This window comes from Bos mutus, chromosome 22 (genome assembly GCF_027580195.1).
Source record: "Bos mutus isolate GX-2022 chromosome 22, NWIPB_WYAK_1.1, whole genome shotgun sequence".
In the NCBI taxonomy this organism is placed as follows: domain Eukaryota; kingdom Metazoa; phylum Chordata; class Mammalia; order Artiodactyla; family Bovidae; genus Bos; species Bos mutus.
In genome coordinates, this window is record NC_091638.1 from 57,908,316 (window position 1) to 58,049,528 (window position 141,213).

Here is a 141,213-nt window from a genome sequence, read left to right on the forward strand (position 1 = left end):
CCCTGTCCATCACCATCTCCCGGAGTTCACCCAGACTCACATTCATGAAGTCAGTGATGCCATCCAGCCATCTCATCCTCTGTCGTCCCCTTCTCCTCCTGCCCCCAATCCCTCCCAGCGTCAGAGTCTTTTCCAACGAATCAACTCTTCACATGAGGTGGCCAAACTCCAAAGCTGGAGTTTCAGCTTTAGCATCATTCCTTCCAAAGAACGCCCAGGGCTGATCTCCTTTAGAATGGACTGGTTGGATCTCCTTGCAGTCCAAGGGACTCTCAAGAGTCTTCTCCAACGCCAGATTTCAAAAGCATCAATTCTTTGGCGCTCAGCACAAGGCCTGGGGGGCTCTTATAACAGCTGACCTCTTTCCCTAAAGCTCTAGTTGCCTCAGGAACAAAGGTGGGCACCGAAAATTTCCTCCGCCTTGTCGACATTTCCTGTAGCCACCAGCTGACTACGTGTGTCTACTTGCCTGTCTCACTCACAAGGCCTGGGGGGACTGTTAAGGACAGTTGCCCTGAGAATACATCCTGCCTAAGTAATGGAAAAAAAATTTCCAAAGCACCTGACTTTCAAAAAGCCCAATGCCAGTGGTCAGTTATCCTCACAGCCTTTAGGGAATAAAATACCCCAAACATCCACCACAGAACAAGATCTCAGCATCCCTAATTACTGTAGGAATGTCAATCAAAGAGCAAAGAGAAATCACATCCCACCTGTGATAACGGACATCCTCAAAACCTACAAACATTAAATGCAGGAGACAGCCGGGAGGAAAGGGAACTTCCCTAAGCTGTGGGTAACAGTGTACATTGGCCAGGTCCATTGTAATGGACAGCATCGAAATGCCACACACACAGAAATACTATTAAGAGAGGCTAACCTTAGGATCTGACCTTCCCATACATGGGCCTGTATCTTGAGAAACCGTCATTCAAAAAGACACTTGCCCCTGATCCTTCACACTCATACTACGTACAGTATGAAAACACAGAATCAGCAAATTCTCTGACAGATTAAAGCTTAAAGGACGGAGGTGCATAGAGATGACGGGGTGCCCTTAATCACAGCTGCCCTCAGGACATGCCCTGGCGTGAGTACTGCAGAAATAATTTCCAAACACAAGTGACTCAAGACACCAACTGGCACAGGTAAATTTTCTTCACACACTTGAAGGAAAAAAAAAAAAAAAATCAACCGAAAACTCCACCACAGGGCCAGGTGCTCAGTATCCTTAATCCGTGCAGGCGAGCCAATCAAAACAATGAGAAGTCAAATCCCACCAGTCAGAATGGCCATCCTCACAAGTCTGCAGACAGTAAATGGGGAAGAGAGTCTGGAGGAAAGGGAACTCCCCCTCCACTCTTGGCGGGAATGTACACGGGCAACGCCAGTCTAATGGACAGTTTCCCAATGCCTGAAAAAAATATCAAGAGAGGCTAAGCCTAGGATGTGACACACCCACAGCGGGGCCTGTACCCCCCAAAATCCATCATTCAAAAATACACACGCACCCCAACACTCACTGCAGCACTGCTTACAATAGCCACGACAGAGAAACGCAGAATACGCACCGACAGATAAAGCTTTGGGACGCCGTGGCACACGTGTGTGGTGAACGATCACTCAGCCATGAGAAATGCCCCTGAAACTGTGAAATGCTAGCCGCTGGATGGAGTCTGAAGGCTCGAAGTGAAGTCAGCGAGACAGAGGGTGACAAGACCGTATCATGTCCCTTTGGAGAGACATGTAATTTAAAACCAAAAACATGTAATTTACAACCAAAAAGAGTCCCTGAGAATCCAAAGGGCTCCCCCCCCAAAAATTGAAGGGTCCGATATTAATCAGGGTGTCGCAACAACGTAGACACAGCAGTCTGCAATCGTAATAGATAATCAAAAGGATTATCTCCTTCCTTCCATGTATACACAGACATCTGTGTCTCTAACAAACAGAAATCTGAAACTCTAAGAGATAATCCGCGGGATTAGCTCATTCCTTCCTTCCTTCCCCCCCGTTTCTGTAGCGCTCTATAAGGACCTGTGGCCAGCACTCTGCCCCACTTTCTGCAATGATCTCTGTGGTAAAAGAATCCAAACAAGAACAGAATCGATATACTCATGGATACGTAATACCTCAGGCGGCTCTGCACTGACAAGGAGCACAGCTCTGCAAGTCGGCTGTCCTCTGACGGAGCACTAGCATCAGGGAATGAAAGGCAAGCGAAGACAAGCAGTGGCTGCCTCACAGCCTCGGCCTTTTGACTCACGATCCTGTCCTGTCCTTGGCCCTGGCCAGGGTTTGGTGCCACAGCTGGATTGGGGTGGGGTCCAGACAGCCGGGCAGGGTGCCCTCAGTTGAGTCCCCTCTTAAACCTGTACAGCCTGGTTGGCTCTGGCTGGGACCAGAGTCCCCAGGGCACCTAAAGGGTGCTGGTCCAAACCCCTGGTCTCGAGGAGTTTGGGAAGCTCCACGGTTCCGGGCGTCAATTTCAGGAGGTAGTTGGCTCAGTCTTTTTGTATAAGTAGAAAGTCCATGACGATATGCTCAACACTGCAAATGATCAGAGTCATTGAAGTCAGATCTAAAATAAGGTATCAGTTGGCAGCAGTCAGAATGGGTTTCATAATAATGTCTACTACATATACCTGTAAAAACCGTGATTCCAAAAGATAGAGGCGCTGCAACGTTCACATAACTCTATTTAAAATAACCAGGACACGGAAGCAGCCTAGATATTCAGCAACAGAGTGATGGACAAACACGACGTGTGTCATACGTACAGTGGAATATTGTTCCTAAGATGAACCAAATCGTGCCATCTGCAGAGTTGTGAATGGGCTCAGAGACTGTCAAACAGAGTATAGTCACTCAGAAAGAGTAAAACCTACATTGCATAATGTTGTTCCTATGTGGAACCCCCCAAAATGATAAAGATGAGCTTTTATGTTAAGGAGAAATAGAGACACAGACACAGAGAACATGTGCAAGGCTGGGGCTGAGGGAACTGGGGCATTGGCACTTAAAGACATACACTCGCAGGAGTGAAGCTGCTTGGTCGTGTCCGACTCTTTGCAACCCTGTGGACTGTAGCCCGCCAGGCTCTTCTGTCCATGGGATTCTCCAGGCAAGGATACTGGAGTGGGTAGCCATTCCCTTCTCCAAAGGATCTTCCCGTCCCAGGAATCAAACCCGGGTCTCCTGTGTTGCAGGCAGATTCTTCACCGTTTGAGCTACAGAAAAATCCACCTGCAGTGCGGGAGACCAGGGTTCGATCCCTGGGTTGGGAAGATCCCCTGGAGAAGGGAACAGCTACCCGCTCCAGTATTCTGGCCTGGAGAATTCCATGGACTGTATAGTCCCTGGGGTTGCAAAGAGTCGGACATGACTGAGTGACTTTCACTTTACTTTTGGGCTTCCCTGTGGCTCAGCTGGTAAAGAATCCTCCTGCAGTGTGGGAGACCTGGGTTCGATCCCTGGGTTGGGGAGATCCCCTGGAGAAGGGAAAGGCTACCCACTCCAGTGTTCTGGCCTGGAGAATCCCGTGGACTGTATACTAAAGATATACACTGCTATGTATGAAAGTGGAATGAAAGTGAAGTTGCTCAGTCGTGTCCAACTCTTCGCAGCAAGGCCATGGACAGTAGCCTGCCAGGCGCCTCCAGCCATGGGATTTTCCAGGCAAGAATACTGGTTGGGTTGCTATTTCCTTCTCCAGGGGATCTTATAACACAGGTAACTAATGAGAACCTACTGTATAGCACCGTGAAGTCTACTCAATCTGTTCTGGTGGCATAACTGGGAAGGAAATCCAAAAATAGGGCATATATGGCCAATTCACTCTGCTATGCAGCAGAGACTGACATAGCATAAAGCGGCTATACTGCAATAAAAATAATTTTTATAAATGTCTACAAACAATAGTTGTGAGTGAGGACCTGGATAAAAGGGAACCCTCCTATACTGTTGGTGGGAATGTGCACTGGTAACCACCACTTTGGAGCAAAATATTTGGGTTTTTATGGAAAAACTAAAAAGACATCTACCCTATGATCTGGCAATCCCACTCTTGGGCATATAACCAGAGAAAACCGTAATTTGAAAAGACACTTGCTCCCCAACATGCATTGCAACACTACCTATAAACAGCCAAGACCCAAATGCCTCCTACGTGTCCACTGACAGCTGAATGGCAAGGAAGACGCCACGCACTCGCGCACACACACACACACACACACACACACACACACAGTTGAATATTACTAGCCAGAAAAGAATGAAATGATGCCGCTTGCGGCAACATGCACGGACCTGTGGATTACTATGCTAGGTGAAGTAAGTCAGACAAAGACAAATATTATGTGACATCAATTAAATGTAAAATCTAGAAAAATTGATACAAATGAACTTATTTACGAAACAGAAATAGGCAACAAACTTATGATCACCAAAGGAGAAATATGGGGTGAAGGGATAAAATAGGAGCTTGGGATTAACAGAAGAGCTAGAAAAACATCTGCTTCATGGACTACGCTAAAGACTTTGACTGTGGATCACAACAGACTGTGGAAATTTCTTTAAGAGATGGGAATCCAGACCACTTAACCTGCTTCCTGAGAAACCTGTATGCAAATCAAGAAGCAATAATTTGAACTGGACATGGAACAACGGACTGGTTCCAAATAGGAAAGGGAGTACGTCAAGGCTGTATATTGTCACCCTGCTTATTTAACTTATATGCAGAGTTCTGTTCAAGTTCAGTCACTCAGTCGTATCCAACTCTTTGTGACCCCATGGAGTGCAGCACGCCAGGCCTCCCTGTCCATCACCAACTACCAGAGTTTACTCAAACTCATGTCCGCTGAGTCAGTGATACCATCCAACCATCTCATCCTCTGTCGTCCCCTTCTCCTCCTGCCCTCAATCTTTCCCAGCAGAAGGGTCTTTTCAAATGAGTCAGTTCTGTGCATCAGGTGGCCAAAGTACTGCAGTTTCAGCTTCAGCATCAGTCCTTCCAATGAATATTCAGGACTGATTTCCTTTAGGATGGACTGGTTTGATCTTCTTGCTGTCCAAGGGACTCTCAAGAGTCTTCTCCAACACCACAGTTCAAAAGCATCAATTCTTCAGCCCCCAGCCTTCTTTATGGTCCAACTCTCACATCCATACATGACTACGGAAAAACCATAGCTTTGACTAGACGGACCTTTGTTGGCAAAGTCATATCTCTGCTTTTTAATATGCTGTTTAGGTTGGTCATAACTTTTCTTCCAAGGAGCAAGTGTCTTTTAATTTCATGGCCGCAGTCACCATCTTCAGTGATTTTGGAGCCCAAGAAAATAAAGTCTCTCACTGTTTCCATCGTTTCTGCATCTATTTGCCATGAAGTGATGGGACTGGATGCCATGATCTTAGTTTTCTGAATGTTGAACTTTAAGCCAACTTTTTCACTCTCCTCTTTCACTTTCATCAAGAGGCTTTTGAGTTCCTCTTCACTTTCTGCCATAAGGGTGGTGTCATCTGCATATCTGAGGTTATTAATACTTCTCCCGGCAACCTTGATTCCAGCTTGTGCTTCCTCCAGCCCAGCGTTTCACATGATGTGCTCTGCATATAAGTTAAATAAGCAGGGTGACAATATACAGCCTTGACGTATTCCTTTTCTGATTTGGAACCAGTCTGTTGTTCCATGTCCAGTTCTAACTGTTGGCTCCTGACCTGCATACATGGTATACAGAGTACATCATGCAAAATGCTGGGCTGGATGAAGCACAAGTTGGAATCAAGATTGCCAGGAGAAATAGCAATAACCTCGGATATGCAGATGATACCACCCTAATGGCAGAAAGCAAAGAATTAAGGAGTCTCTTGGTGAAGGTGAAAAAGGAGAGTGAAAAAGCTGGCTTAAAACTCAGCATTCAAAAAACTAAGAGCATGGCATCCAGTCCCATCACTTGATTGCAAATAGATGGGGACACAATGGAAATAGTGACAGACTATTTTTGGGGGCTCCAAAATCACTACAGATGGTAACTACAGCCATGAAATTAAGATGTTTGCTCCTTGGAAGAAAAGCTATGATCAAGCTAAACAGCATATTAAAAAGCAGAGATGTTACTTTGCCAAAAAAGGTCCATCTAGTGAAAGCTATGGTTTTTCCAGTGGTCATGTATGGATGTGAGAGTTGGACCATAAAGAAGGCTGAGAGCCAAAGAATTGATGCTGTTTAACTGTGGTGTTGGAGAAGACTCTTGAGAGTCCCTTGGACTGCAAGATCATCAACCCTGAATATTCACCGGAAGGACTGACGCTGAAGTTGAAGCTCCAACCCTTTGGCCACCTGCTGCAAAGAGCCAACTCAACGGAAAAGACTCTGATGCTGGGAAAGATTGAAGGCAGGAGGAGAAGGGGACGACAGAGGATGAGATGGTTGGATGGCATCACTGACTCAATGGACTTGAGTTTGAGTGAACTTTGGGAGATAGTGAAGGACAGGGAAGCCTGGCGTGCTGCTGTCCATGGGGTAACAAAGAGTCGGGCCCGACTGAGCGACTGAACACCAACACTATACATATAACAGATAATCAACAGTGTTCTAGTAAATAATTCTAGGAATTAAATTCAGTATCATGTAATAACCTATAATGAAATGAATCTAAAGAATATCTGTATCTATTGTATATATATCTGAATTAGTCTGTGTACCTCAGAAACTCACATAATGTTGTAAGCGAAGTATACGTCGGCTTAAATAAGAGGGACTCACCTGGCGGTCCAGTGGTTAAGACTCCACCTTCCGGTGTAGGGCCTGCCAGTTCTGTCCGTGGTCGTGGAGGTAAGATCCCACAGGGCTCACAGTCAAAGGAGCAAAACATAAAACGGAAACAAAATTGTAACAAACTCAGTAAAGACTTTAAAAATGGTCCACATCAAAAAAAAAAAATATCTTCAAGAAAAAAATGAAGAAGGAACATCCCAGCCTGGCAAGAGTCATCTTTATTTTGGATCTTGTCACAGCTCACCTGCTCTTGAGTAATTCATGAACTCAAAAAGTAGAAAAGTACTTGAGCTTCCTGGGTGGCTCAGCAGGTGAGGAGTCCGCCTGCAATGCAGGAGACACAGGAGACCTGGGTTCGATCCCTGAGTCTGGAAGATCCCCTGGAGGCGGGCATGGCAACCTATTCTTGCCTGGAGAATCCCATGGACAGAGGAGCCTGGTGGGCTACAGTCCATGGGGTCACAAAGACTCAGACACAGATAGCAACTAAGCTTACACACACAGCCTCATTCTCCCACCTGGGCAGACAGCACAGACGAGACAGACGAAGGCCTGTGTGCATGCGGGGGCTCATATCCTCATGGAAGACAGTTTACCAGTGAGTGGGCCACCAATGATTCCAAGAGGGACAGGGGGCCCTGGAGGCTGGAACAACAGAGGGTCAAGGGTAAAGTGACCAGGGGGGTTTTAGCTCAGGGGGCAGGAAGGTGACACTTATGCTCAGATCTGGAGGAACAGTGTCCAGGCAGAGGACACAGCAAGTGCAAGGACCCCCAGGTGGACGGAGCCCGGTGGGCCAGGAAGAGAAAGCAGGCCAGGGAGGGGTGCGGGGCTGGAGGTGGCAGGGCGCGGTAGTGAGGCTTGGCTGGGGACTGCGGATTTTACCCTGGGTGCAGGGGGAGCCACTGATGTGGGTGAGCAGTGGGTCTGCTGTACGGAGCCCCTTTCGCCTGGGGGTGGGGGCCCAGGGACGCCCCTGAGTCTCTCCCGGGCCTCCAGGGCAGGAGGAGCCCAGGGGGCAGTGTGGACCTGGCTGGGGGAACCACGGCTCTGCGTGGGCAGAGCAAGTGCCGCCATGCCATCGGCTCCACAGGATGGTGTGAGCCCCATCTCTGGGAGGGGTGCAGGCAGGCCCTGGGTCACATCAGGCGCGTTTGCGTGGCTGGACCGGCGTGGCTGGGGGGCCAGACGTGTGCTCAGAGCACTGCTGTTCTCCTTAGTGCTGGGGGGGGACAGGCGAGGGGCACATCTGAGATGGGAAGGAGGTGTGGATTGGACCGGCAAGACGGAGAGGGGGCACTGGTCCTACAGCCTGGCTGTGAGCCCAGCACCGTCTGAGTGCTCTGCAAGGCTCCTTCTAACAGATGGAGAGGTCTACCTCGTTCTCGGACTGGAAGACTCAGTTTTGTTAAGATGACCACACCGCCCAGGGCAATCTGCAGAGGCAGGGCGGTTCAGTTCAGTTGCTCAGTCGTGTCTGACTCTTTGTGACCCCATGGACTGCAGCACGTCAGGCCTGCCTGTCCATCACCAACACCCAGAGTCCACCCAAACCCATGTCCATTGAGTTGGTGATGCCATCCAACCATCTCATCCTCTGTCGTCCCCTTCTCCTCCTGCCCTCAATCTTTCCCAGCATCAGGGTCTTTTCAAATGAGTCAGCTCTTTGCATCAGGTGCCCAAAGTATTGGAGTTTCAGCTTCAACATCAGTCCTTCCAATGAACACCCAGGACTGGTCTCCTTTAAGATGGACTGGTTGGATCTCCTTGCAGTCCAAGGGACTCGCAAGAGTTTTCTCCAATGCCACAGTTCAAAAGAGTTAGGGCAATCCCTTTCAAATTCCCAATGGCGTTTTTCACAGAACAAGAACAACCGCTTTTTTTTCTTTTTTTCCAGTTTGTATAGAAACACAAAAGACCCACAAAAGTTAGCCAGAGCAATCTCGGGAAAGCACGGGTCAGGAGGGAGGAATCAAGCTCTCTGACCTCAGGCAGTTCTACAAAGCTACAGTCTCAAAGCACAAGAGCACTGGCACAGAAAACACGCCTGACGATCAACGGGACAGGCTGGAAAGCCCAGCGATAAACCCGCACACTTGCGGCCAGCCAACGCACACCAGAGGAGGCAAGAACGCATAGAGTTAGAGCATTCTCTAACATCATATATAGAAATAAACTCAAAATGGAGTAAAGACCTAAAAATAAGATCATAAACTATAAAACTCCTAGAGGAAAACATCAGCCTAACACTCTGACATAAACCGCAGCAGTGTAGTTTTGGATCCATCTCCTAGAGTAATAGAGATAAAAACGAACATAAATAATGAGACCTAATCCAACTTAAGAGCTTTCGTATGGCAAAGGAAATTGTAAACAAACAAACAAAGACAACCTATGGACTGGGAGAAAATATTTGCAAACGATGTGACTGACAAGGAATTAATTAATTAATTTCCAAAATATACAAACAGCTCATACAGTTTAATATGGGGGAAAAAACACATCCAATCAATCTTAGCATAAAACATAGTTATTTCTCCAAAGAAGACAGATGGCCAACAGGCATATGAAAAGATGGTCAACATCCTTAATTGTCAGACAGAAATGCAAATCAAAACTACGGTGAGCTATCACCTTACACCAATCAAAGTGGCCGTCGTTCAAAAGTCCAGGGACTTCCTGGTGGTTCAGTGACTGGGAATCTGCCTTGCAATGCAGCGGATGCAGGTTCCATCCCTGATCAGGAAACTAAGACCCCGCAGGCCACAGGGCACCTGAGCCCACGCAACTCCAGAGCCTGTGCGACCAGCCAACTACGGAGCTTGTGCAGTGTGGACCCCACGTGCCTCAGCCTCCGTGCCTGTGTCCCGCCAAGCACCGGGCCTGCAGGCTCTGCAGCCCACGCACCGCAAAGAAAGATCCCACAGGATGCAACTAAGACTCCCAAAAATGGTTTGTTTTTTTAAAGTCTACAGATAATAAATGCGGGGAAGTGTGTGGAGAAAAGGGAACCTTCCATAAGAAGAATGAAATAGTATCATTGGCGACAACGTGAATGGACCTAGAGACCAGAGAAAGACAAACAGCTGATGATATCACTTACTTGTGGAATAATGAGCATACAAATGAAGTTATTTACAGAACGGAAATCCACTCAGACGCAGAAAACAAAGTGAATGCTTACAAAAGGGGATGAGGGGATGAATTAGGAGTTTGAGATTAACAAATAACATACACACCGATATATAAAATAAACAGGGACCTACTGTATAGAACTGGAGAAGGGAATGGCTACCCACCCCAGTATTCTTGCCTGGAGAATCCCAGGGACGGGGGAGCCTGACGAGCTGCAGTCCATGGGGCCATGGAGAGTCGGACACACCTGAATGACTAACACGCATTGCATAGCACAGGGAGCTGTACTCAGTACCTTGTAATAACCTGCAATGGAAAAGAATCAGAAAAGGCAAGCACGTGTGCATAACTGAATCACATTGCTTTATACTTGACACACAACGCTGCAAATTAACGATTTGTTGTTGTTGAGTCGCTAAGTCGTGGCCAACTCTTTTGCGACACCTCTGTCCGTGGGATTTCCCAGGCAAGAATACTGGAGCGGGTTGCCATGTCCTCCTCCAGGGGATCCTCCCCACCCAGGGATGGAACCTCTGTCTCCTGCATTGCAGATGGACTCTTTACCATACCACTGAACCACCTAAAGAAAACAAAAAATTCCCTTCCAGATTCTCCCAACAGCCTTGGAGGCGGCTGCATCGTCACGCCAGCAACAGAAAGGGGTGATTGGAGGCAGAGAGGTTACAGAGTTTACACAGGTAGTCAGGGATGGACCAGGACACAAACACAGGCCACGTGGTTAGGTGCCCAGAAGGGGCGGGGAGGGAGGTTTTACTCCAGCCTCGTGTCTGTGTCAGGAGTTAGGGAGAAGGGCTGTTTTTGGGGTTTCGCTTTTTGTTTTGGTCTCACGAGTGGGAGGAAAGACCCCTCAAGCCCCCTGACCTCGCACACTCACAAAGGTGGCTGGGCCAGTGGGCGTGAATGCTGCCCAGACGTCCCCTGCCCCGTGACCCCAGGGCAGCCAGCCGGTCTCCCTGTCTCAGTTCTCCCATCTGTACCAGCGGGCTGGGCTCACAGTTCCTGAGCCCAAACGCGGCGGCGCCAACCCTGACCTCGGGGTCCTGATGGCTGTCCCTTCTGAGGGCCCAGTGTCCGGGGCCCTTCCTGGCGGGGCTGGTCTCTCACCAGCCGCCCTGTGTTCAGCGCCCCCGGGCCGTGACGATCAGAGCCCGACCAGGGTGTTAGTGTGGGGTGGTGCCTGGTGCCAGCGCGTGGTGGGCAGCACCTCCGATGGGCCCGCGGCGCTTTCGATCAGATGACCCCGCCCGGGCCCAGGTGATTGGCCGAGCCCTATTATTAGAAGCTGCTGAAGCCGACCAGGGATTCAGGGACTTGAGTTCCACTGCCCACACTTTCAGGGACTTCTGCGTCCTGAGGCAAACTGTCCCCTCTTGACTCTTTACTGCGGAATCTTGCCCCACGGCCACAGAAGCAGAGCCCAGAACCAAGGTCACCTCCGAAGTGGGCGGAGCCCCTTCGTCACAATTGCCAAAAGCCCCCCTGGGTATCACCAGCAGGCCCCCTGAGTGCAAACTAGGCAGAAACGTTCACCCTGGCACTCAGCCTGTGTTGCTCTAAAGGGTTTGTCGCTCAGTCGTGTCTGACTCTTCTGTGACCCCATGGACTGTAGCCCCCAGGCTCCTCCATCCATGGGATTCTCCAGGCAAGAACACTGGAGTGGGCAGCCCTGCCCTCCTCCAGGGGATCTTCCCAACCCAGGGATAGAACCCGCATCTTCTGCATCACAGGCAGTCTGTACCGTCTGAGCCACCAGGGAAGCCCCAACTAATCACCTAATGCCAGGAATTTTCTGTCTTGAGACTAAGAATTGGCTGCTAACCTTGCACGGGCTCTCCCTGGTCTGCTGGGGGGTCAGCCCTCTGCGGGTGCTTGCGGCGCCTTCATTATCTCTGCTGTCTGTTCTTAATAAACCCACTCCTTTCTGAAATACTCCGTGTCTGGAAATTCTTTTCCAACCAGAGCTGGGACTCCACGACATTCACCTCAGTGTCTCCAATCTGAGCGAATAACACGGCGCTCTGAGGAATGTCCCCGGGGCAGGGCTGAAAGCCCTCTGCAAACGGTAAAGAGCTTGCTAAACATACAGAGAAACCGCTGCGTCAGAATGGAAACCACACATTTCAGATTTTAAAAGGAAATTTTATTTTCATGTTATAAGGTGATTACAAACTCCTCTAAAAAAAAAAAGCAAAGATGAATTTAAAATATTGATATACATATTTATCTAAAAAGCCAAAGAGGAAAAGAAACACCCTGCAAAATACAGGGGTTCGTATCAGAAAACATTTATACACAAAAGCTTGTATACAGCGAGACTGAATTACACACCAAGGATCTCATTCAAATACAAATGCTCCTCAGAAGAGTCTCTTGTTGCTTGATATATTTTTTTTCTTTTACAAAAGTTTAAAATATCTTAAAAATAGTTTGAAGTTTCAAAAAAAGTCCTGATGAACCAGACATTTCTGGAAGGAGGCAAGGACCCACGTTCTCAGCTTTCTCTTGTGCTAAATACAGTCACAGTTGCTAGGGATTTGAAAATTAATTGGGTAAAAAAAAAAAAATGAAGCGGACATCTCAATTTGAAGCCACATATATAATAAGATGCTTCAGCAGCCCCCCGCCCAGGGAACGCAGCAGAAGGTGTCTGCAGCGACACCCCTGGAGAGGGCGCCCCTCCGGGGACCAGGGCTGCTCCTGGCTGCTGGTGTGCACGCCGCTCTCCGAGTTTTGATGCCTGAGCTTTGTTGTATTGTGCTTGTTGGGTTTTTTGCACAGTGATATTCACGGCGTCCACGTGGATGGCCTGGCCCCCCGACCTTGGGTCTGAGAGCTGGATGGGACCTCTGGCCACCTCGACGGGGTTCCCTTGGATTCTTTCCTGGCCAGTCTCTGAGGCCTGGGGGTGGGGAGGGATGGGGGGTGTGGGGAGGGCTGGGAGATGCTGGCTGTGCCGCTGACCACTGTGTGGCACCTGGGGACATGGGGCAGTCTGGGTCAGGCTGAGAAGAACCCCCTCTCCCCTTACACTGCCCTCCTCCACCGTCTGGGGGACCTGGGGTGAGAATGGGGGACCAGAGGCTTTGCAGAGGGAGCTGCCCAGGGCCCAGAAACTATCCAAGGCTCTGTGATGGCTACGAATGTCCCACGTGGCCTCAGGCTAGATCCTGCCATCTCCAGCAGGATCTCCCAGGCTCCCAACGCCTGGCTCCTAGAGGCCTGCTGGGTGGGGGGCCAAGGAGGCCGGGGCTGCCTGTCCCACTGAACTGCAGCTTGGGGTCCAGCTGGCCCCTGAGGACGCTCACAGGGTCCCCGGACTCTGGGGACGGAGCATGCCCTTTGCCGTAAGGCTGGTCTTTGGTCTTCAAGGCGAACGTGCCCCTTTGCCAATGAGGGCGCTGACTGGGGGACCCAGGAAGCCCCTCCATCACTGGGGACCACAGCAATGAACAGGGCCCAGGCAGGCCCAGTTCCACGGAGCATCTCCCCGGGTGAGACTGTCCTGGGGCCCTTCCCCATTTCTGCACCCCTAGAAACATCCTTTAAGCCTCCCTCTTGCCTGCCTTCCAGATCTGGCTGCAAACATCAGAATTCCGTCCCAGGTAGAGCACGGCTGGGGGTGAAGGGGGGCTGCCCAGAGACGGGCGAACCAGACTCATGAGCCCCACGACAAGTCTCCTTTATGCGGAGACGTCAGAGGCACGCGTCATTACACCAGGTACTCACAGAGCTGAGTTCTACGGGAACACAAGAGCTAAGCGGTCAGGCAGGAGGCTCGAGGCTGGGGCCAGGTGCCCCGGACCTGGTTTGGGAGAGTGGCTGACCTTCCTTCCAGGTGGGGCCTGGGGACTTGGTCTGCGTGTGTCTTTGGTCTAGAATTTGGTCTGGGAATCGTAGAAGAAGGGGCCTTTTTCTGGCCATTTCCAGAATGTTGCGATTTGCCAACCATCCCAAAACGCTGTGGCCTTTCACCGGGGTCCAAGGCCCCCAAGCCCCTGCACATGACCTGTCCCCAGTCTCTGACAGTGGTTAGTTTACTAAGGTTCCATAAGACAAAGAAGAGGTCACATTGCTACTCGATAAAACCAGGAAAAAACAAAAACCACACCATCGACTTAGACACGGTGGCAACCATAAGTACACAGTGAGATGGGAACACAGACTTGCCTACGGTTTGGAATAGGATGGGGTGCTGTTTGGCAGAGTATACGCCGTGGAGACAGGGGACTGCGACCACACGCCAAAGATGGGAGGTTCAGAGTCCCCTCTGCCCCCTGGGAGGGTGGCACCTGAGGCCCCAGCCCTGCCCGGGGTTGGGGAGGGGGGTCCCAGGACTCATAGAGCCCTGCTCTGAACGCTGACCCAGACGGCGCTCCACGGCCCCCGAGGCGATCACTGCCCTCGTGCGTGACGCTGTTCCGGTTTACTTTAGACTCTGGGCTTGGAAGTGTCTGTTTAAATGGCACAGCTTAGGTCCAGATGCGAGCTGGGCGGGATTCTAAAGGTGGGGTGCCTTTCGTTCTGGTTCAGAGTGGGCTGCCCGCCTGAGGGTGCCTGCCCTGACTCAGCTTCTGCCACGGTCCCACCCACTGCACGCCTGACCCCGGCTTCTGCAGGGGAGGGGAGAAAGCGCTGCGTTGGCGCTTCCTCACACAGGTGATCCGCGTGGGCTGCACCTGTGCCTGAGCTCACAGGAGAGTGTGGGGAGCACCTCGCCCCGATGACAGCTTGCTCCCGGTGCTCCCTGCTAGGCGCCAGGGTGGCCCCGGGCCGGGGTCTTTAACAAGAGCCTCTGGGAGACGAGGACGAGCTGAGGGTGGAGAGAGGAGGGGAGGAGCACTCCCTCCCCCGACACCAGGCCCCCTCCCGGGCACCTGGGCGCACATCCTTCGGTCCGCTGGCTCACCCCGCACCCCTCACCAATCACGCTTCTCCTACAGGCAGCTTTGAGAGATGCCAGCTGGGGGGTCAGCCGGAAGCTGATAGGAGCCCCCTTCTAAGGCAACAGACCCATCCGTGTGAGGTCTGGAGCCTTGAGACCCCCCAGTTCCTGCGGGGCCAGCCTCCACTCGCTCCAGGGGACGCCCCGGGGAAGGATGCCTCTCCCTCTCGCCCTGACTGTCCACCCTCAATCCTGAAATAGAAGGGACCCTCCTGACGCAGGGGCTCCCGGCGCTCTCAGCATCAGACTTTGGCCTCTGGGCCCCTTCTGTGGACTCTGAGTCCCTTTACTTGAGGGGTTGGTTTACGGTTTGGGCACCTCTCTTGTTGGCTACGATAAGCGTCACTAGGCACCTTCCTCTGTCCAGCCCCCCGGGGTCTGGCCAGACAGCTGTTTGCTTCACTTGAACCAGGTCTGTGGGTACGACACCTTTAAAATCCCACCCAGTGTTCTGGTGGGGTGTGGGGGGCAGAACTTTCTGCCAGCTGCACAAGCACCGAAGAACTGCTTTTAAAAATGAGATCTATTGCTGGCAAGATCTATTCAAGTGGTAAAAGTGTTTAACAATCTCTATGTGTCTACATAAAAAAAAATACAAAGAAAATTTTACCAAGTCCCCATAAAATACATCTAATTCCGTATGAAAGTTCTGCCTTGCCCCGGACAGCTGCCCGTGGGTTTGCTTTTTTTGTACAAAACATCCCCAAATCAAAAGGAAATACCCATACACCCAACACCGCACACGCACACACACACGTGCACACGCTCACACACACACACACACACACACAGAGTAACATTTTCTGTGACAATTGAAAAAATAAACAAAACCCTAGTGCAAATATAAAGCTCTGTAAACCTGGTCCTACGAGAATCTAATGTTAGTAAACAGCAGGAGAGCAGCCTGTCCACGGAGAGAGCTCACATCATGGTCTCCACGATGATGTGCGTGGGTTTCCTGAGCGTGTTGTTGACGGCCATGCGGGAGCTGTAGGGCATGGCCCCCTCGCGCTCCACGGCCCAGCGGTTGGGTTCCCTCGGGGTCAGCAGGTACTTGAGTCTCTGCAGAAGGAAGGGGCCGGTGTGGGGAGGCGGACCAGGCCCTGCGGTTTCCCTCTTCACCCCGCGTCCCGCCGGTGTGCTTGACCTCCGCCAAACCCCTGCGCTCTCTGCACCTCCCATTTTTCATCCACTGGCAAACAGAGGCCTTGAACCAAGGCGCCCCAGGCCCTGAACGAGGGCAGAGCTCCCGGCGGGTAGCTTCCTTGGCCAAGTCCTGCTTTACACAGCTGAGCGCCAGGGGACTCATGCCTCCACACTCTTTCCCCCACAGAGCTGAAGCACGCCTCCTCGGGATTCTGGCCCTGCTGTCTCCCTGACTTGCAAAGCAGCTGAGTTTCTACAGTTTGTATGCCCGAGGCTGGGTGACTCTCTTGAACCTCCCACGGCTCCTTCCCAAATTCCCCCATCTCCACAAGCTACAGGTCCTGCCCTCTCCACGTCCCCGCTGGGGGCCTGGAGACCACGCTGCCTGTATTTGCGCTGCCCTGCCCATCAGAGAGGCCAGAGGCTGGACCCCCACCTGACGCAGGGCAGCTGGTCCTTCCCCAGGTTGCCCGATCACAGGATGGGTGAGGGGGAAAAAAAGCCCCTCTCAGGGCACCCAGAAAACCAAAGCAGAGCTGAGACTTGACCCAGGGCTCCCACCACCCAGCCCACCTCCTGCCAGGTGGCCATTCAGAGGCTTCAAGAGGAAGCAAGGTTAACAGGAAACCCTCTGTCTCGGCATTCACGTTCACTTCAGGTTTACAACAAGGCTCCAAAGCTGCTTGGTAAAAGCTACACTATTTCATTTGAAAATCCAGATTTCCACCTGCTCTTTAAAAACCACAAGATCTGGCAAGCCAAGGCCCACATCTCTTTGATAACCCGGGGTGGGGGGTGCACCAGAATTGGGAGCCTGACCACCTCCTGGGATGGTGCCTGAGACCCCGCCCCTGGCCCCCCGACACCCCAGCTGGGACGGCTGCCTTCAGAGGAGGGGGCTTCGGGGAACAGTCAGGTCGGGTCTGGGGCATGAGGATCGGATGTGACCTGGGGGGTGGCCTCGAATTCCTTCTCGACACCAACCCCGCTCTGCCCAAACCTCTAAACTTGAGATGGAGCAGGATTTTAAAATTAGGCTTCCAAGGGACAGAAGGCAGTGATCTCTTGGGGCGGCTGTGAGCGCTGAGCACTCAGCACTGCCATCCAATGCCTCCAAATAACCCTCAGCCTCTGGGTGGCAAGAGAAATTCCTGGAAATTCCTGGGGGAGGGGCTGGATCTGTCCCAGGCACATTATGTCGGTGCTTTGATAAATGAGAGGGCTATTCAGCATTCTGGCTGAATCCTGGGGTCCTTCCTTGTGGCCTCTGAGGAAACACAATGGACCCAGTGCGGCAGGAACACCCCAGAGGCTTTCCTGGCCCAGACAGACCCCAGCCTCATGGCTTCCTCCCTGGCACACCCCTGCCTACTTCCTCTGTCTCGGGAAGGCCTGTCCCCTCCTCCACCACCCCCCCCGCCCCCGCCAACCCCCAACCAACGACATCTCCCCCACAACCAGTCCCCTGCCCACAAGGAAACTGCCCAGCCCAGGAGGGAGCCAGGGCCCCCGGACATCCTGGCTCCAGATTTTTAAGAGAATAACAATAAAAACAGCCCAGAACAAAACAGGGCCATCCTGGAGCCAGCCCAAGCCCAAAGGTTTAGGGAAAGTCTAAGAAAAGGATTTCTTGGAAAGAGCCAGGGCCTGCAATCTCCAGGACTATTGGAGGAATTTCAGAGAGGATGGCGGCAGGATCCGGGGGGGTGGGCGGGGGAGTAGGGGGAGGAGACCCGCGGGGGCAGAGACCCCGGAGCCAGAGCTTCTGCGCGGTGCAGAGGGGGCTTCTTTCCGAGGGTCCGGCAGCAATCAGGGCCACCGGTCTGGGAAGGGGGACACCAGCGTGGGCTGGGCTCAGCCCTCCCCCCAGCTCCTGTCTCAGAAACAGCCCGGCCCCCCTGCCCTGGGGGTGAAGCCCTGGCTCTCATCTTGGCATCTGAAGCCGTTGCCCCCTGGCCTGCTGCCTGGCCCGCAAAGGTGCCGCTGCTGCCCCATCTTCCCACCACGCAATCTCCTGCCCGCAGCTTCAGCCACGCCGCAGGGCCAGGGAGGGGCCTGGGGCTCAGAGAGGGCCAGCGCGGCACCCCAGGGCACATAGCAAACCGACAGCTGTCTGGCCTTCAGCATCCTGCCCCTGGCCCAAATCCCCCAGGCTGGGGGGCCCTGGGTGCTTACCACGAGGAACGGCCCTTCGGTCTGGGCGAGACGGATGACCATGACCAATGGGACACACACCATGGAGGAGAGGGCCAGGCACCAGCCCAGCCCGATGGCCCAGGCAGGGTACGTGTAGACTTTGTTGTAGGTCAGGGGTACGTACTTGACAAGAGAGAAGATAAAACATCCCTGTGGGGAGACAAGCGGCGGTCAGGGGCTTCTGGGGCCAGGGTAGGGCCCACCCGAGGGGCCCACACTCTTCCCCGTCTGCTGACGGAGCGGTTGCCCTGCTCAGAACCCCCTGCCGCTCCCCAGGGCCTTCTGGACGCAAGCCCCTCCTCTGGCCAGCAATGCCTGGCCCCCTGCCCACTGCCCCCTCCTGCACGGCTACGCTCCGGCTCCCCTGATTCCTCCCAGCGTCTCAGCCCCCCCCACCCCCCGCCCCCTGGGACCTCTGGGCAGGCTGCTCCCGCCCATGGGACCACCTTCCCGCATCTTCTCTGCATCCCGTCTGCCCACATGGCTCGAGTGGTAGAGAGACCGCCTGCCGTGCCCCTGACCACCCGGGCGGAGCTGGGCAGGACCCTCAGGGTGCCCTTAGGATGAACCACAAACATGCACACGTGTGCGTATGCCCAGGTGCCAAGTCGCTTCACTTGCACCGACCCTGTGCGACCCCACGGGCTGCAGCCCGCCAGGCTCCTCCGTCCACGGGGACTCTGCAGGCAAGGATGCTGGAGTGGTGGCTGTGCCCTCCTCCAGGGGATTTTCCCGACCCAGGGGAAAATCGAACCCACCTCTCTTACGTCTCCTGCGTCGGCAGGCGGGTTCTTTACCACTGGCGCCATCTGGGAATCCCGCTGGCTGCTACAGTGGCTGGCATTTTGTGAGGGGCAGTTTGTAGCTCAGATGAAAAGAGGGCACAGCCGCTCTCGGGGGTAAAGTGACGGCCTACACAGTCACCGCTTCTCAGCCCCACATTGGTCGGCCTCCTTGTTTAACAAATGGGGACACGGGGGCCCCACAAAAAGGGACACAGTGGCCTGGAGACAGAGATCCCTGGGGGGGATCCCCCGGCACCCGGTTCCTAAACACGGGGGACAGTCTGCCCCCTGAGCTCCCCATGGTCTGAGTGGACAGTGGCAGCCCGGCCCTGGCCCTGAGGCCCTGCTGACACGGGTTTGTCGGAGGCCAGCACTGAACTGACGCCGAGTTCCCGATGGGCGGGCGGGTGAAACCGTCGAGCCCTGGGGTAGGGACGGCTGCCCACGGCCGTGTGGAAGGACACTCACAGTACAGAGAAGCGGGGTGACCACGGCCCAGCAGTACTTCATCCAGGGGCCCGGCCGGTAGCCGATCATGTCCTCAATACCATCGTAGAAGTTATCGCTGCCTGCAAGAATCAGAGGCAGACGGACGGTGATCTGGCGTCCCAGACACAGCATCCGCCCTGGGAACCTCACGGCAGGAGCTCAAGGGCCGTGGGGTCAGCGTGGGGCGAGGAGGGGGTGTCTCCAGGGCCTCACCCAGGTGTGTGCACCTCCACACCGCACAGACCCAGCACATGTTTATCTGAAAGGATCTGATATTCATGGGTCACTGGGTAGATACCGGCCACCTCAGGCAGAGTCCCAAATCCTGCTGTGGCCATCCCAAGGACTCAAGAAGGTCAGAATGGACCATTCCTGGACTCCAGGGGTGCTTCATCAAAGACAGACCCCTCAAAGGCCAAGCTCTGTGTCTGTCAAGGCATCCGGTCACACCTTGAACCTTCAGCCTGGGGAGAAGCTTCCACATGGCTATGGTCATATTTGTGGTGAAAGGGGAGCCTGGAGAGGAAGGGTCCAGGCAGGAACAGCTTTTGTGTTTGACTCAAAATGAAATTCCCACGAGAATTCTGTTTCTAGAGCTTCTAAAGAAAGAAGCCCAAAGGGGAGACTCAAGAAAAGTAGGCAAACGTCTCTACTCACCATATATCCAGGCAATAGCAAAACATTCAAAGAACGCCACCCACAAAAGGCAGACACCGCTAGCTGCGTAGTAGTCAAAGAGCTGAAACACGTACATGCCACCCTGCGGAGAGAAAGCCAGAGGAGAACTTGCTACTTGGCCTCTAAGTCCCTCCATATATAAAGAGTTCTAGTCTGTCAACAAGAAATAGAAAGCCCAAGGTGGGGGGTAGAAATTGGGCAGAGGCCGTGAGGACCAGATAACTGTGTTAAAAGATGCCAGAAAGTGAAGTCACTCAGTCGTGTCCGACTCTTGGCGACCCCATAGACTGTAGCCTACCAGGCTCCTCCATCTATGGGATTTTCCAGGCATGACAAATTGATTTCAAAAAGTAAAAACTTAATTTAAAAACACACACAGAAAGAAACGGAAGCAAAACATGTCTTTCCTAGCATAAAAACAAATGGGTTCGCTGAAGCCTGTTTCCAACGGAGGGGCTTAAAACCCCCGGTGGCCGACAGAGAAGACTTCAGTGAGACCGAGCTGCTCGGCGTGTGAACCTGTGATCTGCCTTTCAGGGGGTGTTTCTTACAGACACTTAGAGAAACGCATTTGTTTTGAGTTCTGGGAAGGAAGACTGGGGACGTGAAAACCTGATCTGGGGGTCGAATGCGACCCTGTGCTGGAGAGTAAGGAGAGATGGGTGGTGAGCGCTGGGGGAGATGAGCCCGCGGCCCCAGCTAGGCTCACACGCTCGGCTCCCCTGCAGGCGGGTGGGAGAAGGGCCACTGCCCACAGCAGTGAGGACAGAGCTGCTGTCAAAGGGGATTTCAGCCGGAGCGCCCCTTCCCTTCTCGGGAGGAGGAGGGCCGGGGGGCAGCAGGTGGCCACGGTGTTGCCAGGGTAACAGGGCAGTGGTGCGGGGCGTCTGGCTGGAGGGCGGGGTCGTGAGTCACCGCCTGCTGCCCCTGGGTGGGGTGGGACCCCCAAAGGAGGGACGACCTCAGTCGGCCGGGCCCTCTCACACAGCCGCTGGGTGGGGCGGCAGGGGGGCGGCAGGGAGGCGGTGTGGTCCCCTCGTGCCAGGCGGGAGCCACCTACCTCCGTCACCATGGTCAGCCCCAGCAGGTAGCTGACGCAGCATATGGAGGCGATGAAGATCTCCCGGTGAAAGCCCTTCCTTAGCAAGGACGGGTGCAGGTCAACCAAGGACGTGATCTGTCCTTCCACTTCCACAAACTGGGGAGGGAAGGAGAGCCATGAGCAGCAGGCCAGCATCCCTGGGCTCAGAGAGGGGCGGGGTCACGTCCAGGCGGAGGAGGGGCTCCGCGTGCTTCGTCCTGCCCCTGGGCGGGGCCTGGCGGGCTCCGCAGGGCTCTGTCCACACGCCTGAGGCCCCTCCGCCCGGCACACTTGCTGACCGGTGTGTCAGCGCGGGCAGCCTCCCGCTTGGTCTGGCTTTTCCTGGAAGCCGAAGGTGTGCACCCCCATCTGGGCCTTGGGCACCCAGCCGGGCCAGGTACACAGCAGCACGTGACCTGTGGGTGGTGACCCAGGCAGGTCTGGGCTTCAGTTCCCAGACTGAAGACACTCGGTGGTCTTTAACCCTGCGGGGCCCGTGGGCTCCACTGGGGGATTCTGTACACGTTGTGTGCGCGCCCACAGGCCCATGTGTGTGAGTCCAGGGTTGCCCGCGACCCCCGGAACTCATCCCTGGGCTCCCAGAGGTGATGGAAAGGCCAGTCCATAGGTAACCTTCGAGGGTGACCCTCGGTCTTTCTAAACCTTCCCATCGTTGCACCCAGCGATTTATCCCGGGGTGGGGGACGTTCCACATCGGTCCACAGAGCCGCCTCGGCTCTCAGACAGGGGCGTTAACCCCATCCTGTGGATGTAGATCACAAGGATCTTTGTGGCTTCATGACCTCAAGTGAAGGTGCCCCGCAGACGGATTCCAGCCCCCGTGGCGGCCGACCTGGGCAGGACCATGTCTGTCTGTAGGCACCGCCATCCGCAGCCCAGTAGTCTAGAGGTACAGTTTGGGGTGAAAGGGCATGCTGACGCATTTTAATTGGAGTGGCCACAGCCAAACGGCTCGGCCAGGCAACACGCCCTCTGAGGCCATCAGAGTCCACTCGACATCCAAACGCTGAAACCTCAACCTGTCGGCTCTTCCCTCTGGGGCAGACACTGGGAGGTTTGCTTCCACAGCCTTCCTGCAAGACATGACCAACCGCCGACTTCTCTGGAAGCATCAAGAGAGGATCAGGGAACACACACACACGTGGGAGCAGGTCCCTCCCGTGAGCTCAACGGGGCCGGGAGTTCAGAGAAACAACGACCAAGAAGCTCTTGGAAGGGGTCCCAAGAGAACAGGGGGCAGGGGCTTAGACCTCTGATTGATGCCTCAGCCAAAGGGGTGCTGAGTCTAAACTGCCAGTGAACTAGAGCAGACCGGCAGCTTTGACGTTAACCTTGTAAAGGAGTCAGAGACAAAGGTTCTTTCCCTTTTTGAGATTTGAAAATCAAAGACGGCAGATCCAGGGTCACTGAGAGTCAGGGCCAATACCGGCATAAGCCCCTCGTTGCCGAGTCCGCTGCGGCCCTGGGGGGCACCACGGCCCCTCCACCAACCTCTCCAGACCTGACTCACTTAATAGGGACACAGCCCTGCCTTCTCAGAGCCTCCGCTTCCTTCGCTCTAACGTGAGAGCATCCTGCTGATGCTTAAAAGCCGGGTGGCGGCGGGAGGAAAAGGGGGTTTTGGTGGGGACAGACTTCCGTTTGGGAAGATGAGAAAGCTCTGGAGATGATGCTGGTGATGGCTACGACAACGTGAGTGTCCTTAATGCACTGAGCAAACACTTAGAAATGGGTGCTCAGTCGCTCAGTCGTGTCTGAATCTTTGCGACCCTATGGACTGTAGCCCGCCAGCCTCCTCTGTCCAGTGGGATTTTTCCAGGCAAGAATACTGGAGGGGTTTGCCATTCCCTTCTTCAGACAATCTTCCCGACGCGGGGATCAAACCAGCATCTCCTCCTTTACAGGTAGGTTCTTTACCTCTGAGCCGCTGGGGAAGCCCTAAACTTGGCTAAGAGGGTCAGTCTCACGTTATGGGATTTTCCCACACGTGACACGTGAAGCCTGGTCCGAGTGGACACCTCACAGGGTAGGGCCCTTATCACAGCTGGTGCTGGTGTATCTATAAAACCTTCCCCCACGTCTCCGAGTTCACACAGGCGCAGCGGAGGGATCCCAGGGCTCAAATCCCACCACGCCCCTTCCTGGTGCATCAATTAGGCAGGTCGTCTGGTGCTGCGAGCTCCACGCTCTGAACCAGAAGAGCTCGCTCAGGGCGACGCTGCCCTGGAGAGCTTCAGGCTTCCCGAAGTGAAGGGCCGTGGGGGGCCCGGCTCCGAGGCGCACAGCCTCCACCAGGCCCCACCTGCCTCCCAGGGGAAAGCTAATGAATACCCACCCATGCCCCTTCCACCGCCCAAGAGGCCAGTCTGGAGATGGCCTGCTTTGTCATTTATTAACCTCTTTCTGTTTTCTTTTTTGGGTTTTGCTGAGAGCTCTGGAAGAGGTTATAAAAGCTGGCTGCCGGGGGCCTCCGAAGGCCAAGCTCATTAACCAGGGGTGATGGATGGAGTTCTCTTGCTGTTTACACAGCTCAAGTTCATCAACAACCACTCCAGTTATTTTTGTTCCCGTCTCCCAGTTGTTTTCCTTCGGTCTTATCTGCTAATCCTGGTCTTCTTTCTGGCAAACCCTCCGCTCTGCTCTGGACCTTGCTAGCAGACCGCCCTCTCTCCCCTGCCTGACCTTCTGAGACTTCCCACCTCCCAGGTCCTGAGTCCCCGGGGGCCCATCTGTTCACTGGCTTCGAGGCCACTGCCTGAGAGATGGACGGTGGGCAAGGTTCTCTCCTGAAGGGGTGCAGCCCCCACTGCTCGCAGGGTCCCAGCTGACCAGACTTTTGTGAGGCATCCGGACCCCCAGCTGGCACACGAGGCTGCCTGTCAGTGACTGACCTCGGATAGAGGCCCCTGGGTGGCCCTGGGCACAGGACTAGCCCGCCCTGCACACCCCAACCATCCCCTCTTGGAGCCACACCTGTGTTCTCGATAAGGCCTCAGTGAAAACATGCCTATTTCCAGGGAAAGGTGTCCCAGGGGCTTGCTCTAATGTTCTCCGGGCTGACTGCTCCCTATCAGGAAACGCGCCCGGCGTTTCACATAAGGCAAGGAAGATTCAATCATACCCATTTACTGGATGAGGAAACTGAGGCGAGGGTGGAAGAAACGTGTTCAACAAAGCAACACCATGGGGGCAAGTGGGCCTGGGACTGAGTTACTCCAAAGGCAGACGCAGCCCCGGCTGACACACACAGACACACCCTGGGGAGAGGGGAGGCTTAAGCCCTGGAGGGCTGGGACATGGGGGTTAAGAGGTGCAGGGAATGACGACAGGGTAGCGGGGGGTCCTGCTTGTGTGGGGATGGCGGGGGGGGTGGTTAAGCGAGGTTCTGGGGGCTCGGTTTCCCTGTGGGGGTCAAGCTCGCTGACCCACGTGCCCCAGGAGGTGGCAAGCACAGCCCGGTTCCAGCTTCCGTGGCCACACTCAGGACTGTCAGTGGCCACTCGCACCCCAGACAGCCGTGTCGGGCGCCTGCCCGAACGGCCCGTGTGCTGGGTCCCGCCGGGGTCTGCCCGGGGGCTCCGTGCTCCGCGGCGCGTGCCACCAGCTGTGGTCTCACTTTCTCCTTGTACCCCTGGGCCTGCACCCGAGGCTGTCTCTCCCCCGCTGAGGTCAAAGGCTCGGGCTTTGGCGCAGATGACGTCCTGCTGCCGCCCTGGGCTGTTCCCTCCCCCGGGGTCCAGGAACCCTCGCTGGCTGCAGCTGCTGCAGGCGCGACGTGAGGTGCTGTGTGTGTATGTGTGTGTGTGTGTGTTGGGGGTTACAACCAGCTCATCACAGTGCAGAGGGAGGCTCTGCCAGAACCAGGTGTCCGAGGAGGGAGGCCTTTCCTCCCTCGCCCAGGGGCAGACCCGCCTGGGGACCATCCCCTCACCCTGCACATACCTGGCTATCCAGTCCAAGCAAGAGAAGCATAATGAAAAAAAGGATGGACCAAAATGTGGGCAGCGGCATCATTGTCACGGCTTTCGGGTAGGCGATGAAGGCCAGGCCAGGACCTAAGGGGAGAGAAGATGGGGGGGTGGGCAGAGGGGTCATCAGTGCCCAAGTTGCCCCGAGCCCCGGAGCCACACAAGACACTCGGGGTCTGGGGCGGGTCTCCCCAGTCCCCGATGCAGGGGCCCGCCTGGGGTGAGAGACCAGGCCTGTTCTCACTTGGGGTGGGACGCGCCGGGGCTCAGGCGGGGGCCCGTTTTAGCATCTGTCTCCTACGCAGCAGCACCGCTGGCCTTCCCAGGTGCCACGTTCCTAGTGGACACCGGTTATGGGGGTGGGAGACGGGACCAAGCTGGGACTCGGTCTGCCAGCTGGGGAAAGGAGGGGCTCCCCCCCAAAACCAGATACCCACACCAATGTTTGCTGGAAGGAAGCAAAACCAGGGAGCGCTCCGGTTATCTGACCACCAATCCCGGTTTGCAGAGAAAAGCTTTCCACTGAATCAATGAACGCGTGGCCAGAAAAAAGAAGCCAGAACCATGCCCTGCGGGGCCCACGTGTCTTCAGGATGCATCTGTGCACCCACCCGAGCACCATGACAGCTGAGGCCCAAAGCTGAGGGAGGGGTGAGCAGGGTAAGACGCCAGGCGGGCAGCCCCCTGGCCGCTGTGCAGTCCTCCGCCCAGCACCTCCTCTCTCCACATCACCACATGCCCTCAGGGGGCGGTCTCCCCGCAGGGGTGGGGGGCAGGCTCCCATAAGTGAACCCCAAGGAGGCTTCTCCTGCTCAGATTATCGGGTGCTGGGGCCACTTCCTTGGCAAAGGGCTCTGGTCTCCAGGGGGTGTTCTGACATATATGCAGGGAGAATTCCTACCAGCTCTGGGGGTGCCTCCAATTGCAAACATCCCCTCCCGCCTCCAGCTGGGCCTCAAAGAAGACAACCAGGGGAAGGGCTGAGTTGTAACCGAGACCTGTGGGTCCCCCAGAGGGTCGGGAGCCGCAAAAGAGAGAAGGGCTTGGGCTAAAGAAAAAATATAAAGTAAAATCCAAAACTAAAAAAAAAAAAAAAGTCAAGAAATGTGAAACAAGCAGGGCTGGAGGACAGGATATTTAAAACAGTAAAACGGGGTCGGGAACAAAATGAATGGTCTAAGAAAGAAAAACAAAAAACAACTTTGAAATGAATTGCAGCCAGAAACCACATCGCACTGCGTTGACCACACGCGTGGTGGCGAGGGTGAGTCGCTTTACGCCCAGAGTCCACCCCGATGTAAGCAAAGTCCAACCATAATCATGACCGTGTCCTCAGAGGCGATGGTGGAAAACCCCCAGGAGGGGTGCGAGGGCGCTCGTCCCAGCCCCAAAGCCCTAGCTGCAGTAGGACCCTCGTCTCCACGGGGCTGGGGCCCCCTGGGACCCCCGCGTCAGCTCCGGCCTGACCGTAGGCGGCACTGGGAGGGGTCGACCCAGCCGCGTCGAGACAGATGTAAAATGGGGCCCCCACCCCAGCCCACCCCCGCCCGCCCGCCCGCTGGGCCCCGAAGCTTCTCAACAGCTACTTCTGTATCTCAGTGTGTTGCCTTTCTCGAGCCAGCCTCGGGGAGAGGGTGTGAGCACCCTTCTCGGAAAGCAAGGGGACTGAAGAGAGAGGACAGGGGATGTGGCAGCCGCTGGAGCCCCTGGGGCAGCAGAGACGCCCACGCTACGCTTCATTCGCAATGTCCACACCTCATGGCTAAAAGATTATCTTGTTCCAATGCACTTTGCTCAACGTGGCGCTTGATAAAAAGCTTATTAGCGAAATAATCACCCTTGATGTGTCGGCTGTTCAGACATCACCGTGGGGAATAAACGACAAGGTCTTTGAAGTGGACGGGAATAAGACACAACTCAGCTTGACGGTGAAGACTAGGTTACAGTACCTAGCTGTCCGCAGACAAGGATCTGTTTCATGTACCGACAGATGACCTCCCACCACTCAACTCCCTCCACGCTCCTGGCCATTCCCCACCAATCAGAATTGGTTGGCAAGCCCTCAGCTGAAGAAAAGCCATGTGCAAAGGGGTGTCAACTGTCTCCTCTCGGTCACTCTGCCAAACTCCCACACAGGCATGGCTTCTGCACTTCTGCAACTACTTCCTGTGTCCCTCAGTCTCTGGCCTGCCTCTGGGGGCTCCCAGGGAAGGAAACTCTGTCTAAAGGTCTGATCTGGGGCCCGGGACAGGGCAGAGGAGCATGGGACCAAAGCGTGGGCTTGCCAGGACTGCCCTGCGGCACCAGGTGCAGGAGGAGGGGGCCGGGGTGGGGGGAAGTGGGGCCTGGGGCTCTGAGAGGCTCACACACCATGGGCCAGAGGCCGTCACACACATGCAGGGTAGGACGGGGAGGCCGGAGGGGGCACCTCCTCACATGAGAGGGGCCTGTCCAGCCTCTGGTGGGCACCCTGCCCAGGACACCGCAGATCTGACCTTGAGCAGCCCTTGCTCTCAAGCTGCTGGTGGCAGGGGTGAAGCTGACCTCTGAATACACGATGGCGAGGTCCCGAAGCCCCAGTACTAGGGGCTCCGGCTGGGGAACCAGGACAGCATCCTGTGTTTCCAACAAGGGCAAGGACTCCAGTCTGGGCCCCGACAGTCAGGACCTCGCAGTCTCCTCTTGGCCCTGAGAGAAGCCTCAGCCCAGGGCCCTCACCTGCCCCTCGGTGACCCCTGAGGGGTCCTGGCAAGTCGGGAGGTCAGGCTGGGCACAAGAGCAACAGCCGCCCTCTGGGTGACCTGGGCAGGAGGGGAGGAGGGCAGAGGAGCAGGAAAGGCGGACCCTGGGGGTCCTGGGAGTGAGGTTCTCAGCACCACACGGAAGCCCAGCAGCTCAAAGCCGCGGGCCCAGGACCCGGAGCTCGTGGGGGGCACCTCTTAGAACTGGGCACCTAGGCTTCTGAGGCTCTGGGGTCCTGGCAGCTGAAGCCCTCACAGTTCTCAGGTTCCAGAACTATCTTGCTGGAACCCCAGGATCCCAGCCTCAGCCTCCAGGCTCTGCAGACTCTGACCCTAAGACTATCTGCACTTGCAGCTGTCTTGCGGGGGCGGGGGGTGTCCCACCCATGGAGCCCACACCCCCGAGGGGTGGAGGGGTCCCCACAACGTACCCCCAGACTGAATCTGTCACCGTCCCAGAGGGTGGCCTGTCACACCCGGTCCTTCCCCAGCCCGGGCAAAAACGGTGGGTGCTTGACACAGAGCAGAGACCGACCCAGTCAAACAGGAGACGGTGGTGGGGTGAATGAAGGGGTCGCTTAGGGCAAAGTGCAAAATACAGAAACCCAAGCTGAGAAGGTGGCGACGGGCTGCCGACAGGTGGCTGCCCTGCCCCTGAGCTAGGAAAGTGCTTTCTGTTGCTGAAACCAGGAGTTTGCTATAGGGAAGGAGAGGGAGTGGGTGGTGTAGGGCAAAGACCACTTGAGAAGTGCTGAATGTTCCCCAACTTGACCAGCCCCCGTGTTTCTGCCGTCCCTGGGGCAAAACCGCAGTGACGATGTTCCCAATTTAGCTTTTGAACTCTTTGAAACCTGGGGGACATCGTGGTGCGAGAAGGGGGTGGGGTGGGGGTTCATTTCAGAAACCAGGTTCATCCCCCCCCGCAAAGCCCCCTGGGCGGGGGTCTGGCTTCATGCCTGCAGTACTCGGCTCACACACTAGGTGGCAGCGCCCACCACCACTGCCACCAACACCACCATACCTGACTCAGCCACATCAGCAATGTCCACCCCTTGCTCTTGTGCCATGAAGCCCAGGATGGAAAAAATTGCGAAGCCAGACACAAAACTGGTACCACTGTTCAGGCATCCCAGCAGCATACAGTCCCTATGTTACACATATGTCAGGGAGCAAGTTAATTCACAACACAAGGAAGCCACGCTCCCTAACTTCTCTTTTTTCTTTTCTTTAAACATCATCACTTCTAAGGCCCACCAGGCCTGCCGGCGCAACACTTGCCTGTATGAGTTGTACTTGTACTCGTTGTAGCTCCCCAGCGAGGTCATGGCCCCCAGGCAGATGGCGTAGGAGAAGAATATTTGGGTCCCAGCATCGATCCATACCTGGAAGGGTGCGGGGGCGGGGGAGGGTGGCGAAGAAAAGACAAGAAGCGTCGTCAGAGCCGGCTTCCTGGAGGCGGCGGCGTGGGTCCCAAGGACTCCGCCTAGAGGTGTGCAGATTCTCCATGCGATTGGAGCATCTGTGCTGGAATCCAGGGTGCAAGCAGAACCCCAGAAGTCTAAGAGCCCCCCAACCCCAGTTCACTGAGCATCAGGGTTAAGAGGCCCTGCTTTTGAAGCAGAGGCACCTGGAGTCCAACCACGGAATCATCGTGGGGAAGTAAATATGACTCCCGGAGCCTCGGTTTTCACACCTGTACTGTGGGCTCCGCTCCTCTGCCCCACAGTGCTTTTTTTTTTTTTTGGAGGTTCAAAGAGTTAAGATTTAGCCTAGCGCCAGACACACGGTAAGGCTGCCATCCTTATGGTCACTGCTATTGTCTGGGGATCCCCGCCCAAGTTGGAAGTGGGAGGAATTCCCGGATGGATTATGCAGGCAAAGCCGTTCTCCAGAACCTTCGGCAGGCAGCCCCTGACGGCCGCCCAGCCGTCTCCCAGCTGTCCTCTGATGATGGCTGAGCCCTTGCCCCCAACCTCCCACCCAGGGCGAGAGGACCGTGGGGAAGAGACCCAAAGTGGCACAGGCCCTTGGGGACAACCTAAAGGCTGAGAACCCTGGGGACAAAAGGTCCCGAAATGGGCCAGTGAGATCTCCGACCCCTGCGGCCACGTGGCTGAGTGCCTCGGTGGGGGGACCGTTAGTGTTTATCCCCTGACCTTCTAAGAGGTCACAACTCTGAACTCCACCCTCAGCCCAGGGCACCCCCACGATGCAGCCTCAAGGCTGCCGTGGGCAGAGGAGGAGACCAGCTTCCGGAGACGTCTCTGCCTTACCTGGCGCCGTGCCTAAAGCAGCCTCTATAATTGGCCCGCCTCGGGAGGCCTCATCACGAAAAGATACACACCGCCGGGACAGCCAGCGGGCACCATGAACAACCCACCGGGGCCCAGTGGAAAAGTACCAGGGCTGAGTGCTCCCCGGCTCCATCTGGGCCAGAAGCACAGGCTTCAGTTTCCTCCCCGCATGCCGGCCCCGGGGGTGGGGGTGGGGGGTAGGGAGGCCACGCTGCCCCGCGGTACCTGTGGGTCCTCCAGGCGGCTGATGTCGGGGTACAGATAGAACTTGATGCCTGCGCCCGCGCCGGGCAGCGTCAGCCCACGGACCAGCAGTACCAGCAGCATAGCGAATGGGAACGTGGCCGTGAAGTAGACAACCTGCAAGGGGCGGGAGCCATTCAGCCACTCAGCAGACCCTCCTGCTGCTGGTCGAGCCCCAGCATCCGTTCCGAGGCAGGCGCTCCGGAGCCAGGCTCGGTCCGCCCTTGCTGAGGGACCTGGGGCGTGACGCTCACCCTCTCTGGGCTGCAGGCACCTCACCGGCAACCTAGGTGTAAAGCAAGTACCCACCTCACACACAGACTTACTGACACTCGAATCCTGCAAATATTTACGGGGCCCTGGAAATACAGAGAACCAGTCCCTGCCCTCATGGAACTGACATTCCAGTGGGTGGAAAAAGGGAAATGCACAATAAGAGTAAACGATCGTGGGTGAATGCCCAGGGGTTGGCCCACAGCGTGTAGTACGCATCAGCTAAGGTTCGCAGGGAGGCCTGGAGGGCTGCAGTCCACCGGGTCTCAGAGTCGGCACGAATGAGCGACTAAACATTCGCAGCGTTAGTATGACTTGTGGTTCAGAACCAGGTAAGTGTGGGTTCGAATCCTCGCTCCATCCCCTCGTGTGCTGTGTGACCTCGGCCGTGATGCTTACCCTCTCTGGGCCTGGGGCCTCGTGTGTAAAATGGGGATAAGAGAAACAAAAGGCCCTCACTAATGGGCAAGGCGAGGATGCAACGGAATGGCGCTCACAACGTGGTCAGAACAGCACAAGGCAGGTGGCTGCTTAGACGTGCAGAAAAGGGGGTCTTTTGTTGGCCGGGTGGTTGAGCAGGAAGCATCGGGGAACTTCTGGAGAGGAAACCAGGATGGGTCGTGCCTCACGTCCCCGGCAGGGTGAGGTCAACACCAGGCGGGGACCACAGATGACCCAGGCCACGCCTTTCCATCCCCGAGGGCCCTGCCCTACTTCCTCTCCCAGCCTGTCCCCAAAGCACCGGCCTTCAAACCTCCTGTGGCCTCCGTTTACAGATTGGATTTTCCCAACTTTCACTCCAGCACAAGAAGTCCTCAGGAGGGGGCATGTGCCTGAGCGGGGCTCAAAGGTGTCCGGGGGCACGGACAGTGAAATCCTGCTATTTCAGCCAGGCGCTGGCTGAGCCAGGTCTCCTGAGCAGCAGCCCACTCCATGCTCAGCACGTCCCCAAATCAGTGTGTGCTGGCCGCCTTGCTGACGAAGGACAAACAGGAGCCGGGCGGGGCTCCCAGACATCTTCAAACCACCACTGCGCACAGGGCATCTTGGTGTGTGGTGGAGGACATGCGAAAGTCCATAGTGACCATCAGAAATGCTGAGACTAGCTCACGGAGCTCCCAACTCCTTCTGAGGGGGCCGGGGGACCAGGGAGGAGCCGCTGCATGGCCAATGCACCCATTTTCCAGGTGTGGAAACTGAGGCCCAGAGAACAGGATGAAGGTTCGCGGCACTGGGGGAGAGGACAGTGCCAGGACAGTATGGGGCATCCCGGGACCCAGATAACAGACAGAGGCGGAGGGTGACAGAGCCCCAAACCTTGCCCAGCTGCCGCGGGAAGCCTGGGTGGAGCCAGTTCTCGGATGGAGCTGCCATCCCTTTGAGTAGAAACAACTAGAAGTGGGCTTTGAAAGGGCGCGAAGGAAGCTCTCAGGGCTTGCTGGGCTCAGCCGCCCTGGGCCAGTGCCAGCAGCCAGGGTTTACCGAGCGCTTCCTGTGTGCCAGCTACAGATGCCCGTGCAGTAACTGCGCTCAGTGGGTCTTGCCCTGACCCCATCCTGTAGATGGGGAAACTGCGGCCCACAGAGCCAGCCCTTGCCCACGGGTCACCCAGCACTCAGGCGGCAGAGCTGGATGGTCCAGAACCTGCTTCAGCGGCAAGAGCACAGCAGGAAAGAGCCCCTCGATGTCTGGCAGTTTGTCTGGTCTTCCCCAAGAGCAGGATCCCGAGGCTCCAGGGCTCAGGTCGGAGATCGGGCTCTGGGGCAGGCTGGCTGTCAGACCCTGGGCAAGCTACAGCCCCTCTCTGGGCTCCACGTCCCCATCTGAACCAGCCGGGCTCTGAAGTTCCCTCCAGCTCTGCTGAGGAGTCCGTATCCGGGGCCCTCCCAGAGGGGCGGCTCGGCCTCCGCGTCCTGGGTCGCCCGGCGGTGGGCCCCCCAGAGGACCGGGGTAGAAGGGCCGCCCTCCTTCCGCCCCCACCATGCCCTCCCTGGACGCCCCTCTCCCTGACTGCCCTACAGGCCGCTCCAGAAGACAGGAGAGCCCTCCAAGTCCCGGGAACCAGCGGGCATACGTGCAGGGCGGGGCTGGCCAGGAAGCCACAGAAGGGGCGAAAGAAAGATGGCTGGCCCGCAGGCTGCTCGGGCCCCGGCCCCGGCCCACGCGGAGAACAATGATGCCGACAGCGGTGGGCGAGGGCGGAGGGCAGAGGCTGCCGCTTCAAAGCGCACGGGGGCCCCGGGCTGGGCAGGCGGGCGGGGGCCGGGGGGCTTTGTGTCAGGGACGCAGGACGCCTCCCAGGGTGGAGGTGGGGGTGGGGGTGGGTTCCCTTGTTTCCACACGTTCGTTTCCCTAGCACTTCTGCAGCGCCTGCTGTGTGCCAGGCGCTGTATAACTCACTCATCCTGACGACTGCAAGGAGCAGACTGTCACCTACATTTTCTAGATGAGGAAACAGAGGCATCAGGGGCCCAGGGCCAGCCGGCGGCAGAGGAGGCATTTGGGCCAGGCCGGCTGGCGTGTGCGAGTGTGTCTGTATGTGTGTCTGTGTCTGAGTGTGTGTCTGTGTGTGTCTGTGTGTATGTCTGTGTCTGAGTGTGTGTCTGTGTGTACATCTGTGTCCGACTGTGTGTCTCTGTGTGTGTCTGTGTGTGCACGCTTTCTCCCCACGCCCAGGGCAGCACAGCCCACCTGCTCACGCCGCCGTGGCAGCCTCTCTGGCAGGACACCCTTGTTTTGCAGAATCTGCTGAGGCCCAGCCCCTGAGCGCCATCCTCTCAGCCTCCCGGTGACTCTCGGGATCCCCGTGGGAGCGGCTCTGCCAGCCGCCACCAGTGGGTCTCTGGCAGGGGCCCTGTGCCAGGATGCGGTATTTTTCCACTCTTGCTGGCAAACTTCCGTGGCTGCTCTGAGCCCGCGACCCAAAAGCCCTGCAGCCCAAGTGCGCTGGAAACTTACAAAGCCAGCGCCTCCTCCCCACCCCTGTGACGGTGGGGAGAGGGTGGCCGGCCAGGCACCAGGGGGACGCGCTGGTCTCTGCCGCCCTGGGCTTCCTCTGGGGAGGTCGTCTGGGCAGCGCGGGTTGCTCACCCCAGAGGCCCAGGGCCGTGGGTCTGCATCCAGGGCCTGGCAGGCCCCAAGCACCTCGTGTGTGTTTGGGGGGGGGCACCACTCATTTCACACAGGGGGAAAATGAGGCTCCTGGGGGAAGGGACTGGCCCCTGGTCATGCTGGCTATGGGCGCAGAGCCGAGACCCCACACCAGGTCTGGAGAGGCTGGCCTGTGCTTGCGTCTGGGATTTGAACTGCCGGTGGGGTTCATGGGGCCGCCCTTCCTGTGGGAGGGTCTGGATCCCTGTCACCCCCTGCGACCTAACGTGCTGTGAGAGCAGCAGCCACAGGAGGCGGGAGAACGCAGGGCCCCGAGGCTGGGCGCCGGGCTGCCCGAGCTCAAATGCCACCCGGGCTACCGACAAGCTGTGTAGACGTGAACAAGTCAACCTCTCTGCCCCGCCGTTTCCCCCAAGACATCTCCTCTTACCACTACTCCACTTAAAGCGGAGTAGGAGCCACGCATACATCAGACGTCAGGAGATTAACAGAGCTGATAATCAGAGCTGGGAACGGTGCCTGGCCCACAAGCAAGGCGCAGAGCGTTTGCACCACCATCGCAATTTCTTGGATGAATTGAGCAGCAGTGAACTCTGGGCCAAGTGTCAGACCCTCAGAAGGACGAGTGCTGTTACACACAAGGGGACTGACATCCAGAGATGCCAAGTGACCTGAACTCAGGTCTTGAGCCTCCCAGGCCGGGGAGCTCCCTCCTCCCCACCCCGGCCACGCTGGGGTCAGCCACTGAGCAAGGCCACAGCCAGGATGAGGCCATCCGGCCCCCACGGCGGCCACAAACCTGGTCTATGGCCAGGGCTGGAAGTCACGGCCAGCGGCGGCCGCTGAGGAGCTCGAGGAAGTCCTCGGATCCTCCCTGTGTTTGTCCTGGCTTCCCTGGGGGCTGGCCCCAGCCCTGCTATTGTTCTGGGGGCCACGCCTGCCCCTGGGGGCCCAGAGCCTCTTCTCTGGGGCGGCAGGGGGACCTCCAGCCAGTCACGTCCGTCAGCCGCCGAGGGACAGCTCTGCGTCCTCTCCATTTCGTTTGGACTCTGGGCTCCTGCCTCTGCACGTGTCTCGAGGGAGGCTCACGGTTCCTGGTGGACATCAGCTCCTCCATTGGACTGGGGGCTCCCCGGGGGTCTACCCCTCACTTCCAACAGATCTACGCCTCTAAGAGCCCTTCTTGGTGAGCCTTGCCTAAAACCGAACCCAACGCGCCTGTCTTCCTCCACCATGTTGTGCGCCCCCTTTAGCTCTTGTCTCTAGATCGTGACTTTACCTAAGACGCCCTTCATCCAGGGAGAACTCGCAGGGACTGTCCCTTCTCCCAGTGACGTCACCCGCTGCCCATCACTGTCCTTCAAATGCCACCTTAACTCAACTCTTTTGACCTTTGAGGACTTCTCTTAAAGAGACTGTCCCGGATGCAGATGCAAATGATGGGGGTCGGGGGATGGCAGACAGGGGGGCACGTGAGGGTAGACCAGCCAACACTTACGCTGTGGCTCAGTTAGTGCCCTGGGTTCACCCCGGCGAGCCCAAGGGAACCCTCTGTGGGGTCTTTCGCCACCAGGACGACTATGGTATTATATTGGCCGGTGTTCTGCTTACCAGGTCATCCATCACCCGGCTCTCACAACAGGTAATATTTCAGTTACAGGCTAACAGTTTCATTATTGACAATATACCAGCTACACCTAAAACCTGCATCAATACGGTAACACGAATTTTCAGCTTCCACCTTTGACAACAGCTAGCGTCTTGGTCACTATGTAACATGTTAACCAGCAGCAGATACCTCAGCGACAGCCAGCACTTCGGCTATGAGCAAACGACTTAACGATCGGTGAGAGTTCTCCTTAATAACTAACATCCTAGTTAACAGCTGAAATGTAAGGCCAAAATAATTCAGTTAATCTGGCTTAGCGGCAAAAATGCCAGTTGAGAAGTTTTGCTTCTCAAACCTCGGTGCACGTTTGTATTATCTGGGGGAAAAGTGTTCAAATGCAGCTTCTGATTCTGCAGGTCTGGGGTCAGCCCGTGGGTCTACATTTGTAAAGAGTCGATAGGGGATGTTGAGGTCGCAAGGGTCCCTGTGGCCGGTGAGCAGCTGGTAGCTAACAACACCGTTACCAGTTAACTTTGCAGTAGCATCTCAGGGTTTGTTATCCGCTAACATCCACACAACCCACCACTCCCTACTGGGGTACCAGTGGTGTGTCGGTGCTTGGAGAGCAGACTACTCCATTTCAGGAATCTTGCGGGCTGATTGTCAAACCATCAATAACTGAAATTGGACCCGCTGGGCCGGATTTGCTTCACGAAATGGGCAAACGCCACAACCAAGGGGGCTCCGGGTTTGCTAGGAGAACTGGTTAATTAGGACCAGTTTCGAGCAGGAGGGCCCCAGGGGCGCGGGAGCCGAGCCGACCCTGCAGAGGGCCAGGCTCCACGAGGCGGGAGGGGAGGGGAGCACCACTGGCTCCACGAGGCGGGAGGGGAGGGGAGCACAACTCACTTTGCCCGTGGACTTGACGCCCTTCCAGATGCAGAAGAAACAGACCAGCCAGACGAGGAGGAGGCAGAGAGCAAGGTCCCACTTCAGAGCGCCCGGTTCGTCAATTCCAGAAGACAAGCTCAGCACCTTCCGCCTTCAAGCAAACAGAGCCCCAAGTCAGACGGGCTGGCCTGGGGCTGGGAGAGCCGGCACCGGGATTCCAGCAGGCTGGGGCTCAACCCTGCCTCCAAGCTGCGGAATACCGCTGGTCTTGGGAAATCTTAGGTAACACCAGTCATGGGGAAGCCAACCAGGGGATGGGTTAGTCAGGTGCACAGGGATTCTATCCAGCCAGGCCTTGGGCAAGTTAAGTTAAACCCCTAAGCCTCAGTTTCCTCATCTGTGAACTAGGTACTGATTCCCATGTGATCGATTCTCACAGACCCTTGCAGTGCTCCCCGTGGGCAGACACTGGGTTCCAACTGGGCTCCAGCGTGTAACCACTGACTTAACCACTTAACTTAACCACTGGGGGCTAGTTACCCAACTGCCTGCCTCAGTCTCCTCGTCTCTAAAATGGGAATAACCACCTGCCTGCCCCCACCCCGCCAGCCCACACGCTCTGTCCTGTCCCTTTTTTTGGATTTGCCCCCATTCCTTATCTGGGTCTCTCACTGAAGGATGCGTCTCCAGGGTTTTGGTTCTCTCTGCGGCTGCAGGACACCCACACGCCTCTCTGTAGGGGAGGAGGAAAGCCGCACAAAGTGCAGACGACCGGCCCTGGACGCTGCCAGCAGCCAGCGGACCGCAGCGGCCATCGCTGTCTCGGGGCTGAGACCCCAGGGCAGCTCCGGGCACCCAGGGAGTGCTGCTTCCTCCCACGCCCCCGGCCGGGGTTGTGACGGGCTTGGGAGGTGAGTGAATCGTCTGAAGGACAGTCATCACAGCCAGCAGCCCTACTCGGTCCAGAGCCTTGCTGACCAGGGGAGACGCCCACAGTGCTACTCAGACACGCCCCGAGGGGCAGACACCTCCTGGAATTGGGCTGGGGCCCCCAGGCTGTTGAGAGACCATGAAACTTAACTCCCAGAAACTGACCCCATGGTCCCGGAGCTCTGACTGCTGTGGCAGTGACCCAGGGCAGCCAGGCTGAGCACAGGGACACTGGTCCCCAGGGCTCTGCTGTCACAGGCTCATGTTCCCTAGGAGAAGCTGGCTCCCCCAGAGACCCAGCTCCCTGTTCAAGGGCCACAGTCTTGGGCAGGAGCGGCAAGAGGGGCGTTTGAAGCCACCCTCTGTCTCCTCTTCTGCAGAACACAAGCTCCCGCCCCCAGACCACCCGCAGCTCTCAGCCAGTCCGCAAGCAGGCCGATCCCCAGGCTCAGGGCTCAGAGGGCCCACTGGCCCAGGACACATCCTCACTGCTTCTAAGTTTTTTCCAAAGATGTTTCAAAGCGAGGACCTTGAATAAATCCAAGGTTCCCACCTCAACTAGCACTTGGGTGAGGCCTTTCTGCGGGTCACCCCAACATCCAGGGGCTCCCCCAGGTACCGAGGTCACATCAACGAGGCTTCTCTAATTTATCTCATCTGGTCCAAGGGCTGGAAGTCACTGGCCCCGTTTTACAGATGGGAAAAACTGAGGCTTGGAGATCAAATCACCCATGGACACACGGCCAACAGGTGGCAGAGCTGCCACCCTACACGGGGCTGTCCGAGCCTCAGCGCATGCTCTCGCGGTGCCACTACCTTTTTTGATTAACACAGAAAACAGAGCCTTCACTATAACAAGAATCGCTCCAGGCCTTGCTTCAGCAGGGCTCACTGGACCCTCAGGGCCAGGGGCCTCCTCACGAGGCAGGCTGTGCAGCTGGTCGAGTACAAGCACACAGGCCTGGCCCTGCGGTGGCTTTAGAACCAGGCCCTTCCCGGCGCCACCTCCAGGGCTCGGCTCCTTCCATGAAGCCGGGGCCTGCTGGGCAGCGGCCAAGGTCCATGTGAATGGGCAGCCTCAGGGAGGCCCCTCTCCGCCGCCAGGCTTCCAGGGAGGTCTCCCGCGATGCTCTGGATGCCTAGTGTCCTTCAGGCTCGCCGGCCGCCCCCTCACCCTGGACGTTGCCCTCAGGGGAGTCTGTCTTGCCTACCAGACCCCAGACACCCCGCAGAGGAGGCACACAGCAGGTGCTCAGCCACTGCCATGGGGTGTCCAGTCAAAAGAGGCCTTTCCTTTCTCCTCATGTGCGAGCTGACCAAGGGGACCGAGACCTCAGAGCCCCGATCCTGACCACACCCGCCCCCCGCTCAGGTCACAGGCACCCTCCTGCCGGCTCTCACTGCTGTGCTGGGCAAACCCACGGTGCCCACTACGGATGGGAGGGGGCCGCGTGGCCTTGCTTTGGCAGCCGCCCAGCCACGGAGGCCACAATGGGGAAACCGAGTCACGCACTTGCTTCTCCACTGCTGGTGGCAAAGCCCCTCCGAGGCGCCAGCAGTAAGCATTGAAGGCACCTTTCCTGTGATCCAGCAATTCTATCTCAAGACTCTCCTGGATGATATGACCAATGACAGGGTCCACCCCAAGCTGTTCAGGCTTCCCAGGTAGCCCTAGACCCCGCCTGCCAATGCAAGAGATGTAAGAGACATGGGTTCGATCCCTGGGCTGGGAAGATCCCCTGGAGGAGGGCATGGCAACCCACTCCAGTATTCTTGCCTGGAGAATCCCATGGACATAGGATCCTGGAGGGCTACAGTCCATGGAGTCCCAAAGAGTTAGACACAACTGAAATGACTCAGCACACACCTCAAGCTGTTCACCTCAGCTCTGTCTGCAGGCGCAAACACAGGAAAGCAACCATCCAGAGGGCCGTGGGAGGGGCCCGAGCAGGCGTGCAGCAGGCGCGTGGAGGAGCGTCACGCAGCCTGCGAGGCCTCAGGAATCTCCCTGCGCGCTGATAAGGGGCGATGTCCCAGGGGTGACCCAAGTGACCAGGACACACGAGACAACGGAGCAGTCGCTGGCCCGGGGGTGCAGGGGAGGGGGCTCCCTTACCAGGGAATGTGTTTCTCAAACCATCTGAATGCTGTTAATGGGCGCATATCACCTTCACGAAAATTAAGGTTCTTACAAAGGCTTGCAAGGGGCCGGCTGTGCAGACGTTCTAGGAACGGAATGAACGTCCTCTCGTCAATCAGGGGTTGTCATAACAGAACCCAATGTGGGCTCCCGGCCAAAGTAACCAACATCCTTTCCAAAGTCACCTCGGGGGTAGCTGGGAGGCTGAAGAGCGTGCAGGCCTATCGGAATCCCTCCTGAAGTGACACAGTTTGAAGGACCTTTTCCTGTCAGACGCCCACGAGGCACAGCCCAGGATCTGTTGGGTCTTCCCGCTCTGGTGCACGGGACTGCTCGGTAAACTGCAGAGTGCCGGGCCCCAGGGGCAGGGAGGGCCTGCTGTGGTGCTCTGGCCCTCGCCAGTGCCTCCAACCTCCCCGGAGGCTGCACAAGTTCCCCCAAATCCGGCTGTATCGCCCCAACCCTGCCCCCACCCCTGTCCCGGCCCCCACTGCTCCCGAGCGCTGTTTCAGCAGCCTCTTCGGTGACATTCCGGCCTCCACTCTCGCCCAGTCTGTTCTTATCAAGACAGAATCTGGCAACACCCAAGGCAGGTGACAACTGGCCTCTGCTCCACACCTCCCGTGGCTCCCACCTGCCTGCCCCATTCCTTCCTGCCTCCCTGAACAGGCTGGCCAAACACTCTGACAGACAGCTGCAGACATCTTAAAGAGACAGGGTGGTGCCTGTTAAGAAGAGGCTGGGACCACGGGCATACAGGGAACCCGTCCAGGACACGTTCCAGGCACAACCTCCTCATCCCCAGAGCCCCCGCCCCTCCTCCCTGAGCCGCACTGGCTTCTGGTGTGTGCCCTGAACAGGTCCAGCCCCGCCGGCCTCGGGACCTTTGAACTGGCTGCGCCCCAGCCCTTCACCAAGGCAGCCTTTCCTGGCCACCAGATGGAAAAAGCACTCCTGGCCACTCTCTTTCCCTCCCTCTCTAGGCTTTATCTTCCTTCATTTATCATTGCTTGTCTATTACAATGTTACTTGCACTGTCTGTCTGTCCCATGTCTATCTGTCCTATTAAAGCGTCATCTTCGTGGAGGCAGGGCCTGTGTCTGTCCTGACCGTTGCTGGATCCAGAACAGCGCCTGCACATAGTGAGTGCTCAACAGACATGAGTGGAGTCGATTAATTACACCCATTTGGTTGATGGGGAAACTGAGGCTCAGAGAGGTTCAGGAATTCACCTGAAATTACCCAGATTAAAAAAAAATAAAAACAGTCAACCCTAGGCCTGGTTCTTTTTCTCTGATGCCACCCTGGGGACCACTGGGTATGATGCTATCCTCGGTGAGAGGCCTCAGCACCCCAGGCTTCTCTGCACCCCTCACACAGAGAGGAGGTGAGCTGCATTCTTGTCCGAGAATAGGACTGATTCATTCCAGGGTGGGATCCAAAAAAGAATCGCCTGGACGTCTGTTTGGAGTCGGCTGCCCCGCTGCCGTCCAGCCGGCACTCAGAGATGTAAATACGTCCTCCGAGTGGGCCAAATCGTTTCCTTTTGAATGCCGGCCAGCCATTTATTGGCGATAGCTCTTCCCTGGAGACTGGCGGAGGCAACAATTATAAAACAGCCCGTCCGCCCCGAGAAGGAGGCCGCACCGGGCTCTCTCCATGCCGCCTCCGCCTTCTGACAGCTGCAGGGGGAGATTGGCTGAGCAGGGCTTGTTTGCAAATATGACTCATTTCTTTGATTCTAATAAAGTCTAATGATATGTGCTGAGCTCCCAGGGGACCCTGGAGGAACTGGGGAGGAAGGCATGGCTCCAGGCTGATGGAGGGCATCAGGCCAGATCTGACCCCGCCTGTCCTCCAGGGCCGGGGGGCAACAAACAGGACCCCCGGGACAGAGGTGACCTCAGCGCAGGGGCGAGCAGGATGGGGCGGGCTGCGGGCAGAGGCTCTGCCTGCCTATCTCCGAGCGACTCAAGGGTTCAATTCTAAAGCTGGCGTGAAATGACCATCTCAGGGTCCCAGGCACCCTTCAAGGGAGAAGGGCATCTCAGCGGCTCCCACCAAGGTTGGTGCCACAGTGAGCTGCAGACAGGGTGGGCTTGGGGATCTAGGCCAAGAGGAGACCCCAGGCGTCACACACACACACGCGGCACAACGTTACCTGTGCCCGTGGACTTGCCCTGGACTCACGGCCAGTGGGGACGCAGTCACGAGAGGTGGTGTTCAGGGATGAGCTCTCTGCTACACCGAGCTGCCTGTGTGACCTTGGGCAAGTCGCTTAACCACTCTGATCCTCAGCGTCCCACCTAATAAACCAGGCCCGAGGCCCGTGCTCTTTAACCCTCAGCCAGGCGATGAGGTGATGGGGACCTCGCTACCTCTGAGAACCCTAGGAGACGGGTGACTGCCCTGAGGCCAGGCAGCTGGGCCCCCGGGCTAGAATTAGGGTCCCTGCTCTAGGATCAAGGGGACAGCAGAATGGCCCGCGGCTGTCCACTAGCTCCTCATGGAAAACCGGAGGGGGAGGGGGGCCTGGCAGGGATGAGCGTCCAGGCTCTTCCCTGTCCGGGGCCAGGAGGAAGGCTCGGCTCCACGGCGCCTTGTTATCTAGAAGCCCAGGTGGCTCCCGAGCACTGTCAGGCCTCATGTGCAGAAGGAGCGGCCAGCTCAGGGTCCCACGTGTCTGGTGCAGCCGAGAGGGTGAAGGAAGCTAAGGCCAGGGCTGGGCTTTGGCTCCAAGGACCGGGAGACCGGCCTTGAGAAGATGCTCACAGCTCAGCAGCCCAGTGGGTACCAGCCAGCGACACCTCAGTCCCGTCCCAGCAAGCCTCTCTCTGTAAACACCCCAGAGCTAGTCACTACAAGGCCGGTGGCTATTCTGAGGAGAAATCGTACAAGCAGAGCTTCACCCTAAAGGCAAACCCATCTTCTGATGGCCGAGCCCCCTGAGTCCCTGCATACAGTCAGTGCTTAATATATGTGTCCCAGCCTGTCTCTCCCCAGTATGTTCCTTGAGCAAGTCCAGAGAATGCAGATGCAATCACGTGATTCTCCGCCCCTCCTCTAGCTTCTGTGGCTCCTCCTCCTAGAAAATGAAGTCCAACCTTCTCTGCCTAGCATCTAAGGCTCCATCCTTCTCCCTGGCTGCACACGTCCTGTATTCGGGCCAAACCAAGGACGTGCTGCTACTCACGAGCTTTACGACTGCCGCGCCTCAGCATGGCTGCTCCTTCTGTCTAGGCTGTCTTTTCCTCTTTTTTTGGCCTAGTGAACTCCTACTCATCCCCCAAAGCCCAGCTCACCTGGCCCCTGTTTGCTGACAGGGAAATGAGGCTGGGGCAAGCCTACGAGCACAGAAAAGCCAGGAGAGGCTTCTGAGCTGAGAGATGACGTGTCTGCTTCACAGCTGACTGCAGAGATGCACCCGTAACGGGGGAGGGAAGATGGGGGTCTTCCAGCGGGGCAGGGAGGACGGCCATCTGGTTATACTTTACCCAGAGAGCCTAGAGGACCAGACGAGGGTGGGGTCTGAGGCTGAAGCTGAAAGGAGTTTGGGATGACTCCTAGATGTGTTCCCTCCATAAAAGGCCAAGAGGGGACGAAATGCCGAGAGCAAGTCGCTGGGACGATGCTCACGGGCGTTCTCTCTCCTTCGCCCTCTTCACACCCAAGAGAAGGGGAGGCCCTTGAAGGCAGGCGGCCTCGGCCCCTCCGGTGGCAGGCAGGTCCTCTCGGCCAAGCCTCCTCCTCCAGGGACTACAGTCCTCCCTGGGGTATCCGTGGACGTTCGGCCAGGGCCCGTGGGAGGCTGCAAAGGCCGGCAGGGCGGGGAAGCCTGGTGGGTGGTGGGCAGCCTCTGGACAGAGCTGCTCTCTGTGGACCATGAGGGCCAGGGAAGGGAGCTAGGGTGCTCAGGATGGGGGTTCTGGAAGGCAGGAGCCCTGGAGTCCCCCAGCAGGGCCCAGGCTGGGGGACAGGCAGGGGAGAAGGCACGGGAGAGGACCTCACGGTTCACAAGGGCTCAGGCCTGAGACAGAGGGAACAGCCCCTCTGCGATGGGGGGTCACATGGGCATCGGGAAGGGGCCAGTCTTAGTACCCCCGAAGTTGAGCTTCAGGTGTCCCTGGGCGGGGGGCAGTTTCATCCACAATGGGGACACTAAGTAGACAGGGATAGCTCCCATTCATCAAGCAGGCTCTTAGGGCTGGCCATGCAGGGTCTCATTCTGTTGGTGGGCGGGGGGGTGTCCTACCACCCTGGGAGGGCAAGATTATGACCTCCCCAAGTACAGCTCAGGATACTGAGGCACAGAGAGGAAGAGGCACCAGCCTGAGCCAGTACTGGCAGAGCGAGGGCTCCCTCCCAGGCGGCCAATCTGTGCCTGAGGCAGCGAGGCCCTGGCGGGCACCGGAGGGGCTGGGTGGAGTGCCGGCGTCCTGGGTGGGGCAGGCCCTGGGTGGTCAGGCTATGCCAGGCACATCAGAAAATGGACAGGGTCCTGGCCTCTGGCCCCATTCAAGTGAGAAGAAAGAAATGCCTGCATTTCTTTATCTGCAAACTCAGCTGTCCAGGGTGTGAGGAGCAACGGATGGCGGGGGGATGTGCCTGTAGAGGTCTTTGTCTGCAAGTAGAAAACACCTCCGTGGAAAGAACCCATTTGCAGGAGTCCCGGGACGTGAGCACATCCTGAAAGCCTGAGGTCAGGAGGGGCAGGTGGATTACCTGGGCCAGTGGCTGAGTGACCCTTTCCAGCCTGAGTCCCCCACACTGGCCCTGACGATCGGCTGGGACCAGCCAGCGCTTAGCTCCCTCTTCTGTGGGCCGGCGCCGGGGCCAGATTCTAAGAGAGGGAGAGGCTCCTCAATGCAGCAAATAACACACACGAAGGAGAGGGAGTCTTGGCTGGCGGCGACGAGGCCATCCCTTAACACTGTTTCCTGCCCTGGCTCTCACCCGACACAAGGCCTTGCCTGCTCCTTCCAGGGTCGGAGGGGCTGCTGAGCACCTGTTTAACAGCTCGTGGAGATCAGGGAAAGCAAGGCACTCACCCATTTTTGACGGGTTCCCAGCACTGGGTTAGAAGGACGACCCCGTACGTCAGCAAAGAGCTACCCGACCGCAGGCCTCCGTACTCCACCCTCCCCAAGCCTGGCCCCTGCGTACGTGTCTGCCGTCACTGGCTGTAGTGTGGGCAACTTCAAAACATGCCCGTAATTCTCCTTCCTCTCCTAACGAGTCGGAGCCTATTCCCCCACTTCTTGAGTCTGGGTTAGTCTCAGGCCTCTTTTTGGCCAATGGGACCTTTTCCAGCTGGTGCTCCCACACTGGGGCTTTCTGTGTGTTGTTTTGGGATGCTGAGCCGCCTAGGAACAAGCCCAGGCTACCCTACAGGGTGATGAGACCATAGGGACCAGCTGCCTGTGGCACCCCAGCCAAGAGCCAGCCAGTCTCCAGAAGAGCGACCCCATGCCATACAGCTGACCTACCAGGTGGGAGCCCAGCAAAGCCCAGAAGAACTGCCCAGCCAAGCTTCGCCCCCAACTGCCAAGCAGAAGGACCACGAGCCAAAGAAAACAAATGGCTGCTCCCATTTGGGGATGGGTGTCACACAGCAAATGCTAACTGATACATATGTTTCACTCTATCTACTCACCTGTGCACTTGAGTAACCACTTCAAGCTTCTATATGCTTTTTTCCCCTCCCTCTGGGCAATAACAGGTTTGATGTGCTAACTATATATTTTTTCTAAAATACATTAAGAAAACTATATCATTTTCAGACAACATAAGTACATATACCTGCCTTTGGGAAACAATCCTCACAGAGGTCCCATGGGTGTAGGAACGATTCATTGCCCTCATTTGACAGTTAAGGGAACTGAGGCTCAGAAAGGGGCAGTGACTTGCTGGAGGTCAAACAGCCAGTAAAATGGCAGAACTGAGATTCGAGTCCAGGCCTGTCTGAGACCAAAGGCATGGATTTATCTCCAAATCTGTACCCCCTCTTCCACCCACCCCACCCCAAGGGAGTGGCTCCCACACCCCTAGGGAGAAGACGAGGGCAAGGGTTGTCCTCTGCCCCCACCCCCACCCGCTCCTTCCTCCGCGAGGCCAGCCTTACTCCCAGAACTCGGTGACGGGGGAGGTGAAGTTGGTGGTGCTGTTGGAGATCCAGAGGCTCCGGTTCCTCCGCAGGGTGTCCTCCAGGCAATGGGGCGTGTTCCAGCTGTGGTTGCATTTTGCCCAGGGGAGCTCCGACTGGAAGGACTGGAATAGGTAGTACATGGCCCAGGCGAGGATGATGATGTAGTAAATGTTCAGGAGGGACACGATCACGATGGAGGCATAGCCGATGCCTACGAGTGGGGGCGAGCGAGACGGGACTCAGAGGGAGGCCAGACCTGCTAGGCCACACCCTCAGCCAGAAATCCCTGGGATCTGCAGGCCTGGGGCCAGGAGGGGCCCTTCACCAGGGACCAGCAAATAAGTGCAAGAGGCACGCATGACTGTATGGACGGATAGGTAAAATAATGGATGGTCAGGTGAGTCAGAGAGCTGAACAAACTGACGGATGTATGGAGGAGGGACAGACCAATGACTGGATGAATGGATGGATAGATGGATGGATGGATGGAGGGATGGATGGATAGAGGGATGGACAGATCAGTGGATGAACGGATGGATAGAAGGATGGATGGATGGACGGATGGATAGACGGATGGATAGAGGGATGGACAGATCAATGGATGAATGGATGGATGGATGGATGGATAGACGGATGGATGGATAGAGGGATGGACAGATCAATGAACGAATGGATGGATGCCTAGACGGATGGCTGGATGGACTCAGGTGAATGGATGGATGTTGGAATGACGGATGGACACTCACTTTGTTGGATGGATGGTGGTTGATTGGAAGGTTAGGTAGATGGATGGATGGATGGATAAGTAGATAGAGCATGGTTGAATGGATACATGGATTGTGTAACTATTGACTAGTTTAATAAAAGAAAGGGTTAATGGATAGACAGATGGGTAGGTTTACACGGATGACTGAGTGAACAGACTCGCACATTCTCCCACCCCTGCCAATTATAATCATGACAGTATTATCTTATGAGGACATAGTAGGAACTAGGCACAGGACTAAATGCTACAACAATAACAAGTGTTAATCGCTCAGCTGTGTCTGACTCTTTGCGACCCCATGGACTGTAGTCCGCCAGGCTCCTCTGTCCATGGGGATTCTCCAGGCAAGAATACTGGAGTGGGTTGCCATTCCCTTCTCCAGGGGATCTTCCCGACCCAGGGATCGAACCTGGGTCTCCCGCATTGCAGGCAGGTTCTCTACGATCTGAGCCCCCAGGGAAGCCACTCTTTGGGCTTCCTCTGTGTACAAAGCACTTTTATGAGGCTGTGTCGTTTCCCTAGAAGTATGTGTATAGTGGGAAGCTGAGGCACAGAGAGATGACGTGACTTTCCCCCAAGTCACGAGAGTCAGCATAACGAGGGAGTGGGACTTGAAGGCAGACAGTCGGGCTCCTGAAAGCCTTCTCTTCTACACCCTACTGCTCAGCGGCTACTGGGCCTCCCATCCTTTGACAACCCAGGGAGGCGTGAGCAGCAGCAGCCGCCGTGTGCCAAGCTGGCCTGCGTGAGGCTGCAGTGTACCTGGCAAATAGTAGGTGCACAATAAGCGTTTGCTGAGCCGAGGAACACCAGGCCCCGGCTGACCTCTGTCCCGTACTCACCGGCAAACAAGGGGCAGATCTTTTCCCAGCAGGTGATGCCCCCTTCAGAGGTGTACTGGCCTATGATTACCTCCAGGAAAAACACGGGCAGGCCGCCCCCAAACAGGAAGATGAAGTATGGTATGAGAAATGCGCCTGCAGAGAGAGAAGAGCGGGTGAGGCTCAGGCTGGCCCAGGCCGGCACATTCTCCGTCCCAAACCCTCCCAGCCAGCCTGCTGGGCGTCTCTGTCCATGGGATTCTTCAGGCAAGAATACTGGAGTGGGTTGCCATTTCCTTCTCCAGGGGATCTTCCCGACTTGCGGATGCGAGGGTGAAGGGCAGACTCCTGGACCTGGCTGAAAAGTCTCGTCCAGCCAGCACCACCCTTCCAGGGTGCCATCTTGTCTCCTTCCAACCTACCCGGTTGCGTGAAGCCTCCGAGCCTCTGCTGAAGCTCTGTGCCTGCCTGTCTTCCCCAGGTCCGTCCCTCTGAAGAAGGGCCGCCCAGCCCTTCACACCCGGCTCAGATGGGCCTCCTGACTGCAGCCTTCAGCTGGCCTGCCATGGCCCGGCCAGGGCAGGAAGCTGAGAACCAGCTGGGAAGGGTGCTGGGAAGCGAGAGATGGGCCTTTCCAGCTGGGGGTGGGAGCCAGGGTGGGGAGGGGGGCAAAGAGTCGGGCGAGGGCTCCTACCTGGTGTCCGCTACTGGCTTCAGCGGGTCCGGACACCCTTTGAAAGTGTGGGTGACTTGGGCCTATGGGTACGTGCTTTGTTCCGGAGCATCTAGGGCACTCATCGGAGTCCCAGAGGCACCTGAGACCTCCCAAAGGTTAACAAACCAGGCTCAAGGGCAGGGTCTCCTGCAAGTCGGTTCTGATGCGGGCGGGCGGGCGGCACACACATGCCCGGCTCTGCTGGCTACCAGCCGGATCATGGGCCGCCACGAGGAGCAGGGAGGGAGTTCTCACTGCTGAGCTCCTACTGACCAGCAGGCCTCCGGGATGTGCCGCCCAGCCTGAACTCCTTTGACGTCAGAGGATGCTAATTCAGGGCCTCCAGCAAGTAAAAAAACACCAACAAACTAAAACCGAGAGAACAGACCAACCAACTAACCAACTGACGAAACAGAGAACTTACTTTAGAAAATACCATCGCTAAGCGAAAGGGTCAAAAAGGCACAAACTTCCGATTAGAAGATAAATTCGTCCTGGGCGTGGCGTGCACAGCATGGTTGCACACCAGTCACGACGCACTGGATGGTGTGTTTGAAGGTTGCTAAGGGGCTTCCCTGGCAGTCCCGCGGCAAAGGCTCTGTACTCACAATGCAAGGGGCATAGGTTTGATGCCTGGTTGGTGAACTAAGATCCCACATGCGGTGGGGGGAAAAAAAAAAGAAGTTGCTAAGTGTCAAACTTTACCAGTTCTGATCACAAGAAGAAAAAAATACATGTGACTATATGAGGTGATGGATGTCGACAAGACTCACCGTGATCATTTCACAGTAAAGACATCAATCATCTGGTATGCCTTAAACTAAAACAATGCTATATGTCAATTCTAACTCAATAAAACTGAAAAAATTAAAATTAAAAACATCCTCGTTGTACTTTTTTTTTTTGGTCCTGGATACCCGTCCATTACCGCAAAAGACACTGGTTTTCTATTTAACGTGGGAAACATGAGACTTGTCTTTGAACTACAACTGGTTTAAGTTAGAAAAGCAAAAGCAAAGGGTAAAAACGTTCTGAAGTCAGGCAGAGTGGGGAGGTGCGGAGCTACAAGGCTTCGGAGGCTCGGGCCTGGCCCTGTGGCGGCCTTCAGAGAGGTAAACTGGAGGACCAGAGAGGGTGAGGAATCCGCTCAAGCTCACACAGGAAGGCTCTGATAGACCACCATCGGGTTCCCGGTCATGCTCTTCTCCCGCCTCTGAGGATCGCGGTGGGAGCGGAGGCGGGCTGACCTGGGGGAGGTCGAGGCCTGAAACGCTGGGCGTGGGCAGCCCCCTCGCTCTGCCCCTGCGACCCCTCCAGCCTGCCCTCTGCCCAGCCCAGGCTCACCTCCGCCGTTTTTGTAGCAGAGGTAGGGGAAGCGCCAGACGTTGCCCAAGCCGACGAAGCCACCGGCCACGGAGAGCACGAAGTCGATCCTGCTGGCCCACTTCTCCCGCTGCGGGGGCTTTCCCTCGGCCTCGTCCTCCGGCCGGGTGCCCGGGCTCTTCCCGGGGGACGGCTTCAGGATGTCCTTGTGGAAGTCTTTCAGACACTGCAGCTTCTCCTTGGTGGCCATGTCCTCCTCCTCGCTTTCTATGGCGGAAAGAGCAGACCCCGACATGCATCAGTAAGGGGCGGGCTGTGCGTCCTGGCACGACCCCGCGGGCCACCTCTGACCTGCCAGGCCTGAGGCAGAGGGCCGGCCACCCCCTTGTCCGTCCACTCCTCGGACCCCCCACCCCAGGTGATCGGGGGCCTGAGGACCTGGGGACCGACAGCTGCCATCCCCTAGGCACCCGTCCAACAGAAGCACCGTATCCACCAGCCCCGAATGCCACCCCCCTAGTCTGCACCTGCAGGGAGATGAACACGAAACCACCCAGCCCTGGCAGCGCCTCCACAGAACACACCCTCCACGCAGGTCTAGCACCGCTTCCAAACCACAGCCTGCCTGTATCCTCTGGAAATCGTCTCCGAATCTCAGGTTTGCAGAGAAACCGGTGCTGCGGGGCAGGCCCTGGCCCAGCGGAGGTGTCATCCCTCACGGTTTTAAAGAACAGAGCTTCAGGCTGGCATGTTTTCACGCTCCAGTGTTTCCAAGTATGTGTTTCAATATTTGGAAACACGGTTTCCGTCAAATACAGAACACGGGTACTTATAAAATACACTGGCAGCTTCTTAGCCAGTCGCATGTCTGCAGAATCAGGACAGGGATTTGCGCCGGCACAGGACTCTGGAAGGACTCTTGGCAGTTCCCACAACTCCAGCCCTCGATATCGGTGCTCGGGTCCACCCTGACCCCTGGACCATCCAGGCCCCGGCCCGCTGACTGCCCTGTGGGTTCGGCAAGGGGGGGCTGCAGGGTTATCAAACCTCTAAGCTGCTCACGCTCACCCTCAGCGCCCCCTGGCTCGGACCCCATCCCAGAGGAGGTCTACCACCAGCCAGTGCGGCAGCCCCCTCTCTGTACTGCGTCTGGTCCCCGAATCCTCAGTGTTCCCAGCAGCTTGACCTTGAGGGCAAGAGCATCCGGGTCCCGCCCAGCAGGAGAAGGCGTCTCCTACCCCCATGTGCCAGAGGACCACGAAGACCGGGGAGCCTCAGTCTCCCCAACTTCAGAATGAAAAGGAAGGCAGAGGCTGTTGATGCAGAGCCAGCTGCTTGTCTTTACAAGCCAAATGGGTGGCCAGTGCTGAACTCTCAGATTCCGGGGTAAAGTCAAGATTTCTAGGTTTCCTGGAAAAACTGGAAGGTGGACCCCAAGTTGGACTCACTCCTACAATGGTCATCCGCTGGACTAGAGGGGGCCATCGCCCTGGTGCTCCAGGGCCAGCTCGCCACCTGGACCTGTCCAGGGGCATCTGAGTCTGCACTGAGTTAGGGTGGCACTAGCTGAAAATGCCTCGGTTGCTTCCTTGCTAACAGTCTCCTCTCAACTAGAACAGGGGCTGCAGGGCATCGGGACCTGCCTGGCCCATGGCTGGGTGTCCCGAGCTGGTGCACAGTAGGTCGTCAGCTAAGGACGGCTGGGTCGATGGCTCCCAGAGTAGGTACGCAGGTAGCTGGGGCCCAGGGCCCCACCCCCCAACTCTGCTGCTTTCCAACCCTGTGATACCGCGGGGTCTGAAGGAGGTCCGGCCGGGCCAGGTGACAGTTGCCAAGGACCAGGGGAGGCGAGCAGGGCACGCTGGCCTGCCCCTGGCCCCGGCCCCTGCAGCCAGGCCCTCCGGGGCCATGCTCGGAGGAGGAGAGGCACGCAAGCAAAACAGAATCCCCGCTTCCCCCATGCCTCCTTCCTCTCCCTGGCTCGGGGTGGGGGACCCCGATTGTTTCGCTATCTGGCAGTGAGCAGACCAAGAAAAGGCTTCCTGGAGCCGCCGGGCGGCTCACTGGGCCTTCCTCTGTCTCCCGGAGCGCAGACGGCGGGGCATCCGCAGGCCTTTCTTCGCCTGCTCCCCTGGGGCGACGCGGGGTTCTGCCGAGCGCACGGCTACTGTAAAAATAGCCCGAGCGGCCAGCATTGTTCCAGCACAGAGCTCTGCAGCCCCCGATGGTTATCTCTGGGCCCATTGTGGCCCGGCTGGACGGCAGCATAATTGGAGGATGTGGGACTCCACTCCCTCCTGGTAGACATGTTTTCCAGGGAATGACCCTGGAGTCTCCTCATCAAGACGGGCCGGTGCCGCCCTTTTGGGCTCTCCTTGGATCTTGGGGCCGGAAGGCGCTTCACCAGGTCAGCCAGGCGGAGGGGGTGGTGACCGGCGGCTGCTCATACAGCCTGTGGGCGCTTGCGAAAGCCACCCTGAGTCCTGGCTCTGCGCTCTGGGCCCAGGCCCAGGGCCCCCTCTGGCTCTAGAGAACCCTCGGGAAACGTGTGTGTGCAAAGTCGGTTCAGTCGTGTTCAACTCTTTGCAACCCTCTGGACCCGTAGCCCGCCAGGCTCCTCTGTCCATGGGATTTCCCAGGCAAGAATACTGGAGTGGGTTGCCGTGCCCTCCTCCAGGGATCTTCCCGACCCAGGGATCAAACCCGCGTCTCTGGTGTCTCCTGCATTGGCAGGCGGGTTCTTTACCACTAGCGCACCCTGGGAAGGCCTGAAACGTGAGGCAGGGGGCAAAAAACCAAGTTCCCTGAGCCACTCGGCTCCAGGCTCTCTGGTTCCACGTAAGATAAGACTCCAACCCCTCTTTTCCACACTCAGGAAGGCATCTTACTGACGCCTGTAGCTGAGCCAGGAGCAGGGGAAAGGCCCATCACGTCCTGGTGTTCTGGGGTCCCCCCACTCCTCATTTCTAAGGTGTCCCCGGAGACGTACTTCAGGGACCGCCCCCCACCTGTGGCTGCCCCCATCACAAGCTCGCTGGCCTTCAGGAACACACAGCCCAGCCCTGCCCATGCTTTACTCGAGACGCACGCATGCCCGAATGAGGTCAGACCCGCGGGCAGGCAACCCTGACTCCCCCTCGGAGGGGGGCTCTCTCCAAGCCCCTCTGGAGCGTCCGACCAGCCCCGAGCCCGTGGAAGCCCACAGCAGCACGACCCGCAGATGTGGCCTCCTGTATGTTCCTGGCATCCACCCACGTGTCTCCATCACCCTGGCAACCAGCGGGCGCAGGCCCCACAGCCCTCCACGGGCATCCCCTGCAGCCTCTGCCCAGGTCCCCCCTGCTGCTACTCTGCCCACCCCACCCCTACACTCTGTTCTCAAAACGCAGCTGGAAGCAACTCACAAAGCACTTTCAGATCCCAATGCCCTCCTACCCAACGCTCTGTCTCTCCTAGCAGGAGACACACGTTCCCCACCACAGCCTTTCTTTGGGATGCTGGCCCCACGGAACCGCTTTGTGTTCAGCCCACTCCTCAGCCTCAGACTCCCTGCATGGAGGCCTCAGGCCTCTGCAGGCAGCCTGGCCCTGCAGGAATCAAAGCATGAGCCTCGGCCTGGAAGCTGAGGGCCATTTCCCAGCTGAGTGACCTTAGGCAAGTTGCTCAACCCCTCTGGGTCAGTGTGTTCAAGTGTGAAGAGGGATAACTGTGGCACCTCACAGGGATGCTGTGGGGGTGCCCGCGGCAGACACCCCTCCACTGGTTATCTGCCAGTATTCCTGGGCTTCCCAGGTGGCTCAGTGGTGAAGAATTTGCCTGCCAACGCAGCAGACATCAGACACGCAGGTTTGATCCCTGGGTCAGGAAGAGCCCCTAGAGGAGAACACGGCAAATCGCTCCAGTATTCTTGCCTGGAGACCCCCCACGGACAGAGGAGCCGGGTGGGCTACAGTCCACATGGCCGCAAAGCGGCAGACAGCACCGAGTGACTGAGCACAAGCATGCACGCCAGTATTACCGCCATCGTCCCCACTATAACTATCACAGGGTCCACTCTGCCCCTGGGGTAGGGAGGGCCCTGGTCCTACACAGGGCAAGATCAGCAGGGCCCAGAGAGGCCAAGTGACGCTCCTGAAGTCACGAAGCCGGGCGCGACGGCGATCGTGGTGTTCCGGGGCCCCCAGCTCTGCCCTCAGCGTCCCTCGGCCAGTCCAGCCCATCCATCTCGGCAGACTCTCCGTGCGGCTCGCTCACTGCTGCCCATCACCCGCCAAGCGCGCGCCCCCTGCTGCAGGAAGCACTTGGGGGCGAGCCTGCCCTGCGGGCGGCCCAGCGGCCCGCCGCCTTGCCGGCCAAGTGCTGTTTCCCTTGGCGCCAGGCCCAGGGCTACTCTGCAGCGACTGTGATACATGATTCCCCATTTTAAGAACTTCCTCTTTGCTTATTACAGCTACAAGTGATCAGAGAATCCACTTAACACAGAGGCTTTGGGACCAGACTCCCACACGAGGCTCCTAGTGCCCCGTTGCCTGGGTGGAGGCCAGAACCAGCTGTACCTGAAGACGGATTTGCACGTCACCTCGTCCGCTGAGGCATGCACTCAGATTTCACCTTGCACCAGCAACGCTGTGGGGTTCCAAGACACTCCTTGGCTTCCTCCTAATTTCAAGCTACCAGAGTTTGGAGTCCTTAAAATCTGGGCTGAGCTGCCTATAAACAGTTTTCTATTCCTTCCTCAAACACCCTCAGCACTGCAGCAGGAATTTTTAGGTCCGTTTTCCAAACGGGGAGTCGAGGCGCAAGCAGGGAAGTGAGTGGAAGGAGGCTGGCGGCAGAGTGCCCAGCTGGTGTGCCCAGTGCTAGAGGCAGCAGGGCGAAGGTTATGGGGGCCTCTGCAGGGTTTGCCAACGGGGACAGTGAAGCCAGGGGGAAAGGTCTGCGGAGCTGGCGGGGGCTGGGGACCGCGAGTGCCCCTGCGCTAGCCAGCTGTGTCTTGCTGTGGGCCCTCCCCTCAACTGCGCTCAGAAGCTGGGGGGCTCTCTGCCTCGCCCTTCCCTGCAGAATCGGAACCTTCTCAAGTAAACAGTGTCCCACCCAGCTCTCTCCTCAAGGACAGTGAGCCAGGTCACAGACCTGACCCCGCTGTCACAGACTTAACCCCTCAGGAATCCCTACAAGTTTTTAAAGTAAGAGGGCAGGGACTTCTTCTGTTTCCTTTTTGGGGTACTTCCCCCACCCTAAAAGGGCCTAGCGCACAGCCAGGCTATTCGATCCATCTCTGGGCCTGACCTCTGGGGGGTTAGGCCAGCGACTCCCAGGATCCCAGAACGAGGTGGGGAGCTGGACACAGAGCCACTCATCTCCCAGGTCGGGAGCCTGCCAGCTGCACGGCCCCCAGCCCACTGGGAATCCATGGAAATAAGCGCACAACCGGACCCCTTGCCGGCCCTTTCCAGAGCAGGGGTCCCGCCTCCTCTCTCCCTTCCTCGTTCCATCGACCGCTTCAGAGCCGGTGTTCTGGACTCACAGAGGCCGCGACTCAGCCATGTGACCTGGGGCAACTAACAGCCTTCTCTGTGCCTCAGTTTCCGCACTGGTTAAAACACGGGGTTAAACCCAAAAGTCGCCTCATAGCGATCAAACAGAACGACGCCTGTAAGACGTGGGCGCGCGGTGCCTGGACATACGAGTGACTAATAAACATTAGCTATTATTGAAGAAAACACTGGCCACACTGGGACATTATTCCCTTACTGGCACCCTGAGTGTTTAAAGGAAAGGAAAAGAGAGGGCGCTCCGCTGACGGTGCTGGCGGCATGCACGCTCACCCAGCGTGCACGATCACCCAGCATCTTCGGAGTTAACCCCATCCATGGGTGCCTCTCGCTGACCAGGCGCAGAGTGGTGAACTTACTTGCCTGGGGTCACACAGCAAGTGAAAGGCGGCCTGAGCCTCCCATGGCTCCCAGGTCTCTTTTGGCCTCTCAAGTCCACGTTCTCAACCGCTCAGCTGTTTCGGATCCCTCGCTCTAGATTGGTCACAAGGGAAATCAGGTCTGGTGCTTTTATGGTCGGCTTCAAGCTACTGGGCCAGGCTGACAGATTAGGGAAGTAGGTGAAGACAAACGGGGAAGTGAGGGCCACAGGGCAGAGACTGAAGGGGCCGGGCCTGGGGACTGGGGCAACAGTCAGCACCCAGGGTCACAGGGCTCGGCTCAAAGGCTGGGGCAGGGGGAGCGGAGCCACGGACTGCAGGCTTCCTCTGGCAGACAGGAAGAGTCTCCTGAACTTCTCTGATAAGCTCTGAAGGGGCTCTTCTGAGCACTGACCCCACGGGCTCAGTGATGAGGCTGCCTAGGATCAGTTAAAGTACTGTCTGCCCCAGCACACAGCATACATACCATCCTGGCCCTGGAGAATGTTTACAACTAAGCACCAGAACAAACAAAGAAGAGGCGTGCTGAGAGCACTATTTCAATACTAGGGATAGCTGTTTTTGAAAAGAAAGCGAAAATTAATTTTACAGGGTTTTTAAAAATTCTTTTCCATGAAGAGGTATACCTTTTAAAGATCCAATCATTTGTTTGAAGCCTGTGGTCTGGATCCTTCTGTCTTGGTTATCCATTCCTAACTCAGGCTAACTCGAGCATGACAGGGGCTCAAAGGCCTCCGGGGATCTGGCAGGGACGGGGTTCCGGGGGGAAAGGGCCTGCAGAATACGGGAGTCTGGGCTCCAGGTGGCAGTTCTCAAGTCCAGCCACCGTGGTCGAGGCCTTTGGGATTGAGGCCACTGGGGTCAGACCCTCCAAATTCTCAAGAGGTAGTGAATCGGAGGCGTTTGTGCACATACAGCTCCCAACGGCTACAACACGCCGTTGTGGGCCAGGCACCCAGCCTGTCCTCTCTGTTCAGACCACTGTTCCTGGTCACCCAAGGCAGCCGTGGCGAAGGGCAGGACAGGCTCGGCTGGAGACGCTGACCGGCCCGGCCTCCGAGGTCCGATGGCTCGCCCCCATGAGGTCATCCAGGAAGCCCAGCATTGTTCTGCCAGGAACCAGGTCGAAACAATGAGCGAGGACTCTGCGGTCCTAGTGAAAGTGAGTTCTGCCCGGAGAATTGTTCTCCGCACGGCAGCTCCCGGGGACAGGGTTTGTGACCTCCTGGGCTCAGCGTCTGTGGGCACGGCCCTCCCCACCCCCCATGGAGGCTCACGTCTACCCCCCCGGAGAGCCCCCACGCTGCTGAGAGCACCCCGAGACTGGCTCAGCCTCAGCCTTCAACCTGCAGGAGCGCTGACTTCGCCCCCAGCCTCGCGGAGCCTCCCCATTTCACAGATTGGGAAACTGAGGCTCAGAACAGGGCAGGGGGGTGGGGAGGGGGTGGGGAGGTGGCCCGGGGCGCAGGCCACCAGGCCAGGCCGAGACTCGCCCCTGATTCCAGGCGGGCGGTGCCACCTCAGGACAAGGCGGCCTCTGCACAGAGTAGAGGCCTGTGGGTAGAACGGGTAGTGTTTCTCCACCTGTGCTTTGCAGAGGAAAAAGTGGGCGAGGGTGAGCTGGTTCTGCAGAGGGCTGGCCTCCAGGACAACGCGGGGGTGGTGGAGGGGCAGGATGTGGGCCCGAGGTACAGCCTTCTTCCCCATCACCAGGCCTGCTGGGGGCAGGGCGGAAGGCGCGGTGGGCAGGCCGCTCTCTGTGGCCAGGCGGGCGGGGGCGGGACAGCCAGCGCTGCCCTCGAGGGGAAGGGCCGCTGGGCACCCAACATGCCGCAAACACGGGCCCTCAGGCGCTGGCCCTGGAGGCCACTGAGTCAGGGCGCAGGGCAGTAGGCGAGGAGTCAAGAGGGCTGGGGCTGGTTCTAGGTCCAGCTCTGCGGGCCAACAGTGTCTGGGGAGGAGGGAAGCGTGGGCAGCTCTGGCGAGCAGGGAGGAAACTGACCCAGCGCCTCCTCCACTGGGTGCCAGGCGCTGCTCAGGGCCCGGGCCCAGAGGTGAGCCCTGGAGCTGACATTCCAGAAGGGGACCCAGACGCTAAACACACACATACACACACATGAGTAAATATTTACCACAGGACCTGGGCTGCCGAAGACAAGATAAATAAGCAGGAGGATGAGGACATGGGGAGTCAGGGCCCGCCCCCCTGCCCCACTGAGCGCCCCAACCCCGCTCCCCCTGCCCCCCCCAACCCCGAGTAGGTAAGGTTTTGTAACAGCAGACGCTCCCTGAAGCCTGCCTCTCTCTGGGCAGGCCCTATGCTAAGCCCTTTCTGGAACCAAGGCATCTATTCCTCTTACGAGCCTGGATGAAGGTATGAGGCTCAGAGAGAATTGCTTGCCCAAAGTCACACAGCAACGGGCTTCAGGGTCTGCGCTTCCCACCGCACGGCAAACATCCAGGGAGTGAGCGGGGTTCTCTGGGCAGGGATGGTGTGTGTGGAGAGGGCCACACGGGCTGTGGCGAAGGCCAGCTCGGAATGTGGAACTGCCCGGGGCAGAGAGCCTTGGGCTGCCCTAGGGACACAGGCTGGCTCCCTTCCACCCTGAGAGGGATTCAAGCTTGTGCTGGGCTTTGCTCTGTAAGATGCTCCCAGGAGGGAATTTCTAGTGGGGCCCTGAGTCCCGAGCCCTCAAGCCCCAGAGCCGCCAGTATCCTCAGGGCGAGTGGAGCACCGCTGAGACGGGCTGACACTGTCTTCGGCAAACAGGGGCTGACCAAGGGTGGGCGGCTGGAACTGCCACCCCGTGGCCAAGGGCCGTAACGCGGGGGACCCAGGGGAGAACTCGCCCTTGTGAGGCTGGACCCCTGTCCCCTCCGTGGCAGGTAAAGCCCACAGGACTGGCAAGAACCAGGGTTAGCCTGGACCCTACACCATCTGTAGGTTCCAGGGACATGTCACTTCCCCGGGACCCCTTCCAGGAAGGGCCCCGCCTGGACTGAGCCTGACCACCTCTCCTGCCCTCAGGATGCTAGTCTCCAGGGAGGCGGGGGCTCATTTTGTCACGATGTCGCAGAAACAGTCGTCAGTTCAGGAGGAGGACACAGTCAGGTGTCTGCTACGAGTGAGCCTCCGAGGACCCGCGGCCGGCCGGGCGGACTGGACCCCCTGGGGGAAGGTGCGGCTCCAGGAACAGCCAGGCTGCAGGGATCTGTCTCGGGGGGAGCCGGGGCTCGGGCCCCAGTGCCACCCTGGAGACTGCCAGGACGGGCCATGACCGCCACTCGGGTGAAGCGGAGGGCGCTGCCGCTGCGGGGGCTCAGGGGCCTGTCCTGGCGCCTGGGGGCGGTGAGTCAGCAGGCAACGGCCTCCTGGCCCTGACTCACCCGCCACAAGCCTGTCACTCTTTCCCCCGCCTGCCTCCCCGGCTCCCCCCGCACCCCGCCCCAGGCTCTGCCGGAAGTCCGGGTGTAGCGGGTCAACCACGATCCGTAGATGGGTGCTGCTGAACCAGGCATCCTTGCTGGAGGCCACGGAAAAGGAGATGTCAGAAAACAAAGAAAGGCTCGGCTTCCATTTTCTCAAAAAACTTCCCCTTTCAAGCTGGAAGAACCCCTAAAGCCGCCTGCATCTCGCCCTGCCGGCTAAGAGAGCACACAGGGCGGCCGCTCCCCGGCTCTGCACAGATGCGGGGACAGACAGACAGATCAGGGCCAGCTAAGGGCTCACCTGTGGCCCCCCGCCCGCTCGGAGCCGGCCACTCCGACCCTGTCCCCGGGGTTCTGCCGGAAGTCACAGCCCCGGGAACACCCGCCGGGGCCGTGTGTTTGCAGCAAGGCCTTAAGCAAGTCACGGCCATCAGCCTCGGCGTCATCACGTGCCGTCTGCGGGGGAGGACAACTCCCAGCTCACCCGTGTTTGTAAACAAGCTCCCCGTCCTCACTGTTCCTCTTTTAACCATGTTTCTCCTCCTCACCCAGCTCCACATTTCACCTCTGCCTCGCTTCAAGGAGAGGTTGCTGCCTGGGGAATCAAACAGCCCGCGATTCAGCACAGCAGAGGGGGTGCCCACTAGCACGGCCGCCCCCACCGCAGAGGGAAGGGCTGGCTGCCTGCACTTTCGCTTTCTGGGCCTGGAAGTTATGTTTCAAGTATCCTCCACCACCCAGGGCTTCCCTGGGGGCTCAGATGGTAAAAAATCTGCCTGCAGGGCAGGGGACCTGAGTTTGGACCCTGGGTCGGGAAGATCCCCTGGAGAAGGAAATGGCCACCCACTCCAGAATGCCTTGCCTGGAGAAGCCCATGGACAGAGGAGCCTGGTGGGCTTCATACAATCCATGGGGTTGCAAAGAGTTGGACACGACTGAGCAGCTGACACTTCCACTTTCCAACACCCAGAGTCCCCACCAAGATGCCCAGGGCCTCTGAACCACACAGCCCAAGCCTTCCCACACTTCCACACCTTGGCTGCTGCTGTTCCCTTGGCCCAGCACACTTTTCCCTGCGTAACCCACAGGCAACCTCCCCAGACGGCGGCCTGGCGGATCCCCGGTCTCCCCCTGGCGCTTTCCCGGACGGCACAGGCTACACCGCCTCTGCCCCACACTCCCTGGGCTTGCTCCCCCACTCACAGCACGAGGCTCGACAAACACGGATATCTGTCAGATGGAACATCTGGGGCTCAGGACGTGGGGGACCCTCGGCGGGGGAGTAAAGCTCTCCCACCTTGCAGCTGTGTGGCCGCCTTGACGAGGGTGAGGGAGCAAAGACGGAGCAAAGGGCAAGAGCAGACGTTCAGGGACATCCCTGGTGGTGAGGTGGACAGGAATCTGCCTGGCAAGGCAGGGACACGGGTTCGATCCCCGGTCCGGGAAGATCCCACGTGCCCAGGAGCAACAGAGGCCCGGGTGTCACCTCTACCCAAGCCCGTGCTCCCAGAGCCCGTGCTCTGCAGAGATGCCACCAGGATGAGAAACCCGGGAGCCGCAACAGAGAGTAGTCCCCGCTCGCCACGGCTGGAGAGAAGCCCACACAGCAACGAAGACCCAGCGTGACCAAAATAAATAAAGCTAAAAAAAAAAGGAGCAGGTGTTCAGGACACGGGCAGGGCTGTGGACAGGGGAGGACGGGCCACACGCACCCTCCGCTAGGGACAGAGTAGGGTGTGTGTCCCCAGCGTCTGAGCACAGGACCCCCCAAAGGGTCAGAACCCCACAAAGCTTTGCCTTACACTGAGGGATGAGCCCCAAGCCTGCAGGATATCGATTTTCATTAAATGGTATGTTCTCTGAGCATCTTCTGAAGAGGATCTGAAGTGAGTTCTCCCTGGTCCCCCTGAGGGTCTGCCCCAGTGCTGGGGGTCCCACGGGAGGACCCTGCACACATGTCGAAGACTCCAGGTGGGGCCTTAGGGGTCGTGGCAGGCGTGAACGCGAGCCCACTTTCTAGATGGAAAAACTGAGGCCCCGGACCCACAGCGGATCAGCCGCAGGAGACACAGACGGGCTCCTCACACCCCCAACCCAGTGGAGGCCAGAGGCGGAGGGCGAGGGCCTTATTCCAAACCTGGGTGGACCGCGTTCGTGTCTAACACCGTCAGGTTGGCGAATGTTGGTGCAGCGGCGGCGGCGGTGGCGGCTTCCAGGGCTACAAGGTGGTGACTAAGAGCAGCTACTGCTGGGCTACAAGAGAAGGTCAGCATTAAAATCCACTCCGGCGCGGGCTCCAGGGAGGCCTGACCCTCCCCTGTGGCCTTCCCACATGCACAGACCACCTCCCAGGCAGCCCGGACAGATGGCTGCCACAGCCCCGACCTTTTCACTGCGATCCCCTTAGGCCTCCGCTCACACAGCGCCCCAAGACAAGGCCCCCCGCCGGCCACTGGGAGCTCCCCAGAGGTGTATCCGGAGCTCTGTTCCCACCGGCTTAGCCAAGCTTGTTTCTGGCAGACCACCCCCTACCCCCTGCAACCTGGCCTGCCATGTCGCCCTCAGCTCAAGAACCATCGGTGGCTCCCAGCTGCTTGGAGAACAAAGTCCCCTTGCCTGTGAAGGAGTTCAGCTCCGAGAGTGCATTCCCAAGTCCAGTTTGTTCTTGAGTCCCACCAGGTTAGCCTAGGAACACAGCTGACATAATGGGCCATACAGAACTACACTGCAACAGGCGTGTGAGACTCTTCACACGAATACTGCATAGAAACAACGCGAAAAGTAAAGGAGAGGTTTCTCATCTTACGGTACAGCACCCTGAAAGGCACAGTAGCCCAGGGCAACAGCTGGCACAGAGCGGTGGGCACCGGGCCAGCAGGCGAGAAGAGCTATGGGTGGGGGAGGGGGCGAAGGCGGCCTGGTCTGTGCAGGGCCGTAAAGGGCACAGGAGCCCATCCGCTTGTGGAGGAAGCACGCCCGTGCCAGCGTCCACCAGACGCGAGAACTCAACGCACGCGGCTGGACGTGCACACGCACGTTTGCCTCTGTGGAGGTCTGCAGCCGGAAGGTTGGAACGTAGGGGACTCACTGTCATCCACGCTTCCCCACCGGGACCCAAGGCCCGTTATACGTGCCCCATCCCCAGTCTCTGACACCTTCCCCCTCTGGTCCTGCATGGATCCTGGGGCCGCCTCGTTCTCCCCAGCAATACCCGCTTCCACTCTGTGCTTTGCTTGTGGGTTCCCTCGTGTTCAGGTGGATCCCACCTACCTTGAAAGACCTGGCTTAAGTGTCACCTCCTCCAGGAAGCCGTTCATGCCCGTCCCACTCTTTCCCTCCCCTCCTCTGGCCAGAGTCACCCTCCCCCGCCCCCCACACCCACATTCCCCAGGCCCTGGGCTCTTGTTCAGAGCTGTGCAGCTGTGGACAAAGTTCAAAGGTCTTCTCGGGAAACCTCAGTTTCTTCTCCTGTAAAATGGGCCTCCTAATCTGTGCAGCCGTCCCTGGGAGATGTCTCTGGGCTCTTGGGCAGGGCTAGCAGATGCCCGGGACCCTCATGGGTGTTTGAACATCGGCATCACCCGGAGCGCTGGCTGAACAGGCAGGCACCTCCCCGGCCCCCCTAGTGACTGAACCTTCAACGCTGGTAAAGCAGCCCCCAGGTGAATCTTAGCATCATGTGAGGCCAGGGACAGCGGAGCTAATGGATTGGGAGGCTCTTGGGAAAATGCAGAAGAAAACCAGCCTATGAAATGGACTCAGCGATGACAACGCACGTGAGCGTGTGTGTTTCTGCACACGTATGTGGTCTCCTCTGCCCGACTGAGCAGCGGGGGGCTGGGTTTCATCTCTGCCAGCCCTGGGCCACCCCCAAAAACCATCTGGCCCAGACCTGATATTTCGTACTGTCACTGCTCCTTACTGTGTTCTGGGGGACGGGTACTTCTGCCCCGTTCTGCAGAGGAGGAAACGGAGGCTCTGAGAGGAGCCAGGACTGGCCCAAGATTACCCAGTGAGTGGCAGGCGGCCGGGCCTGAGCCCAGGGCGAGGCCAGCGCTTCATGTTACCCGCTTGCTCAGTGAAAAGGGGCCTGAGCTGCAGGTGAGAGCCGGCGGTCATCACTGGGGCCTCTGGGGCAGGGAGCTGAGTGGGCACGTGGGATCCTGGGGGGCACGAGCCTCCGAGAGCCCCTCACATGGGCGAGGGGCACACACAGGAAGCTGGGAGCTGGCTTTGAAGCCTGGTGAAGGGCAGGGTCCAGCCAAGCAGACCTCGGGCCGCTTCTCCGAGGACAGGGCGTGCAAGGCACACCACCTGGGACTTGGGGACCCCTCTGGCCGTCGCCAGGCCAGTCACTGTTTTCCAAGGTGGAGGCAGCAGGTGGGGCCCGCCTGAAAGAAACCTGGGTCCCTCAGGTGCCTGTCCCCTCTCCCCCCGATCAAGCCCAGAGCCTTGCGGGGCCAGTCTGGCCTATGACAGATGCTTGATCAAGGCAAGGCCTGCCCTCTCCAGGGTGTGGCTTAGACCCTCTGACCAGGAGACCCCGCCCGGAGGGGCAGTGTCCTATCCCTCCCGTGCACACACACAGCCCTATTGCCCTCAGGGAAGTAGAAAGTGGACAGCGTCAACACACCCTCTGTGCCTCAGTTTACCCACATGTAGAATGGGGGCAGGGGCGGGGCCTGCCTGTTAGGGCCGCTGAGATGGAACGACAGGTATGTACAGACCGCTTAGAGCAGCACCTGGACCACGTGCCTGCTGGGCGCGGTCAGGACGGTGAGCAGAGTCATCTACAGCCTCCCTGAGACCCGAGGCAGCCTAGACTCACGGCCAGGGCCCTGTGGGCTGTCTCCCAGGCCTGCTGGGGATTTGACAGATACGCCGAGGAGCCAGGCCCAGTGCCAGCCAGCTCTGAGGCTCGGGGCATCACCTACCACCCCGCCTTCAACTTCTTCTCCCATTCCATAGGTGGAAGGCGGGACTGAGGGGCCCTGTGTGGGTGCTCCCTGGGATCTGAGCTTGGCTGTGGACACCTCCTCATCTCCCTGGCCTAGTACTGGGGTGGGATTGGAGTGCATCTCAGGCGGCACCCTTTGGACCCTGGGGTGGGGGCACCGGCCAAGCAGGGGAGGCGGACATTCCAGGGGAGGGGTCTGAACTTGACGGAGAGCAGACACGGCCTTTGCTGCTGAAAAGAAAGGGGCTGCAGCGTCACCCGACCACCACGTCAGGAACTGCAGACCAAGCTACTCAAACGGGGGCCGAGCAGCCCCCTCCACACCCCGATCACGGCCGGAGACCCTGGGCAGCTGAGAAGAAAATCTTCTCAAGGGAGAGGTGGCCTCGCCCATGTCCCCCAGGACGGCTGAACCTGCAGAAATCAGATTCTGTGATCCCTCAGCTCCTGAGAACCTAGAAACCTGAAGGGTCCTAGCTGGAGGTCCCTGGGTATCCAAGACCCTGCTTCTGGCCAACATTGGGTGACAGGTTAGCCCGGGAGCCGCTGCCCAGAGATTACAGATGAGGAGACCGAGGCCAGAAGGGGAGGGGGCTGGTCTCAAGGAAGGGCCCGGCAGCAGGAAGGTGAGGCAGGGCGCGGGCCTGGGTGCGGTCCCGAGCTCCTACTGTGAGCTGCCCAATGCCGGGCCCAGGCAGCCGGGGCAGAGCCGCCTGCAGCCCATGGCACGGTGGGAGGCCAGGCTTGCAACAGAAGGCACCCAGGACTCGCTCTCAGACACAGTACCTTCTGACACTACAGCCTTGCTGTCTGGAGGTGGGGATTAAAAGCATGTTTCTTTCACAACATTATGGTGAGAGCAGATGGTCACTTCCACAGAACTGCCCTGAAGTGAAGTAAGTGTGCTAGCCCGAGGGTGGGCCACTCCTATCCTTAGTGCCAATCCGGCTCCTGGCACGTACTAGTTCGTGAAACTCAGCGGCAGCATCTGACCCAGCGTGCCATTTTACAGGTGGGGAAACTGAGGCCCAGGAGGCACCAGCTTCAGGCTCCCAGGTTCAGCGCTGCACTCTGCATGACTAGCACCCTTTCCCTCCAGCCCTTACTGTTTGGGGGACCTGGACCAGCTTCTCCCCTTACTGATTCGGGGACCCCTTTCCCAGGCTCAGGAATTTCAGAGCCCAAGTCCCACAGAGACACCTGACCCCAAGGGAAGGCCCTGCTTCTTCACCCAGCGACCTACCTGTGGTCAGCTCAGGGGCCAAGAGGCTCCATCAGGCAAGGATTTGGGCTGAGGAAGTGGGTAAACAGAGGGTCCCACTGGTGGTCTGGGGTGGGTGACCTGGGTGAGCAGTCCCAGCCAGGGGAGCCATGGCCTGCTCCAAGCTGGACGCCTCTGAGGAAGACCCTGCTCCCACCAGGCCCCCAGTGGGACCACCGGGCTGGAACCTGGAAGCACCCGGAGGGCTCCCACATTCGTCCCTTGCTCCCCCTCCGAGGCAGTCTTCCTGAACACCGTCTCCGAGGCAACCGCCGCTGCTGGAGCCCTCACAAGCCTGGATCACAGAAGGCAGCCCAGCGTGGCTCTACGGGGACAGAGGCTCTGTGAGCAAACAGAGACGCAGGCGGAAACGTGTGGGTGACTCACCCAAGGCACTGGGAAAGGGGACACATCGGCGATCTGAGATGGTACAGATGTCAGGCACCTTGGCTCTGGGCCTCAGAATATCTGCTCGTGAGGTCACAATGGCCCTTCCAGCACCATCGAGGTGCCCGGAGACTATGTCTTCCAGAAAAATGCCACCAGTTGGGAACATCTCTTGGCAAAACTAGGGTCAGAGGGGTCTCCTTTCTCCCAGCGCTCACCATCTCTGTACAGCATCACCTGCGAGGCCCTGGACTGTCAGAGCTTGGTGCATTTCTATAGCTCATTCCAGGCCCTGGAACGCACATCACCGCTTCTTCTCCATCCTCAAAATGCCACCTCCTCCGGGAAGACTTCCCTGACCATCCCCTCCCTGCCCATCTCCAGTGGAATAAGGTGGTCATTCCTCAGCTGTAATCCTGGCCTCTTCCTCCCCTCCTCTGGGTGCTCTAGGGCAAGTGACCCGCCTCCTTCCAGGCAGCAGCGAATGAGGACCCTGGAAAAGCACTGTCATAGCAACCCTTTGTGCTAATTCCAACTGTTATTACATCCTGGAAACAATAATTGTGGCTGATATTATGTGTCAAGATCTACAAGACCTTCTAGAACTAACACACCCAAAAGATTTTGGGGACTGGAATGCAGAAGTAGGAAGTCAAGAGATACCTGGAGAAACAGGCAAGTTTGGCTTGGAGTACAACATGAAGCAGGGCAAAGGCTAACAAAGTTTTGCCAAGAGAACGCACTGGTCATAGCAAACACCCTCTTCCAACGACACAAGAGAAGACTCTACACATGGACTTCACCAGATGGTCAATACCAAAATCAGATTGATTATATTCTTTGCAGCCAAAGATAGAGAAGCTCTATACAGTTAGCAAAAACAAGACTGGGAGCTGATTGTGGCTCAGATCATGAACTCCGTATTGCCAAATTCAGACTTAAATTGAAGAAAGTGGGGAAAACCACTAGACCATTCAGGTATAACCTAAATCAAATCCCTTACGGTTATATAGTGGAAGTGACAAATAGATTCAAGGGATTAGATCTGATAGACCGAGTGCCTGAAGAACTATAGACGGAGGTCCGTGACATTGTACAGGAGGCAGTGATCAAGACCATCCCCAATAAAAAGAAATGCAAAAGGCAAAATGGTTGTCTGAGGAGGCCTTACAAATAGCTGAGAAAAGAAGAGAAGCTAAAGGCAAAGGAGAAAAGGAATGATACACCCATCTGAATGCAGAGTTCCAAAGAATAGAAAGGAGAGATAAGAAAGGCTTCCTCAGTGATCAATGTAAAGAAATAAAGGAAAACAATAGAATGGGAAAGACTGGAGATCTCTTCAAGAGAATTAGAGATACCAAGGGAACATTTCATGCAAAGATGGGCTCAATAAAGGACATAAACCGTATGGACCTAATAGAAGCAGACATACTAAGAAGAGGTGGCAAGAACACACAGAAAAACTATACAAAAAAGATCTTCATGACCCAGATAACAACAGTGGTGTGATCACTCACCTAGAGCCAGACATCCTGGAATGCGAAGTCTACTGGGCCTTAGGAAGCATCACTATGAACAAAGTTAGTGGGGGTGATGGAATTCCAGCTGAGCTATTTCAAAGCCTAAAAGATGATGCTGTGAAAGTGCTGCACTCAATATGCCAGCAAATTTGGAAAATGTGGCAATGGCCACAGGACTGGAAAAGGGCAGTTTTCATTCCAATCCCAAAGAAAGGCAATGCCAAAGAGTGCTCAAACTACCACACAATTGCACTCATCTCACCCACTAGTAAAGTAATGCTCAAAATGCTCCAAGCCAGGCTTCGATAGTATGTGAACCCTGAACTTCAGATGTTCAAGCTGGATTTAGAAAAGGCAGAGGAACCAGAGATCAAATTGCCAACATCTGCTGGATCATGCAAAAAGCAAGAGAGTGCCAGAAAAACATCTATTTCTGCTTTATTGACTATGCCAAAGCCTTTGTGTAGATCATAACAAACTGTGGAAAATTCTGAAAGAGATGGGACTATCAGACCACCTGACCTGCCTCCTGAGAAATCTGTATGCAAGTCAAGAAGCAATAGTTAGAACCGGACATGGAACAACAGACTGGTTCCAAATTGGGAAAGGAGTATGTCAAGGCTGTATATTGTCACCCTGCTTATTTAACTTACATGCAGAATACATCATGAGAAACCTTGGGCTGGATGAAGCGCAAGCTGGAATCAAGATTGCCGGGAGAAATATCAATAACCTCAGATATGCAGATGACACCACCCTTATGGCAGAAAGTGAAGAAGAACTAAAAAGCCTCATAATGAAAATGACAGAGGAGAGAGAAAAAGCTGCCTTAAAACTCAACATTCAAAAACTACAATCATGGTATCTGGTCCCATCGCTTCATGGCAAATAGATGGAGAAACAATGGAGACAGTGAGAGCCTTTATTTTTGGGGCTCCAAAATCACTGCAGATGGTGACTGCAGCCATGAAATTAAAAGACTCCTGCTCCTTGGAAGAAAAGCTATGACCAACCTAGACAGCATATTCAAAAGCAGAGACATGACTTTGCTGACAAGGTCCGTCCAGTCAAAGCTATGGTTTTTCCAGTGACCATGTATGGATGTGGGAGTTGGACTAAAGAAAACTGAGCGCCGAAGAATTGATGCTTTTGAACTGTGGTGTTGGAGAAGACTCTTGAGAGTCCCTTGGACTGCAAGGAGATCCAACTAGTCCATCCTAAAGGAGATCAGTCCTGGGTGTTCTTTGGAAAGACTGATGTTGAAGCTGAAACTCTAATACTTTGGCCACCTGATGCAAAGACCTGACTCACTAGAAAAAACCCTGATGCTGGGAAAGACTGAAGGCAGGAGGAGAAGGGGATGACAGAGGATGAGGTGGTTGGATGGCATCACTGACTCAATGGACACGAGTTTGAGCAAGCTCCGGGATTTGGTGATGGACAGGGAAGCCTGGTGTGCTGCAGTCCATGGGGTCACAAAGAGTCGGACACGACTGAGTGATTGAACTGAACTGAACTGATTATGTGTCTGGCACTGTTGGGCACTTGATATGATTCTAGCTAACAGTAACTTTAAAAAATCATGCTAAATATTTTACTTCTTTAAATCACTTTTCACTGATTATTGCTGCTCACTTTTCTTCTATAGCCAGTCCAAAGGTAATGGGACTTTAAAGCATTTTCAGAGAGCCTAAGAGAAGAAAATGCACTGTTGAAATGCCTCAAATGTATGGAAAAAGTCCTCCAGCTGCACAGTCAGTTCCAGAGAGAAATACCAGCTCCCTGGGCTGAGCTCACGGGTACCTGGGGTGTCACCTGGCACCTGAGTTCCATATTTTATCTGGTCCTTACCAACCACCCTATGGGATGAAGGATCTTACCCACCTCTGTGGCTCAGAGAGATGGATCGATTTCACCAGGTTGCCCAGACAGGAAAGGCAGGACTGGGGGCCCCGAGTCCTCAACCACAGGGCTCTGGGGCATCTCCTGGCCATGATCTTGAATTTTAGGAGGGACCCCTCTTCACCTGACACAGAAGGAAACTGAGGCCAGTAGGAGGTAGGGATGTCATTTTGAAAATTCACCAGCTAGGATTAGAACTAGGATTAGACTCTTGAGAGTCCCTTGGGCTGCAAGGAGCTCAAACCAGTCAATCCTAAAGGAACCTGAATATTCAATGGAAGAAATGATGCTTAAGCGGAAGCTCCAATACTTTGGTCACCTGATGCAAAGAGCTGACTCATTGGAAAAGACCCTGATGCTGGGAAAGACTGAAGGCAGGAGGAAAAGGGGGCGACAGAGGATGAGATGGTTGGATGGCATCACCAACTCGATGGACATGAGTTTGAGCTAACTCTGAGAGATAGTGAAGGACAGGGAAGCCTGGCGTGCTGCAGTCCACGGGTCACAAAGAGTCAGACACAACTGAGCGACTGAACAACAGGATTAAAATCCAGGTCTCCTGAGCTGGCCCAGGTCACACATGTCTTCACGACTAGGACCCAGTGGCCTCAACCACAGGACCGCAGTGACTACAACCTCGCACCATGGCGCTGAGCCTGGACCTTCCCATTTAATCCTGTACACCTGCTGGGCTGGGGAAATACCAGCCCCTCAGGCCAGCAACGGCTTTTAACCCTTTAAACTCAGACTGTCCCGATCTAAGGTCTGCGGACGGGCTAATCTCAGTGAACTGACGAGAGGAAGAGGAGGGTGTGCAGGGGCGCTGTCTGCTAGCCTGCACCCTTCCTGCATGTGGTGCCCCCGCCTGCCTGCATCTCAGCCCTGAGAGCACCCCACCACCTCCTCCGAGAGGGCTCACCCTCCCCGCTCCCCCGCAAGGCGTCCCAGGCACTGCAGTCTGGGACTCAGCTTATTCACCCTGCGCAGAGCCTGGGCCATCTGACAAAGACTCCTTTTCCTCCGGAGGGGCAAGGATACCCGAGATCAGGGCCACAGCTATTAATACCTGAGAAACCTGTTGACCCCTTTCATTGACTCATCTCTCTGTTCGGTCAGTCGGTTCCTGTTGACCCCCAGGTGGCCGAGGTGTATATAAGGTCAGTGGAGAGGAAGGACCCACCTGGCCTCTCCAGCTTTGTTCTCTGAATTCTCCGCAAGTGAGCCTCCTGCCTCCTCCCCCAGCCCCGCCCATAAGACTGTGTTCCCCAAACACCCTTTGCCTCGTTCTACTTCTGCCTATTGTAAGCCACTGTCAGAGACTTCAGCTGGAGCCTAACTCTGTCCCTTATCAGCTGCAAGTCTGGTGCATCTCTTCCCCTCAGGGCCTCAGCTGTACCATCTGTAAAATGGGCCACCTCACGTTACCCAAGGGCAGGTACCAGGAAGTGCCTCAGTGTGTGCCTGGCTGTGCTCGCAGGAGAAACAGTCTGTCCCTGCATTGCCCGCAGCTAATCAGCAAACACGGACTGCACCCCTCGTTAGCATCATCCCGTGAAATGCTGGGAAAGGTAGAAGTGAACACCCAGGACTGGTCTGTCAGGCAGAGAAAATACCAAATAAACACTTTCTCCATCTGGTGTCCTACGTCCAGCCAGCAGCCGAGCCCCCCGGCACCACCATCCCCTCCCAAAACCCCGTGAGTCAGCAGGACGAGGTTAGACGTCTCATCAGAGTGGTCTCCTCTTGGGACCTCTGACCATGCCCGTGATGCTCCTACAAGCGGGTCTGGGTGAGGGCTGGGCTTGTCTGTTTCTCTTCCTGTGCAGAAGCCTGCTGTGAAAACAACTCCACAGTCACCACCTTGAAGGGCCATCGGGGAACACTAAGTAAGGACTCGGATCCAGGCTGGTCCCCAAAGTGAGCAAAGAGCTAGCAGGGCCCTTGGGGTCACCAGGCGAGACCATCACCCATGCAGCTCCTTGCCCGCCCCCGAACACGCAGCCCAGCCGCCCAGCCCCCTAGGACCCTGGGGGCCCGAATTCCATGTCACGCTTGGCCGGCCCTTCCATGGGAGGCTTCCTCACCCGGCACACCCTTCCCGTCTTGTGCCCACCTGGCATGGCTTTGTCACTCAAGGCCTCTGGGAAAGCGCTTTGAACTTTGGGTGCCCGAGCATCTTCAAGAGACCCCACCAATGGACGCCCGACTTGCAGCATCTCCCCGCTGGCCAGGCGGTTCCTAAGCTAGACAAAGCGAGGCTCATCTCTGGGGACCCAAGGCCCACCATGATCCCTGACCCACAGGAAAAGTCCATCACTTCCTGACAACTGAACGAGCAGACTTTCAATTCTCGGTTTTCAGATGCTTACAGGTTTTCCCCAAACTTTCCCTGACATCAAACGTTCTTACCTGGGCCTTCCCCTGACTCGACAGGGCTGGAACGGGTTTGCAAAGCATGCAAATTTCTTAAATGGACGGGAAGGACTAAAGAGAAGACAAAGGTCTGCCCCCCTCTGAGCCCTTAAGTTGGGAGCTGATACTCATAAGCAGCATGACACAAAGTAACGGACGTTAAGAGAACCAATCTTTGTAATTGTTTCATAATGCGTGTGAATCAAGCCACGACGACGGACGTCTGAAACTCATACGCTGTCATTTAGTCTCAATAGAACTGGGAGAAAAACCCACCAAAATTTAATGCAATTTACATGTTCACACAGGCTCATCTACTAGACTGTAAAATTCTAAAACACTGACGCTATGTCTTCCTTATATTTGTATCACCAGCACTTGTCATGATGCTTATGAATATGACATAAAAGTAATTTATTTAATAAAGTCAGGGGGACCCTTCTCCCCAGAAGCCCTACAGGCTGGGTCCCCAGCCATGGCGCGCTCAGGCCCGGCCACGTGGGGGTCCAGGGTGTTGGGAATCAGTGCCTGGAAGCAGCCACCTGAGACACTCCAAGCATTTCCACTTCTGTCTCTTTTAGAGCAAGAGACTTCACCGGGTGTCTGCTCCGTTTAGTGTGACTAACCCCATCCTGAAAGCACTCTATCACAGACGGTATTCAGAAGTCACGCTGATAAGAAATCATCGCCTCAACTTTTTAACACCCCAGGCTGCTTTCTCCTGTGTGCGCCGGTTCACCCAGTGGGCATCCTCACCTCAGTCCCCATTTGACAGATGGGGCAACGGAGGCTCACAAGGGGGATGGGACACTCCTGAGGTCGCACAGCCAGGAAGCAGCGGGGTGCGGGGGAGATGCCAACATCAATGTGCTGTGTGACCTCGGGCAGGGTGCCGCGCCTCTCAGATGCACCTGCGTTTTATCTGGCGACCTCATCTGGAAGGTCTTGATGTATGATCGCCCGCCCCCACTCATTACGCAGCACAGGACATGAGACCCAGTAAATACAGAATCAAACACTCTGGGTGCCTGGTCGGAAAACGTGAAAAGCGAAAATGTGAGTCGCTCAGTCGTGTCGGACTCTTTGTGATCCCGTGGACTGTAGCCCGCCAGGCTCGTGTGTCCATGGGCTTCTCCAGGCAAGAATACTGGAATGGGTGGCCATTCCCTTCTCCAGGGGATCTTCCCGACCCAGGGATCGAACCTGGGTCTCCTGCATTGCAGGTGGATTCTTCACTGTCTGAGCCACCAGGGGAGCCTGCCTGGTCTGAAAACTTCCACCCAAACATGAATGGCGTCACTCGGGACTCAGCGGCCACCACCTTCCTTAGTCCTGGCCCTTTCTCCCTGCCCAGAGGAAGCCTCCTGTCTGGTGGCTGCAGAGACCTTTCCCAGTCTTCGCAGCTTCCCATTTTTTCCCCTAGTTTTTCCAAAGCAGGTGTCTGCTCCCAAAGCGGGTCTGGAAGGCCCACACACACACCTTCTCCTCCCCCGCCCCCGACAGACATTACTAACCCATCACGGCCTCCTTCCCACCGAGCAGGACTCAGCCTGGGATTCCTCATCGGAACCAGGTGTCTCTGGGCCTCAGGAACTTAACAGAGGAGAGAAAGACGGGGTAAGGAGGTGGTCAGGGGCGGGCAGGTGCCCAGAAAAGACAAGGGTGGCGGCGAGACAAGCAGAAGCTCACGGTACTTGACTCTGAAAAGAGACCTAAGAGCCACATTCCCTTCACTGTGGCAGGACTGAGAGAGGGAGCCTGAGTCTCGGGTGGACTCTCAGAGCTGGGGAGAGGGGAGGGGGAGAGGAAGGGGGTGGGGGGAGACCTGGGGGGTGAAGAGGGGAGGGGTCCCCACGTGAGGCCCCACGGAGGCTGGGCCAGGCTGCCGTGGGGGCGGCCCCCTTCCTAAGGATGCAGACCCCGAGGGGCAGCGTGCTTTCAGCTCTCACAGAGAACACCCCGCTCACAGACGGGGACCCCTCACACTCGGACACCGCTCTGAAACGGCAGAGCTGACCTCCGCGGGCAAAGCTCAGCACAGCCACCCCAGGGAGGTGATTCCAGACCCCCAGTCTTACAGGGCAGGCCCAGGGCCCAGAGAAGGGGAGGGATTTGTCTGAGGTGCCCAGCAAATGGGTAAATAAAGGAGGTACTGGAGGGGACGGCCCAGGGGCTGGGAGGTGCCCATTTTGCTTTAGGAGCCTGGGTTTCTGGACCTGCTGTCTGCTGCCTGAGCACAGACTAACAGATGACAATGTCTTCCAGAAACCGCTCAGGTTTTACTGCGGTGAGAGGCTCTGGTGTTTGAAAGGCCCCGTCAGCTTCTGTGATCTTGCGATGTATAATCAGAAAGATAAAGTTGGTCTTCATCCCAGGTTCCAGCACAGACTTCCTAAAACCCTAGGAATTTCCTAAGTGGCGAGAGCAAGCAAGGTGTCTTTTGTTATGTTAATGAGGCGACTTTGGAGGCGGCTAAGGAAGGGGGCCTGGTTGCCAGGAGAACTCGCCTGTGATTAGAGGGCTGGAATTTTCAGTCCCACGACCCCCCAGCTCTGGGGAGGGGAGAGGGGAGGTGGAATCAATCAGGCCTAGGTGATGAAGCCTCCAGAAAATCCCAAAAGGACAGGGTTTGGGGAGCTTCTGGTTGGTGAACTCAGGGAGATTCGGGGACACAGAGAGGGCACGGAGAGGACATGGAAGCCCCGAGCTTTCCCCACTCCTTGCCTGTGGGTCTCCCTTATCTGTTTCCTGTGTTACACCTTCAATCTGAAACCAGTGATTCTCTGAGGTCACTGAGCTGTTGGAGCCAATTAACCCAACTCAAGGACGGGTCATAGGAGCCTTGGAGTCCTAGCCATTCAGGCTGAAGGGTGTGGCCGGGGGCGCGTCTGGTGGGACTGAGCCCTTCCCCTGGGGAGTCTGAGCGTCTACCACAGGAGTTCGAGCAAAGTCCAAGAGACAGTGAGGGACAGGGGAGCCTGGCGTGCTGCAGTCCATGGGGCCACAAAGAGTCGGACATGACTGAGCGACTGAACCAGCACCACAGGAACAGCGTGAGTACTAACTCAGGCTGTGGGACGCTCAGCCGGCGCTGAACTGCTTTGTGCTGTCGGGGGAAGAACCGCACACGTTATAGGAATCAGCTCTCTCCTGGAAGAAATCCCGGTGTGATCCCTGGTGGGGCTCACAACTGAGACGGGAAGATGCATCCAAGGACTCTCCTCTCAGCCTGAGACCCCGAGGTCCGGAGGCTTCCCAGCAGCTCTGACTTCAACTAGAAAGCCGTGGCTCACCCCAGGCTCCGTCCCGAAATGAGCTGACCTCAAGCTGGCCACCGCCGCCTTCAGCCCCACGTCTCTCCCCTGCCGCACGGGGACAGTAAGAACTACGCGGTATGACACTGCGAGTATTACAGGTGGGAGGCCTTTTTGAGAACTGCAAACGGCTGCACACGCGATTGTCCACGTGCTCAGCCTACCCTGATGGAGGCATCAAAAGTATTAGCAATAATAGCAAGAGGAAGACCAGTTATAGTAAGTACCACGTGCAGTCACTGCCGTGCGCTGGCTGCTGTACTGAGAACTTTCACAGTTTTTCTCCCCTGATCCTCCCAACAACCGGAGAAGGGAGATTCTACATCACGTCTATTTTGACTGAAGGCCCAGAGAGGTTAAACGACAGGCCCTGGGTAACACACAGCAAGGCAGAGGCCAAAAGACATTTACAAGTGCTCCGGTGGTTAAGAATCCATCTTGCAATGCAGTGGACATGCGTTAGATCCCTGATCCAGGAAAATTCCATACGCTGCTGTGCACCTAAGCCTGACCGCCATGACTGAGACCCATGCAGCCAAATAAAACAAATAGTTTAAAATACACGCGTGCTATGTGTGCTAAGCCGCTTCAGTCGTGTCCGCTCTTTGCAGCTTTATGGATGGTAGCCTGCCAGGCTCCTCTGTCCATGGGATAATCCAGGCAAGAACACTGGAATAGGCTGCTGTGCCCTCCTCCAGGGCATATTCCCAACCCAGGGACTGAACCCATGGTTCTTATGTCTCCTAGCATTGGCAGGCAGGTTCTTTACCACTAGTTGAGTTCAGTTCAGTTCAGTCGCTCAGTCACGGCCGATTCTTTGTGACCCCATAGACTGCAGCACGCCAGGCCTCCCTGTCCAGAGTCTACTCAAACTCATGTCTGTTGAGTCGGTGATGCCATCCAACGATCTCCTCCTCTGTTGTCCCCTTCTCCCGCCTTCAATCTTTTCCAGCATCAGGGTCTTTTCCAATGAGTCAGTTCTTTGCATCAGGTGACCAAAGTACCGGAGTTTCAGCGTCAACACCAGTCCTTCCAATGAATATTCAGGACTGAGCTCCTTTAGGATGGACGAGTTGGATTCCCTTACCACAATGCCATCTCATATATATAAATACACTTACACTCAGCCTCACTGTGAGAACAGGTCTTAAACATACCTCTGCTCTCTCTAAAGAGTGTATTTATCAGCCTTGGAGGAGGAGGTCTAGGATTCACAGCATTTTTATTTCCTGAGTTCTTATGTTCTTCCCCCAAAAAGGAAGGCTGGTAGACAAGGAGCAGTGCCTTTGGGATTAAAGAGTGAAAGTGAAAGTCGCTCAGTTGTATCCAACTCTTTGGGACCCTATGGACTATAGAGTCCATGGAATTCTCCAGGCCAGGATACTGGAGTGGGTAGCCGGTCCCTTCTCCAGGGGAGATTTCCAACCAGGGGTCGAACCCAGGTCTCCTACATTGCAGGCAGACTCTTTACTAGCTGAGCCAGCAGGGAAGCCTGGGAATACTGGAGTAGGCAGCCTGTCCCTTCTCCAGGGGATCTTCCTGACCCAGGAATCGAACCAGGGTCTCCTGCATTGCAGGTGGATTGTTTACCAGCTGAGCTACCAGGGAAGCCCCCTCCTCTGGGAAGAACTGGTCTAAATCTTCTGCCCTCTGAGACCCTGAAGGTACATTCCCCAGGGACGCGCCACCTCTCAGGGACTGCGGCTGTCACTGATGACAGCAGGGCAATTTCTGGAGGGTCAGTAATCTGGCATCGAGTGCCAGCATCTTAAAAATGCACGGCCCCTTCAGGCTAGACATTCCGATTCCTGACCAGACCAACGTGCACTGCTGCCTACAGTCTCGCGAGATGAAAAGTTCCGGAGATTGCCCGACAACGTGAACACACTCAGCAGACTGAGATGTAGACGTAAAGCGTAAAGACGTAAAGACGTAAAGCGGTCAGGACTGCAGGCTTTATGTTACGTGTATTTTACCACAATTAAAGATGGAAGGAAAAGAAAAAGATGTTCACAGCAGAGCAGTTTTCAAGAAAGAAACTGCACACGGCCCATCTCTCCTCACGAGGGGGTTACTTAAAGAAATGGTAGTTTGCCCAAACAAATGAAAACAAACTAGAACAGGGGATGTGCAAACGGCACCACCCCTGCCCCGCCAGATTCAGCACGGCTTTTGTAAATAAAGTTTTATTGGCACAGAGCTCCACCCATCCTGTGCCTGTTGTGTTGGCTGGGTTCTAGCTGCAACAGCAGAGGGGAGAGCACACGGCCCCCAAGCCCACAGTACATACTGGCCAACCCTTTAAGAAGTTTGCCAACCCTGGAGATAGAAGATCCAAGACCCCAAAAGACTCCTAGAAATAGTTTGGGGTGTGTGTGTGTGTGGTAGGAGAAACTGGCTACTAAAAGCCATGTTATGAGTTCGGTTTGGAAAATTTTAAATAAGGCACATTACCCAAACGCTGATACATGCATGCACTCAATATGCCAGCAAATTTGGAAAACTCAGCAGTGGCCACAGGACTGGAAAAGGTCAGTTTTCATTCCAATCCCAAAGAAAGGCAATGCCAAAGAATGCTCAAACTACCGCACAATTGCATTCATCTCACATGCTAGTAAAGTAATGCTCAAAATTCTCCAAGCCAGGCTTCAGCAATATGTGAACCGTGAACTTCCTGATGTTCAAGCTGGTTTTAGAAAAGGCAGAGGAACCAGAGATCAAATTGCCAACATCCGCTGGATCATGGAAAAAGCAAGAGAGTTCCAGAAAAACATCTATTTCTGCTTTATTGACTATGCCAAAGCCTTTGACTGTGTGGATCACAATAAACTGTGGAAAATTCTGAAAGAGATGGGAATCCCAGACCACCTGACCTGCCTCTTGAGAAATCTGTATGCAGGTCAGAAAGCCACAATTAGAACTGGACATGGAACAACAGACTGGTTCCAGATAGGAAAAGGAGTACGTCAAGGCTGTATAATGTCACCCTGCTTATTTAACTTATATGCAGAGTACATCATGAGAAACGCTGGACTGGAAGAAGCACAAGCTGGAATTAAGATTGCCGGGAGAAATATCAATCACCTCAGATATGCAGATGACACCACCCTTATGGTAGAAAGTGAAGAGGAACTCAAAAGCCTCTTGATGAAATTGAAAGTGGAGAGTGAAAAAGTTGGCTTAAAGCTCAACATTCAGAAAACGAAGATCATGGCATCCGGTCCCATCACTTCATGGGAAATAGATGGGGAAACAGTGGAAACAGTGTCAGACTTTATTTTTGGGGCTCCAAAATCACTGCAAGATGGTGACTGCAGCATGAAATTAAAAGACGCTTACTCCTTGGAAGGAAAGTTATGACCAATCTAGATAGCATATTGAAAAGCAGAGACATTACTTTGCCAACAAAGGTCCATCTAGTCAAGGCTATGGTTTTTCCTGTGGTCATGTATGGATGTGAGAGTTGGACTGTGAAGAAGGCTGAACGCGGAAGAATTGATGCTTTTGAACTGTGGTGTTGGAGAAGACTCTTGAGAGTCCCTTGGACTGCAAGGAGATCCAACCACTCCATTCTGAAGGAGATCAGCCCTGGGATTTCTTTGGAAGGAATGATGCTAAAGCTGAAACTCCAGTACTTTAGCCACCTCATGCGGAGAGTTGACTCGTTGGAAAAGACCCTGATGCTGGGAGGGATTGGGGGCAGGAGGAGAAGGGGACGACAGAGGATGAGATGGCTGGATGGCATCACTGACTCGATGGACGTGAGTCTGAGTGAACTCCGGCAGTTGGTGATGGACAGGGAGGCCTGGCTTGCTGCAATTCATGGGGTCACAAAGAGTCAGACACGAGTGAGCGACTGAACTGAACTGAACTGAGGTTGGTTATCTCTGGATGGCAGGACTAGAGACGAACTTGATTTTCTTCTTACGAGTTTTCTGTGCTCTCCGAACTTCTGTATGAAAAGCGTGTAACGTCTCCACACCAGAAGAAATCATTCAGTGATGGAGTGGAGGTGTTAAGTAAATGCTACAGTGACGCTCGTACCGCAACAGCAGTGGACAAAATCAAGACACTGCGCATCTTAAATTTACACTACCGTTGTATGTCAAAGGTGTCTCTGTTTTTAAAAAATCGTATAACATAATCAGGGAACAAAGACGTTTCTGTCTAGGCCCTTCGAAGCAGCAAGTTTGGTGGGTGGTCGCCGGTTGCCTGTACTGACACCCCTACCTCCGTCAGAGTTTACAAGCTGGGGTGGGGTGGGTGGGGATGGTTGAGGAGGCGCAGATGGAGAAGGCCCACAGGAACTCTTACGATAAGCCCAAAGAGACTCCCCCTTCCTCAGATTCCGGGGCACCCAAGAGGGTGGATCTGATTTTCAGGTCGGCGGGGTGGGGGCTGTTGTTCAGGGATCCCACCTGGGAGAGGAGATAAGAAATGCTACTTGGTTCTGGCACCAACTTTGTTACGAGCTCCAGCCCTCCCAAACCCCCTGGGAGGACCAGTCATTACCACTGACTCTCCACTGTCTCCCCCTCCCGGGGCTCTCACTGCTCCATTTCACAGCTGGGTAGGGAAGAGGAAGCTTTGAGAGGCTCGGCCAGTGACCGCCCTCGAGGTCACACAGCTGGCCAGGGTTGGAGCTGGCATTTGAGCCCGGCCTGGCTGACTCTCCAGCTCCATGGACTTTCCACTACATGGGTTGCCCTCCGGGTCAGGAATACTGCTTTTGGCGGGTTCATTAGTAACCCAGGGTCTGCTGACCAGCTGACAGACACACACACATTGGTCAGATCCTCGACTCTGTGGGGGCCCCTGAGTGATCATCGTGCCCTTTCTCAGGTGGGAACTTAAGTCCAGACACCCAGCGGAGCCGAGACGTCAGAGAAGGCAACTGTTCTCTAAAGACACCGCCCTCCAGACCCTGTTCCCTGCCAGTTCGCGGCCAGGGAGACCCAGCAGGAAGACTAAACCGGAAGGGCTGCTTGGAGGAGGCGTCAGATAAGCCTCTCTTGTCAAATGGGCTCCCACCAAGTGTGGACGGATCAGCAAGCCTTGGAAGAGAGGAACGTGTGGCCTGCCTCTGTGGATCGCCTCTAAGGGCCAAGCCCCTTGCACAAGAGTGTCTTTATCTGGAGCAGAACGCACATTCCAGCTTCAGGGCGGTAGGCACCTGGCTTCCAGGCTGCCCTGGGCTACTCATTAACCAGTGAGAGGCCTCGGGGCGGGGGGAAGGGCTGGACCAGAGTCTGCTCCAGCCTGGGGGAGCGGGCGGGGGAGGGCCCTGCTGGGTGGTGTTGGCACCAGTCAGATCGACCAGAGTTCATGTCCTGTGTGACCCGGGGGTGAACGGGCGGTCGGATCACCACTCTGAGCCTCAGTTTCCGCATCTGTGGGGTGGAGCACCACCATGGCACGGATGGTTACTGCGAGGGCAGCAGGCACCTGCGGTGCCAGCAGAGTCTGACACAGAGACGGCATGCAGGGCTTGGTGGTCGTCCCTACACAGGGCAGCACCGTGCCCGTCCCAGGGCCACAGCGGGAGAAAATCCACTATCGTGCAAACCCTCAGAGGCACAGTGGACGTTGCTAAAGAGCTCCGTCCATGTTCGAGATGATTCCTCTCGCTATTTATGGCAGTGATGACTCCGGAGGCTGACCCAGAGCGGGGGCAACTCCGTGCCACTTGGCAGCTGGTCAGGGAGGTGTCCAGAGCCACCAGGGATGTGCCAGCCTGGCTCTCTGCACCTGAAGTCAAGCCACGAAGGACAGGTCTTGGGTGGGGCCAGGGCCCGTGGCTGCTGGTGACAGAGACTCAGGGCTGGTGGCTTGATGGCGGGATGGAATCGGATCCACCAAGGGTCTTCGGGCATTTCTCCCAGTCCTGGCTTCCCAGGTGACCCCAGTCAACCAAACCCAGCCCTGGGAAGCTCGAACCGCAGGAGAAATTTCTGCCTAGGAAGCCAGGTTTTCAAATTCCAGACGAAGATGTACTAGTGGGTCATGAAATCAACCGAGGGGGTCAGGGTGATGGTTGATAAGAAGGCGAACAGGAGAGAAGAGAGTCCTACAGACGACAAGGCTGCGCGCATCACTTTGTGAAACTTTGGTTTCAGTCTCATGTGTGTGTAAGTACTCGCCGCAACCTGTCATGAAGTGTGCTTCTTACTGAACACACGACTCAAAGACTTCTTTGAAAACCCCTAGGGGCTTCCCTGGTGGCTTAGATGGTGAAGAATCTGCCTGCAATGTGGGAGACCCGGGTTCTGGGTAGGGAAGATCCCCTGGAGAAGGGCATGGCAACCCACCCCAGTATTCTTGCCTGGAGAATCCCATGGACAGAGGAGGCTGGCAGGGTCCAGTCTGTGGGGTCACAGCGAGTCAGACACAGCTGAGCATACACACACACACAGTGGGGATGTTTAAATCAAGGCTTAGAAGGCAACTGCAGAAAAGTGGCTTGAGTCAGGTTCCTGCCCCCACCAAACCCTTTTAACAAACACATTAAAAGCACTACTAAAGTCAGTCAGAAAGAGAAAGACAAATATCGTACATTAATGCACACATGTGGAATCTAGAAAGATAGTACTGGTGAACCTTTTGCAGGACAGCAATGGAGATGCAGGCATAGAAAACAGACTTGTGGAAACAGTGGAGGAAGGAGAAACAGTGAAAGTGAAAGTCGCTAAGTCGTGTCCGACTCTCTGTGACCCCCATGGACTACACAGTCCATGGAATTCTCTAGGAATTCTCCAAGCTTTCTCCAGGCCAGAGTACTGGAGTGGGTAGCCTTTCCCTTCTCCAGGGGATCTTCCCAACCCAGGGATCGAACCCAGGTCTCCCGCATTGCAGGCAGATTCTTCACCAGCTGAGCCACAGGGGAAGCCCAGAGGAAGGAGAGGGTAGGACAAATTGAGAGAATAGCATGGAAAATGCACCTCACCGTATGCAAAATAAACAGCAAGTGGGAATGCCCTGCGTGACACGGGGCGCTCAAGCCCGCACTCTGTGACAACGAGAGGGGTGGGGTGGGGTGGGAGATGGGAGGCTGACTCCGGAGGGACGGGACATAAGTGTACCTGTGGCTGACTCATGCTGGAATGCGGCAGAGGCCAATACAACACCGTAAAGCAATCATCCTCCAATAAAAAAAAGAAAAAAAGCATATTGTGATCCTAAACTGGGGTGGAGGCAGGGGGAAGTTCTGCACACACGAGACAATCAGCAAAACTCAAAACGCTATTAATGTCGATTAGATAACAGAACCGTGTCAACGTTAGATGTCCCAGGGCTGATCACTGTGGGCTTGCACGAGAACGAAAGTCCTTGCACTCACGAAGGGCAGGTGGAAGGATTAGAGGTAAAAGGCATCACGCCCAAAACTCCCCGCAGAGGCAACCGCAGTAAACGCAAACATGGCTGTTTTCACAGCTCGTGGTAAAGCCGTGAAGCCAAGGACGACGCTGCTCCCAGTGGGAAGATCCGACGGAAGGACACACAGGGCTTCACGGTAACAGTCTTGCAACTTCCCTGAAGGTTTTCCTCTTTTTTTAATAAAGAGAAAATGCAATGAAAAGATGACTGGGACGGCAGCCCGATTCCTCGAGCATCCCATCAGCTGGGAGCCCCTTTCACATGCGCCTGACCCCGAACCTCAGCATCGACCCTGCGAGGGCCCCCTCCGTGCCCAATGCAGAGCCAGGCGGGGAGCCGGGCCAGGACCCCAGAATCAGTGTACGCAACTTTGCAGGGCTGTCTCCCTGCCGCCAACGCGCACAGGTGGCCAAGCCGGACCATGGACCCGCCATCCCCAGGTAACCTGTGGACAGGGTCCTGGACATCCGGAGGTGACCTGCAGACAGCGTCCTGGCACTTCGATCTGGGATCTTGCAACACATCACCCCCCCACCCCCATGGGTCCCTGCCACCCACGGCGAGACACGGCGACCGCGGGGAGGTCAGACGCCACTTACGTTTTGGAGGCTTCTCACAAAGCGCTGTTGCTCTGGACCTGTGGTGAGGGGAGGCAGCAGAGAAGGGAAGAAGAGGTCTGGTCGGCCGTGAGGCACGTAGGACCCTGGGGTCTGTTCCCCACGTGACCACCCAGCCCGCAACGCTGGGGGCAGCAACGCTGAGTCAGTCCCTTATTGAGCGTCTACTATGTCAGACACTGCTCTGGGCCCTGGGAACCCGTCCACATCCGGGGGGCACTTGATACTTCCACACACACTCACACACGAGTGCACACACACACTCACACACGAGTGCACACACACACTCACACACGAGTGCACACACACACACACACCACATGTTCACGCATGGGCACACGCTCACACACCCCCTGCCCGGGTGCAGGGTCCCTAAAATAGTCAGGGGCGAGAAGCAGAGCTGGGAGGGGCAGTCAGGAGGGGGAAAGCCTCTTCTTGCTGTCTGAGAATGGGTAAGGGACGCCCACCCCCAGCTCGAACCCCAAAACCTGCGCTCCTATGAGCTGCCCCCTGGCTCAGCCATGTGCCCAGGGCTGTGAGTGACTGTCTAGATGAAGAATGTATTAATAACACTCATCTCCTGGTTAGAGGCTAAGCTTCAGTGCTCCAGGGACACCTGTTGAACTGGGCTGAGTCAAGTGGTCCCCGGATGTGACTGACCCTCAAAACCTTTTTTTTGTTTTTTAAATAGACCACTTCGGTTCTTTGGGACTTGGTTTGAGAAACAAGGCAAGTGGGGGTGGATCACGTCTGCCTCTCATTTCACCTGCAGAGCTGTGCTGAAAGGCTCTCCAGGTTTCCTGAAAAAAATGCAGAAAACCAGGAAGTGCTTCCTTATCAAGGAAGGCGTCACGCTTCGATAAACAGTTAAATGGATTAGTGGGGGCGGTGGGTGGGGGGAGGGGTTGTTAGAGCAGAGAGGCCTCCAGGACTGGGCACTTACTTCCTCTTTGTACCTGCAGCCCTGCCTGTAGGGCCTCTTCCCCAGACTCAGAGCTGGGTTCCAGCAGTCTATGGGGCCCCCGTCCCCGCAGGCTCACACGGCCACCCGCTGTCCTGGACGCTGGGCGTAGGAAGGCTGAGTCAGTTATTTATCGAGTATCGACTACATGGGAGGCAGTGTTGGAGGCCCTGGGAGCCCAGTAGTGAATAAGACAGCTGAGGGCCTCGCTCTCTTGGAGCCTGGAATCCAGTGGCGGAGGCTTCCTCCTCTGGGTGGACACGTGGCTCTGTGAACTCTGGGTGGATTAGTAATGTCTGCAGTGGGTGCAGGCGGTGGAAACGGCATGGATGTTATCCAGGACCACGCCCAGGGAAGAGACACAAAGAGGGTGAGGAAGCTAGCATGTTCAGTGCACAATTACAGGTGCAGTGCTCAAGGAACCAGACACGGGGGAGGAAAATTTGGTCCAAAATGAGACCTTAGCAGGTACATGAGGCCGGCCCAGCTCGGAGAAGAGGGAAAAATGGCACCAAGTCCCTTTGCATCAAGCTAGCGTGCAGGCACCTGGACCCCTTTTTCTGGGGCTATTCCCCGCATCTGTTCTCCCTGGAGACCACCCCCGCTCCTCTCAGCCCACGGGGTTCTGGGTGGGCTAAGCCCATCTCCTACTTCCAGGGGTGGGCATGCGAGCTGGACTGAGCCCATCAGAGGGCTGTCATGACTGGCTCCAGGACAGGCACGTGACCAAGACTGGAGACTGAGAAGGACGACAGGCACTTGTGTGCAAAATCCTGGGAAAAAAGGAAAGCTCTCTCTAGGCTGAGGTGGCTCTGCTGGGGGTGGGGGTGGGTAACACGCTGTATAGCTGGGGGCACCCCAGGGAGAGTGGGGCCACCAGAGGAGTGACACGGAGCACAGGAACAAGAAAGAAACGGGGCCCCGAGACCTCTCTCAGCACCTCGATCCAGCCACACCTGAAGTGCGACTCTGGGCTCTTCCCTTAACGGAGTCAGAATATGTTTGAACTGATTCCTGCCACTTGCAGCCCTAGGACCCCAGACCCCATCTGCCTTGAATCTGCAGTGTGAGTTTATGCATGTCCCTTTCTCTCTCTGCCACCCGGGCCATCAGAAAAGGGAGCCACAGAGGAAATGACGTCTGAGGTCCCCTGGCAGCCTTGGTACTCTAGCCAGTTGCAAAGGTTAGAACTGACCCTCCCCCACCCCTGGATACTTGGCTGGAGATGGAGAAATCAGCCCTTCTCCTGAGTGAAGCCTGGAGGGTTTGTTAAAACCCAGAGGACTGGGCACTCCCGCCAGGGTCTGAGTCAGCAGGGCTGGGGTGGAGATGCTTGGGGCAGGGTCCCAGGTTCTGCATTCTAACAGGCTCCCCTCGAAATTCAGATTGCTCCCGCCAGTGACCACATTTCGAGGACCCAGACCCTAAATCTATTCCACTCTTCCCAGTTGTTTGGGGCAGGTGCCCAGCGCAAAAGTGAAGGCCCAGCCAGGTGGGAGAACATAGCCCTTCAGTCCCCAAAGCAGACCCCCAGTTAAGGAAAAGCGCCCTTGCGACTATGAGGAGAGGCCAGCCTTTAAACAACACACTGGGTCTCAGCTTCGGCCTGTCCCACTGCTGACCCTTCCAGCCAGCTCTCCACCCGGGGATTTATCTAAACAGCGGGGAGGCAGGCCCCACGCTGGTCTGCCAGGAGCTGTGAGCACCCCGTCTCCAGCTTCTCCCCCTACCAGGCCACACGCCAGCACCCCATCCCGCGCAGCCTAGCTGGCCCTGGCTCTCCCTGACTTACATCCGACTTGGCTGCCTTGAAAAGCCTCCTGGGGCTTTTGGACTAGGGACACCGTTCAACAGAAAACGGCTTCCCCGCTAACCGCCTTTCCAAGGTGGCACTGGCCCAGAGGGCCTGGCCTGGCTCACAGCTCCCAGCTTCGGGACCTCGGGCAAGTTACCTGCACTCTCTGGGGCCTGCGCTTTCCATCTGCAAAGGGGAAGGAAGCTGCCTCTGGTGATTAGGGAGACGGATTCTCATAAGGTTCAGGACCTGGCTTACAGAGCATGCCCACCCCACCCACCCCAGACCAGCAGCCTTGCCAGCACCCGGGAGCTGGTGAGAAATGCAGATTCTCAGGCCCCACCTTCATCCTCCTGCCAGGGAAGGGGCGTTCTAACAAGATCCCAAGTGAAGCCTCCGCCTTCCGGGTCTGAGCGTTGGCACAGGGCTCAGCTACCACCCCCGGTTGTTGCAACATCCCAGGGCAGAGGCGACAACCCCCAGAGGCCTGGGGGACAGTGGGCAGGGGTCAGAGGTCATGAAAGGGTAAGCAAGGGGAGAAAAATCCTCCAGGTTCTCCCAGCCTCCCAACGAACGACAAGCCCCTGGATGGCTCAGGAGAGGGGAGGGGACATGAGGCTTAGCGAGTGGACCACTGGCCTTAACTCATGGTTCAGCCTAGGTAATAAAACAGCAACAACATTCCAGGTCTCAGCGTGGGGGCTTTCAGCAGAGGCTGGTTGTCTGGTCCTCTCTGCAGGTTGAACCTTTTACATTTAAGGAGGCGGATCAGCCTCAGTCAGAGCAGAGGTTGGCAAGGGGGCTGCCCTGAGAGGTGCCCACTGCAGCCAGGCCCAGCCCTGCCCCCTGGGCCCATGGAGCGGGGCCCAGGTGGAAGTGGGCAGGTGGGTGGGGGTGGCTGGATTCCTCCAGTTCCAGCCTTGAAACACCCCCTTGAAAGCACGAAGGGGCCCCTGAAAGGGCTGGGGGTTCCTCTACCCTTTCCACCCTGTCAGCCTGCTGAAGGAATCCAGCAGGAAGGCTCCCACCCGCCTGGGATCCACCAGCAGCTGGACTATACCTAAGAAGGGGTGGTGGGCTGGGCAGGCTTCAGAGTCCCAGGGGTGTGCTGGGTGAGGCGGAGGGGCTCTTCAGAGAAACTGAGCCGCCAGAGGTAATAAAAACATATCCACCTTGAAAAAAAATACTGGCTCGATTTTATAAAACCAAGTGGACAACTTAAAATACGCGGGCGGCCCAGAGCTGCCCCTTGGAGACTATTTTGCAGTGACTTCAGCAATACGTGAACCGTGAACTTCCTGATGTTCAAGCTGGATTTAGAAAAGGCAGAGGAACCAGAGATCAAATTGCCAACATCTGCTGGATCATGGAAAAAGCAAGAGTTCCAAAAAAACATCTATTTCTGCTTTATTGACTATGCCAAAGCCTTTGACTGTGTGGATCACAATGAACTGTGGAAAATTCTGAAAGAGATGGGAATACCTGACCACCTGACCTGCCTCTTGAGAAATCTGTATGCAGGTCAGGAAGCAACAGTTAGAACTGGACATGGAACAACAGACTGGTTCCAGATAGGAAAAGGAGTACGTCAAGGCTGTATAATGTCACCCTGCTTATTTAACTTCTATGCAGAGTACATCATGAGAAACGCTGGACTGGAAGAAGCACAAGCTGGAATCAAGATTGCCGGGAGAAATATCAATCACCTCAGATATGCAGATGACACCACCCTTATGGCAGAAAGTGAAGAGGAACTCAAAAGCTTCTTGATGAAATTGAAAGTGGAGAGTGAAAAAGTTGGCTTAAAGCTCAACATTCAGAAAATGAAGATCATGGCATCCGGTCCCATCACTTCATGGGAAATAGATGGGGAAACAGTGGAAACAGTGTCAGACTTTATTTTCTGGGGCTCCAAAATCACTGCAAGATGGTGACTGCAGCATGAAATTAAAAGACGCTTACTCCTTGGAAGGAAAGTTATGACCAACCTAGATAGCATATTGAAAAGCAGAGACATTACTTTGCCAACAAAGGTCCATCTAGTCAAGGCTATGGTTTTTCCTGTGGTCATGTATGGATGTGAGAGTTGGACTGTGAAGAAGGCTGAGCGCCGAAGAATTGATGCTTTTGAACTGTGGTGTTGGAGAAGACTCTTGAGAGTCCCTTGGACTGCAAGGAGATCCAACCAGTCCAGTCTGAAGGAGATCAGCCCTGGGATTTCTTTGGAAGGAATGATGCTAAAGCTGAAACTCCAGTACTTTGGCCACCTCACGTGAAGAGTTGACTCATTGGAAAAGACCCTGATGCTGGGAGGGATTGGGGGCAGGAGGAGAAGGGGACGACAGAGGATGAGATGGCTGGATGGCATCACTGACTCGATGGACGTGAGTCTGAGTGAACTCCGGCAGTTGGTGATGGACAGGGAGGCCTGGCGTGCTGCGATTCATGGGGTCGCAAAGAGTCGGACACGACTGAGCGACTGAACTGAACTGTACCCTTTTATTCAGGCCTGGGATGCAATCTTTGCAAACTCACCACTTCTATCGATGAGAAGTGGAAGCAGCAACAAATTCTGCTCAGTCCTCACTGACAGAGGCTGGAAGGGCAGGTCTTTTTTTTTTTAAGATTCATTCTAAGCTATATTCTTCTACCAAGAATACTGAGGGTTGATTTCCTTTAGGATTGACTGGTTTGATCTCTTCGCTGTCCAACGGACTCTCAAGACTGATGCTGAAGCTGAAGCTCCAATACTTTGGCCACCTGATGCGAAGAGCCAACTCGTTGGAAGAGACCCTGATGCTGGGAAAGATTGAGGGCAGGAGGAGAAGGGGACGATAGAGGATGAGATGGTTGGATGGCATCACTCCATCCAGTGGACTCAGTGGACGTGAGTTTGAGCAAGCTCCCGGAGACAGTGAAGGACAGGGAAGCCTGGTGGGCTGCAGTCCATGGGGTTGCAAAGAGTCGGACACGACTTAGCAACTGAACACCAACATACCTTCTACCAATGATGGAATAAAAACCCACTTTCTTCCCCCAAGGAAGAGTTTTTCATTAAAGACCTGTTCGACAGCTCTGAACAGAGCATCTCTGAACTCTAACTCCCGGATCAGGTGGCCCCTTGTAGAGCAAGGGCTCGGACATGCTGAAAACCGACGGGACCACAGCTGAATCCTTAAAGGGGGCCCCAGAGGCCCATCACCCCTATGCTGATGGTGTGTGCTCCCCAACAGAAAGAAAAAGGGTCCTTCCCAGCTTCACTCAGCAGGCATTTCCCTTGGAAGTGACGCTTCCTTACAGGTTAGGACCAGAGAGGGGGAAGGGCTTGCCTAGGTCACACAGCAAGCCAGGGCCAAGGGCTCCCAAACCCTGATGCCGTGGTGCCCTTTAACAAGTCCTTTAACTCTTGTGGTCAGCCCCATGAGGGCTCGAGCTGGTCTGCCCTGTCCACCTGCCACATGCCTGGGGCCCAGGACAGGGTCTGGAACTAACATTTGTTGGAGGGATGTATGGAGATGGGTGGATGTAATTTCCAAGGACCTACTCAGACGGTCAAACTGCAGGCTCTTATTTCAGGACAAAGGGACTCAGGCAGCACGGATGGCCACTGCGGCCTGCCATGCCCTCGGCCAGGTGACTGGACAAAAGGCAAGACCTCACAGGTCTGGGTTCCAGGCAGAGAAGAGGTCCTCCGGGGCTCAGAGGAAGGCGAGATTAAGCCCACCTGGATGCAGATCATCTCTGGGGGGGCTTATGATGTGCCAGCATCATTAAGGGGCTGCAAGAAGCCTTCATGAAGCAGGCGGCCTCAAGCTGGCCTGGGGGAGTGGGACTTAGGAGGGAAGGAAGGAAGGAAGGGGCTTTTGGGTTGAGGTATGGGGTGGGCTGAGAGCTGGAGGCTGGGCCTAGGAGCAGAAACCAGCCGGATCATAGGGCGGGGCGCTGAGATGTGGGAGCAGGAGAGAATATGCCCTGGGCGGGAGCCAGATCAGGTGAGGCCCTGAACACCAGGCTGGGGAGTTTGGACCTGATTTCACGAAGCATTAGGGAGCCCCTGCCGGCTTGGGAGCCAGACAGTGACGAGCTGCTGAGAGCCAGCACCCCCATTTCCCAGCCCCCTCTTTCCTGGCAACCCCACAAACGAAAGCGAAGCCCAGGAGGCATGAGGCTGGGTGAGCAGGCTGTGGTCTTGGGCTGGGATAGCATTCGCCCCGAGAGAAGTCACCAGGTGCCATCGGGTAACAGAACGGCTGTTCTGAAGACCAAGGCCTGAGTCCACCACCAGGCACGAGCGGCCCTGGGTCTCCAGGTGCTGACTGGCCCTGGGGCGGAAGGGCAGAGCCTTTAAGACCGCCCCCTTCCTGAGCCCTGCCCCAAAGGAGCATGACTCGGCTGAAACCCAAGGCCAGCCGCACCCTGCACCCCCAGCGGGCAGCAGCACCCTGGCGGTGTTAAGGACTTTCTGCGCGAACCCCGCTGCAGCTCTTCCGTCCTGTATGGAGGGGAGAGTGGTGGGAAGGGGAAGACTCGCAGAATGTCCCCACCAGGGAGCCCGCAGAGACGTGGTCCCAGCCTCTGCTCAGGGAGGGCGGGCTGAGGGCCGAGCTGGTGAGGGGGGCGGGCAGAACCACAAGTTTGTGAACAAGGGTCTCTTGTCGATGGAGCCTTCCTTCAGACCTCAGTCTCCCCATCCATTAAATGGGTGGGTGGGGTCCGCTTAACTCCGTGACCCCAAAGTCTGCACACCCCCAGCCACCTTCCTTAGCGTTCCCTGCCCCTGGCGTGATGCCCTGGGATTGTTCATTAACTCCTTCCTGATACAGATCTTCTTTCCCCAGACTGGGAGCGCCTTCAGCCCAGGGGCTGGTCTATCCACCATCCCTCCCTCTGGCTTTTGTCCTAGGCCAGAAGCCTTGAAGACGCTCAGTGAAAAAAGCACATGCAGCAGGAGGAGGAGGGGCAGAGACACTGGTTGTCCTTCTGGTACCAACTGTGTGGTGGGCGAGAAGGCTCTTTTCTGAGGGTGGATGAAGTCTTCCAGAAGATGGAGGTGAGAACCCCCGAGTCAGGCACAGGGCTTAAACGCAGGAAGGGATTTAAGAGACCCGTCGGGGCTGAATAAGCATCGGTTCCGGCCCTCGGCGGCTTCTCTGCCCACTTTCAGGGTAAGTTCCAAGCCGTCGGGTGGGGGCATTTCATTCATTGAGCTGGCGGCTCTCGGGGTGAATAAGACAGGCCAGGCTCAGTCGATGACTCCCAAATGCAGACTAGCTGTTCAGAATGGCTGGGAGACCTGTACGTTCTGACGAACGTCGGCTCCACAGCGGTCTGCTCTTTGAACAGTGAAACTGGCAGAACTGAGAACAGGATGACGCCCCTGTCGTTAACAACAAAACAGAACCACAGCTCGCTCGCTGGACAGATCCTAACGAACCCTGGGTCCAAGGGGAAACCAGAACTGAAATGAAAACTGATCTAAAAGGGAATTAGAAGGAATACATGTCCATCTAGACATCTGAGGGGTAGAGCCAAAGCTGCATGCAGAGGGCAACGTGTACTCTTAAAGGCCTCACTGTTACTATAGGAAGGGGCAGACGGCAGGGACGAGAGAACAGAATGTCAGCCAGACGCACAGGCTGAAGCCCAGACTGCGCTTCTTAAAAAATCCTCTTCAAGAACCACTTTTACTTGGTACAGTGTTGTATTGCTTGAGGTCTACTGTTTCTGTAATTAAAAGCCACTCTTGACAGTTTCTCATAAAGTTAACAAATATCTACCCTACGCCCCAGCCGCTCCACTCTTAGAGAAATGAAAATATATGCCCACAAAGAGACTTGTACACAAGGACCCATAAAAGCTTCATTCATAACCACCCCAGACTGGAGACAAGCCAAAGGTCCATCCACAGGAGAGTGGACACAGCAAACCGAGGGGCGTCCACCCATCCGTCCACTCCTCAGCAATCAAAGGAACCAACCACTGACACCCTCAACAGCGTGGATGGATCTTAAATCATCCAGCGGAAAGGAGCCAGACACAGAAGGGTATGTACCATATAAATCCACCCAGTTCTAGGCCTGGCAAACCTAACGGTGATAGAAATCAGAAACAGGTTGTCTCTGGGAGCAGGAGGGCACAAGTCCACTTGCCAGGGGAGCTGCAAACGTTCTCCAGCTTGACCTGAATGGTGGCTACACAGGTGTAGCGATCCGACAAGACTCAACAAACTGTAACAGAATCTTTGCATTTCACTGAATGCAAATCATATCTCGATTTTAATATATTTTTTTAAACAGTCACAGTTGAAAACTTGGAAACATACCGATGCCCAGGCTCCATCCCCTGGGGATTTGGGTCCTGTAAGTCCAAGCCTGGGAACCGGAATGTGTACCAAGTCACTCAGGTTAATTCTGCTACCAGACTCCGGTTGGGGTGACCTGCCCCCACTGCCTGCACACCCCCTCCCCTTTGCTTATGTTGGGTGAGTTCTCATCTGCAAGTCGGTGTTTATTTTTTTTTTCTTTTTTTGTATATAACATATATATATATAAACACACACACACATATATATATATAAACCACACATATATAACATATATATATATATGTTACTCCCAAATTACTAATTTATTCCTCTCTCCCCACCTTTTTTTTTTTTTTTTTTTTTTTTTATGGGGTTCATTATACTATCTCTCTACTTTTGTGTATGCTGATATTTTTTTTTTTTTGTCTCTGCTGTGCTTTCTTTTTTTTTTTTTTGCACATTTTTAATTTTTAATGTCAAGCTTAAAGAAAAGCAAGTCGGTGTTTAGAGACAGAAGAGCAATTTCCATCCTCTCTGCCCTCTCCCTGCCCCCCCACCCCTGCCCCTCAGCCGTGGTCTCCAAACGAAGCCTCTGAGCAGGTGAGGTGGGCAGGGACGCCCTGATCCACGCCTTGTCCAGGGCAGATGCACTCCAGCTCAGGCGCCAGGGCTACCTGCTCTGGGGAGGCCAGAGGCACGGTTAATGGCCTGTGTATCTGTTAAACAGCATGTCCGGGCCTTCACCCCGTGTTTACAAGAGCTCAGGGCAAGATTCGCTGGCATGGAAAATGCTTTTATGCCCTGACGAGCAGTAGCCTGGCCGCCTTGGATCCCGGACCTCTGCCTGGTCCCCCCACTCCCCGTGAGGGCCTCCTGCCCCCTCAGGTTGACCTGGCTTCTACGCCGCTGCCCCTAAACCCGGCCTGATGCTATTTCTATCTCCACGGCCCATGTGCCCAGTGCTCCACCACCTGGTTCCTACTCCTCTCTCCAGCTGGGTCCCCTGCGAGGCTTGTTCGACACACAAGCTTGTCTACTGCTGCGCCGTGCCTCTGCGCCCGCTATGCCCCCCTGCCTGGAATGCCAGCCCGCCCTGTCCCTCTGCCAGCTCCAGCATCACCTCCTCTGAGAAGCTGGAACGTCTCCTGCCTACACCCTTGGCATCTCACACCCAGTGAGAGCAGTCACGGGCGGCGGGGTCACCAGGGGCAGTCATCCTGCCAAGCTCCCTCCCTCTCTTTGGGCTGCGAACTCTTCGAAGGCCAATATTCTACTCCAAATCCAGAGCCCGGTGAGAACAGACCAGAGCAAAGAAATGAGGCACGTTTAAGAAAAAAAAAAGAGCTCCCACTCACACTTGAAAGCATCCCCCCCGCCCCCCGCCGGGAATTTCCGCACACAAGGCTCCTCCCCAGAGAACCTGTAAGTTCACTTTGGCAGAGATAAGTTGGCCATCACGGAGGAGCGAGACGTGACCCTGAAGACCCTCATTGATGACCTTTGGCAGAGGTCAGGAGGCAGCCCACACCCGCCCACTGACCCTGGGGTTCCGACCCTCACTGATGACCTTTGGCAGAGGTCGGGAGGCAGCCCACACCCGCCCGCTGACCCTGGGGTTCCGACCCTCACTGATGACCTTTGGCAGAGGTCGGGAGGCAGCCCACACCCGCCCGCTGACCCTGGGGTTCCGACCCTCACTGATGACCTTTGGCAGAGGTCGGGAGGCAGCCCACACCCGCCCGCTGACCCTGGGGTTCCAAGGCCAGCCTGAATTCCCACTCAGACCCCTCCCAGCTATAGCCTGGCTGCACCCCAGGTGTCCTCAGTCATTTATTTTCCAGCTCTTTCCTGTATACAGGAACGTGCTGAATGACTTGCGAGTGTCTTATCATTTCGGGACCTTTGGAAAGACCTTCAGATAAAGCCTGACAGGGTCCTGAATCCCTTGACAAGCTGACAGGTGGAGAGTGAGCCAACACCACCCTCAGAGCCTGCCAGCGGGGGTGGAGGGGCAGGGGGTGCTGACACTGGGGTAGGCAGGGCCCCCGGAGAGGCACAGAGAAGGCCGAATGAGTGACTAGGGGCAGAATCAAGGTGCTGAGGGGCCCACACACTCACCCTCCAACCCTGGGGACCTTTGTCCTTCATGCTCCCCAGGTGCTGGTACAATTACAACTCTGCAGTGACGAAAGCTCCGCAGAGCCCAGACTCAAGGCTGGCTGAGGCAACGCTCCTGAAGCCTGACCCTGGTGCTGTCCAATCGAGGCCAAGTCCTCTGGGTAGCCCTCAGTTTGCCCATCTGTAAAATGGGCGCCACCCGCTCACCGGGGCCTGCCAACTACACAGCTGGTGCCGGGTCTCCCGAGGGTGAGATGGGCAGGACGGGGCAGGGCAGGGCGCCCGCAGCTGCACCACAGGTCGTCCAAGGGCAGCCCCAGAGGACACGAGCCCGAGGCTGCGCCTTGGCCCTTGCCCACACCACAGTGACCCGGGACCTCGTGACACCCTCTAATCGGCAGCTCCGAAGCCGAGCCCGGCTTTACAGCTTACCACAGGCTTATTCAGCCTCATCTCCCTCAATCCCCTCAAGGACGCCGTGAGGCTGGCTTGGCGTCCTTGCTGCCTGGACTGCGAAGCTGAGGTTCAGAGTGGACAGGGGAAATCACCCAAGGTCATCTGCCAGCTAAGACAGAGGCGCAGTCCTTGGTCTTGGCTCCCTGGGGACAAGCTCCTGCCTCTCATTCTCCAATAACCCCTTAACCAGTTTACTCCACCCATTTTACAGATGAGAAAACTGAGGCCCCCCCAAAAGGCTGCCCAAGGTCAACGGGGGCAGGGGTTGCTGAGCCAGGCCCAAGACCTCCAGCCAGTTCCCTACTCTTACCCTATGGGGGGTTCTCCTCCAGGGCCCGCCAGCCCCTCCATGCCATTCTGATGGAATTCCTCCCCCACTGCACCCCCATAGCACCCCGCTCGCCGTGTGCCCACCCCACACTCCCCGGATGCCTCCCTGGTCGAGAGGGAGGCAGGCGGTTGCTAAGCGCTCACCACCCGCTCGCTCTCATAAAAATAAACTCCTTCTGGCTGGGATTCTCTGGATGAGATTCCCCTCCTTTCCAGCCAAGAAAAAATTAAAAAGAAATTAAAAAAAGATCTCCCCCATGACATTTATTTGAATGGCAGCAGTACCAAAGCAGGGGCCAATTCTCCCAAGTCCAAGGGAGCCACGCACCACTCAACCTCAGCCCCAAGACCCTCTGTTCAAGTGGCCGGGCAGTTACTGAGCTGATTTATTTCCCCAGGCAGGAAACGGGGGCCAGGGCTACCTCCCAAGCCTCTGGGGCTGGTCCTGGGGGAGGCCAGGATCTGGCAGAGCCTGAGCAGTGACCAAAATAGCCCGGCCCAGCACACACCTCCCTCCAAGTGCCCGGGAGGGCAGCCCACAGGTTCCCCTCTGGTCCAGGACGAAGCCTCAGCCGCCGGCGGAGGCCCCTGCGAGCCTCTCTCTGACTTCCCCAGGTGGGAGGGGGACCAGAGCCTCCAGTGCAAAAGAGGAACCCCCAGCAGGAAGGGAGAGATCTCGAGAAGGATGTGTCTCGCTGTCCCTGCCGGCTGTCCCTGGGGGCCTCCGTCCTGCCGCTCCAGGTGGCTGGATGTTGGCACTGCCACCTGCCCGCCGCACCCTCAGAGCCGCGCCGCCCTGTCACCTCCACCTGCTCAGCTCTGCCCTGGAGAACCAGCTCTGGGCGCTTGGTCCTTCAGGCACCCGGGGACACTCCCTCAGGTACAGTAGAGGACACGCGAGTGTCCGCAACGGGGAGCCAGAGACAGAAGCCCCACTTGGGGACACACACGTGCACAGACAGGTAATCGGAGATACAGTCACACACACACACACACAGAGGTTCACACAGATGCACTCCAGGCGGCACAAGGGCACGCATCCCAAGACACGGACACACAGGTATCACAGACACACACACCAGAACCTCACACGCACTGCCCAGAGCACAGAACAGCAGACACACACGGGGACACCCGAGTGCTGGGAGAAACAGCCACCCCTAGAAACACACAGACACCCCGGGGACACGGAGATATCTGCAGACCCCCAGTGAGATGGAGACACCGGAACACACACACACACACACTCGCACACACACACACCTGGCTCCTTGCTCGAGATGCCCCAGCCCTTTCGCCAGGGGAACAATAACAGCCCCGCTGGGGGACGGAGCGAACGACCCTCCGTCCCGCCCTTGGTGGAACTGGGGGCCCCCCGGGGCGGGGAGGAGGTTGGGGCTGGCGGGGGCGCGGGGACTAGGCGGGGGCTCCGCGCGCCCGGCTCCGTCTCCCTCGGTACCTGGGGCGGCCACGGCGCTGCGCTCAACCGCGCTCGGTTCCGCGCGCCGAGGGACTGCCCGCCGGCGCGATCTCTGGCCCGCGGGGTCCGCGCTTCGGGCTCCCTCTCGGCGGGGCTCGACCTCAGAGCTCGCGGTCCTTGGGGCTCGGCGCTGACTAGTGAGCCGGGCTGCGGCCAGGACCCGGAGCTCGGCGCTGGTGGCGGCGCGGAGGAAGCAGTAATTTATAAGCGGCTTCTTCCTGACCTCGCGTGTCTGTTGTCTGAGCAGGCAGCTCTCAGCATCACCCATCCTGCTGGGTGGAAAAATACCAGCTTGGCCGGGCCGGGGGCGGGGCCCGGGGGCGGGCCCGGGGCGGGTCTGGGGCGCCGGCCACGCCCCCACGGGGGACACGCGCGCGCGCTCACTCTCACACACACACACACACACACACACACGCACAGGCACACACCGCACACGCACGCGCGCTGGGGCTCGGACACAAAGAGCCCCGGGCTCGCCGAGCGCGCGCACTCGTGCGGCGGGCGAGCGCTCGGTCCCCGCTGCCCCAAGTGGCACGCGCCTTTCGAGGCACCCAGTTACCGCCTGGCGCCAAGGAGGGCGGGGCGGGGGTGCGGGTTGGAGGGCCAAGAAGGGGGGTCTTCAGCCCCCTCCTCCGGTCTTCCGATGAGGAGCGGGAGAGCCCAACCCAGCGCGAGGCACCAAGCCCACAGCTAGCGCTCCACCTGGCTCAGGGGGTGCGGCCGGGGCTCCCCGAGACCTGTGGGGTCCAAACCACGCCTCTGCTTCCTCCCAGGTTCTCTGAGCCTCTGGATGCCCCCCACTCCCCAGTAAAGCCCCGCCCGACCACTTTGCCCTCCCACATCCTCCCCGGGGGCCTTAGCCTGACCCTGGGACAGAGCGCCCTGGCTTCTGGGCTTTGCCCCGCTCGGTGACCTTAGGCCACTGCTGGGGCTCCCTCCCTTGACTCAGTTTCCTCAGCTCTCAAATGGAAACACGGGGAAGAGGGACGGGGATAAATTTTCCCTGGCTGCGAGGAAGCCCCGAGGTGAAGAGTGCAGACAGCTCAGAACAGCAGCTCCCTGGCACTGAAGTGCCAAGCAAGTGTCTATTTTTAAATGAAAATGGGGAATGTGCCATTATTCTTGTCCTTATTTGCATGGATGGGCTGCAGAGACCACGTGCCCAGCCTGAGGGCCGCGCTGTGTGGCTTCCAGCCCGCCCTTCCTCTCTCTGAGCCCAGCGCTGACCTCTCAACTTCTCTCAGGCCGCCTCCTCAGCTGAGCAGCCCTGTGCAGAGAACCTTTTAGACTGAGGTTTAGAGAAGAGATACCCAACAGGGGTAGAGCCACCCCTGATGGCAGACCTGGCCCAGCCCGAATCCAGCGCCTGGAAGCACTCTGGAGCGCCCTCCAGAAAGCAGATGGTGGGAGTGACCCTCCAACTCTCCCCGGTCTGCTCTTTGAGGCCCCTGCTGTCCATCTTGAGTTTCTAGAGGCTGCCCCCACCCCCCAGCTCCAGCCCAGCCAGCCCCTGGCCCCTGCCTTCCCGCACCTTTCTCCAGGCCTTGCCTGACCCCCTCTGCTGACCCAGGTGCCCCTTCCTCCAGGAAGCCCCCAGGGGCTGGCAGTGCCTGCAGCATGGCAGCCGCCCCGGGTGGTGCCCACTCTTGGCCCCCTCAGCTCCCTCCTTTGAGTTCAGAGCACCTGTACCCCTTTTACAGGTGAGGAGACCAAAGTCTGGAGGCTGGGCGGCTGAGTGCCCACCCTGCTCCCCTCCTGGGGCGCATGGGGCTTGAGTTGAAGGAAGGAGCAGACACCCCGCAAAACCTCCCTGCAGCCCTGTGCATCACTGCACACAGCGCGGAGCAGCTGGTCCCCACGCGGGGAGGTGACTGTGGCGTTGAGGATTGAGCTGCAAGGAGGCTTGGACTGAGCCAGCGAGCATGGGCTGGGGGGGCCATTGACGCTGAGCTGGGCAGTGTCCTGTCTGGGGCTTCAGTTTGGAAAGGCTGTTGGGACAGCTGACCTCTGGGCGGGTCAGTGTAGCGCAGCCCGTATGGGCACAGGACTGCGGATGGGGCGCTTTCAACCGCCTGCTTTCTTCCTCCGGCCCACCCGCTCCCCGAGGGACAGGACCTTGTCCTGTGTGCCTTGGTCAAGCCCTGGGCCCGGCACAGTGTGCATTCAACAAATGCTTGTTGCATTTATCTAAGGAACCCTTGAGTGGCACTGAGCTACACCGCTGCCCACGGGGCACTGTAGATACATTTAAATGCCTTAACTTGCCGACTCCTGAGACCACACTGTCAGGGTGGCGTTAGTGATCTCCCCCATTTTTCAGAAAGGAAAACTGAGCCACAGAGAAATGAAGTCGCTTGCCAAGGGGCTAGTGGCAGAGCTGGAATTCAAACCCAGGCCACCTAGTTCCAGAGGCCACACTCTTAACTGAAAGGTTTGGGGGGGGGTGGGGGCTGCTTCAGTGGCTGCTGGACAAAACCCAGCCCCAGAGGGCAGAAGGGGGAGACGGGGAGGAGAGCGGAGGCGGAAAGGTGATGGGAAGTGCTCCGACCTCCACCCAGGGCGAAGCAGAGCCACCCGGAGCCTGGAGACCCCCAGGGTCCATCCCTCAGCTTCCCCCCTCACCCCACCACCGCATTGTGTGGGCCGCGGGCCTGCGGGCCTGCGGGACTGCTTGCTGGGCCTGAGTGGATGATCAGAGTCCGGCCTCATTGTGACAACAGGTCTCAAACTTGGTTGGGGGTGGGGAGGTCTGCACTGACTTGGCCTCCACTGGACTTCAAAATATTTTGGGTTAATTGCTGTAAACGAAAAGTTGCAAGAGTTTTACGAACTGGAACATCTGCCTTCTCTGGAAATGGTGGCAAGATGGAGCCACCTCTGGCCCCTGATCTACGGTGGCTTGGAGCTCAGAGGTGTCTGCCTTCCCCTCACAGGGGGTGTGGCTCCCCAGGGGGCCAGTCCCCACCCGGCCAGTTCCCTGCGGAGGGCTGAGTGTGAGGCTGGGGCTTTGGGGGAGGCTGAGGCTCCGGGATCCGGCTGTGAGCACCAAGGAAGCGGACGTGTTGGCAGGAGGAGGGACCTTCAAGGAAACCTGGATAGAGGTTCCCTTTGGAAGCCCCATTCTGGCCTGAAATTCCCTGGGGAGTAACTTCCTATTCCAGGAACGGAAGGAAATCGACTGGGGAGGGCTCACGGAAGGCCCTGGACTCCAAGGGACTGGATGAGATTTTGAAAAGGCTGTTCTCCAATGCTTCCCTCTCAGCAGCTGGAAATAATAAGGCCAAATCGATCCAGGCCTTTGAACAAAACCCTTCGTCCCTGGCCAGGGAATGGTCCGTCTCATCCGTGTATCAGGCTGAGTTGTTGAGATACTGCTGGGGTCCAGCCATGCCGGGCATCAGGCCGGCGCGAGGGTTGTGTGGTGGGCTGCCGTGGCCCTCATTCCTTAGGAGAGGAAGGGATGGTGGGGCAGCAGCCGGGCGGCCCCCAACCTGGTCCCTCTCTCTCGGGCACAGCCGTGTCCACGTCTCTGGATGTGGATGGACAGATGGTGGCACCACGGAGGCTTCCTCAGCACATCGCAGCCTCGGGAATTGGCTTCCCGCCCGCCCACCCTCCTCCGGCCCACAGTCAAGCCCCGGCTCCGTCTCTCACAGGCTGCAGGACCCCAAAGGAATCGTATCACCTCTCTGCTTCAGCTTCCTGATCCGTCAGAGCAGACTGGGCAGAACCCCTGTGCCTGGTTGTCTTGAAGAGTAAGTGAAGACTTGAGCGTGCAGGGAGATGATGGCACAGAGCCCAGCCTTTGGTTAATCAGACGCTCGCCGACCCTCTCCACCTGCGTGCTCTGGGCTTCTCTATAGCCTGGACTTTGCCCAAGCAGTTCCCTGCCCCATGCTGTTCCTTCCCCCAGAGCGCTTTGCCCTTTGCCCTCCCGCCGCCAGGATCTCAGCCAGACTGGGAGCACCCAGAAAGAAGGCAAAGGTGCCCAGCCATGCCCGGCACATCCCGGGAAGCCCTTGCTGTGGGCTGTGGGCTGTGGGTGGCAGGCCTCCAGGGCACCCTTCCTTGTCTCCCTTGGTGGGAACAGCAGGTCTGCCCCAGGGAGGGGAGGGTGATGGTGGGGCAGACAGACCTGCGGGGGAGGGGGCAGTGCGCCCCTGTTCGCTCACCCGGCAGCTCGGCTGTCCAGCCCCCCAGGCCAGGCCACCCTTCCCCCTCATGCTGGTGACTTCAGGCTTCCTCCCCCATCGCCCTCCCGCCCAGCCCTTCTCCGCTGAGCAGCCGGAGGGGTCCGGGACTCCCCTCGCTGCATGGTGGGGAGCAGGAATGCCACAGAGGCTGCAGAGAACTGTTCAGCGATGTCTCAGAAGGTGAAACATCCGTTTAACTGAACCGCCAGTGCTGCCAGCGGCACCGACCGGAGAGAGAGAGGAAAACAGAGGCCCGCACGGGACTGTACAAGCTGTGAACGGCAGCGTTATTTCCGAGAGAGCCGAAGGCTGGGACACGCACAGGAGGATGCGAGACGGACAACCTGGCTGGGGCCCTCCTGACACCCCCAGACTAGAGGGGGCGTCGCAGAGACACCGGGCACCACAGACCACTGTTTAAATGGCCACCCATGTGGCCTCTAGGTCAGTGCTGTGAAGCTGTGGTCTTGGAAATAGGAGCAGTGGTGGCCCTTGGAGTGAGGGAGGGGTGGCCAGAAAGACCACCTCCTGGGCTGGAAGGCTGCCCTCTCCCCATCTGGTGATGCCCTTCCCCCCACCCCAGGGGACGTGTGCCTCTGCAGACACCCATGCTGTACATGTAGGGTCTGAATTTATCCCTCAGTGTGATGAATATTCCAATAAAAATCAAAAAGAAGGGCTTCCCTGGTGGCTCGGTGGTGAAGAATCGCGCCCGCCGATGCAGGAGACACCAGTTTGATCCCCGATCTGGGAAGATTCCACTAGCAGCAGAGCCAGCGAGCCTGGGCGCCACGACTGTTGAGGGTGTGCTCTGCAGCCCGAGAGCCGTGAACCCGCAACGAGAGAAACGCCCGCGCTGCAGTGAGGACCCAGCACAGCAAAAACAAATAAGTAGATAACTTCACCAGCTCCCTGCACATGAGTTTGAGTGAACTCCAGGAGTTGGTGATGGACAGGGAGGCCTGGAGTGCTGCAAAGAGTTGGACACGACTGAGCCACTGAACTGATCTAAATATGTATTTTTTTTAAATCAGAAGTTAGAGCCACTGATGCACTGAGTTCCTCCTCCCTCGAAGCAGCCCATGCGTGGCCGGCTGGCCCAGCACCACAGTCTCCGCGGCCTCTAAGACCCCCAGCTCTGTCTCGCGCCTCTTCCTCCCCCTCCAGCCACACAGCCCTCCAGGCCTCCTGCAAACCCTAAGCGAAGGCTCAGGGTCTTTGCTGGCTGTTCCTCCCCGCAGAGAGCTTTGGCCCCAGCCCTCCGCAAGCTGGCTCCTTCCTGTCCTTTCGTCCAGCGTCTCCTCCCTCAAGACCGGGTCATAGGTCCACCCTAACTTGGCGAACCATGTCGGTGCCCCTCGACGGTTTTTATGTCCATCTGCTCATATCCACTTCCATGTCTAGGCTGCCAGCCTCTCATGGCAGAGCTAAGTCTGCCAAGTCTCAGGCCTAGAGCGGGACCCGGCCCTCGGGGTGTGCCCCTAGGCCTCTGCTGAGCAAGTGAGTGGGCGCGGAGCCACCCCCAGACGCCCCGCCACGCTTGCGCGGCCACCCTTCCACACACTCGGGCCCACAAATGTAAAACTGACCGTTTGTGGAACTGGGGCTAAAGCCCCTCGCTGAGCCCGTCTTGAAGACTCTGCAGTCAACCCTGCACGGGAGATCCTCCCTAGAGAGACCTAGATCCAAGCCCCTGAGGGATCCTTAATGGCCTGCTTCTCTGTGCCTCGGTTTCCCCGTCTACGGCACCATGGGCTAGCCACGGTGACCTCGACCAGCCCCTCAACTGCGGCGTCCACACAGTCTCTCCTGGGGACGGGTTCACAGGCAGTTTCGCTAGCAGGGCGAGGTTCTGAATTTCTGATGAGCCCACATGCTCCAGCTCCCCAGACCACACTTTGAGTCATGAGTACAGCGGGGAGGCTTCCAAAGGGTGACCCTCCCCACCTAGACCAGGAGCGGTGCCCGGGAGCTTGCGAGGAATGCCCAGCCCTCCCGAACCTGGAATTCCAGGCCAGGCCGGCCATTGTGACCCCCCGGCCCTCGGACGGGTGGTGCTGTGGGCGGCCCTGGCTCTCAGCCTCCATGCCCATCCTCCCAATTCACCCAGGAAGCTTAAAAACCTTCTTGTCTGGCTCCTACCCTCCAAAATCCTAATTTAATTGGAAACGAGATTTTTTTTTAAACTGACATTGTCCAGGCAATCTGGACGTCTCGTCAGAGTCGAAAATTCTTGCCACAGAGGGTGCTGGGCCTCTGGGAGCATCCCCGTCTCCCAGACATACCCAGGCAGGCCTAATTCCTCTGCATTCCTGCCCGGGCCGCTCACTGACTGCCTTCTTATATTTGGTTATTTTTCCCTCCCTCCCCAAACACAACAATTCAAAATATTCCCAGCTCCCAGACAATAAACAAAGCTGAGGAGGCAAGCTCCCTGACTGTTTTGTTCCCACTTATGGCCTGATCCAAGGCTGTCCTGATTGGGTCTCAGGACTGGTTGTCTGAGCCAGCCGGTATGGGCCCCCGGCGTGCCGGCCGCCCCAGCTCCACTCCTGGAATCTCAGAACCCGCCAGCTTGAGGTGACCCCAGGCGCCCTCTGTGGCCACTTCTGGGGAGATGGAGGCTCAGAGAGGGCAAGCGGCTTGTCCCAGGACAAACAGCAGTGCTGAGAAGGCCTCTCTCCTCTGTGGTTTCCAGCCGGAGGGCAGGCGTGTGGGCTCTGGGGTTCAGAGAGATGTGTGTTCGGTTCTAGGCTCTGCCCCTTACCAGCCGTGACCTTAGGCAAAGGACCAGTCCCAAACTAGCCTTGGTTTCTCCCTGGTGGTTCAGATGGTGAAGAATCTGCCTGCAATGCAGGAGACCCGGGTTTGATCTCTGGGTCGGGAAGATCCTCGGGAGGAGGGTATGGCACCCCGCTCCAGTATTCTTGCCTGGAGAATGCCATGGGCAGAGGAGCCTGGTGGGCTACAGTCCGTGGGGCCGCACAGAGTCGGACACAACTGAGCGACTGACATCTGTACTTTTCTCCATCTGTAAAATGAGGGCGGCGCTGGGGCCCCTCCCAAGGTTACTGTGAAGGTCAAAGTCAAGGTGAGTCCTTATGATGATTCCTTCATTCTGATCGTTTTTTTGCCAAGATGACAAAACCAGCTGGTGTGAGCGAGTGAGCAGACCGTGTGGAGGATGGTGAGAAAGGAGGTTATCGGTCAGATCTCTGGTCCCTGACTGGGCGTGAGAGGCTCGTTTTGGCGGGTGGGAGGGGGACACAGGCCTGGGTTACCCAGGAGGATCCTAGCCAGGCCGTGCAGGAGGACAGAAGCTGGTGCCCTCCTCATGCAAGTGTGGAACCCGAGGCAGCAAGGGCGGCGGTGGCTGCCGCGTGGGCCCTGAACCTGGTCTCCAGCAGTGTTATCACTGCCTGGGCTTGTACACTGTTTGCTGCTTTTAAGCCTCGTCTTCACCACTTGTGTACAGAAAGCCTTGTGTGCCAAGTCGCTTCAGTCGTGCCTGACTCTTTGTGACCCCATGGACTGTAGCCCCGCCAGGCTCCTCTGTCCATGGGATTCTCCAGGCCAGAATACTGGCGTGGGTTGGCATGCCCTCCTCCAGGGAATCTTCCTGACCCAGGGATCGAACCCACGTCTCTTACATCTGCCTGCAGTGGCAGGTGGGTCCTTTATACCTGGGAAGACCATGGAAAGCCTTGGGCCCAGGACATCCCTTAACTTGATGAATGTGCTGTCGTCTAGGGTCAGGAGCCGCGCAAACCCAGATGACACCAGGCCATCCCTCGCACCTGCAGAGGCCCGCAAGCATCTGTCCTGATCCCAACAAGCTACCCACCAGGCTGCCGTGCCGCTGAGTAAAGGCCAGCCCGCTCTCTTGCCTCGCCAGCTGTGAGCCAGGGGCCAGGTTGGAGTGAAAATTCCTCAGTCTCCTCAGAGTTCTACCCCACAAGTGGGGGCAGGGGAGGACCCACCCTCCGCCTGCGGCCGTGGCTACTGCCCCCGCTCCTGCTACCCCTGGCTCCACCCTCACCCTTGAGCAGCTTTGCACACGACCTGTGTGGACATCCCGACCTCCCATTCCAGCTCAACCACACCCGCACCCCCTCAAAGAGCCCTCTTGTCCGCCTTGGGCCTGCTGCACACCATGGGCCTCTCCACCCTCAGGTGGATGGACAGGAGAGAGGCCGAGAGGGGACCCTGGGGTACTGGAGCGTGCCGGCCCTGTGTGTGCCTCTCCTTGGCTCGTGCAGGACTCTGGCTCATCCTGGCAGGTGGAGACAGTCAGTGTTTACGGAGCTTCTGCCACGTGGCAGGTGTCGAGCCAAACACCCACAGACACGACCTCGGAGGAAGGGACCCATTTCCCGGATGAGGAAACCGAGGCTCGGAGACGCTGAGCCATCTACGCAAGGCCGCACCGTGGAGCTGGGGCGTGAACTCGAGGGCATCAGACTCTACGTTCTAAGCCTTGCCAACCCTTACCCAGGCCAGAGCAGGCCGTGGAAGCTAAGAGACAAACGGTACCCGGGGAACACGGAAGAGGGTGGCCACCTGGCCAGATGAGAGGGAAGGAGATGCCCCGTGCAGATGTGCCCCACACTTGCTGTTGTTCAGCATGTGGCTGCGTGGAACAGAGGGCTTCCCAGGGGGCACTAGCGGTAAAGAACCCGCCTGCCAATGCAGGAGACCCAAGAGATGCCAGTCCAATCCCTGGGTTGGGAAGCTCCCCTAGAGAGAGGCATGGCAACCCACTCCAGTATGCTTGCCTGGAGAATCCCACGGTCAGAGAAGTCTGGCGGGCTACAGTCCGTGGGGTCACAAAGAGTTGGACACGACTGAGTGACTGAGCACGCACACATGTGGAGCGGGAAAGCTGTCTGCACCGACCCTGATCTTCCATACAGACAGTCCCATGAAGCAAGAAGTAAAAGATGTTGTGATCGTCACTTGAATTATAGCCCTCGGGGTGAGCCGAGTTGTACTAGCGTCTGACGGCCTTGAAGCGCGGTGATGATTCTGCAAGGCCTTCGCTCGGCTTCAACTGCTGCGGGATTAGGGCGGGCTGAGTCTGTCTGCTTGGCCCTCGGAGTTTACTGTCCCTGCTCTTCGTCGCTGTGCTCGGTCTGTGGCAGCCCAGGCCTGACCTGAGGCCGCTGGATGGGACCACGGAGTCTCCCGTGTGTGATTTGCCGTGTGCTTTCACGAAAGCACCCAGGAGTTCGGCTCACGTCCAGCCTTGGCCACCACTGCCGTGCGACCTTGGGCCAATCCCTGAAGCTTTCTGGGCCTCGAGCTGCTCAGGACATAAGAGGGGGTGGGTTTGGTGGGGGCCGATGGGTGGCCACCCCTGAATCCTGAGCGTTGGGAGGCGACTCAGGGTGAGATGTTTTCGGGCAGTGAGGGAGCTTGCCCTCTTCCGTCCTCCTTCTCTCTCTCCCACACGTCGAGTGGCCTCCACTGGGTGCTTGTATATCTTCAGCGCCCTTCCTCACCTGGTCATCTTCCTCTCCAACCAGGATGCCCCCAGATCAGAGCCTTCAGGCAACTGCACAGTGCTCCACCAGCTGGTTTTCATTGTCTTTACTTTTAAGGCGCCTTCTATTTCTGGAGAGGAGCGTGGCCTTGCGTTTATAGCAGCAGTGGGAGATTTACTTTTTAACAAACTGTGTGCCAGTTGTTTAAACGCGAGTCTTTTTGAAGGGGGAAAATTAACTGAGCGACGAGTTAGGGAGTATGTTAGCACCTCGGGGTCCCGTCATGAAGCACCAGTCACTGGATGGCTTCAAACCACTAACGTGTTTCCCCTCCTGTTTCTGGAGGCCGGAAGTCTGGGATCGAGGTGTCCGCAGGGCTGTGCGCCCTCTGAGGCTCTGGGCAGAATTCTTCCTTGCCACTTCCTAGCTTTTGGTGGTTTCCATCCACCTTTGCCATATCTTGGTTTGCAGTTGAATTGCTCTGACCTCTGCCTCTGAGGTCACCTGGCCTTCTCTCTGTGCGTCTCTGAGTTCACATGGCCACCCTCCTCTGCGGTCAAATTTCCCTCTTCTCATCAGGACCCCGGTCACTCAGACTGTTGTTGCTTATCTGCTAAGTCGTGCCCGACTCTTTGCGACCCCATGGACTGTAGCCTGCCAGGCGCCTCTGTCTATAGGATTTCCCAGGCAAGGATACTGGAGAGGGTTGCCGTTTCCTTCTCCAGGGGATCTTCCTGACCCGGGGATGGAACGTGTGTCTCTTGCATCTCCCGCACTGGTAGGCGGATTCTTTACTGCTGAGCCACCAGGGAAGCCCAGTCACTTGGATTAGGGCCACCCTAAAGCGTGCCACCCTAATGACTTCATCTTAATTTGATGACATCTGTACAGACTCTATTTCTGAATAAGGTACTGGGGTCAGGATTTCGACATATCTTTTTTGTGGACACAGTTCAATCCATGAGTTGTGTGGCCAAAGAAAAACTTGTACAGGGAGACCTAACTGACAAAGTTTGGGGAACTCTGCCCAGGTCAAAGCTGCACAGGAAGCGAAGCCAGGGACCCAGCGGCCTGCCCCAGCCCTGGGGTTTTCCAACTGGGTTTCTCAGAGTCCCAAGGGTCAAAGGAGGTAGGACTCCAGACTCCCTACATGACCACCGCTTTGCTCCAACCATTGTAGGGACAGTGGCAAAATATTTAGTTCAACAAAAAGGCACCGAAATAACCTAAAAGGTAAAAATGCTGAAAAACCATGTGGTTACTGGATCTGTGTGACCCTGACGCACGCTGATATTAATTTATTCTCCTTTCCTAGCCTTGACGCTCCCTTTTCTCTGGGAAGAAACAGCCTCTCTGCACAGATTTCGCCTGCAGGAAGGTCTTGGTCTCAAAACGCCCCCCTGAACCCCACCAAAGAACCCAGGGAGGCAGCTAGCCTTGCCCCAGTCCCCTGGGGACCTTTCCACTCCCTTAATTCCCTGAAGACTCGCTGTCTAGTGTCTCCCTGCCGAGGGACGCTGCCGCCCACGGTCCCCTCTGCTGGGAACCATCTCCTCCCCGCTTCTTACCCCATCAGCTTGGTCCTGTCTTTAGAGAAGTCTCCCCTGACCCTCCTAAACCGGCGAAGCCCTTCCCTGTTTTATAATCTCTAGAGGATGTTTCATGCCTGGCTACGCATCAGAGTCCTGAAATGTGATTCCTTTGGTCGGGTGAGAGGTGCAAGAATAACATTTGAAAACCTGCTCCCCACCTCATTCTAACACGCAGTCAGGGCAGAACTGCTGAGTAATTGTTACCCTGATCCAGAGGACCTCTCATCTGTACTTCTCATAGCCAACAATGTTTTGAAATGTGAAATGGGGTGGGGGGGGGGGGAGGCTGTTTTTTCGTGGGAAAACTTGAAATTCTATGAAACTATCTGGATACTTGAACCAGGTGTTATGAATAGACAGGCATTAGTAGAGAAAAGTCAGTCTGATGGGTTGGGGGGGAGGGGGGGGCTGCTCCAGCTCCCAGGGGAGATGCTATGTACTGTAGGTACCACGTGGGTTTTCATATCCCCAGTCGCTCTTGGACTTGGGCTTAGAGACAGGACTGAGCGCCCTGGGCTAGAGCTGTGTGTGTGTGAGCTCAGTCTCACACTCGCGCACTCTTTTCAGCCCCATGGACTGCTGCCCACCAGGCTCCTCTGCCCATGGAGTTCTCCAGGCAAGGATACCAGAGTGGGTAGCCCTTCCCTCCTCCAGGGGACCTTCCCCACCCAGGTACCGAGCCTTTGTCACCTGCATCTCCTACACAGCAGGCAGATTCTTGACCGCTAAGCCACCAGGGAAGCCCCTGGGCTATATCTGTGGATGGCTAACATTTCTGGACGCCACTGCAGCTGCCCAGCCCGGGGAGAAGTACTGACGTGCTTGCCTTCTTTGACCCTCGTCCCCTCCCTGTGAGGAAAGCGTACCTTTTACCCCACATTAGGGAGGAGGGACCTGGGCCCAGAGCGCAGGAGCTGCCCGAGGCCTGACCCCCCTGGACTCCCCACAGGCAGGCTCGGAAGCCCTGCTTTTCTCTGCCTTGGCCCTCGGGACACACACGCTCGGGGAGCACCGGGAGCTCTTGGTGCCTTGGCCCTCAGGACACACACGCTCGGGGAGCACCGGGAGCTCTTGCTGGCACCTGTGTGCCCTGCTGGTCTGGGCAGGCCCCATGGCCCCTGTCATCGGAGGCTTGGCACATGCCAGCTGCCCAGATTCCCAGAGGGAGGGGCCCCCAAGGCTGGAGCCAGGCAGCGGGTGGGGAGGCCTGCCCCTGGAGCGGTGCCCTGCTGCTTTGGCCACCCTTCAAGCCGCGGGGACGGATTTAGTGTCCTTAATCCTCCTCTTGAGTCAAGCGCCTGCTTGTCACCGGCCTGCCTGGGACCCCTCGGAGCACTCTCTTCGGCAAGGCCTGCCTTTCCCGAGCTCAAAGGCGCGGGGGCCTGGGTATGCAGAAGGGTCAGCAGGCTGGAGTCCACTCTGCGGCTCCGTCCCCACCAGCCTCCTTTGTAAAACGAAGGCTGTCTCCACAGCAGACTGGGCGATGCCCTTGATTCTCTGTAGTCCTCCCCATCAATAGGTGGCGTCTGCTGCTACTGCCTGATCTGGGGCTGCCCTGGGACTTGCTCGTGCTAATAGAATGAGGTGGAGTGACCACGTGAGGGGCCTTGCACGTTCTGCTCTTGCTGTCTCAGAACCTTTCCCCTACCACGTGAAAAATCCATCCATAGTTCATCAGGCACTCTATCAGATCTAGTCCCTTAATTCTATTTCTCACTTCCACTGTATAATTGTAAGGGATTTGATTTAGGTCACACCTGAACAGTCTGGTGGTTTCCCCACTTTCTTCAGTTTAAGTCTAAACCACCCAGCTGAGCCGAGCCCAAACTGCCAACCCACCAAACTGTGAGCCAAATAAGCTGTTAGTGTTTTAAGCCCTTTAGTTTGGGGATATTTGTTACGCAACCAGAGCTAACTACTACCCCCTGTTCCAATCCTGGGGAGGAACAAGGAACAATTTGGACCATGCCCACCATGGAGATGATGCCCACTAAGCTCTGGTCTTCTGCTCCTGAGCCAAAAATATTCAATAAAAGAAAGAAGAGGCGGCCTCTTGTGGACTTGGTGATTTTTATCACCTATTTCATCTCACCTGCGACTGGTCACCTTCTCCATATCTCGGTTACAGGGGCTCCTGTGGGTGGTTTGGCGACAGGTACCCTTCATACCCTCGCTGACTCGTGTTTTAGATGCCAGGGAATCTAGCAGGACACCCCGGAGAGCGTGTTGAGAGAGACGGGAACCCCAGCCTTGACAGGGCGGCTCTCGGAAGAGGACCGCGTAAACGGGGCTCAAGATGAGCGGGTGGATCAAGAGAAGAGGGCACGTTCTGGGAGCCCAGAGAGAAGCGTGTGAGCCATGAAGGACGAGGGGTTAACGGAGCCAGTGACCAGGATTGACAGTGACAAGTGGACATGTCCACCTGGAGACCAGCCACCGGCGGCCCTGGAGACGGGATTCCGTGGAGAGCAAGCAACGAAGTGTGGACGCAGTGGCCCGGGGGCTGAGCTGGTGGGCAAGTGAAGGCCCGTAGCACGGACACGTCATGTTCCCAAATATTCCTTTATGTATGTATTTCACCCCTTCCATGAGGAGCACCTCCAACCACCGGGGACCTGGGGTCACAGAAGTAAACAGCACAGTCTACATCTTCAAGGAACGCGAGGTCCATGAGGAGACACGGAGACCGTGGATGAGTGAATGAATGAACCGATGAATGGGTGAAACTTTCTCGGGAAAACGCTCTCCAGGGCTAGCCCTGCCCCCCCCCCCACAGCATAGCCCTGAGTCCAGCCCACAGCCTCTGGGGTCGGACGGCCCCAGTTCCCGTACTGACAAGCTGTGTGAGCTGGGGCAGGTGGTTGCACCTCTCTTGGCTGTGGAGTGGGGGGCGGGCATCAGGCTCTCTGGAGGAGGAGCCGGGGGCCTGGTGGACGGGCGGCCCAGGGGTCAGCACGTGGCTGTGAGAGGCTCTTCCCGGCTGGCAGAGCTCCTGGGAGCTGTGTTTGATCTCTCTTGTTCTCATGAAACACACCTGACTGGGTCAGTGGCTCGTAGGTTTTGTTTTTGGTTTTGAAGGAGGGAAGAAAAAAATGGGGCCCGGTGGGGTGTGGGGTGGAGACAGGGAGGTGGGGTGGGAGGGACAGGGAGGGGGGCGGCTCCAGAGTGACGCCTCCCCCCAGCGCAGCCCCCATTCGCGGCTCTCTGATGGCATCAGTGCATTTAATCCCCACGGCAGCCCGGCGAGGCAGGTGCTGTGGTCATCGGCACTGCGCCAAGAGGGAAGTGAAGCAATCCGCCCAGCAATCCGCCCCGCGTGACAGGCCCCGGGGAGCAGGGCGGGACGGGAATCCTGGCAGCCCAATCCCAGAGCAGTCGGGAAAGGGGGTGGCGGTCTGAGCAGACCAGCCTCTGGTCGGAGCCCAGAACTCTCACGGACCCTGGCCGCCTCTGGACCAGAGAGGGGCGGAGCCCGGCTGTCCTGAAACACCCACCTCCCTTGGCCTCTTCCTCATCTTTGCTGGGGCTTTCAACACCCGTGCAGTGAGCCCCGAGTCAGCCCCTGCCTGCAGGCCCGCACACCCTGAGAGATGCTGTCCGCGGGAGGTGCGGTGCTCAAGGCCTGTCCCTGACTCAGGCCTGGCCTCCGTGGAAGCCTCCTCACTGGCTCCCCGGAGCCCCCAGGGAAAAAGCCAACTCACTAGTCCCTTTCTTGCTAACAATCTTCAGCAGCTCCCTGCTGGCCTCCAATCCCTCAGTCCAGCCCTCAAGTTCTCACTCAGCTAGAGAGCCTAACCGCTCGCCCCAGACAGCCCGCCAGCCGCACTAGACTCTTCCGACCGGTCACACGGAAGGATTCTCTTTCCTTTGGCTTTTCCCACTGTTGTGTCTGCTTGGGCAGCTCCTCCATGGGTCCAGCCAGCCCCCCAGCTCCCCAGGCCAAGCAGAGGGCTCCTCCTGAATTAGGGAACAGAGGTCGGCACCCTGTCTCACCACCATGCATTTTGCACCATTTAGTCCCGAGCTCCTTGAGGCGGGGGGGTGGGGGGGGGGGTGGGGGGGGGGGGGTGGGGGGGGGGGGGGGCGGGTGTAGAGGCTGGCCCTCTCTGTAGCCCCTGCACCCCCGCACCCCCTCACAGGGAAGGCGGGATGGCAGTGGGATTTCAGCCCAAGGAGCCACAGGAAGCGAGCCCCCGGGGGATTCGCTGTTCATTGGGGACCGTCAGGCAGCCGAGACTGAGCACCTAAGGCCTCAGGGGCCCTCCGACCCTGAGCGAACCCCAGAAACTGGAGCCCCGCATCCTGCACCTGCCGCATCCCGGGAGACGCCCGCCAGAGGCTTACCTGAGGCCGCTGCTGCCCGCACGGGTTCTGCCCTGAGAAGCGGCGCCCGGCACCCGTTCCCACGACTTGCAGCACCATGGCAGTCACGGCGGAAAGAACCCCGCTGCTCACCGACTCCAGGTGTTTCTTCCAAGGGGCAGGTCGCCCTGAGGGCAGGACTGTGGTGCCCGGGGCTTGGCAGGTGGTGCCTGGCACTGAGCCCAGCTTCCTGGCCTCCAGGAGGCTCGGATCCCTCTGCCTGGCCCCGGGGCAGTGGCATTGTGAAGAGGGAGCCCGGGCCAGGAGATGAGGCTGGGGGACCCGAGGGGCGGCCCGGAGCTGGGCTGGAGGGGAGGCGAGGTCATCGGACGCCCCTGCGGGTCCCGGGAGCCCTTGAGCTGGGCTACCGGACTCAGTGGGGCTTTCAGGCAGGAGGTCACACGGCAGCTGGGACAGGCGCTCTGATTTCTAGGACGCGGCGGCCAGGCTCCCTCCCTAGCTGTGTGCTGTGGAGGAGGCCTTCCAAATAACGAGACCCTCAGGGGGCTTCCCTGGTGGCTCAGATGGTAAAGAATCTGCCTGCAATTCAGGAGACCCGAGTTCAGTCCTGGTTGGGAAGATCCCCTGGAGGCGGGCATGGCAACCCACTGCAGTGTCCTTGCCTGGAGAATCCCTTGGACAGAGGAGCCTGGCAGACTGCAGTCCAGGGGGTCGCAGAGAGTCACGCACGACTGCGTGACTAACACTTTCACTTTCACAGGAGGTTGCAGAACTCGGTTCGAGGTGAAGCAAGCGCCCTTCTCAGCACAGGGCCCAGGGCGGGGGCGCCCCGGAGAGCTGCCAGGCCCTCAGTCCTCACAGGAGCCCCGCAGAGTGTGGGGACTGCAGATGCCACTTGGCAGACGCGGCCCCAGCACCCAGGAAGCCGAGACCTTCCCTGCAGTGGTCCCGATCGTCCTCGTGGTCTCCTGGCACCCCCCTCGCCCCTCCAGTCCTCTCTAGGCTGTCTCTGCTACGCTCGTGGCCCCCAGAACCGTCAGTGGCCCCCTGCCGCCTGCAGAACAAGGAACAGGTCCTCCTCCAGGAGCCTGACACCCAGCCGCCCCTCCCAGCCCGTCCCCTCCATCCTCAGGGCCCAGGTGTGCCTGCGCTCAGATCCTCCTCGCCCTGGCTGGTCCCCCACCTGACGCTTCATGCAGCCCCTGCTGAATCCCCTCCGTTCTCTGGGTGCCAGGGAGGGCCACCCGCTCTGGACAGTCTGCTGCGTTTCCCAGTCCCATAGAATTTCACCCCTTGCCCCCGGGACGTCCCGGACGTTTTGCCCACCCTGTCCTCGCAGCCTCTCCACTTACAGAGCATTTGGGGTTGGACCCCAAATTTGGTCCAGGACCCCGTAGGTCTTTGTGCCTCTCTGAGCTCCATCTGCCCATCTGTAGAGTGGGATGTGAGACCACCAGCTGCTCCCTCGGCTGGAAGAATGAACAGAAGGCACCGATGTGAGGTGAGTGTTGTCATCTCCAAGTTCTAGACGTGTGGGAAGGTCACCCCGGCGGGGTCTTCACGGTAGCCACCCGCTCTGGCCGGGAGGACTCTGCTCTCGGGAGAGGAAGCCCCAGCCTTCCCTCTGCCCACGGCCAGTGTCGGGTCTGGGCTGGGTGAGCCACCGGGTTCCAGCCGATGAGACGTAAGACAGAGGCTGCAGAGGGGCTCTGGGGAAAGGTTTTCCTCGTGGAGAGGGAGACACCTTGTGATTCAAGGGGGCAGCCGTGGCCCTGCCCCACCTCTCGCTGCTCAGGGCACCTTGCTATCTGGAGCCACAGCCGCCTCTGTGTCCACGAGGGAAGGTACCTCTGACATGCCGAGGACGGTGTCATCACCGCGGGGGCAGTCAGAAGGTGCTGGCGTCCCTGCGACAGGGACTGAGCTACGAAGCCCCCTGGGGTCCATCGGAGCTGAGACCTGAGTGATAAGAGCCAGACGTGTGGCAATCAAGGGGAGGGGTGTTCCAGGCACAGGGACGGCCGGTGCAAAGGCCCAGGCAGGAAGGAGCCTGGTGTATCCTGGGCCAGTGTGCATGTGCGTGCGAGCGTGTGTGTGCCTGTGTGTGTGCACGTGTGCATATGTGTGTGTGCACACGTGTGTGCGGCTTGAGTAGGGACAGTGAGGGGGAGAGTGACGGGGTGAGGTCAGGGATGGCAGGGGCTGGGTGACCCAGGACCACAGCCAGAGCTTTAGATTTTATTCATCGTAACCTTAACTTTTGGGGCTTCCCTGGTGGCTCAGACAGGAAAGAATCTGCCTGCAATGCGAGAGACCCAGGTTCGATCCTGGGGTTGGGAAGATCCCCTGGAGGAGGGCATGGTGACCCACTCCAGTATTCTTGCCTGGAGGATCCCAAGGACAGAGGAGCCTGGAGGCTACAGTTCATGGGGTCGCAAAGAGTCAGACATGACCGAGTCATTAACACATACACATACACACACCCCTAACTTTTATCATAAAAATGTCCTAAAATTTGACATCTTGAAAGAATACGGAATAGATGCTCGTCTATATTTCACCTAAGTTCAACTACTATTGATATTTTGGCATATTTTCCTTATCTTCACATACATATGTCTTTTTTTTTTCCTGCTCAGAATTTGAAGGAAAGTTGAGGACTTCATGCCCCTGAATACTTGATCATGTGTCCCCTAAGAGCAAGGACCTTGCTCAACATAAGTACGTCACCACTATTACGAGAGAAAATTAAAACGATCCACTAATTCTCCATCCAGACTCAAGTTGCCCCCGGGTATTCCACGTGGCTGGGTCTTCCCTCTGTCCTCTTTTCCTTCCCAGAACCAGGATCCTCTTATTGATTTTATTTTATTTGGGCTGCACTGTGCAGCCTGTGGGATCTGTTTCCCGACGAGGGATTGAACCCACGCCCCCTGCACTGGAAGCACAGAGGCTCAACCACTGGGCCGCCGGGGAAGTTCCTGGAACCCAGGTCTAGAGAAGGGGTATATGTCGCACGTGACGACCAGGTCAGTCTCTTTAAGCTAGAACAGTCTCCCAACTGTTTTCCCCGACACATGACTTTGTGAGAAGTTTATTCATCAAATTCCCTTATGAGACTGAGGTCTGTTGCACATTACTGCTGCTGTTCAAGTCAAGTGGACCTGAGGAAGCATCACTACGAACAAAGCTAATGGAGGTGATGGAATTCCAGTTGAGCTATTTCAAATCCTAAAAGATGATGCTGTTAAAGTGCTGCACTCAATATGCCTGCAAATATGGAAAACTCAGCAGTGGCCACAGGACCGGAAAAGGTCAGTTTTCATTCTAATCCCAAAGAAGGGCAATGTCAAAGAATGCTCAAACTACTTCACAATTGTATTCATCTGGTGGCTCAGACGGTAAAAGTGTCTGCCTACAATGCAGGAGACCCGGGTTCGATCCCTGGGTGGGGAAGATCCCTGGAGAAGGCAATGGCAACCCACTCCAGTATTCTTGCCTGGAAAATCCCATGGACAGAGGAAGCTGATAACCTACAGTCCATGGGGTTGCAAAGAGTCGGACACGACTGAGCGACTTCACTTCACTTCACTTCACTTCACACTTCACATGCTAGCAAAGTAAATGCTCAACATTCTCCAGGACAGGCTTCAACAGTACATGAACTGAGAACTTCCAGATGTTCAAGCTGGATTTAGAAAAGACAGAGGAACCAGAGATCAAATTGCTGATAACCACTGGATCATAGAAAAGGCAAGAGAATTCCAGAAAAACATATACTCCTGCTTTATTGACTACACCAAATCCTTTGACTGTGTAGATCACAACAAACTGTGGAAATTTTTTCAAGAAATGGGAATACCAGACCACCTGACCTGTTTCCTGAGAAATCTGTATCCAGGTCCAGAAGCAACAGTTAGAACCAGACATGGAACAACAGACTGGTTCCAAATTGGGAAAGGAGTACGTCAAGGCTGTATATTGTCACCCTGCTTATTTAACTTATATGCAGAGTACATCATGCAAAAATGTCAGGCTGCATGAAGCACAAGCTGGAATCAAGATTGCCGAGAGAAATATCAAAAATCTCAGATACGCAGATGACACCAACCTTATGGCAGAAAGTGAAAAGGAACTGAGGAGTCTCTTGAAAGTGAAAGAGGAGAGTGAAAAAGCTGGTTTACAACTCAACATTCAAAAACCCGAGATCATGGCATCCGGTCCCATCACTTCATGGCAAATAGATGGGGAAACAATGGAAACAGTGACAGACTTTATCTTCTTGGGCTACAAAATCACTGCAGATGGTGACTGCAGCCATGAAATTAAAAGACACTTGCTCCTTGGAAGAAAAGTTATGACCAACCTAGACAGCATATTCAAAGGTAGAGACATGACTTTGCCAACAAAAGTCCATCTAGTCAAAGCTATGGTTTTTCCAGTAGTCATGTATGGATGTGAGAGTTGGACTGTGAAGAAAGCTGAGCACCGAAGAATTGATGCTTTTGAGCTGTGGTGTTGGAGAAGACTCTTGAGAGTCCCTTGGACTGCAAGGAGATCCAACCAGTCCATCCTAAAGGAGATCAGCCCTGGGTGTTCTTTGGAAGGACTGATGTTGAAGCTGAAACTCCAATACTTTGGCCAGATGCAAAGAACTGACTCTTTGGAAAAGACCCTGATGCTGGGAAAGATTGAAGGCAGGAGGAGAAGGGGATGACAGAGGATGAGATGGATGGCATCACTGACTTGATGGACATGAGTTTGAGTAAACTCCAGGAGTTGGTGATGGACAGGGTGGCCCGGCGTGCTGCAGTGCGTGGGGTCACAGAGTCAGACACAACCAAGCGACTGAATGAACTTATCGTTGTTGTTCAGTTGCTCAGTTGTGTCTGACTCTGCGACCTTATGGACTACAGCACGCCAGGCCTCCCTGTCCATCACCAAGTCCCGGAATTTGCCCAAGTTCATTGTCTCACACTTCATAAACAAATCTCCAGGATGAGGCGTGGGGGCTGTGTTCGCGTCTAGAGGGAGAACATTACCACCCTCCCAGAAGGCTCCCCCGCGCTTTTCAAGCGATCCCATGACGCCCGAGGAGGCCACGGGTCCATTCCTAACCACGCGGTTTGGGGGTCCTGGAGCTCCCTGGAGCTGGGGCCAGACCACGTGGTTCCCAGGCAGGCCTGCTTCTGCTCAGCCTAGTGCCTGCGGGAGGTATCGTATGGCTGGGGCCTCAGCCCCGGGCAGAACACACGTTCCTGTCGTCCCGCTGGGGGCTTTTGGGGTGTGTCTGATGACCCTGGGTAAGGGGTACAGGGCAGCAGTGGTGCTGGGCTCCTCACGGTGTCTGCTAATGTGTCCTGATCTCACATGGCTGAGACGCTGAGCACCCCCCGAGCCAGGGCTTCGCAGCTGCCCCTGGCATCACGTCGCACCCAGAATCCCTGGAGGGCAGGCGGTGCCCTATATGTGATCTCAGGTGGTTGGGCAGTGGCCCAGGGACTTCCCACTGCTAAGGCAAGTTTCCGACCAGGGTCAGTGGAGCGTTTTGAGCAGGAGAGTCACGTGGTCTGATCCGCCGTTTGTAAGGACAGCTCTGAGCTCTATCGGGAGAAGAGGCTGTAGGGGGCAAGGATGGATCGGGAGGCCGAGGAGGGGGCTACGGCAACAGTCCAGCGCTGAGCAGCGCTGCAGGGTGGGAGTGGAGGGCCTGGGGGTGCCGGCAGCCCTGCCTCCCACGTGGGCCAGTCTGGGCTGAGCTCCCAGAGGGCAGGGGCTGTGGCTCACATATTTCTGCGTGCCCAGCTCCCAGTGCCCAGCCTGGGGCCTGGCAGAGAGGATGTCCCAGTCATACCTGGGTGTGCCTGAATTGGGGGCAACAGTGACTTGTGGGGTTTGATGCTGCAAAATAAAAGAACAAACAAACAAAAAAAAACAAAACAGAACAAGAGTCTGAACTGGTTACCCTGCAAGGCCTTCCAGCGGTTCTGACTGTTAATACTCCCGTCCCTCCCTGCAGACACCAGGAATCACCAGAAAGGCCTCCCTGCTTTCAGGGAGCTCCACTCACATCGCCCCAGAGGGACAAACCACATTGACAAGGGTCAGATCTGCCTCCTGGGGATGGAAAGTTCCCGCTGGGGCCTGAGACGGACAGTTCTCCCCCATCCCTAGGCCCACACCACAGCCCCCTCCCTGGCCCGGGGCCCAGGGGGTGAGGGTCAGGCCCCTGCGTGACCTGTGGGCGGTGCCTTCCTGAATCCTTCTGGCCCGAGGTTGCCTGGGTTAGTTACCCATCACTGTTACACATTACCCCCGTCATCAACAAATATGGGTCACAGCTCGTGTTTGCTGTGCGCCAGGAATTCGGGAGTGGCTCTGCCGCGTGCTTCTGGTGGCCTTGGGGGCTGTCACTCATGAGCTCACTGTCACCAGGAGGCGTGACGGGGGCTGGAGGCCCTGCTCTCCTGGTGGCCGACTCACAGGGCTGGCCGGCGGTGTCGGCTGCTGGCGGGAGGCCTCGGGTCCTCTGCACAGGCCGCAGACCCTGGAGGAAGTGGCCCCGGAGAAGCCAGATGACTCAAGCTCGGAAGTCTCGAGCCGGCACTTCTGCAATATGCTGCAAGCTTACACAGTCCTGCGTGGTGGGAGAGGCTCCCGTCAGGAGGGGAGAACGTGGGACCCGCCTGGGAGGCACGTGCGTGATCGATTGCCGTGAACGGGGCAGAACCTCTAACTAGACGTCCACCGTCCAGTCACACCCGTGTGCACCAGGCCCTCTGCTAGGCCTGGGCGTGCAGGGACGAGGTGGGCAGAGAAAGACCTCCATCCATTCAGAGTGTCCGTTAGGTGGGAAAGCCCTGTGGGCCACGCAGGATGAATGACCTACCAACCCTACACAGAACCTCCTTGGAAAGGGCCTCACGTACATGGCCGACGTGCCTGGAGTCCTGGGACGAAGGGCAGCAGGATCTAGGAGAGAGCAAGCTCCCGGCCCAGCAATCAGGGAGGGCTCCAGGAGCAGGTGGCATTTGCGAGCTGGCTTTGACGTCTAGGAGAACTGGGCAGGTGGGGGATACATAGTGTCACACAGGGGCCGGGGCAGGGGTGGGGCTCAGACCCACACCCCCGGAGACACCCAGCCCCCAGCACAATGGTTCACATGCTGCGCTCTGTGCCACGGCCTGAGCTGGCCACTGGGATCCAGCTGTGGACAAAACGGACCTCCTGGTGCTTCACAGTATGGTCCTGAGTCAGGGACAGGGCCTGGAGATGCCCTTGAGATTGTTACTAATGATCAGTAAAGTCACTCGGTTCTGGCCAAGCCATGTCCACCCATCATCTGATGGCCATGGGCACACAACCATATCCCCATTTGACAGATGAGGAAACTGAGGCTCAGGGCTGGAAGGACTGGCTAAGGTCAGGGAACCAGGCTTACTCCCAAGCCTTGAAAGTGGGTGCCCAGGGCCAGGCAGGTGCTGGCCCAGTGCCCGTGGCCTGGCTCTCTGGGGTGTGCTGGTCTGCATGTCCTCCACCAGGCAGGAGACCCCCCGCCATGCCCAGGGCTTCACACCGTGGAAGGAGGGTGGCGTGGAGTCGTGTGGCTCAGCCTCCGTGCTCACAGTCAACCTTATGACCGATTAGCGGGGGCCCATGAGTCACATGGGAAGGGATTTTTGCGGATTGAAGTGAAGCAAAATGTCCCCAGGCCTGACCTCCTTCCACGGGGAGAGCCGCGGAGACTCTGGGCTCCTGGGGGTCCTGGGGGCCGCCCCCGCTTCAGAGCCCTGAGTCCCACAACCTTCTGCAGGCTTTCCCCTCTTCTGCGCCCCCTACTCGCAGAGAAAGCAGTGGTCAAGGCCGTTGGGGCTGAACGGGCACCTGGGCGAGGCAGGCAATGTCCCGAGGGTCTTAGGGGCATGACTGCACCGAGTCCGCGCCACCCTCCGTGCGGGGCTGTCCCCATTTCACAGACCAGAGGACTGAGCTCAGTGAGGTCAGGCCAGGCGCCCAAAGGCTCAGACGACCATGAAGCAACGCCTGCCAAATCCAGCGGGGAAGCAGCCCGCTCTCCCTCTCCTTAGCCACCATGCTGGCCCGTCCTCCTGGGTCACTCGCCTGCATGAGGCCCAGGCGGGACAACGGACACGGAGACATCCGGGCACCCTAGACAAGCTGAACACACACCTCTGGGCGCCTCTCGGTCTTCGCAGAGGTAACCGGGTCTTGAACTGGGTGTTTCTTGTTCAAATGTATTGTTACTCTTTTCCTGTTAATACTTACGTCTGTGTCACACCAAAGGTCGCTCGTGTCTTCTGTTTTTATATAAAGAGGACCGCAGGGGCTCTGTCTTCTGGAGCTTGCCTCTTCTCCCTCTGCAGTGTGTGTCTGAGGTTCAGCGAGTTGCTACCTGCACCTTCAGGACAACCCTTCTTCTCTGCTCTATAGTACTCCGCGGAAAGGCTCTTACTCAAACAGCTGTTCCTGTTTCACTCCCACTGCTTCAGACGGATGTGATTTTTGGTTCTCATGTCACAGGTGAGAAAGCAGGCTCAGTGAGATTAAGGGGTTTGTCTGGCATTAGTCCGTTTCTAAGGGGCAGAAACTCCCCTGCTGAGTCCCAAATGATGGCGCTCAACCAATTCCTTTATATAAAATTCCCTGAGCAGAAGAAGAGACCACACAGCCGGACTAAGCCCTGGGGCAATCTCAGCCCTCAGGAGGTGGCCAAGAGGGAACCTTGATGTGACGCCCACTGGGACCATGGCAAGAGAGTCGGGAACTACCCCAACCCCACCCCATTGATGGGCCCGCCTCCACCCCAGGTGGAGCCCAGGGCCACAACACACAAGTCACACAAGTCAGGGGCGCTGCTTGGCTGCATAAAACCCCTCCTTCCCACACTGCCGAAGAAGCCAGCCCTGAGGCAGACTCCACCTGAAGCCTTGGTTTTCTCGCCTGTAATTTGGGGATAATCATGGTACCTGCTCTGAACTGTGGTTCAGACAGTAAAGAATCTGCCTGCAACGCAGGAGATCCAAGTTCGATCCCTCGGTTGGGAAGATCCCCTGGAGAAGGAAACAGCTACCCACTCCAGTATTTTTACCTGGAAAATTCCATGGACCTAGGAGTCTGGCGGGCTACAGCCCGTGGGGCCACAAAGAGTCGGACACGACTGAGCAACTAAGACTTTCAGGTTCAGAGCACAAGTCCAACATCCCAGAACCCATCTCCACTGAGACTGCGCAGACATCGTGATATGTGCTCAGAGGGAGGCCTGAGCCTTGTTCAGAGCGTCTGATCTTGAAGGATCTCGAGGTGCTTCTATTCCGGTTTTGCCCAGACTGATTAATTGGTTCATCATTCATTCGTTCCACAAACATGCGCGGGGCCCCTGCTCTGGGCCAGATGCTCGGTGGAGCCGTGACGGCCCAGCAGTGATGAGAACAGGGGCAGAGGGCGCAGCAGACAGGGCTTCCATCACAGACGGCGCATGCCGGCGGTGCCACGCTGGGCCGCCCCGCTGTCTCTGCACCTGTTTCCTCCCCTGACCCTTGCGTGCCCACAGGAAGGTGGACCACCTCTCCCCGCCCTGATCTGGGCAGAGGGCACGGCCCTGCCCAGGCCTCAGTGAGCACGCTGGTGCCCAGGGCTGCTGGCCGCTGGCACAGTCCCCACACTGGGCGGGCCCTGGGATGCGGCCGTGGACTCCATCAGTGGTCAGTGAGCTCAGGCCCCAGATGCTCAGGCACTTTGCCCCAAGGCTGAGGGCAGAGAAACCCCTCCCCTTCCGCCTCTGCCCTCCAAAGCCCAGGGGCAGGCAGCGGCTTCTCGGAGTTTCCACGGCCCTCCACCCACCTGCGCACGACAGACCCTCAGCCCTCGGCATCCTGCCAGCGGTGACCTCTGCCAGGGGAGCCTGCCCACCCTCACGTCGTCACTCAGGCAGGAGGCGCTGGCTGGACACAGACACAAACCCGGGCCCAGGAGCCGATTCAGGTCACCCTCAGAGGCGGCTCAGGGCTCCGCCCGCAGCAGGCCCGCGGGGAATTCATCTGGAGCATCACCAAGTGCCAAGGTCCCTCCACCCCGATCCTGTTGGTTTGTCTATTTAAGCCTCCGTCTCCTTCCGCCCCCAGGTCCCCAGTGCCTTCAGAATGACCCATTGAGAGGCGATTCAAGGCCCACCGCCCCCCCACTGCCACCTCCGGGACGATCGGGTCACACAGCCTGGGTCTGATCTCGCTGCTGCCATTCTTGGGGCCAACAATGCTCGTTTAATAGGTGGGCTGAGACTCCTGCCCAAATCTCCAGATATGAATCATGTCATAGCTGGAAGAAGCTTTGGGGTGCAATCCTGACCCGGATGGGGGAAACTGAGGCATGGAGCGAGCCACAGCTGAGCCGAGCGTCCAGGCCTCCTTCCCTCTGGGGAGGCCCTGGTAATGCGATCAGAGCAGCAGACCTTTCTCCAGAGCGGACACACGTGGGATCCGCGTCTTCAGTGTCTCGCCCTACCGGGGCCGGGAAGGAGTAGGAATACAGCAGCACCAGAGCCGTGGCCCCTGCGCTCAGCATCTCTGTTCGAGGTTCTCCTACCATGACTCCCTCGATTTCACGGCCGCTCTAGGAAAGCTGGAAGCACGTGCCAGTCTCCCCATTTTACAGATGAGGAAAAGCGAGGCACACGGAGGCTAAGGCCAGGAACGTGCACCTGGTGGCCCCCAGAGTCTTGCCCAGGATGGGGTTTGGCTCCATCCTTACAAAGAGGGGGCCTGCCTCGCCCAGGGCCACCCAGCTAGAGCTTCATGTCCTGGACCGCAGACTGGGGGTCCGAGGCGGAGAGAAGTGCAGGGCGTGGGGGGGCCTCTGAGGGTGCAGGTCAGAGAGGGGCTGGGTCGCGATGTCCCAGCGAGGCCCCAGCCCTGGCCTCCAAGGGTGGTCAGGGTCACAAAGGCCAAGAGACAGAGGCCCACAGGCTGCAGCGGCCCGACCGCCTCTCCCGGGTTGCCTCGGGTTCTCTTGCTCTAAGACTTGCAAGGAGCCCAGTTTTCACCTTAGCAGAGTCCTTGGCCCTTGGCAACCAGCCCCTCCTGCATGCCTGGGATTTAACTGCCGTTTCTAGGTTTAGCTGCTGCGGGAGCTGGAGCGAAGGGGGTTAGTTGGGCTTGGGGAGGCATTCCCTACCCCCTCGAGACTGGTGAGCGACCCTGGGCAGGACTCAGAGGCCTCAGTCGTCCCAGTTGTTGGACAAGGTGGTCTCTGAGATGCTTCCGGCTGGCTAGTTTCTGTCCTGGGGATGCTTGAATGTCTGGGAGGCAGAGAGCCACTGATGTCTGCCCCGCTTATCTCAGGGATGGGGAGAAGGAGAGAAGGAGAGGCAGACACAGCCAGGCATGGAGGCAGAGAGAACAGAGGAGGCCCATGGGTTGAGGCGTGGAGGTGGGGGTGAGAGAGCAATCAGAGTGAGATGGGCACAGGGGAGCCCGGCCGGGGCTGCCTCTCACCGACAGCAGGCACAGGGGCCCCAAGCTGGAGCAGCTGGAAGTGGTCGCTGAGCAGCCCAGCCTGCCAGGCCCTCTGCCCTGCCCACCACATCTGGCTTGGGCCTGGCAGGGCATGGGGCTGGGGAGGGGAATGGAGGGGCAGGGCAACCTGCCGCATATCCCCTATATCTGAGCAGCCTTATATCCCCCAGATCTGCCTCTTGTTGTTCAGGCGCTCAGTCGTGTCCAGCTCTGCGACCCCAAGCACTGCAGCCCGCCAGGCTTCCCTGTCCTTCACCGGCTCCCGGAGTTTGCTCAGACTCGTGTCCGTTGAGTCGGTGAAGCCATCCAACCATCTCATCCTCTGTCACCCCCTTCTCTTCCTGCCCTCAATCTTTTCCAGCTTCAGAACTCAGCCACTGCCCCTCCTAGGTGTCAGGATGGGACCACCTACTCGCTGGTCTCATTGCCCACATTCTCGACCCTGAGCGGAACCCACTGTCCCAAAGCCACAGCCCACCCCTGGGCCCATGGAAGAATCGTTTTCCCTGCCTAGAGTGCTTCAAACCCCAGTGCCTTTGCATGTCAAGTGCTGTGATGGTTCACTTTATGTCAGTTTGACTGGGCCACGGTACCCAAGTATATGGTCAACTGTTATTCTAGATGTTTCCGGATGGGATTCATATTTAAATCAACAGACCTTGAGTAAAGCAGATTGCCCTCCATTATGTGGGTGGGCCTCATCCCATCAGTTGCAGACCGGATGAGAACAAAGAGAATGACCTCTGCTGAGCAGGCGGGAATTCTCCAGTGGATGGTTTCCACACTTGAACGGTAACACTAGCTCTTCCTGGGACTCCAGCCCGCTGGCCCACACTGTAGATTGAGAGCTCGCCAGCTTCCATACTCACATGAGCCAATGTCTTAAAATAAATCTTTCTCTCTATACCTACTTTCTACTGATTCTGCTCCTCTGGAGAGCTCTGACTCATACAAATATCCTTCAAAGGACACCTCTTCCAGCAAGTCTTCCCTGATCCCTAAGCAGAGTCCTCTGCTTTTCTGGTCTATCTCGGCCCTTCATGCTGCCTCAGTTATGGCATTTGTCACACCATGTTCCACTGAATTTTAAGTCAAACTCCCTTCCTAGGGAGTAAGTTCTGCACATTAGGGACTGTAGACAATTTACCCAAGTTCTCAGCACTGCCCAGCACAGGGTCTTGCACAGACGAGGTACTGGCTGGCTGGAAAGATGAATAGATGAATGCGCCATGGGAGGAAAGCAGGAAAGAAGGCAGGGAGAGTGGACGAACAGGTGGAAGCACGGGTGGGTGGATGCACAGAGGTGCAGTGATGAGTAGGTGGATGGACGTGTGAATGGGTGGAGAGACGGAAGGAAGCGCGGGCAAGGGGTGGCAGATGGGAGCTTAGCTGTGTGGACAGGCGGACAGGTGGAAGGAAGGGTGGGTGATGGGCAATAGATGGATAAGTGTGTGGATGGGTGATGGACAGATGCGTGGACAGGTGGATAGGTGGATGGGTGGGTGATGGACAGATGCGTGGACGGGTGGATAGGTGGATGGGTGGGTGATGGACAGATGCGTGGACGGGTGGATAGGTGGATGGGTGGGTGATGGACAGATGCGTGGACAGGTGGATAGGTGGATGGGTGGGTGATGGACGGATGCGTGGACGGGTGGATAGGTGGATGGGTGGGTGATGGGTGATGGACAGGTGGATGCGTGGATGGGTGGGTGTGGATAGGTGGATGGGTGGGTGATGGACAGATGCGTGGGACAGGTGGATAGGTGGATGGGTGGGTGATGGACAGATGCATGGGACGGGTGGATAGGTGGATGGGTGGGTGATGGACAGATGCATGGGCGGGTGGATAGGTGGATGGGTGGGTGATGGACAGATGCGTGGACGGGTGGATAGGTGGATGGGTGGGTGATGGACAGATGCGTGGACGGGTGGATAGGTGGATGGGTGGGTGATGGACAGATGCGTGGACAGGTGGATAGGTGGATGGGTGGGTGATGGACGGATGCGTGGACGGGTGGATAGGTGGATGGGTGGGTGATGGACAGATGCGTGGACGGGTGGATAGGTGGATGGGTGGGTGATGGACAGATGCGTGGGACGGGTGGATAGGTGGATGGGTGGGTGATGGACGGATGCGTGGGACGGGTGGATAGGTGGATGGGTGGGTGATGGACAGATGCGTGGACAGGTGGATAGGTGGATGGGTGGGTGATGGACAGATGCGTGGACAGGTGGATAGGTGGATGGGTGGGTGATGGACAGATGCATGGACGGGTGGATAGGTGGATGGGTGGGTGATGGACAGATGCGTGGACAGGTGGATAGGTGGATGGGTGGGTGATGGATGGATGCGTGGACGGGTGGATGGGGTGTGTGTGTGGATGCGTGGAAGGATGAGCTGGTAGGTAAGTGGATGGATGAATGAACCCAAGTCTCTATGGTTAAGGAGCTCCCCAGTGGGTAAGGGGGTGGCTTTTGCTCACAGCTCACTTCCACCCCAAGCAGGAAGGCTCGGGGCCCTTACGAGGAGCCTGCAGATTCCTGGGGAGTGACCTCCCCTCAGTCAGTGGGACCCCCAGTCAATCCCTCTGCAGAGGCTCAGCCAGGTGCCGGCTTCATGGGCATAGGGTTTGGACTGTCCCAACCCTGAGCTCGGTTCTGCTGTGTCCCAGCTGTGTGGACAAGTCACTGCCCCTCTGTGGGTCTCCTGAGAGGTCATGTCACACACGTGGGCCCAGGGCGTGCGCTTTGGAGCCCGCCCGCCCACCCGAATCTGTCAGTCCGCCCCCCTGCCTCAGTCCCCTGATGCGTGACTGGGATGACGCCAGGCCCTCGCGCACGGCATTGTCCCGAGGATTAAATGGATTCACGCGCTGGGAACAGCGCTTGGCAACGCCATCACCCATGAACACTAGGCGTTGCCCATGTCACGGCACCATCAGGAAGGGAAAACAAGATCATGCAGGCGAAATGCTGGCTGGGTGCCTGGGGATCGCTCCGTAAATCATGCTTCCTTGATCTCCATCATGACCCCGTTTTTCCTGGCAGGGAGAGCCCGAGGCTATGAGAAGACGGGCGGCTTGGCCAAGGCTGGGCAGTGTGTGGGTGGTGGAGATGGGGTCCACACCGGGCCTGGCCACTCCCGGCCTCCAGCCCTGTCCAGAAAGCCCGAGGCGCTGGGGCAGGAGCAGGGAGAGCTCAGCAGGTGACAGGCCGGGCTGGCCCAGGAGGCCTGGGGCTGGAGCCCCAGCTGGAGCAGGTCTGGGGGGAGCCATAGGCCAGGGCACCAGGCTCAGGGCAGGGGCGGTGAGGAGACGCTCAGAGGTGGGGCTGGAAGCCGTGCTCCCACGCTCTGGCCTCGGTGGAGAGGGGTGACAAGACACGAGAGGTACCCCGTCGCCCTGCCCAAGTAGCTGCGTGCAGGCAGCAACGGAGGCAGTAGATTTCCATCCCTGCCGAGAGGCAACACAGTGCCAGAAAGCACCTGCAGAAGGCAGGGCCACCTCCCATCTCTCACCGATGGCGATGCCAGTAACACAGCCTCGGGAGCGCGAGGGGGCGCCGGGCCCCGCGAGGACAGAGGCAAGAGGGGGCGAGCGCTACTGTTCCCATTTTACAGATGCAGAAACCGAGGCAGGCGGAGGCGTGTGAGTGACTAACCCCCAGTCTGGCCTGCCTCTGCCAGCCTTCCTGGCCCCAGTCCACCTGCCACATGGCGGGTGAATCCCCGGGTTCCACAGTGTGGGATGTCAGACCCGGGGGGTGCAGGGACAGCAGAGAGCGGGAGGGGGTTCTGGGGGAGGGTCCCAGGTGGGGGGATGGGGAGTGAGCAGAGGAGGGTGCGGGGCTCAGTGGCGTCTTCTTGGGGCTCGCCACCAAGGGTTTGCACCATCGCCCAGCACAGTGTGAGGCCCGTTTTTGGGGTGACAGCTGGTCTCTTGCCCGCCCCCCCTCACAGATGAGGAAACTGAGGCGTGGGTGAGGGACAGAGGGGACCGGGGGGGCTTGGGACTCAGGGTGGGAGGAGTGCGCAGGGCCTGAGAACGGCCGGAAGTAACAGGACAAAGCCTGGGAAACGTGGTTGCGTGTTTACCAGCCGGGAGATTAAACTCCATGCAGCCGGGGGCTCACTAGGGAGGCTGGCAGGCAGCAGCAGCCCTGCGGAGGGAGGCAGGCTGCGTGTGAGGGTTGCAGCCGCCAGGCCAAGCCCCAAGCACGCTCTGCGTCAACTCCCTTTTTAAACCGTCTCCACAGCAAGGGGTAACGCGCCCTGGGCCAGGCTCTGGGCACTGCACACACATCAACCTTCATAACAGCCCCCAGGCAGACGGGGGTCCTGAAGGCAGGGCAACGGAGGGGCAGAGATGGGATCTGAACCGGGACTGAGGGCCCAGGGCTCCTGAGCTCAAATCCTCTACTGCCGGACACTTTCGGTTTGCTGGAAGGACAGGACAGCCAGTGCAAAGGCGTCCAGGACGCCCCGCCCTGCGCCGAGCCTCTGCGAGGGCCTGCTTGGTTCTGCGTCCATGGTTGTTTTCATCTTTGAGATGGCACTGAACATCCCCACGTAACAGTTGACCAAACGGAGGCTCAGGGGTGTTGGTTACTTGCCAACAAGTTGGTTGCTTGTTGGTTAGGTTGCCCAGTCGGGGTGGGCTGTCATCTTATGAGAGGAGGCCGGGACCTTGGCCCAGGAAGGCAACTAACTCAGTCCTGAATCAAGGAAGACTTCCTGGAGGAGGTGGCGCTGACCTGAGCGTGAAAGAGGAAGGGCTGGCTTGGTCCCAAAAGGCTGGAGCTTCGCAGAGCAGGGAAAGAGCATGGACCTCAGGCTGTTGGGGGTGGAAGGGTGCACACGGGGGAACCAAATAACCAGCAAGACCCAATCCCTCCTTCTCAGAAAACAGGCACCCCTCCAAGGGACTGGGAGGCCCAGGGGTCCCAAGCCCCCTCCACATCTGATATCAAATCCCCACCAAGCACCTGGCCTTGGGCTGGGCCCCCAGCAGGTGCCCTTAACAAGTCTAGTCACAGAGCCGCAGAGCTGGGAGGGACTTCGTGCACATCTGCCCGTGAACAAGGGGCAGACGGAGGTGCAGAGAGAGTGCTGGACTTGCCAGGGTCACACAGCAAGGTGGGGACAGACGCGGGCTCACAGCCGGCTCCCTCACCCCTTCAGGCCCCAGCCCCCGGTTCCACCTCAAGGAGGTTGGCTGTCACTGTGTCCCTGCACAGAATCACAGGGCGCCTGCTCAGGTCCGCGCGGATCTTAAAGACTCAGGGCTGAATGATGACGATGATGATGAAGTACTAATAGCATTGCTGGGCTTCCCTGGTGATTCAGATGGTAAAGAATCTGCCTGAAACACAGGAGACGCGGTTCAAACCCTGGGTCGGGAAGATCCCCTGGAGGAGGGCATGACAACCCACTCCAGTATTCTTGCCTGGAGAATTCTATGGACAGAGGAGCCTGTCCGCTGCAGCATGGGCTGCAGTCCATGGGGTCGCAAAGAGTCGGACCTGATGAGTGCCTAACGCTTTCACTTTCAACAGTACCACTAGCAGTAATGGCTCACCATCCTGGGTACCTGCGGGGATGAACGCTTCTCCTGTAGTACTCCCCAGCATACTCACAAGCTTTGGGAGCTGAACGCTACTCTCCTCCCTCTTTCCCTGCAAAGAGGCCCGGAGAGGTAAAGTCACTGCCTCCAGGCCCTGCAGAGGTTAGTGGCCAAGCCCAGGTTGTCCAGCTCTGCAGCCCCGCCCCCGTGGAATCGAGTCTCTCTGTCCTCCCAGGCGACAGTACACCAGGACAGACAGACACACCCCAACTCTAATCGCGTGGAAGAGTCCCCGTTGGAGGAGACGGTGCTCAGCTGGCAGCAGCCAGCCCCCCTCCCGGAGGCTGGCGTCACCTCCAGGCACTGACCGCGCCGTGTCCGCCATCCACAGCCCTACCTTTTCCTTAATAAGTCTTGGCCCTGAACTTGTAGGTGCGTCAGAGGAGAGCAGAGACTGACAACACCGTCTTGGCAGGGCGGGGGCCGGCCCCCAGCCCGCGCCTGGCTCTCGAGGTTGTCACAGGCACCCCTCCACGCTCACTGCCCAGTGAGGGCCTGGGGGCTGGCAGGCGGGGCTCTAGGCCTGCAGGCGTGCTCTGCCCACACCTGTCTCCACCAGCCTGCTGGAATGTAGAGCCTGGCACGGCCAGGAGGCCCAGGTGTGGTGGGTGAGTCCTGCTCAGGGTGGGGAGGGGGGTGTCAGGTCGGGGGGCTGGGGCGTGGTGGTAATGGAATAAGTGACAGCTGTGTTTGAACCCTGGGGCTCAGCTTCCTAACTGGGAAATTCTGGGCTGGTCTCTGTGCCTCTCAGAGCCTCAGTTTCCTCATCTGTGAAATGGGAATTCTGAAATCAGAGAGTTTGAAAAACAGCCAGCGTACGTCAATTAGATCTCAAGAAAGGTGGAATTTAATTACATGGTTAATTTAAAAATTATAATAAATAAAGATAAAAGCAACTGGCTAGAGCCAGGCATGTAGTGGACGTCCTGCATAGTGGCTTCCATCCCTGGGTGAACCAGATGGCTTTCCAACCTCATTCAGGATTCAGTCTTGAGGAGTGGGGATCATGGCTGGTAGGTTTTGAACTGTGGTGTTGGAGAAGACTCTTGAGAATTCCTTGGACTGCAAAGAGATCCAACCAGTCAATCCTAGAGGAAATCAGTCCTGAATATTCACTGGAAGGACTGATGCTGAAGCTGAAGAAGCCCCAGTACTTCGTCCACCTGATGCAAAGAGCCAACTCATTGGAAAAGACCCTGATGCTCAGAAAGATTGAAGGCGGGAGAAGAAGGGGACAACAGAAGATGAGATGGTCAGAGGGCATCAGCAGCTCAATGGACACGAGTCTGAGCAAGCTCCGGGAGTTGGTGATGGACAGGGAGGCCTGGCGTGCTGCAGTCCGTGGGGTCGCAGAGAGTCGGACACGACTGAGTGACTGAACAACAGCTTACTATCCACCCCCCTCCAGCCTCCCCTCTGTGCTCAGACTCTATACTCCTGAAGTCCCTTCTCTCTCTGGCCCCTGAGCCCTCTGTACGCTGTTCCCTCTGTCAGGAAAGCAACCCTTCCCCCCTCCCATCTGGCCAGTTCTCCTTCCTCTTCCTCTGCTTAGACCTCACCTGCTGTTTCTGGAACAGTCCAGATAGTGAGCCCTCAAGGGTAGGGCCCACATATGTCCCGAGCATGAGCGTGTCCACGGTGCTTCCTGGGCCCTGGTACACAGGAGGTGCTCAGTAAATGCTCAGCGAAAGGTTTGCTCACGCTTGCTCTCCTCTAGGGATGGAGCTCCGTTACTGTCAGGCAGCAGGGCCAGCCGTCCAGCCCGCCAGACTGTCTTCATGAAGCCCTTTTGTCTGCGCTCCGCGTCACAAGTCTTCGCCTGCGATGGCCGCCAAGACGCAGCAGGTGTCAGCGCTGGAGGCCCGGAGATCCATGCGACGCGGCTCAAGGGTGACGGAGCAACGGCTGCGATGGCCGGAACAGCGCGTCAGCGGCCACACCGTGGGGCCTGAGAGTCCTCATGTTCTGGACACCTGATTTGTCCGGCCCCACCTGGCAAAAGGAAAGAGGAACGAGAACCCAGGGTGAAGAAAAAGAGGAAATCTGATGTTGGCTTTGCTCACGCCAGCACCCTCCGCCCCGCCCCACAATTTCCTTCTGTTGCCTCTGCAAGGAGGGTGTGCATGGCTGGACCAATGAGACCTCCCCCCCAGAACACTCCAGGCCTTGGGTACCAGGCGGAGCCTTTTCTCCTGACGACCCTCAGAGGACACGATCCCCAGTGGGCCAGGAGTACTGGGACCATTACCCCCTCTTCCCTGCCCAAGCCTCTTGAAATCACCTGTGGCCCCTCCTCCTGTTCCAGCCCTGCAGGGAGATTTTCGAGGTCACTAATACCCAGAGCTTTGAACTGGGGATATCTCCAGTGTGGACAGAAAGCTTCCCCCGGCTCCTTAGGCGCTTTGCTGAGCAGACTCACACCGCTAAGCTTTCCTGACCGAGTCAGAGCCGCACTGCCAACTGAAATACCAGCTGTAAGTCAGTGAGGTTGTGGACTCCTGACCCCACACGGGTGGCCCCAGTTAGCCGCTGACCTCTGTCACTTTCCTTTGCCCTCTTTTTGCCCTTGGTTTTTCCAAGAATAACTACAACACCTTCCCTTGCACGGGCTCGTCGTATGACATCACCCTGACACTCCTCTCTTTGAGGGGTAAAGTCCCCGTGTTCTCTTCCCTTGAGTCTTTGGCGAAGATAGAACAATGCTGAGCAGCTTCCAGGGCAGATCATAGCAGCAAGGCACCATCCCCCTGGTTCTTCTGGGACACTTGCTCTTGGAACCCAGCTGCAGAGCTGTCAGGAAGCCCAGGTAATCTGTGGAGACCCATGTGGGGAAGCTCAAAGGCTCTGCCAGTTGAGCCGAAGGATGACCTGGAGTTGACCAGTAGGCGGGACGGGGAAAGGGTACCCAGCAGACAAGGGGAGCAGCATGTGCAGAGGCTCAGAGGCAGGAGAGAGCTTGGCGCACCTGGGCAGTGCCAAGAGGTGCAGGGTGGGGGGCAGGGCACGCCACGGAGGCTGGAGGGGATGGAGCGCCTGTGGCCAGGGCCCAAGAGGACTCTGGAGGCTGGCTGAGCGGGAGGGCCTGGGCAGCTGGGGAGAAGCGTAACACATGATGGCAGTGCTGTGCAACTTCAGCCGGGTGGGCAGTGCACTCAAGGGGCTGAGCCTGCAGGCGGGTGGGAAGAATGAGACCTGCTGGGGGCCTGGACTAGGGTGGTGGCAGTAGGGATGGAGGGAGAGCTTTGTGGGCGGTGGTACCACTGGGTCTCTCGGCCAGGCTCACTGTATTACTGCAGCTGGTGTGACGGCTGGGGGGAAGGGAACAGCCTCTGACCTATAGGATGGCCGCCTGGGGTCAGTCTTCGGCAGCAGGGCCATGACGGGGTCAGAGTGGCAGGCCACGTGGGGTGTGAATCCCAGAGGCCTGCAGCCCAGGCTCCCCCACCACCATCAGGCTGACAGGAACAACAGCGGTCCTTACCAAGGGCCTCCTGCACGCCAGACACTGGCGAAGAGTGTGGCATCCTCTCTTGTAATTGTCTATGAATATGAGGTAGATGCCCATTTTACAGATGAGGAAACTGAGACTCTCAGGTAAGGTAAGCCACCATCCCAAGGCCTCTCAGTTGGGAAACCGCAGAAGCAGGACTGGACGTCGGCACCTTCCTGGAGGCTGTGGAATCCGCCCGCCTTGGGGATGAGCCACCAGGTCTGGCATTTGCGGATTTCTGAGGAGCTTTGGGCGGGAGGCTGCGGGGTCAGAGACATCTCATTGGAATGTCAGAAGGAATGGGCTGAGTCAAAGTCCACTCAAGCCAAATTCCCCAGATTTTGTCTGAAGAAATCCTCCCACTGCTCACACAGGAATAAAAGATTGGAGAGTCAGGCCTGTGCTGACCTATGACGGGGTGAGGGGCCCAAGCCAGGTCTGGGGGTCGCGGCCAGGCCTCCGGCCCAGGAGCAGCTCCTGGAAGAGGCTCTGCCCCAGTCCCTGCTGCCTCCGTGCTGCCTCCGGATGGAGGTGCAGCTTTCTGGAAGTCCTCAGCCTAGGGTCTGGGCTTGAACAATGACCTTGTCCCTGGGGGGCTTCAGGGGCTACGGGTTACCATCTCATAGGCTCTGTCTCTCCTGGGCACATGTGTCCATCCTCCAGATCTGTCCTGCCAACCTGGCTGCCTGGCTGATCTACCGGGGAGCCTTATAAAAACTAACGCCTGGGCACATCCCTGCCGGCCCGGTGGCTAAGACTCCGTGTTCCCAAGGCAGGGGTACCCTGGTTCCACCCCTGGTCAGAGAACTAGACCCCACATGCAGCAACTAAGACTGAGGATCCCGCGTGTTACCACCAAGACCCTGCACAGCCAACAAAAATCAGAAAACCCAGCGGCAACAACTGACACCCAGGCCGCAGGCCAGAGCCAGCACCATCAAAGTTCCTCATTTGATCCCGACGCGTGGCTGGCGCTGAGAACAGCCGTGAAGAGCGTTGCCTTTGGGATCACATGTGTGCGGGCTCAACTCCAGACTCTGCTTGTGTGCTGGGTGACCCTGGGCACGTTTGGCAACCTCTCTGAGCCTTGTTTCCTCCTTCTATTGGGAGGGACACTCTTGTCATGGGCCTGAAGGGATTAAAGCATATGATTTGGGTCCATAGCTTGGAACTTAGAGCTCAAAAGAAAAAAAAAAAGGCACCTAAATTCATCCTGCTCACAGCAACATCGACCTTGCTGAGTGGAAGGGGACACTCTGACTCCTGATTTCAAAGGAGCACGTCAAAAAGGGACTTCTGGAACCGAGCTCGGAGGCTGGAACTGTTACGCTGAAGTCCCATCACAGCCAGACATGCTTGATGCCTTCCTCCTCGAGGATTCGGAAGTGAAGGCCAGTGTCGCTGACGTGGGCGGTGAATTCGAGGGCTACGTGGGCTTTCTGTCTGGAATCAGCGGGTCCTGCCGTGTTGGATGTTTCCCAGAGCAGGGCTGCGGCTCTGGCAGCTTGTCAGAGCCCCCTCTGCCCTGCCGCGCCTGCAGCACCCCTTCTGGGTCGCAGGATGGAGGAAGGGGCTGGGAGAGCAGCCCCCGCCCTGGCCAGGGTGATGCACACACCACGTGCCTTGACGAAACAAGCCGTGTCTGGCGCTCTCCGCTCGCCACATTCTGTTGTGAACACCTTGCATACCTTGCCTCATTTGCTCCTCCAAACTACCTTATGAGGTGAGCGTCCTTAGGCTCCATTTTGCAGATGGGAAAACCGAGGTGCGGAGCAGTCAAGCAAGCACCTTGTGCAAACCAACGCACGGTAAGTGGCAGAGGCAAGGGCTGAGCCCAGGCCGGCCCGCTCCGTGAAGCACGGAGAGCTCCCTGAGCTGTCCGCCATCAGGGTGGCTGCGCACAGAGGCGGCTCCACAGAGGAGGAGGCCGAGCTCTGGGGCTTTGCAGCCCCAGGGCCACAGGCCAGCCAGACTCTGCACCGGGCCTGTCTGACGTCAAAGCCTGGCTTTGATTAGCTATCCATTTCACATGCAGTGTGTGTCTATATCAGTCCCAGTCTCCCATTTATCCCTTGCCCCCCAGCCCCTTGCTTCTCCCCCTCAGCAGTCGTGTTTGCTTTCGATACTTGTAACTCCATTTCTATTTTGTAAATAAGTTCAGTTGTTCCATATTTTTAGATTCTACATAAAGAATCTAATCTACCAAACAGCATAAGGCACGCTTCTCATTATTCTGTAATGACCTTTATGGGAAAAAATTTAAAGAAAGAGTCCATGTATATTCACTCTGCTGTACAGCAGAGACTAACGCAACCCCGAGGAGCCACTATACTGCAATAAAAATAAAACAAGAACTTCCTTCATCCTTTCATTCACTTATCATTTATTCATTCACTCTCTCTCTGTCTCATCAACACTTTAGAGCATCTACTGTAAACCTGGCCTTGGTCTGGGTGCCAGGGAGACAGAGATGAGACAGGCCCTCTGCCCCCAAGGCCGTCCCAGGCAGTGGGGCAGACTAACAAGCAATCTCCCTGGAATTTGGAGAAAACAGAGACTGAGAGGGCCTCCCTGAGGAGGAGGGGACTGAGAGGCATCACCCAGCTTTCAGCTGGGCGTCAAGGGATGAACAGGAGTTCACTCGTGAGGCGGAAGATAGATGGGTCCCAGGCTGGGCAGCCAAACCAGCAGGAGCGAGAAAGGAGCTGAGCCCTGCCCAGATGAGAGAGAAAATACCACATATTCCTCATTCCCAAGGTCAAGGACATCCTCCTAACTACGCACGCACAGAAAGGCTCCTTGGAGGTCAAAAGAGCGGGGGTATTGCCTCACAGTAAGTGATGTCAACGTACCCACCGGCCTTCTCGCTAGAATCCATCTTGGCTCAGAGAGAAGCACACAGGAAGACGCCGAGACGGACCGAACACGGACTCAGAACCAGGTGAAGTAAGGGGACTGCCCACAGGAAACCCGGAAGAAGTGCCCCAGAAAGGCGAGCCAAGCCACCACGAGGGCGTGACTCTCTCTGACCTGCCCATGTGACTATGCACACGCACACGTCTTCCTCCTGACAAACACTGGGCTCGCTTCCCCGCTGTCCGCCTCTGTGTGGAGATTCACTTCCACACAGGCGACAAGCTGGGCCTCATCACTGGCCGCTGGTCCCCGGGGGTCTGGTGGCCAGGATTCGACGCGCCCCCTGCCACTGCCTGGGCTCAGTCTCTGGCCGGGAACTGAAACCCTGCTTCAAGTCGCTGCGGGCCGAGGCCACCGAGGTCACCGGGGCCTGGCCAGGGCGAGTGAATCATCTCACAGGTCACAAGACCGAGCTGGTGACCTTGGCGAAGGAGGCTGCAGGGGAGAGAGACGCTGCTGAACCTGGCTCCATCACTCCCTAGACAAGTGAGCGTGACTGAGTCACTTCCTTCTACGCCTCAGTCTCCCTTCCTGGAAAATGGGGGCCCTGGTGTCCACGCGTCAGGCTCCCCACCAGTTCATCACCCGGCCCTCCCTTCCTTGTTGGGGAGTGCTTGTGTGGCCCCTTTCTCTGGGCCTTGCTTGTGCTGGGCTCTCAGTCCAGTCCCCCCACCACCACCCCAATCTCCCAGCTTCCAAGGTTTCACCTGTCCAATCCGTCGGGAGCTTTCTGGGACGCATTTCTGACGTGGTGCGTCCCCTGCTCAAATTCTGGGGCTCCCCATTGCTCCAGGATGAAACCCAGGTCCTTGTGCTCTGGGCCTTGGGGAGCTGGTCACCCCTGCCCTTCTGTCTCCTCCCCACCAGCGGACGTTGGTAATTTGATCTCTGGTTCCTCTGGCTTTTCTAAATCCAGCTCGAACCTCTGGAAGTTCACAGTTCACATACTGTTGAAGCCTCGCATGGAGAATTTTGAGTGTTACTTTGCTAGCGTGTGAGATGAGTGCAATTGTGAGGTAGTTTGAACATTCTTTGGCATTGCCCTTCTTTGGGATTAGAATGAAAACTGACCTTTTCCAGTCCTGTGGCCACTGCTGAGTTTTCCATATTTGCAGGCATATTGAATGCAGCACTTTAACAGCATCATCCTTTAGGATTTGAAATAGCTCAACTGGAATTCCATCACCTCCACTAGCTTTGTTCATAGTGATGCTTCCTAAGGTCCACTTGACTTGACAGCAGCAGTAATGTGCAACAGACCTCAGTCTCATAAGTGAATCTGATAAATAAACTTCTCACAAAGTCATGTGTCGGGGAAAACAGTTGGGAGACTGTTCTAGCTTAAAGAGACTGACCTGGTCGTCACGTGCGACACATACCCCTTCTCTAGACCTGGGTTCCAGGAACTTCCCCGGCGGCCGAGTGGTTGAGCCTCTGTGCTTCCAGTGCAGGGGGCGTGGGTTCAATCCCTCGTCGGGAAACAGATCCCACAGGCTGCACAGTGCAGCCCAAATAAAATAAAATCAATAAGAGGATCCTGGTTCTGGGAAAGAAAAGAGGACAGAGGGAAGACCCAGCCACGTGGAATACCCGGGGGCAACTTGAGTCTGGATGGAGAATTAGTAGATCGTTTTAATTTTCTCTCGTATTAATGGCGACGTACTTATGTTGAGCAAGGTCCTTGCTCTTTGGGGACACATGATCGAGTATTCAGCAGTCGGGAGGCGTGAAGTCCTAGCTTGGGCTTCAGCCACAGAGCACACGTGTTCTGTTCTGAGGAGCCCTCACTGTGGTCATGCCTCTGGGCTACCGCACATGCGGTTCCCCTGCCCGAGATGCTTGTCCTTGCTGGGTCTAACGAGATGCCAACCACCCAGGTTAAGGGCTGTGGAGATGAGATCTGAGGGGAGGGACCAGGGAGACTGGAAGGACGGGAAAAGCAGAGGCACGGAGTTTTGCCAACACTTTATGCCACAAGCAGGGCTCTCCTAGAAGCTGGCGGCCAGACCTCAGGCTTCAGGGGTGAGTACTAGGCCACCGGGAAGAGGCGAGGTGAGCAGGCAGGGCACGCAGTGCAGGGTTTCAGGCTGCCAGAAATCTGGGGCATACAGTTCTGTCTGGTCTTGTCCGCGGTCAGGAAAGGTTCACGGAAAACAAACACTCTCATCCCTGATTAAGGGCGATGGTGAGGACCCTCAGGCCCTCTAACCAAGAGAGGCCTTACCCGGAGGGCTGAGCCTGGCCACATCCCTTGTCCTGGAGGCCCGCCTGGGCTGCTCGAGGGAGACAGGCCCCCACAGAGAGGTCTCCGCACACTAGACAGATGTTTTCCTCCAGATGCTGTTCAGGGACTGTGTTTCGAGGTGCTGGAGACATCTGAGGAGAGGGAAACGCTCTGGAAGCAGACAGATACCTCGGGGTGGGAGCAGGGGGGCGGGGGGCCTTGCCTCTTTCTAGAGCTTCCTTTGATGCATCCCTCAACGGCCCGTGGCCGGGAAGGGTTTTTTCCAGGACAGTGGGGGCTCCCGAGAGTTCCGATGGGCACGACCAAATCCAAGACCGCCTCCTCGTGCCTCTTTGTCCATCGTCTGCCTACATACCTCCCGGGATGGGAGGCTCACTTCCTGGCCAGGAAGCCCACACACAGTTCAGCTGGAACCGGCTTCACCCTCCCTTGCCGTGAAGGGTCTTGGGCTTCCTCGCCCTGGGGAGCCCCCTGCAGAGGCTTGGGGTCAGCAGTCAGCTCCCTGCCGCTGCCCCGCCCCTGGCAAACAGTTCCCTCCCTTTCCCCTCTTCCACCCCAGCCTGGAGCACCTTCATGCCTCGACACCCGGGCTGAGCTGCACCAGGAAGCCAGGAGAGTTAGTGGTATTGAAGCATGGTTAAGGGGGCAGTGTTAGCCCTACAGCCATGGGGTCTAACTCCAGCAGGACCACTTCCTGACTGTGTGTCCTAAATTCCCTGAGCCTCCACTTACTCATCTGTCAAATGGGAACAATGAGGCGCCTCCCTCACAGGGCTGAATAAGATAAGCTGGGCGGGCCTTTCTGCACCTCCCCACCACCCCGCTCTGGGGCTCAGCCTGCCTCAACGCCCTCCCCAGCCCGAAGGGTCCGCCCCTTCCTCTCTTTGCGCTCTGCTCTTTCCAGCCCCCAAGCTGTTGCCTCCGCCTGGTATGTCCACTCCTCTGCCTTCTTGGTTGCCCACCCCATTCATCCTTCAGGGAGGGCACTGCTTCCAGAGCCTCAGTCTCCCCACCAGAGAGGTTTTGGGGCAGGATGACTGGGATCTGGGGCCGGAAGACTGTCCTCTGTTCAGATCGTATGACCCTGCGCAAGACCCTTCTGCCCCTGAGCCTCATTTGGCCTCTTCTGAGAAATGGGGACAAGAACCAAGCTCTTGCCCTGTGCTCTGGCACGTCCTGGGAGCTGCAGAGGTGACCCTGGGGTGCAGGTGCAGCCGTGCAATTGTGCATTTCCTGGAAAAAGAAAGCAATTTGGGCCCAACCTTCAGGGCCTGAAGCGTTGCGGTTACATAAATTCCGAAACTTATTTTTCCCTGTAATTATGACAAACTCCTGGAGCCCCGAGCGAGTGGGCCCTGGCCTCAGTTCTCGCTTCTGCACTTGTTGGAACAAACCCCAGAATTAATTTAATTACCGTCCCGGGCTTCCGTCCAGGTGGGCCCTGCCAGGGCGCCTCCCTCTGGATTTCATTAAGTCCCTTGTCAACCTCACCCGCTCCGCACTCCGGGCTTCTCTCGGAGCCAGCCCACCGAGCCGGGGGAGGGACCGGCGCCGGCCCCAGCTCCTCAGCTTGGACTTTGTTTGCCTGGGGCTTCCCACAGGTCCCTCCCTTAATAGCCCTGGAGCCAGGAGGCTCCTTGGCAGGGAGGCGGGAGGCTGGGGTCTGGGAGCAGACACAGAGGCAGGTCCTCTGGCCATGTGGGCAGTTTTCAGGACAGTGTCTGGAGACAGAAGCTAGGTATGGAAGGCGTAGAGGCAGCTTCAGTTGGTTGCAGGGAGGGAGGGGGCTCAACAGTTCTGGAAGCTGTGTTCAGGCTTCCGCCTCACCAGGCACCCATGGGGGAGCTTCTGAGCGTAGACGCAGGCTGAGTCCTGCTCCAACTCTCACAGGATTCCTGGTCCCAGACACAGCCTGGTCACAGCACCGCCTCAGACAGAAGCCGAGCTGTGATGCTGCTCCTGACCTGAGCCTTGAAGCCACTCCCAGATGGAGCTCTGGTTCTGGTTCCAGACTGAGCCCTGAGCCTCGTCACAGTCTAAGGCCTAGATTTGTTCCCAGACGAAGCCCTGGTTCGGCTCGTAGACCTACCCCTCGACTCAGTCATGAACGGAGCCCTGGTCTCAGGGTGACTGGGCCGGGTCACGCTCCCACCAGCTTGTTTGGGAATTCCAGTCGCTCGCCTCCTTGCCAGCGCTTGGCATGGTTAGTCTTCTCACTTCAGTTCCAGAAGTACTGGTACCTCCTTGGGGCTTAGTTTGCATTTGTGACAAGTGATGTTGAACATCTTTCCGTGTGTTCCAGTTCAGTTCAGTCGCTCAGTCGTGTCTGACTCTGTGACTCCATGGACTGCAGCATGCCAGGCCTCCCTGTCCATCACTATCTCCCAGAGTTTGTTCAAACTCATGTCCATTGAGTCAGTGATGCCATCCAACCATCTCATCCTCTGTCGTCCCCTTCTCCTCCTGCCTTCAATCTTTCCCAGCATCAGGGTGTTTTCAAATGAATCAGTTCTTCACATCAAATGGCCAAAGGATTGGAGCTGCAGCTTCAGCATCAGCTCTTCCAGTGAATATTCAGGACTGATTTTCTTTAGGATGGACTGGTTGGATTTCCTTGCTGTCCAAGGGACTCTCACGAGTCTTCTCCAACACCACAGTTCAAAAGCATCCATGTGTTTATTGGCCATCATATATCTTTTGTTTTGCCCATTTTTAAACTGTGTTGACTTTTTAAAATTGTGGTAAGAGATATATAACATAAAGCTTACAATTTTATTCATTCTGCTTTCTGTCTCTGTGAATTTGACTCCTCTAGGGACCTTAACTAGGTGGATTCCTACAGTATCTGTCTTTTTATAACTGACTTATTTCATTTAGCACGATATCCTCCATGTCAATCTAACCTGGTGTCAAAACTTGCTTCCGGAGATCAGCCCTGGGATTTCTTTGGAAGGAGTGATGCTAAAGCTGAAACTCCAATACTTTGGCCACCTCATGCGAAGAGTTGACTCATGGGAAAAGACTCTGATGCTGGGAGGGATTGGGGGCAAGAGGAGAAAGGGACGACAGAGGATGAGATGGCTGGATGGCATCACCAACTTGATGGACATGAGTTTGGGTGAACTCCGGGAGTTGGTGATGGACAGGGAGGCCTGGCGTGCTGCGGTTCATGGGTCACAAAGAGTCGGACACAACTCAGCAACTGAACTGGACTGAACTGAACTAAATATTACACTGGACATATGACCACATTTTGTTTATCCAGCCACCTGTCAATGGACATGTTCACCTATAATAATGAATAACGCTGTGAAGTACATGAATATATAAATATCTCTGAATTTATGTTAGATGGTTAGCCATTTCATTATTGAGTTATAGAAATCCTATTTTTGAATTAACAGTTAATTACCAACTATAGTTGAGAGACAGGCTTCCCAGGCGGTGCTAGTGGTAAAGAATCCGCCTGCCAATGCAGGAGGCTCAAGAGACTCGGGTTCGATCGCTGGGTCGGAAAGATCCCTTGGAGGAGGAAACGACAACTCACTCCAGTATTCCTGCCTGGGAAATGCCGTGGATGGAGGAGCCTGGTGGGCTACAGCCCACAGGGTCGCAAAGAGTCAGACACGACTGAGCGCACGCACAGTGGAGAGACAGCGAACTTCTTAGCAACTATCACCTTAGTTAACTGTTAACTGAGCAGTGTTTCAGCCAACACCTCAGTGATCAGCTAATATTTGGTCATTAGCCAATCCTAACTTTCAGCCAAGATCTTACAGGTAGGTTCACACCAGGCTGAGACCCAGCCGAACTGGGGGGGGAGCACGAGGGGGTCATAAGGAAGCGTGACGGTGTTAAGGGCAAACCCCTGAACGGATGAGGGAGGCCCTCGGCGCGTGCTTCGCTCACGTGAACCATAAACCGGGGACAGGGTGAGCCCTCTCCCTTCCTCTAGATGCTGTCCACGGGCGCTGAGCCCCACAAGGGGCCCAGCCCCTATTCGGTACATATTCAATGACCGAACT

General features: G+C 57.0%; 1 protein-coding gene across 6 annotated transcripts; it reads right to left on the reverse strand.

Annotated features, from left to right (window-relative positions):
• Positions 1 to 12,049: 12,049 nt before the first annotated feature.
• On the reverse strand, positions 12,050 to 96,060 carry SLC6A6 (solute carrier family 6 member 6). 6 transcript variants are annotated; one of them, XM_070360598.1, is made up of 16 exons: positions 95,771 to 95,908; positions 82,330 to 82,367; positions 60,741 to 60,856; positions 49,261 to 49,506; positions 47,223 to 47,357; positions 45,591 to 45,825; positions 36,418 to 36,550; positions 30,498 to 30,632; positions 29,257 to 29,360; positions 29,000 to 29,124; positions 25,212 to 25,324; positions 21,228 to 21,365; positions 20,147 to 20,249; positions 19,469 to 19,569; positions 18,195 to 18,365; positions 12,050 to 15,935 (listed from the first exon to the last, which is right to left on the reverse strand). In XM_070360598.1, exons 4-16 carry the CDS (start codon positions 49,487 to 49,489, stop codon positions 15,795 to 15,797), a joined length of 1,863 nt encoding a protein of 620 aa, XP_070216699.1. In that variant the 5' UTR covers positions 49,490 to 49,506; positions 60,741 to 60,856; positions 82,330 to 82,367; positions 95,771 to 95,908; the 3' UTR covers positions 12,050 to 15,794. The 6 variants fall into 6 exon arrangements, with proteins under 6 accessions (XP_070216699.1, XP_070216698.1, XP_070216697.1 ...); XM_070360597.1 differs by lacking the exon at positions 60,741 to 60,856 and having other exon boundaries at positions 49,261 to 49,502; XM_070360596.1 differs by lacking the exon at positions 60,741 to 60,856.
• Between the last annotated feature and the right edge of the window lie 45,153 nt (positions 96,061 to 141,213).

Bases quoted from the DNA above. Each gene is read 5' to 3' on its own strand.
- SLC6A6 (XM_070360595.1), bottom strand. From the start codon at position 96,059: ATGGGTGATGCTGAGAGCTGCCTGCTCAGACAACAGACACGCGAGGTC. The intron at 49,507-95,770 runs GTACCGAGGGAG...TTTCCGCCATAG, and splicing joins CAGCGCCGTGGCCGCCCCAG to AAAGCGAGGAGGAGGACATG. The intron at 30,633-36,417 runs GTGAGTTGTGCT...CGCCCCTTGCAG, and splicing joins GCGTCAAGTCCACGGGCAAA to GTTGTCTACTTCACGGCCAC.